Source organism: Malania oleifera, chromosome 5, assembly GCF_029873635.1.
Source record: "Malania oleifera isolate guangnan ecotype guangnan chromosome 5, ASM2987363v1, whole genome shotgun sequence".
In the NCBI taxonomy this organism is placed as follows: domain Eukaryota; kingdom Viridiplantae; phylum Streptophyta; class Magnoliopsida; order Santalales; family Ximeniaceae; genus Malania; species Malania oleifera.
In genome coordinates, this window is record NC_080421.1 from 65,536,705 (window position 1) to 65,659,195 (window position 122,491).

General features: G+C 37.2%; 1 protein-coding gene across 3 annotated transcripts; it reads left to right on the forward strand.

Annotated features, from left to right (window-relative positions):
- The first annotated feature begins 75,924 nt into the window (after positions 1-75,924).
- LOC131156185 (DEAD-box ATP-dependent RNA helicase 28-like) lies at positions 75,925-121,595 on the forward strand. Of its 3 annotated transcripts, XM_058109659.1 has the most exons (22): positions 75,958-76,180; positions 76,284-76,356; positions 77,434-77,726; positions 78,175-78,546; positions 78,665-78,847; positions 78,957-79,025; positions 79,185-79,291; positions 80,470-80,548; positions 82,549-82,722; positions 84,498-84,646; positions 85,961-86,056; positions 86,890-86,992; positions 87,170-87,232; positions 87,660-87,721; positions 87,958-88,054; positions 97,525-97,643; positions 97,726-97,768; positions 97,852-97,953; positions 119,408-119,506; positions 119,607-119,693; positions 120,379-120,650; positions 121,154-121,595. In XM_058109659.1, exons 4-22 carry the CDS (start codon positions 78,265-78,267, stop codon positions 121,167-121,169), a joined length of 2,202 nt encoding a protein of 733 aa, XP_057965642.1. In that variant the 5' UTR covers positions 75,958-76,180; positions 76,284-76,356; positions 77,434-77,726; positions 78,175-78,264; the 3' UTR covers positions 121,170-121,595. The 3 variants fall into 3 exon arrangements, with proteins under 3 accessions (XP_057965641.1, XP_057965642.1, XP_057965643.1); XM_058109658.1 differs by lacking the exon at positions 77,434-77,726 and having other exon boundaries at positions 75,925-76,180; XM_058109660.1 differs by lacking the exons at positions 77,434-77,726; positions 78,957-79,025 and having other exon boundaries at positions 75,959-76,180.
- The last annotated feature ends 896 nt before the right edge of the window (positions 121,596-122,491 follow it).

Here is a 122,491-nt window from a genome sequence, read left to right on the forward strand (position 1 = left end):
TACTATGGTTGTATGGACCGAACTAGTTGTCCAGTTTTAAGTCAGGTTGTAATATGGATGTTTGGGAATTCATACGTTTGAAAAGACTTAGAACTCTGGTAATGTATGTATGGAGATTGTTTCATTACTTCCGTTGCATGTTTATTATTTTGTGATGATATCAAGTACACATACGTCACTAAAGTAGCACCCTGGACCCACGAGGGGTTTTAGGGCGTTACAGATGGTATCAGAGCCTAGGTTTGCTAAGTTCTGTAGACTTTGTTAGTGATAATTACCATAGTATAGGTTGTTATAAGTTAGGGATAAGAGTTACTAAGTTAAGTTGGGTCTTAGTTTGGAAGCTTAGGGATGGTGATCTTCTGACGGTCATCTGTGTTTTTCCTAGAGTGACGATTTCAGGAAAATCATAGTAAATCCATCAATGGTTTTGTTTCTAGGTTGAGGGACTAGAGCTAGGAAATTTAGGTTGGGAACGATAGGTCAGAAAAGTATGTATGCAGGGTCGGCGTTATGATTAGGGGCCGATACATTGGTAGTTTTGTAGTAGTAATGTATAAGTGATTTCTTTTAACTGCAAACTTGTATACTTTAACTATTAGTCATTCCATATTTGTATCAACCATGATAAATGTGGAATTTCTAAGTCAGCTTCTATCCTATCTTTAGGATGGAACCTAAGGGAAAAGAGGTCCTATCTGGAGGGGACAATCATGTCGATGCCTCCAGTGAAGATGATGTTGAGGCCTCGGCTGTGCTACGCAGTATAGCATGCCATGCTAGGAAGGAAATTCAGAGGGATTCTCATGAGTAGGGTTAGCTAGCGAATGATAGAGGTTGTATGTTCCAATAGTTTTCTCAGACGAATCCGCCAGCATTAACGAGAGGACCGAACCCGATTGTGGTGGAAGACTGGATTCAAGAAATGGAGGAACTGTTAGGTGTGTTGGAGTGCACAGGGAGTAGAAGGTTAGGTTTGCTGCCTTCAAACTAGTGGGGGAGGCAAATAGGTGGTGGAGATTTGCTAGGCTAGTGGAGGAACAGCGTCCATGGTTTGTATTTATTACCTGGACCTGTTTTAGGGAGATATTCTTCAGCAGATATTTCCCTGTTGCCATTCGGGAGGTAAAGGCTTGGGAGTTCTTACGTTTGACCCAGGGGTCCATGACTATACAGCAGTATGCAGCCTGATTTGTGGACCTATCCTGATTCGCTCCACGTATGGCCCTGATGAGCCGAAGAAGGCTCAGATGTTTGAAAGAGGGTTAAGATAGGCAATACGCATGCAGGTGGTGGCTTTATTGGTCCAGAGCTTTACTGAGTTGGTGGACAGAGCCATGGCGGTGGAGGCCAGTATTTAGGAAGGGGAGAGTAAGGCGAAGTAGAAGAAGAGGCCCTTGTCTCATGGGTCTCAGTTTAGCTTTAGCTAGAACTCCTGGAAGCAGCCTAGTAGTTCATTGAGCCAACGACAAGTGTCAGGATCTTGAGCCTCGTAGGGCAATTCCTAGAGTGCCACCTGTCTCAAATGCCATAAGAAGCATTGGGGTGAGTGTAGGGCTGAAACGATTTTTTGCTACCGCTGCGGTGTAGTAGAGCACCAGGTGCGGGACTATCCTACAACACTAAATTATACCCCTCAACAATAGCAGTATGGGAGAGGGAATTAGGCACCCCGAGGTGGTCACCAAGGGAATACAGCCCAGGCACGAGGGTACTCTATGACGCCGGGTGATGCCGAGCATGTAGGAGACGTAGTTACAGGTATTATTTATATGTTTTCCAATAAAGCTACTGTACTATTCGATTTAGGTGTGACTCACTCATTTTTGTCTCGAGGGTTTGTTAAAATGTGCGGAGTAGAGACTCAGTTGTTAAGAGTCGAGCTATGTGTAGTCACATCGATAAGGTTGGTTATTGTATGCAGCAAGGTGGTTAGAAACTACCCAGTGGAAATCCAGGGGAGAAGGTCGCCTGCTAGTCTAATCATTTTCGATATGCATGGATTTGATGTTATTCTAGGGATGGATTGGCTAGCATCCAGCTAAGAAAGTATAGATGTTTACGGGAAGGAGGAGGTATTCAGGCCTCTAGGGGAGCAGGAGTTTAAATTCATAGGGTTGTGTGTGCACTTTGCATCACAAGTCTTTTCAATGATATAGGCAAGGAGATTACTTCTAGGGGGTTGTCAGAAGTACCTTGCGTATGTGAAAGAAGCACTAAAGGAAGGACAGAAGTTAGAGAATATCCCAGTGATACGGGAGTTCTTGGATGTGTTTTCGGAGGACTTACCGGGGTTACCTCCTAATCGTGAAGTGGAGTTCGCCATTGAATTGACTCCAGGGATGGCGCCAATCTCCAAGGCTCCATACCGAATGACTCCGAGTGAACTGAAAGAGTTAAAGAAGCAACTACAGGAACTTCTGGATAATGGTTTCATTAGACCGAGTGTATCACCCTGGGGAGTGTCGGTGTTGTTCATGAATAAGAAAGATTGGTCGATTAGGATGTGCATCAACTATAGAGAAATTAACTAGGTAACAGTAAAGAATAAATACTCGTTACCACATATTGACGACCTGTTTGACCAGTTGAAGGGTACTCAGGTTTTCTCTAAGATCAATCTATGATCTAGGTATCACCAGTTGAAGGTGAAGTTAGAGGATGTATTGAAGATAGCCTTTTGAACCTGGTATGGCCATTATGAATTTTTGGTTATGCCGTTTGGTTTGATGAATGCTCCTGCAACGTTCATGGATCTGATGAATAGGGTGTTCCATGCGTACTTAGATCAGTTCGTGGTAATGTTCATTGATGACATCCTGATTTATTCAAAGAGTCATGTAAAGCATGAAACTCATTTGAGGTTGGTACTTTAGGTACTCAGAGAGAAGCGATTGTTTTCTAAATTCAAGAAATACTAGTTCTAGCTAGAGCAGGTTGCATTTTTGGGACATGTAGTGTCCATGGAAGGAATATCAGTGGACCCAGGCAAAGTAGAGGCAGTAGTAAACTGGGCAAGACTGAAGAACATACATAAGATGAGAAGTTTCTTGGTATGGCAGGGTACTATTGTCGATTTATCGAGGGTTTTTCTAGGCTGTCGGGTCTTTTGACACAGCTTATGAAAAAGAACAGTAGGTTTGACTGGACTAGTGAGTGTGAACAGAGCTTCTAGGAGTTAAAACAACATCTAGTCACAGCCCTAGTGTTGACCATTCCATCAGGGGATGGTAGTTACGTGATCTATAGGGACGCATCCCAGAAAGGGATCAGGTGTGTTTTGATGCAACAAGGGAAAGTTATTGTGTATGCTTCTCACCAACTCAAGGAGTAAAAGAAGAATTACCCTACACATGACTTAGAGCTGGCAGTAGTTGTATTTGCACTGAAGATCTGGCGACACTACCTATACGGTGAAAAGTGCGAGATCTTTACTGATCATAAGAGTCTCAAATACTTCTTCACCCAAAAGTAGTTGAATATGAGGCAACACAGGTAGCTTGAATTGATTAAAGACTACAACTGTACTATTAGTTACCACCCTGGGAAAGCTAATGTGGTAGCTGATGTGTTAAGTTGGAAGTTGGTGCCTGCATTAGTCTCAGTGATTGAGATTCAGCATGGTATCAGGATGGACTTGGAAAGGTTAGGGGTAGAGATAGTAGAAGGAAATCACCAGGCATTCATTACTAACCTGGTAGTGCAAACAACCTTACAGAAGAGGATTAGTTCAGCTCAGATGAAAGATATAGAGCTAGCAGGGATTGTGAGTGGGATACAAGATGGGTTAAACACAGATTTCCATGTCTCAGATGACGGGGTGTTGAGATTTCACACCAGGATCTGCGAGTCGAATGATGACGAGATTAAATGAACCATCTTGGAAGAGGCACATCACTCTTTATATACGGTACATCCAGGAAGCACAAAGATGTACAGGGATCTGTGAAGTTCTTTCTGGTGGTCTAACATGAAAAGAGAGATCGCCCATTTCATAAGGCAGTGTCTGACGTGTCAGCGGGTGAAGGCCGAGCACCAAAGGCCAGCAAAACCACTACAGGCACTTGACATCCCAAAGTGGAAGTGGGAGCATATCTCAATGAACTTTGTGTTAGGATTGCCTTTGGCAGTGCCTGAGCACAACGCTATCTGGATTATAGTGGATCTACTGATGAAGACTGCACACTTTGTTCTAATCAGTGTATGTTATTCCATGGATAAGCTGGCAAAGCTTTATGTGCAAGAGATAGTACGACTTCATGGCATCCCAGTTTCTATAGTTTCAGATCAAGATCCACGATTTACCTCTCATTTCTGGAAGAGTTTGCAAGACGCCTTAGGAAATCAACTCACCTTTAGTGCTGCATTTCACCTGCAGACGGACGGGCAATCTGAGAGGACCATTCAGATTTTGGAGGATATGCTACACACATGTGTTTTGGATTTTGGTGGAAGTTGGATCAAATATCTGTCGTTAGTCGAGTTCTTGTATAATAATAGTTATCAGGCCAGTATTGAGATGGCACCATATGAGGCCTTGTATGGTCGTCAGTGTTGATCGTTGTTGTACTGGGATGAGGTAGGCGAACAGTAGCACAAAGTTAGTAGAAGAGTTATGTAGATACTTGCAGACGGATGCTAGAGTTCAAGATCGGGGATATGGTATTCTTGAGGATTACTCTAATGAAGGGAGTGCTTAGGTTCGTAAAGAAAGGTAATTTGATTCCTTGGTACATTAGGATGTTTGAGATCCTGGAAAGGATTGGTCCATTCATTTATCGAGTGGCGTTACCACTAGCATTATCTAGAGTTCACAACATCTTCCATGTATCAGTGCTAAGGAATCATGTATTAGATCCTTTGAATATGATCAGCTATGAACCCTTAGAGGTTGGGGATGTTTTGACGTACAAGGAGGTACCAGTTCAGATTCTAGATTGGAAGGTATAGAAACTACATATGAAAGAAATACCATTAGTGAAGGTATTGTCGCATAATCATGCAGTCGAGGAGGCTTCTTGGGAGCTAGAAAGAGAAATACACCAGAAGTACCCATAACTTTTCAATGATGATCAATGTTAGATAGACCGGTATGATTGAACAGGTATGTATTAGTTTTATATGCAAGTCAGGTGATATAAGTATGTTTAGTTTGTCAGTTGTTTATGAGTTTATGTATGGATGGTCTCTGGGAGAATTATGTAAGGCATTGTAAATTCTAGAGAGACTATGTGTAACCACAGTATTCCTCCACCATAAGTGAGGGTAAGTAATAAATTTGGGATGATACTGCTATGTGGGTGGCCGCCGGCTCTTCCTAGAGTCGAAGCCGTAATAGTTCAGATGATGTGATGGAAAATAGTTGGCAAATTTTGAGGATGAAATTTTTATAAGAAGGGGAGATTGTAGAGACCCAAACCTAGAAAAAAAACGAAAATTAAAGAAGAAATGAAAATTTTAAAAGTAGAACAACAGGCTTCATCAACGAGGTCCAAGTTCTCGTCGACAAGGCCCCTTAGGTGTTTCGTTGCCAAAATTCAGAGTCCCATCGATGAAGAGATCCAGAATGGCCAAAAAAATATCAGGATTAGGGTTCGTTAGTGAAGCCCTTCTTTCATCAATAAATGGCCTTCTGTAGCTCGTCAATGAAGGCGTCACTTTGTCGATGAATTTGACCGGGTCAAGAATCTATAAATAGGATTTTTGTTTGCGTCTTCATTAAGAAATATCTCTCTCTCTCTCTCTCTCTCTCTCTCTCTCTCTCTCTCTCTCTCTCTCTCTCTCTAGAACCACAAATCACACACTCTCTCTCTCTCTTCAATTTCTTCATTGTTTGTCGCCCGAATCAACAATCGAAAGTTACCATAAGGATCAAGGAGAGAATATCTACAATCCTAAAGGAGCATATTCTTGATTTTAGGAAAAAGCTAGGAATCATTTTTCTAGCGTTTCAGATTCTTTTTCAAAAAAGGTAAAGGGATTAAGTTAAGTCAGCTTTTAAATGAAATTGAACCGTTAGAAATGTTTATCAAGTAAGTATATTCAGGTTTTTCAGTTGAAGTTTCTAAAAAAAACCGTTCAAACGATTCGTTTTCAAACCTAGGATATATGTTATGGTATGTTCAGTAAAACGAACAGTGGAAAGTTCGGTTTTATGTCTTAAACTATATATGCTATGTTTTCTTGGTTGCCTACGGGCTATATTCACAGTACAAGAAATTGTGTGACAGGTGAATGATAGGTATATACTATTTAATAACTGAAAAGATGAATGGTTGTGAAATACTGGAACTGTCTATGAAAACGCAGGAAGATTTATATGATGGTCGTGAGGGTTGAGTTTTAAACATGTGATGGTCGCGAGGGCCGATTTTTATATGTATGATGACCGCAAGGGCCGAGTTTTGTTCTATGTCATGTTTTATATGAAATGAATATGAAATATGATTTTTATTACTTAAATTGCACGCTATGCTTTAGGATCCTTGAGGGCCATTATGTTATGAGCACGGTACCATTTCTATGAATTATATATGTGGTCATGTTCGCCCACACTGTACTGTGAGAGTGGTTCGGGTGGTTTCAACCGATTAGCCTCAATAGAGGGTGTACCTTACCGAGAAGCTCAGACTTTCAGGACATGATAGGGCAATCGGAGCACGCAAGAAATTGCGGATGCCTACGTGGATGGTGTTAGACGCAGATTTATGTTTGACTTTATCTAGGTTGATCACCCTAGGTTTAGTCCAGCCTTCGGGCAGCACAACCCTGACCACGAGGGGTTTATACATGGCGTTAGTCCTAGGAGGTATCTTTTATACATATCTGTATATTTATGTAAATGATGTTATGTGATTAATGAAATGTTTATGTTAGGAAAATAAAACAAGTACTTTCAACTATATAAGTACATATAATGTAAAGATGGGTATATAGAGAATGGATGTTTTCTATAAACACTAATGCATGCTACCCACACACTGATATTAACTTGATCACCCTTACTGAGAAGTGTCTCACCTCAATATACAGATTATCTTTTCAGGAAATAACAGGTATCGTGCTTAGCAGCGTCAAGGGGGTGGAAGTTAGAATAGTCTTTTTGGGAAAGATTTGTATGATCTTTGGTGTATGTAAGTTATGTTGTAAGTTAATGGATATGTACTATGGTTGTATGAACCGAACTAGTTGTCCAGTTTTGGGTCAAGTTGTAATATGGATGTTTGGGAACTCATATGTATAAAAGGACTTAGAACGCTGGTAATGTATGTATGGAGAGTATTTCATTACTTCTGTTGCGTATTTATTATTTTGAGATGATATCAGGTACACAGACGTCACTAAAGTAGCACCCCGGACCCACAAGGGGTTTCGAGGCTTTACAATCTTACTTTGTTACTTTTAAAAAATATTTTTTGGGGTTTTCAAAATAAGGTCTCTAAGTCCATATCAACCCCTAATGAGCTTCAAAGTATTTCAAAATGATATTTGTAATGAAGTACTCACATAAGACATCCTAAAGACATAAAAACTCTCTAAACTTGAAGTCTTCATATATATATCTTTGCTTTGAATCCTCTTAGACTTATGCTTCAATATTCTTTGAGCTTCCTCTTAAGCTTTCTTTTGATCACTTTGTTGATGGAGTATACTTTATAGTACTTGTGATCTTGAACTTTTCATTTCATTGATTGTTTTGAACTTTGTCATACAAGGTTTCCTGAAATAACATCACTTAAACAACAACTTGTTAAATAAACCTACATTTGTTATCATCAAAACAAGATTCGAAAGTCATGTTAGGCCAACAGTCTCCTTATTAAATCACCTCTCCACTATGTAATAATTCTAATTCTCGTTGTATTGAGATGAACCTATCCTCTAAAAGAGGTTTTGGGAAAATGTCAACCCATTGTTCATCTGTATTTACAAATTCAAGAATGATATATTCCTGTTGACTTTTTAAGTTTGATTCCTATTTTGATTATGAAAAATCACAACATCTCATTATGTGCTTAGTGTGTGCACATGTTCATCCTTTTGATAGCACAGACAATGATGTAATATGAAGCCTGGAAATGCATATAAAAGATCATATTCCATGGCGTATTCCAAGAGAGTAGAGCTTAAAGACTTTGGTGTTTAAGTTGTAATAGTAATTAGGATTTATTTGTGCATGCATGTTAATTGATTTAATTTGAAGCTCTACTAAGATCATAGATTGACCTTAGGAACCCCAAATTAAAGGAAAACCTTTTATAGTCAAAATTAAACATTTTCACAAAAGGTTTAATGTGCTTTTGAAATCAAAGACTTGACCAAAAACTCATTTTTTTTTCTAAGGCCAATCGACTAGAGTGTCCTCGAGGCCAAAAATTGAAGTTTTCATAGTAAGCCCAGTCAATTGACCTCCCATAGTTTTAATTGGGCCAGTCGATGGGTGAGAACATAAGGGCTAAAAATGTAATTTGAATATGCCCAGCAGACCAACCACAATTATGCCTTGATTGCCAAGTCGACCGAACTAAACAAATGGGCAACTTCATAAGTGAAAGTAGAATATGATTCCCAAGAGGAGGGTGAATTGGAATATTTAAAACTTTTAAGCTCTTTTTAAAGCTTTTACTTGTTTTAGTGTTATAAAAAGAATGTAGGTAAATTAATCAAACCAAAACACACCACAAATTCCAATCAACCATTATATTGAAATCAATCAATCAAAATAAACAAGAACTTGATGCTTTCAGCCTTTTGTAATAACCTTGTGATTATATGCAAACCCTTTTTTTTTTTTTTTTTTCTTGTAATGCGCTCTCTTAATTAAGAGTTCCGCAAATTAACCAACATACTCCCTTGAGGGTTTTCGCAAAAGGTTAATTAAAACATACTTTCTAGAATTAAGAGTCTTCTCTAAATTTTTACTTAAACCCTGCAATCAATCAATTTGCATCCAAAAAGTCCAAGTAAAATGCAAAAAGTAAAGAGTAAGAAAGAGAGAAGAACACCAAGATTTTACGAAGTTCAACTTATCCCCAACCTACGTCCTCGCCTTTGGCAAACCACCAAAGGATTTCACTAGCTTAGTTCCTTTGCCGGGTTGAACAACACCTTTTACAACCACTTCTTCAAGTAGGCTAAAGCTCGCCTCTCCAAACGATATTCCCTCGTTTGGTTAGCGATCCAACAAGCCTGGAATCGTCCAATAACTACAAAAGAAACAACAAGTATATGCGTACAAAGAGTGCTCTCACACAAAGCTGATTAGTACAATTCAAATCTATATACTTCAAAATTTAAATATCAAATTTGAAATACAATCCAAAGCTCAAGATTAGAATTCACCAAGTCCTCTTTTCTCCAAATAAGAAATCAGTATGTAGAACTCGGGAATTGATGATCAACACTTTTAGAATATCAGCACTTTCAAATTGCAAGATGTTGTGCAAGCAATGACTTTGAATGCAAAAGAGCTTAGAGGAAAATTTTCAATTCTTGGTATAATTCAATTTGTAAAATCATGTATTTATAGGTCAATAATGTTAGTTTCGTGCTACTCAAGATTACTTGGAGTGTTTCCCAAGTTTTAAGAAAATTTGGAGCATAAGAAACCAATTTAAAACATTTAAAATATTTAAAAAATTTGTCCATTAACAGTGTTAAGACTTTTGAAGTATCGGGCTCATACGGCTGAAGTTTCTTAAAGCTTTAAAAATTTTGAACTAGACACAAGGTCAGACATCCGAAGTTGGGGTTCAGACTTCTGAAGTTGCAGGTTTAGACATCTAAAGTAAGGGTTCAGTCTTCTGATGTGCTTATGCATGTTTCTGTGTTTCACCAATAAATCTTCAGACGACTAAACTTAATCTTCAGACTTCTGAAGTAATTCTTCAGACGACTAAGCTTAAACTTCAGTCTTTTGAAGTTAACTCTTCAGTCTTCTGGGTAGTGACTTCGGTCTTCTGAACTTTCCATTTTCTGGTTTTTTATTTTTGGTTTCCAAAATCTATTTTTCTCTCTTTCTTTGCTCTTTTATAAAACATTTTTTGAGGTTTTAAAATAGGTCTCTAAGTCCATGTATTTCCACTAAAGAGCTTCAAATGATATTTCAACAGATATTCAACTTTGAAGTACTTACATTGCTCATCCTAAAACCTTATAGTCTAAGCTTAAAATCTTCCATAACATGGTCACTTTGAAATCCCTTGGACTTTAGCTTGAGCTAATTTTAGATTCCTCATGCATTGATCAATCTAGTGTTGCTTTGAGCTTCTCTTGGATCACTTGTTGGTGAATGTGGCTTGATGGTCCATAATGATCCTTGTATTATTATCAAACCTAAAACATCATTACTCAACCATTCCAAGTCAGATTATCCTTTTTTTGTTATCACCAAAACTGATTGAAAAACTCGGTTAGGCCAACAATCTCCTCCTTTTTTATGATGACAAACAAGGAGCAAATTTGAGAGTTCCTTTGAAAAAGGCTCCCCCTTACAATAAGCATCCTTTTAACATTTGATAAGAGTAATGATAAAAATTTCAAGTAAACAAATAGCATATTATCCAACATGTATAATTCATTCACAAGACATGTATCACTTAAAGTATGATTTCTTATATTTGTATAACTTATTTACCTTTACTTGCTTCACTTTACAAGTTATGTGCCATATTGTGTCATATTTCATTTTAGCATATAGCATATTACACTTTGTGTCATATTTCACTTTAGCATATAGCAGATTACATTTTAGCTCATTTTGTATTATCTTTGCTAACAATTTTCTCCCCCTTTGTCATTATTCAAAAAGAAACAAGGGATAGGAAATAGAGACATTTTATAACAGCAAAGATGTCATTACACATAGATGGAATTACATTCAAAAAGTAGCAAAAACAAACAACTCATAAAACAACTTCATCTAGTCAAACAACTCAAACAGTGTCATACAACTCAAACAATTCCTAAATACAACACCAACTAGTTATCTACTCTATCTTCATTTTCTTCATCTTCCTGTTTGTCTCCTTCTTCTTCCTAGCCTGCTTCTTGACCTTCTTCTTCTTCTTGACCTTCTTTTTCTTCTTCTTTCTGACCTTCTTCTTCCTTAGATCCTTCTTAGTTGTCCTCAATTTCTTCTTTAGAACTATCAACTTCACTGCAAGGAGCTGAGCTGATGTCCATGGGATCACCACACCTAGAGGAATGTACCCGATGTTCCTCAATCCGGGTTATGTGCTGATCAAGTAAGGTGACTTTCTCCTTGATACTCTGAATCCCAGATCACACTTCAGATGAGAAAGTGGAGAAGTCTTTTTGAAAGGACAAAAACCACGATGGTGCTTCTTGTGAAGATCCTTGATCATGTGTAGGAGGAGGAGGAGCTACTGCTAAGGCTGCTGGAGCACGCTGAGGTCTACCAGCCTTAAAGTACCAACCCTCATTGCCTTTGTCGTACCCCATTTGTTTTAATGTGGTAATATTGAAAAGATCATATCGGGTTCTTTTAACGAAGAATTCGGAAGCATTTGAGAAATGAAGATGAGCAAAGAGAAGGGTGAGAACACCACCATAGGGGAGAACAACCCTAGTGGATTCTAGTTTGGCCCACATCCATTTTATAATAAATGCTAACCAAATCTAGTTTTTTTTCCTTTAAGAAGAAACCAAAGAACAAAACATTCTATGTATAAAAGATGATCGAACAAACCTTGTTTGGGGAGAATATTATAGGAAATAATCTTATGTAGAATTTGGGCTTTTAAATTGAGTTGCTCATACGACGAAGGATGCCCAAAGTAAACAGGTTTGCTTTCCATAATTAATGGTAGAAAGATCTCAGGAATAAAACCTTGTTCCAAAATCTAGGATTGAGTGAGAGTGGGACATTCAAATTCTCCTGGAGTGATTTTGAAGATAGGAGATAGTATTTCAGAATTTAAAAGAATTTTCTTCCCCTTAACTTCAAATGAAAAAATGCCATTTTCATAAATCAAGTTTGCGTAGAATATTTTGACAAGATGTGGAAAGGTGCCTTTAGGTTGCTGAACAATAAAATCATGCCATCTTGTATTTTTAAATAACGGGAGAATTTCAGGAAATTCATCAATGAAGAAGGAGATATGTAAGACCTTACCTAGAATAGGATCAACGGTGCCAAGAGAGCCACGATAATGGAGTTTGGCTTGTGGTGCAACAAGTCATTTGTCAATATTTTGGTCATCCCTTCCTGAAGAAGATCCACGATTTGCCATTTGTTTGGTGCGAGGCATGATTGGAGTAGGCGAAAAAAACTTGATTTGATAACCTTAAAATGTGTGAGAGTGATTTTTGAAGAGTGAATGGACTTTGGATTGAAGGATTTTTGGTTGAGAGTGGAGGGAGATAGAGAGAGGTGAGTTCAAAGGAGTGATGGAACAGACTTCAGATGTCTGAAATTAGGGTTTTGAAAGAGTTGTTATATTTAAACTCCACGACTTTAGAAGACTAAAGATTATCTTTAGTTATCTGAAGATTTCTAGATCCTGAATTTTAAAAGTTAGTAGTCTCCCAGACATTTGAAGTCCAGGTTCAGTCTTCTAAACCTGCAATCTATGGTGTTAAGTCGTTTAGGGATTTAGGAGCAGACGACTGAAGTTCAGAAAAAAATTCATAATTGCTTTCTAAAACACTTCCCAGCTATGTATTAATCCAAGTTCTCTCCTTATAGTTATAAATCTTTCTTCACTGAGAGGTTTTGTAAATATATCTGCCCATAGATCATTCGTATTGATAAATTCAAGTTTTATATCTTCTTTTTGAACATGATCTCTTAGAAAGTGGTGTCTTATATCAATGTGCTTAGTTCTTAAGTGTGAAATACAATTTTTAGAAATTTTTATTGCACTTGTGTGTGTCACACTTAATTGATATTGTTTGGTATTCAAAATTGACGTATTTTACTTGTTGTTTCATATATAGTGTTTGTGCACAACAACTCCCGACAGCTATGTATTCGGCTTCGGTTGTGGATAAAGCTACGGAATTTTGCTTCTTTGAAAACCAAGATACTAGTGAGCGTCCTAAAAAGTCACAAGTGCCAGTAGTACTTTTCTATTTATTTTACATCCAGCGTAATCCACATCCGAATAACTAATCATTTCAAAATTAGTGTCCTTGGGATACCACAATCCTAAATCAAGAGTACCTTCTAAGTACCTTAGTATTCTTTTAACAGTGACTTGATGAAATTCCTTAGGCACTGATTGAAATCTAGCACACATGCATACACTAAACATGATATCGGGTCTACTGGCTGTCAAGTACAATAGGCTTCCTATTATTCCTCGATAATGTTTTGTGTCCATTGATTTTCCCTTTTCATCTTTATCAAGGTTTGTTGAGGTGCCCATAGGAGTTCCTATGGGTTTACTTCCTTCCATGTCAAAATTTTTCAACATATCTTTAATGTTTTTTGTTTGATTTATAAAAGTTTCACTTTTGGCTTGTTTGATTTGTAACCCTAGGAAATAATTTAACTCTCCCATCATACTCATTTTGAACTCTTTTTGCATGCAATTTGCAAATTCTTTACATAATTCTTCATTTGTAGCTCCAAACACGAAGTCATCCACATATATTTGTACTATTAGCATGAGTTTGTTTTTATTGTTTATAAATAAGGTGCTGTCAACTTTTCCTCTTGAAAAATCATTATTAAGTAGAAATTTGCTTAGTCTTTCATACCAAGCTCTAGGAGCTTGTTTTAAACCATACAAGGCTTTGGTTAATTTAAATACATGATTGAGATGTTTTGTGTCTTCAAAACCAAGTGGTTGTTTTGCATAGACTTCTTCATTTATATACTCATTTAAGATAGCATTTTTTACATCCATTTGATATAGCTTAAAATCCTTATGGGTTGCATAGGCTAGAAGCATTCTAATTGCTTCCATTCTAGTTATAGGGTCAAAGGTTTCATCATAATCTATACCTTCTTCTTGATTATATCCTTGAGCTACTAGCCTAACTTTTTTTCTAACAACTATCCCATTTTCATCTTTCTTGTTTCTAAAGACCCATTTAGTTCCTATGATTGAATGATCTTTAGGTTTGAGCACTAATTGCCATACTTGACTTCTTTCAAATTGATTGAGCTCTTCTTGCATAGCCATAATCCATGAATCATCATTTAATGCTTCTTCTATATTTTTTGGTTCATCTTAAGATAGAAATGCATCAGGTTGCATATGTTCCTCAATGATGATCTGGTGGTTACTCCTTTTGATGGTTCTCCAATAATTTGATCTTTTGGATGATTTTTAACATATTTCCATTCTTTTGATAATTCTTGATTTTCTATGGGTTTTTCTTGTGAAGTTTCTTCATTGTTTTCTTTTATTTCTTCTTTAATTTCAATATTTTCTCCCTTTTGTGTGATATCTTCTTTTTCGTCATTCTTGATATCATTTGCAAAGGGATTTGATTCGTCAAAAGTTACATGCATTGATTCAACGATAGTAATTGTTCTTTTATTATAGATCATATAGGCTTTACTATTTGTAACATATCCTAATAAAATACCTTCATTTGATTTGGCATCAAATTTCCCAAAGTCATCTTTGTTATTTAGAACAAAATACTTACACCCAAATACATGGAAGTAAGCTATGTTAGGCCTTCTACCTTTCCATAGTTCATAAGGTGTCTTGTTTAGACTTGATCTAATAGATACCCTATTTATCACATAATAAGCTGTATTTACAGCTTCAGCCCAAAAATATTTAGGTGAATTGTTTTCATTTAACATCGTTCTCACCATTTCTTGAAGGGTTCTATTTTTCCTCTCAGCAATTCCATTTTATTGTGGAGTTCTAGGAGCTAAAAAATTATGATTTATATCATGATCACTACAAAATTTCAACATCTTTATTTTTGAATTCTCTACCTTGACCACTCCTAAAGTTGGTAACATTATAACCTTTCTCATTTTGAATTTTTTGCATAGAGTTATTAACATATTACAAGCTTCATCTTTATTGGCTAAAAACAATACCCATGTGCATCTAGAATAATCGTCAACAATCACAAAAGCATATTGTTTTCCACCTAAGCTTTGAGTTCTAGTAGGTCCAAACAAGTGTTAGTGCATGAGTTCTAAGGGCCTGCTAGTTGATATGTATTTCTTCTTTTTAAAGCTTGTCTTGACTTGTTTTCCTAATTGGCAAGCATCGCAAATTTGATCTTTTATAAATTTAGTATTTGGTAAGCCTTTTACTAGATTCTTCTTAGACAATTTAGATAGAAGATCCATGCTAGCATGTCCTAATCTTCTATGCCAAAACCAACTATTTTCATTTAGTGCAGCCAAGCAACTTACATCTTAAGATATTAAATTACCAAGATTTATGCAATACACATTGTTCATTCTATGAGTTGTGAATAAAATTTCACTATTCTTAGGATTTTGAATTATACATTTGTCTTTCTTAAAGATGATTTCAAAACCTTTGTCACTGAGTTGACTAATAACTAATACATTATGCTTCAAACCATCTACTAACAACACATCATCAATTGTAAGTGAGTGCTCCTTACCTACTTTGCCAATTCCGAAAATTTTACCTTTGACATTGTCAACAAAGGTTACGTATCCCCCATCTTTTTGTGTTAATGTAGTGAACTTAGTTCTATCTCCGGTCATATGTCTTGAGCACCCGCTGTCCAAGTACCACCTTTTCCTTGATGGTGTTGTCTTAAAGCATACCTACAATAAAGGATTTAAGGTGTTACTTTTGGAATCCAAATTTTCTTAACTTTCTTTAAATCATATCTAGTTCCATTGTTTACTTTCCATTCATTTTTAATTTTAACATATTTCTTTTTAAGTGGGCAATTAAACAAAATATGTCCTTTGTTCTTGCACATGTACCAAGTAGTATGTTCATGTACATTGGTTGAGGAAGTACTAGCATAATATTTGGCTTCTTTCACATAGTATCCCATGTACAACTTCTTCTTTCTTTTATTTGTTATTTTATTATAGCCAATTCCTTCTTTATTTCCATGCATCCTTTGTTGTCCAACCATTTTCTCAAAGTTTTTTTTTTCCTTTTGTGAAGTTGTAGATAATTTTATCTTTATCCTCAATTGTCTTTTTAAGATCACTTATTTCTAAATCCCTCTTATTTTGATCATCTACTTGTAATTTGACTATATCTTGAGTCATATCATTTATTTTCTCTTTTAGATTTCCAATGTGGGTTTCTTTCTTTTTTTCAATAGATTTAGAGGTTTCGAGTTGTTTCATTAGATTTTCATTTTTTTTCTTTTAGAGTTATATTTCTTTTAGAAACTTTGATAAATCTTTTATGTAAGGCAAACAACTCAACTTGAAGTTCTTTGTATGAAGGCATACTATCACAAGATTCATCACATGATTCACTACTGGATTCTTCTAATGAGGAGTAGTACGAATTTAGCTCTTCATTGTATGCCATGAAGCTCATGTTGGCTATCTTTTGCCCGCTTGTCTCGTTTTCCATTTCGCTTGAACTTGTGTCATCCCATGTTGCTTTCATAGCTATCTTCTTTTTCTTCTTTTCCTTGTTGAGTTGAGGGCAGTCCAGTTTGATATGACCTGGCTTTTGGCAATGATAACATGTAGGTGGATCATTTTTATTTTTATTTTCTTCCTACTTGTTTCCCCTTTTTCAGATTTTGTTTTACTAAACTTTCTAGGGAACTTTTTGTTTCTCCTATAGAACTTGCCAAGTCTTTTAGTAATAAATGTCAATTCATCTTGGTCTAGATCACTTGATTTACTATCATCATCACTTGAACTTTCATTAGCGGCTTTTAAAGCAATAGATTTCTTGTGCTTAGGTTAGGGATTCCTTTCCCTCAAGGCCATTTCATAAGTGAGCAGTGAACCTATAAGTTCATCTAGTGAAGTGGTTTTAAGGTTCCTACCTTTCGTTAATGCAGTGGCCTTTGGTTCCCATATGGGTGGAAAACCTTTATGTATTTTTCGAATCATTTCATAGGTGGTGTAGGTCTTTCCTAAGGCATTGAGAGAATTGATTATGTGAGTAGACCTTAAATACATACTAGTGAGGGTTTCATCTGGATTCATTTTGAAGGCTTCATATTCACTAGTTAACATATCAATCCTATTGTCTTTAACATCAACCGTTCTTTCATAAGTTACTTCTAGCTTATCCCAAATTTCTTTGACTGTTTTGCAAGCCATAACTCTATTAAATTCATTAATAACTAAAGCATAATACAAAGCATTGATAGTACTTAAATTTACTTGCAACATTTTGTGATCTAAGTCAGTCATATCCTTTTTCTCCTTAGGGACTTGTTTTCAATCTACTAGTTTAAGGCGAATTAGGTCACCATCCATTACAATCTCCCAAGCCTTCCAATCCATAGTTTGAAGATAAATCCTCATATGTTGTTTCCAAAAGGTATAGTTTCTTCCACAAAAGATTGGTGGACGGATTAACCCTCCCTGAAGGGATATATTCCTATGAGTGCCATTTGATCTTTATATAGCTTCTTGTTAAGATTTAATATAACTTGGCTCTGATACCAATTGAAAGTAGAATATGATTCCCAAAAGGGGGGTAAATTGTACAATTTAAAACTTTTAGGCTCTTTTTAAAGCTTTTACTTGTTTTAGTGTAACAACAAGAACGTATGTAAAACCTGTAAAGACCCCGACCCACCACATGGGCCCGGAGTGCTACTTTAGTGACATCAGTGTACCTGATACCTTATTCATCAAATATAAAACATACATACGTAGTGCAAATAAAATATAAAATCCTTGAATTACATTACCAAAGTTCTAACTATCTTTATACACGAATATATCCATTTTCACATAATTACATCCCATAAAACTAAACAAAAATAAAATCTCTATCTACACACTACCTCCATAAAATTTACACTACTAGCCCGACTCCTCTAGCCTGCTAGATCCGATCTCTAGAATTTCTAAAAAGACAGTTTGTAAAGTAGGGGTGAGGCACAACTCAATAAGGGAAAGCCTTAGTTAATGTCAGTGTGTGGCCAGTATGCATTTAGTGTACAGAAAATAATTAGTTCACCAAACAGATAAACACATTTATGAAAACATTCTTATTTCACACTCACATACACAATTAGCCGAGGATAGGGAAGATTACCCGCCCATACAAGTAGCTTCCCTCTGCTCTACTACCATTACTGCTACCAGGGTACTCACCTTTCTCAGTAAGCCCTCAAAGTTATCTTATTAATTAATAGTATTCACATAAATTAACAAATATGCATATATGACACTCCCTGCAACAAACACGCTATTTACATCCCTATGGCAAGGGTTATGCGGCCCGAAGGCTGGACTAAGCCTGGGTAATCAGCCCAAACAAAGTCAAAAACAACATCCTCTGCAAACACATCTACGGGCATCCACAGCAAAGCTGCAGGTCCGATGCCCTTACTTCAACCTCACGCAGGCGGTCGGCTGGACCCCCTACACTTCTATCCAGACAATGTGGGTGCACATGGTCTAACTAGCAATGGTACCGTGCTCACAATACACTGGTCCCCAGGGTTCCTAAAGTATATCATGCAATTTAGATAATAGAAAATACCATTTAAAACATTAATTCACATTTATTCCTTGTAATTCCAAAACCTGACCCCCAACCACAAAATATAATCCGGCATATAGCCATCAATTCAAACTCGACCCTCAACCGTCAAATAATAATCCTGACCCTTGGCCAATCAAACAATGCCCAGCCACTGGCCGTTAATTCAAACACTTGAATTTTATAAACAATTCTAGTACTTTCACAAGCATTTCCAGTATTCCCCAACCATTCCAGTATTTCTCAAACAATTCAGTATTTCAAAATCTCAAATCCAGATATACAATAATCCATACAAATTAAGGCATCTACCACACAATTTTCCACATTTTGACATATTCATATAAATAAACAAACTTTTCACCGTTCATTTTATTCAAAAATACCATACCATATATCCTAGGTTCGTAAAATCCACTTCGAACGGTTGGTTTTCAAAATAGCCTTTAAATTCCTAAATGAATAAATAAATAAATATATTTGTATAAACATAACAATTAAATTGATTCAAATTTCATAAAATTACTAACTTAACTTAATCCCTTTACCTGATTCCTAAAAAAGCCGGCTAACACCCCGTCCTATGCCCTAGGTGTTAAAAAACCCCTGAAACCTGAAATTCAAATTTCACCATATTATTCGTCATAATTCTTAGAGTAACTTTCCCTAAAATTTTCCTAAATTTTGAATACCCTAAATAATCTAATAAAAGCCTAAGTTATCAAACTTACCCCCGATTTAGGATTGGTACCCCGAAACTCAAATTCGAAAACCCACTCCGGCAAGATTGTAGAGAATCTCCCCACGAGTCTCCTGGAAATTTTCGTTCGTTAATAGGGCTTATAGTTTAATAGAAATTGAGGTAATTTTGAGATTTGGCCATACCCTAGGAGATATGCCTACGCCGCTCCTACGACAGATCTGCTCCAGTAGAAATGTCAGTGGCGGTGAGCAAAGGCCAACAATATTTTTGGATTTTCGATTGACCCAATTTTGGAGACGAGATAGAGGAGAGTGGGAGAGAGGAACAGAGAAAATAAAGAAGCGAGAGAACCTGAGAGAGAAATTGAGAGCTCTGCCTGCGCAGGAATCCAATTTCATATTGGATTTGAAGGTGAAACTAAAAGAAGCTTCCTAGAAGCTTATACCATTACATATAAATATATATATATATATATATATATATTTTATATCATTATAATATTATATTAATATTATATTATATTATTCAATTAATAATTATTAATTAATTAACTAATTAATTAATTTTTAAAAATAATTTTAATTTTAATTTATTTTTATTATTATTATTTTAATATTTTTTTTTTTAGGATTACTACATTCTTCCCTCCTTACAAAAATTTTTTCCTCGAAATTTGTTAACTATTACTAATTATCTCCTTAATTCACGATCCCTATCTATAGAAGAATTAGTAGCCACCCACATAGCGGCCCCATCCCACGTTTATTAACTACCCTCACTTATGGCGAAGTAATACCATGGTTACAATACTGCCTTTGAGACATTACAACAATCATAACAAATTTTCCCAAAGACTATCCATAATTAAAACTATACACAACTAACCACACAACCTACTCTAATCCCTCTACATACAACCATACCCTTACCCGTCTGGCACTAGCCCTCGCTAAACAGCTGTGGGCACTTCTGGTATATTTCCATTTCTAACTCCCAAGAAGCCTCTCCAACTGCATGATTTCGCCACAACACCTTCACTAATGGTATATCCTTAGTACGCAGTTCCCGTATTTTCCGATCCAAAATCTGAGCTAGTACCTCCTCGTATGCTAGAGTATCCTCGATCTCCAACGACACATAACTGATCACATGTGAGGGGTCTGGAACATACCTCCTCAACATGGACACGTGAAACACATCGTGTATCCTGGACAACACTAGGGGTAGTGCTATCTTGTACGCCGCTGAACCAATTCTCTCTAGAATCTCGAACGGCCCGATGTATCTAAGGCTCAGCTTGCCCTTCTTTCCATACCTCATCACCCCTTCATCGGAGCAATCCTCAGGAATATCATATCACCTACTTTGAAATCTAGATCTCGTCAGCGAGTATCCGCATAACTCTTCTGCCGACTATGGGCTGCCTTGATCCTTTCCCTGATAAGTTCGACCTTTACAAAGGCTTGCTGAACAAGTTCTGGTCCCAAAATCTACAGCTCGCCTACTTCATCCTAGTACAATGGAGATCTGAACTGACGACCATACAAAGCCTCATATGGTGCCATTCCAATGCTGTCCTAGTGACTGTTATTGTATGAAAACTCAACCAACGGCAAATATCGGATCCAACTACCCCCAAAATCTAACACATATGCCCGCAGCATATCCTCAAGAATCTAAATGGTTCGTTCGGACTGTCCATCCATCTGAGGGTGAAATACAATACTGAAAGTGAATTGAGAACCCAACACTCCCTGCAAACTCTTCCAGAAATGGGAAGTGAACCGCGGATCCCGATCTGAAACAATGGACATGGCCACGCCATGTATTCTGACTATCTCCTGAACATAGAGTTCTGCTAGCTTATCCATGGAATAACTGGTTCTAACAGGAATGAAATGGGCAGTCTTCGTCATTCTGTCAACCACTACCCATATGGCATTCTGTCTATGCAAAGCTGAAGGCAATCCCGATACAAAGTCCATCGAGATATGCTCCTACTTCCACGTAAGGATGTCCAGTGGTTGAAGTGGTCCCGCTGGCCTGTGATGTTTTGCCTTCACCTGCTGACATGTCAAGCATTGACCCACAAATTTAGCAATTTCCCTCTTCATGTTACTCCACCAGAACGTTTCTTGCAAGTCTCTATACATCTCCATGCTACCTGTGTGAACAGTATAGAGAGAGCGGTGAGCTTCCCCCAGAATTGTCCTCTTTATCTCTACATCATCTGGCACACACAATCGAGTGTGAAATCTGAGAACTCTATCCTCAGCAACATTAAAGTATGTGTGTTGCTCATCCTGAATCTTTTCTATAATATCCACCAACTCTGCATCTTTTAACTGAACTGTTCTGATTCTCTCCCATAAAGTCGATTAAACCACCAGACTTGAAATGAATGCCTGATGATTCCCTTCTACCAATTCTACACCCAACCTCTCCAGGTCCATCACGATATGGTGAGAAGCTATAATTGCTGAGGCTGACATACCACCAGATTTTTGGCTCAATGCATCGGCTAAGTTTCTTAGAGTAACTTTCCCTAAAATTTCCCAAAGTTTTGAATACCCTAAATAGCCTAATAAAAGCCTAAGTTATCAAACTTACCCCCGATTTAGGATTGGTACCCCGGAGCTCCAATTTGAAAACCCACTCTGACTAGATTGTAGAGAATTTCCCTACGAGTCTCCTGACAATTTTCGTTCGTTAATGGGGCTTATAGTTTAATAGAAATTGAGGTAAGTTTGAGATTTGGCCTTACACCGGGAGATATGCCTACACCACTCCCACGACAGATCCGCTCCAGTAGAAATGTCAGTGGCGGCGAGTAGAGCCCAACGATATTTTTGGATTTTTGATCGGCCAAATATCGGAGACGAGATGGAGGAGAGTGGGAGAGAGGAACAAAGAAGATGAAGAAGCGAGAGATCCTGAGAGAGAAATTGAGAGCTCTGCCTACGCAGGACAAGTAAAATGCAGAAGGTAAAGAGTAAGAAGGAGAGAATAACACCGAGATTTTACGAGGTTCATCTTATCCCCAGCCTACATTCTCGCCTTTGGCAAACCACCAAAGGATTCCACTAGCTTAGTTCCTTTGTCAGGCGGAACAACACCTTTTACAACGACTCCTTCAAGTAGGCTAGAGCCCGCCTCTCCAAATGATATTCCCTCATTTGGTCAATGATCCAACAGCTTGAAACCGTCCAATAACTAGAAGAGAAACAGCAACTAGATTTGTACAAAGAGTGCTCTCACATAGAGTTGATTAGTACAATTCAAATCTCTATACTTCAAATTTTAAATATCATATTTGAAATACAATTTGAAGCTCAAGATTAGAATTCACCAAGTCCCCTTTTCTCTAGATGAGAAATCAGTATGTAGAACTCAGGAAATGATGATCAACACTTTTAGAATATCAACACTTTCAGATTGCAAGAGGTTGAGCAAGTAATGACTTTGAATGCAAGAAAGCTTAGAGCAAATTTTTCAACTCTTGGTATAATTCAATCTATAAAACCATGTATTAATAGGCCAATAAAGTTAGTTTCGTGCTACTCAAGATTACTTGGAGTGTTTCCCAAGTTTTAAGAAAATTTGGAGCACAAGAAACCAATTTAAAACATTTAAAATATTTAAAAAATTTGTCTGTTAACAGTGTTCAGACTTCTAAAGTATTGGGCTCAGACAGCTGAAGTTCCTTAAAGTTTTGAAAATTTTGAACTGGACATAGGGTCAGATGTCAGAAGTTGGGGTTCAGGCTTCTGAAGTTGCGGGTTCAAACTTCTGAAGTCAGGGTTCAGTCTTCTTATGTGCATCTGCCTATTTCTGTGTTTCACCAATAAATCTTCATACAACTTAAATTAATCTTTAGACTTCTAAAGTAATTCTTCAGATGATTGAACTTAAACTTCAGTCTTCTAAAGTTGGCTCTTCAGTATTCTGGGCAGTGACTTTGGTCTTTTGAACTTTCCATTTTCTGGTTTTTTACTTTTGGTTTCCAAAATCTGTTTTACTCTCTTTCTTTGCTCTTTTATAAAACATTTTTTGAGGTTTTAAAATAAGTCTCTAAGTCCATGTATTTCCCCTAAAGAGCTTCAAATGATATTTCAACAGATATTCTACTTTGAAGTACTTACATTGCTCATCCTAAAACCTTATACTCTAAGCTTAAAATCTTCCATGACATGGTCACTTGAAATCCCTTGTACTTCAGCTTGAGCTGGTTTTAGATTCCTTATGCATTGATCAATCTGGTGTTGCTTTGAGCCTCTCTTGGATCACTTGTTGGTGAATGTGGCTTGATGGTCCATAATGATCCTTGTATTATTATCAAACATGAAACATCATTACTCAACCATTCCATGTTAGATTATCCTTTCTCGATCTCCTGCATCCAATTCTCAGCGGCTGTAGAATCGGCCCCTCCTGAAAATGTCGAAGGATTCATCTTCGTAAACTTCTCAATAGTGCATCCATGGCCAACCGATGGACCACCCTGCTCCCTAGAACTCCTAATAATCTCAGCCATAACCTGCTAAAGCACGCTACGTAATACCGTGTCAAAGTCAATCCCGCCTGCACCTGAGGGCCCTGCCCCATCACTGCCACTCGCATGCGCACTACCTCCTCCTGGATCCATCCTTGAAAACAACAAACGCAACTCAATAATCCTATCCTTATAATTTACCCGCTAAACTTGGCCTCCTATCTTAACACTCTTAACTTATTTCTAACCCCAGTCCTACTTTCTAGGAACATAACCCGACAATAGTTTACTATGATTTTCCTGGAATCGTCACCCTAGGAAAAACACAGAAACCACCATGGAAGTCCTTCCTGTAGACTATAGAACAACACCTCAAATTCTCTTTCCTATACTCTGGTATCATTTCTGCTGCACTCTAAAGTCTATAGAACCTATCAACCTAGGCTCTGATACCAACTGTAACGACTTGCTTAATTTTCATATATTTGTTTTCCTTTTATAATAAACCAATGTAATATATCCAGCAGATCATAATCCACCTGGACCCGTGGATACCAGGGATACAACAAAAATACAGTACGGAAGCCTAAGCAACAGGAAACATAAAATCATAAAACCATATACAATATCATTCATCACAATACCAAATTTACTATATCTATTGTAACATATGTAAACCACCCAAAAGAGTCCTAGGGTCACTTCCCACAAAAATCCATCTGACCCTATCACAAAATACATACCCTTTAGAGAGAGTAGATCAATCGTAACTATCACAGTGGAGCTTTATTCGCTCTCCTATCCAAGGCTCTTGAAATGTTTATGAAATTTAGGGGTGAGACACCTCTCAGTAAGTGAAATAAACTAATACTCATGTGTGGCAACATGAGTTTTCCATGTTATACATAAAAGCATATATAAGCATTTCAAGTAAATATGTCAGTGTCATTTTTAGGAAAAACATGTATAATCATAACATGGCAGAACATAATGGATTTTCATAGCATAATTCATCTCATAATATCATAATATGAAAGCAACCCTAGTAGGTTAACTAACTATTGTCATATATTACCCCCACATGATTGGGTTGTGTGGCCCGAAGGCGGGATATGACAATGGTTGGCCGACCACTGTCAAGTCAAAAGTACAGTCTGTAAGTCCGATGATTCTGCCAGACTTGCTCTGTACACTAGGGGCACTCACACTTCTTAAAACCACATCGACTATCCATCCTCACGCTACTCCGTACAACAACATTAACACAATATCGTGATGATCACGAACACATAGCTGCGGTACCGTGCAAATGCTAGCCTAAACCAACCAGGTTCTAATAACATATGGCATATAATGAAACTGTGATATATGAATATTTCATACCATTAATTACCAAATCAATATCATCATATCATTTTGCATATATACATATATTATGAAAATCATCAGCCATACGCTGGTATTTTATATTTTACCATAGCTCGGCCCGTACGCCAACAAATATATCTATAGCTCGGCTCATATTCCAGCAAACATATCCATAACTCAGCCCATATGCTAGTAAATCATATCCATAGCACGGCCCGTATGCCAACAAATCATATCCATAGCACGACTCGTACGCCGACAATACACGTAAAAATTCTCAGCCCGTACGCCGATTTTATTATAAAAATCCATATCAGTATCATATTCCCAAAAAACAGTATTTTATCACAAATTCTACTCAAGCCACACAAAATGGGTTTTTTATAAATTCAGAATAACTCATTAGTTTCAGCAGTATTTCCCAACATAATACATATTTATATACATACATTTTCTGAATGCTATAAAATTATACTTATATTTTCATTAAATATCTAGTTTAGTTTATCCCCTTACCTGATTCCTGAGAACCCCCTAAAATAAACAGTCCTACACCTGTAGGATTCCCCGTTCAACACCCTGAAAATGATATTTCCATAATTAAACTTCAGTATTTCTACGTGTACTACGCTTTCTACAACTATCAGGAAGTCAAATATTGAATAGAAAGTCTTACCCTGAATTTGGGATGGATTCCGAACTAACCCCACCAACGATCCACACCAGCAAATATGCAGATAACTTCCCCAGAAGTGTTATGGTGGCTTCGGATCGTCGATTCAGCGAAGAATGGACCTAGAAATTAAGAGAGAAGTGCAGGGAACCGAAGAGGAGAGAGAAAAGAGAATCTGCGTTGAATTTTCGGCCAAAAATGAGATTTTACCCATTTATACACTAGCCTTCATCGACGAGCCACGTCACCTCATCGATGAGGTCATGAAGACAACTTGTCAATGAACTCTCTCCTCGTCGACGAAATTTAGAATCACCCGAAACCCCCTCTCTCCTTGTCAACTTGTTGTGCGCCCTTTTTATTTTCCTTTTCCTCCCTATTTATTATTTAAATATTATAATTTCTCCGGGTCACTACACGTAGTGTCCAAAGAAGGAGTATCAGTGGATCTGAGCAAGATAAAGGCAATAGTGAACTGGGTGAGATCGAAGAACGTTCAAGAGGTCAGAAGTTTTTTGTGTCTTGCTGGATACTACCGACAATTCGTTGAAGGGTTCTCCAGTTTAGTTGGCCCTTTGATGTGACTCGCGAGGAAGAACGTGAGGTATGATTAGACTAATGAGTGCGAACTGAGTTTCCAGGAGCTGAAACGGTGACTGGTTATTGTTCCAGTTCTAACCATTCCATCTGGGAATGGTGGATTTGTTATCTACAGTGACGCCTCTAAAAAGGGTCTTGGTTGTGTTCTAATGCAGTAGGGCAGAGTAGTTGTAACGCCTCGACCCCCTACGTGGGCTCAGAATGCTACTAATCTATTCATTTACCTGATAATCCACATACTAATATCATGTAGCAGCAGAAAACATAAATATAATCTCCACAAATATAATACAAGAGTTTACTATTCTTATCCATAATCCAAATTAACTATTCACCACCTGTAATCGCATATATACATGTCTCCAAAACATAATTCCCAAATACTAGTATTCTCAACCGTCATATCTCAAAAAACTTAAAACATAGAACATAAAATATAAATTTGTACATCTCAAAATTAACATAAAAATATACCCTTTTCTCTTTCTATTTCCCAAAAATGCTATAAAACCTCGAGCTCTCTAAGCTCGATCTCAAAGAAATCCTAAAAAAGATAAATTCATATTCGGGTGAGACACATCTTAGTAAGGGAAGAAACAATATATTAAAACAGCGTGTGGCTAACATGAGTTTATATAATGACATAATATTTAACATTTGAAAATCGTTAACATAATTTCTGAAATCATTCTCTGAACCTAATCAATCACATGCAAAAGATTTAACCTACGAGATTATCCAAGGATAAGGGTGATTAACTGCCCATACAAGTAGCACCCCTCTGCTCTGATACATTTGGCAATCCAAAGGTCACTACTGAAGCATATCAGGGCACTCACCTTACTCAGTAAGCCCTTTAGTGTTAGATTGATCTCGTACTCACACAGTTCATAGAAAGGTTTACCAGCGAAGGGCCCAAAGATAGGGAAATCTACCTGCCCATACAAGTAGGTTCCTTCTGCCCTAGTGCGTTATGCAACCTACTACTACATGTGATACTACTAGTGCACTTGCCTTTCTCAGCAAGCTCTCAGGTGAAGAGTATGCTCCGCCCCAGTTGTAACATATTCTATTAGCACAAATACTTCTAATATCATAATATATTATTCTTTCTGTCATTATTCAACCATTCACATATGTTCATGTTCATAACTTAACATTTCATTTAATTTCACTTTAAGTGACTCTTTCCCATTTACATTGTTCACATTTCACATTTCATTCCATTGTCATTTTATTGCATTTTCATTCCATTTTCATTTCATTCATTCGTTCTACAGCTGTTCTTTAGCCATTACCAGTTAGTCCACATAGAATGCTAAAATCTGCTAACACAGCTCCTTTTAGCTGTCATCAATTTGTCCACATAGAAATGTGCTAGAATCTGCTAACACGGCTTTCAGCTGTCATACATTTACATGGTTGCATTAACATACACAAGCAGCATGGTTCATATCATATTTCATTCTTAATGCTTTACTTACTTAACCCGCATCTCATACATTTAACATATATTTGCACAGAACTTACATTTACTCATGCCACACAATTTAGCAATAAAATTCATACATTGCCTGTAAAATAAGTTAACCAACATTTAACGTTTATATAACGAAAATACCTTTCATTTCTTACATAATTATCCTAAAAATATTTTCATCAGTTCATTTTCGCATATACGTACCTAATAAACAGCCCTAAGCTTGGAAAAACATAATTTAAATGGTTGACATTTTAAACTCATACCGAAACATATATACGTATATATAACACAATTCCTTTTCCATTAAATTCATAAAAATTCTGGTTTAATATATATTTTTCCTCTTACTTGGTTTCTTAAACTACGCCAATAAGGACCTCGAAAAATACCTGCGGCGCTCACCCAAGCACTGAATCAAAAATCCTAACTTCATTAAATTAACTTTAAATAAAATATTATTTTAATATTTCCTAGGGCTATAAATTCCAAATAAATGGTTATACCCTCAAATACAACCAATTCACCTAATTCCCCAAATCTCACCATCGCTTTGGAGTGGGGCCTAGAAAACCCCAATTGGAAATTTACCCACGCCAAAATGACGACGATCACGACTAGGACCCCGTGGTGGTGCCTGATCATCTATTTAACGGTACATTTAAGGAGAAATAAAAGATTTAGAGGAAATATACCTTTCCCTAAGAGTGGTGCCTACACCGCTCCCACGATAAATTCGCTCCAGTAGAAATATCGATAGCGGAGTTAGAAACCCAACGGTACTTTTCGTTCCTGATTAGCCGCAAATTCGTCAAAAAATTGAGAGAAAGAGAGAGAGAGAGAGAGAGAGAGAGAGACGGAGACGGAGACAGAGGCGAGCGACGGACGCAGAAGAGAAACTGAGAGAGACGTAGAGAGATGGCTGAAGAAGATGGAATTGGATTTCAAATTGAAATTCAATCCCTCCTATTACATTTAATATATATTATTATATTATTAAATCTTATATATATATATATATATACTTTAACTTATATAAATACATTATAATAAACTTATATATATATATATATATCTTTATTCCAAATTTTTTTTACTATTCCTTTTTATTTAGTTATTTAATAATTCTTAATTAATAATTACTCTTAACTTCTTTTTTTCATACTATTTCTTTTTACTTGTTTATTTAATAAATTAATTTAATAATGTTTAACTAATTAATTGATTAATAATTTTAATTAATTAAATTTTTTATTTTTTTTTTCGAGTTATTATAGTCGTTGCTTACGCTTCTTGTCAATTCAAAGAGTACGAGAAGAACTACCCAACACATGATATGGAATTAGCAGCGGTAGTATTTGCATTGAAAATTTGGAGGCACTACCTGTATGGTGAAAGGTGCGAGATTTTTACTGATCACAAAAGTCTTAAGTACATTTTCACCCAGAAAGAGCTAAACATAAGACAGCGTAAGTGGCTTGAGTTGATAAAGGACTACGATTGTATCATTAGCTATCGCCCAAGAAAAGCAAATGTGGTAACTAATGCTTGTCACGACATCCCAAACCCAACCCAGAGGTGTGGGTTCGGCTTGCGAATAAGGGAAAATGGGTGTAATGTGTGTGATTTTGAAAAAGATATTTTCGTGAGAAAACAATGTGAGATGGAGTCACCACTAACCTTTTGAAGTGTGGTTAGAACACTTGATTGCTACCCCGTTAAGGGTAGAATCGGTCTACGCAACAAGAGTCGGGTTCAGGAGTACGGTTACGTGAGGGGAAGGTGTTAGTACCCCCTACACGCCCGTTCTTACGAACGGTACCAGATTAATCAAAAATTATTTCGAGATAAATGTAATAAGCCTTTAAAGATTACTCTCTTTCAAAGATCAAAAGAATGAAAATACTATATAGGTATTCCCTCATAACTAGGGCAAATCAATACTCCGAAGAGTCCATGCCCTTTGTTGCAATCTCGGAACACAAAATCGAAAATAGAGTACAAAATACTCTCCCGGGGTTTTGAAATCTATAGGTTTTTCGAAATAGGAAAATACTATTTCGGGAGGTTTTCAAAAAATTTTCAAGATGGAAATGATTTTTTGTGCCTAAAAAGATGTTTTTTGTGATTTTTCCTAAGTGTGAATATTTTTTTGATTTTTCAATATTTTTTACCGAACTTTTAAATCAATAGAAATCAAAATATATAAAAATGTTTTTGGGATTTTTGAAAATTTTGTGATTTTTGAAAATTTTGTGATTTTTAGGAATTTTCTGAATATCAATAATATGAAACAAATGAAATGTAGAAAACCGGTGTGAACCGGTTCGGGGGAGGATAGACCGGTCAGCAGTTGGCCGATCCGGGGAAAAACCAGTTTAAGGTCTTGGTCAAGACTAAAGTGGATATTTGGAATTTTTTAACATGTTTTTAAAGTAATTAAATAAAGAAATTAAAGCCAAATCCACAAAAATTAAAAATAAAAATGGGAAATAAAATGGATGACTGAATCGGTTTCATATCAGTTCAGAAGACCCAATTAGTTTGGGAAGGAACCAATCCAAGGAGGGTCGACCCGTTTTAGGCCCGATCAAGGCCAAGTCAATCCGTGACGCCTATGTGGCACATGTGTGAGTGTGTAAAAAAATGTGTGCATGAAATGTGAAACATGTGTGAAAAATGTGCATGGAGTATGAAAAACATGTGCATGTGGGTGCATGGGTTCGTGAATGCATGTGTATAAAGGCGTTGAGTGCATGCATGGGCTTTGTGGAGTAAGTGTGTGAGCTGTATTGTGTGCGTGAGGGTGGGTGTGTCTGTGTGCGTGCAGGTGTGTGTGTGTTAAGTGGTGCAAAACTAAAACCCCACAACTCAATATCTCTCTCTGGTATTTAATCAAACAGTTTGCATGCATCAGACAAATTCCCACATCATCAACACATTCTCTGAAAGCGTCAACCAAGTATTGTGAACTGTATTACTTGTCCTCAAACCAAACATGCTAAAAACTTGATGCAATAATGGTAATAAATATGAACAAGCACAAATACCCAAAATGCCAATCACCATGGAAATCCAAGAAACAAAATTAATCAAGTTTGGTTCGAGCATTTTATTAAACAGGTGGTAGGAATGCAAAATCTAAGCACATGTATGCAGAAACTGAAATTCTGAAATACCATCCATTAATCAGGCATATGACCGATACCCATTAAAGCTTACCTGGTTGGAGAATTGTTAAAGTAAAATTGGAGATGTGGGCAGGGTCTTGACACAAAGAGTGAGCAGTCATAAAACCAGTGTACGGGGGTTGAGAGTCTTGTCGTGATGTGATGCTGCAGTGATGGTGGTGTTGGTGTGGGTGTTAGAGTGTGTAGGTGAGTGTCAGTATGTGTGTCGGGCAGCAACATTGTGTGTGGCAGTGTGTGTATTTTTTGTATGTGTGTTCTTTAGTATGCAGCAGTGTGTGTATTTTTTGTATGTGCGGTTTTGTGGCAGTGAAACGGTGTGTGTTTTTAGGCGCGTATATTTTGGTGCATGAAACTATGCAGGTATAACAATGTGTGAATGGGAGTTTGAGTGCAGGCATTATTGTGTGTGCAACTTGAATGATACCAGTATGATCCTAAAGCTTGAGAGGGGTACCATTTGAACTTAGATTGAGCAGTTCCATGAGAGGGGCAACAGTAGGTATCGCAACTCCATTTGGAAGATTTAGTGATGCTCCTGAAGATGTTGGAACAGTTGACAGCAAAGAGCCGGCCCTTCTTCCACTATAGATTACTTCATCCAGAACTAGCACCCTTTCAAGTAGCACAGACCCGATATTCTGATGCTTCTCAATAATACAATTAAATTCAATGGATCTCTGCAGAGGCTCAATATTGAACGTTCGCGGCTACCTTGGAGTTGGCCATGAACAATGCTCACAACTTCTGGTATTGCTGTGGAGGACTAGGGAAGAGGAATAGCAGTAAGGAGATGGTACTCTGTTCGGGTGTTGCAAATCAGTCTGGCTGGCTGTCGGTGGAGAGATGGTAGCTGGCGAGGGGGAACTCGACCTGAATAGTAGACTCTAGAACAGAGTTTATGGAAAGAGTCTACAAGTGGTTCAAAAATGCAGATGGCTGGAGTCGGCAAACAAAAGGCCGAGAAATGGTGCATGTGACGTGAGAGATGCGATGGAAGGTGGCAGGAGAAATGCTGGTTTTCTCGGATGTTTTTTCGGTGTGAGGTGGTGCTCGCAGGGGGGTTTTTGTTTGAGCAGCGGCAGTGAGATCCGGGGATGACAAGATAGCTGGAGAGTTGCTGGTGGCCGTGGAGCAGCGTTAGCCGGATCTAGAGATGGTGGCAGTGGCAGCGATGGTTGTGATGTTGTCGGCGTGGTGGATCTGGAGGGTGGCCAACAAAGTGGAGGTGCGGCTGAGAGATAGAGATCGACCGAGAGACAGAGGGATGGGTTGCTTGTAGAGTGATGGAGAGGCAGAGGAGGGTGTGCGAGGCTCAGGTACGTGATATGGTGGAGTTAGCTGTCCGAATGAATGGAGGGTGGTCCAGGAGAGCTGCTAGAGATGGTCTCTGTGGGTGATGAAAGAAATCAGAAAGGAAGCCCTCCCCTCCTCCTTTTTTTTGCTCTGCGCAGGAGGTTTCCTTTATAGGCTGCAGATGGAGTTTTTGGAGCAGAAACAAGCATGCGGGGGCCAAAGATATCCCAACAAAAAATATTCCCCCTGCCACGAGTGTGATCTGTTTGAACCGTTTCTCCAACATGTCGTGCTCTTTTTTTCTTTATTTTATTTTTTTTCTTTACACCTTTTTTTATTCAATTTTATACTTAAAATGAGAAACCCAAATTAATAACGCTTGATTCTTAGAAATTGGAAGGACTCGGACTCGGTAATACGACTCAATAAAAAAAAAATTGAACGACTCGACTCCTAAAAATTTAAAAATTTTAGAAAAACTCAATTTAAAAATTGAAAAATGCTCAAATTGAAAGATTCGATGTTAAAACCAAAAGAGACTTATTTTTGGAAATAACAGGACTCGGTTTAAACAATGGGACTCAATTAAAGATATCAGGACTAAATCAAATGTGTCGGGACTTGACTTAAAGACATCGGAACTCGACTAAAAGCACTAGGACTCAAATAAAAATGTTGTGCCTCTATTAAAAACATTGGAACTTCAAATGAAAATGCTGGGACCCAATTAAAAACACTGGGACTCGATAGAAGGCACCAGAAAATATCAAGGCTCGGTAGGCAAATCGGGACTCAATTTAAAAACATCAAAACTCAACTTAACGTACCGGGACTCAATTTACAATAGAGAGAATCAATTTAAAAACACTAGACTCTTAAAGTAGGGTCCTCCAATTTTCGAGATTCGAAGTCAACTTTTATTACACCGGGTCTCCTCAAGGTAGCCTAGTTAAAATTGGGGTGTCGACAATGCTCTGTGTCGGAAGTCAATTAATGCGTCAATCTCAGTAGTGGGAGTTAAACATCAGATCTGTAAGGACCTAGAAAGGTTGGGCTTGGAGGTATTGGAAGGAAATCATCACGCTGTTCTTTCTAGCTTGGTGGTACAACAGACCTTACAAGAGAGGATCCGAGCAGCGCAGAAAGAGGATCCAGAGTTGGTTGAGGTTATGGAAGGAGTCTAGAGTGGGTTAAATCCGGATTTCAGTATCTCTGGTGATAAGATATTGAGATTTCATAGCAAGGCTTGTGTACCAAATGATGCCGAGATTAAACGGCTCATTCTGGAGGAAGCACACTATTCGCTCTACACCGTACATCCTAGCAGTACGAAGATGTACCGAAATCTGATGGAATCTTTCTGGTGGTCCAACATGAAAAGAGAGATCGCCTATTTCATAGAGCAATGTCTGACATGTCAGCAGGTCAAGGCAGAGCACCAAAGGCCAGTAGGACCACTTCAGCCACTTGACATCCCCAAGTGGAAGTGGGAGCACATCTCAATGGATTTTGTGATGGGATTACCTGTGGCGGTGCACGGGCAAAATGTTATATGGGTTGTAGTTGATCAACTGATGAAGACTGCACATTTCATTTTTATCAGAGTCATTTATTCTCTGAATAGGGTGGCAAAGCTATATGTGCAGGAGATTGTACAACTCCACGGTGTTCCTGTTTCTGTTGTTTCAGATTGAGATCCACGTTTTACATCTCATTTCTGGAAGAGTCTACAGGACGCCTTGGGATCACAACTGCCATTCAGTACGTCTTTCCACCCGCAGATGGATGGGCAGTCTGAGAGGACTATACAGACACTGGAGGATATGTTATGGGCTTGTGTGTTGGATTATGGTGACAGTTGGATACGGTATCTATCGCTTGTCGAGTTCGCATATAACAATAGTTACTAGGCCAGTATAGAGATGGCACTGTATGAGGCATTATATGGTCGTCGGTGTTGACCTTCATTGTACTGGGATCAGGTAGGTGACCGGAAAATATTGGGCCTGAAGCTAATTCAGCACGCCTTTGCAAAGGTCAAGTTAATCAGGGAGAGAATCAAGGCAGCTCAAAGTCGGTAGAAGAGTTATGCTAATACTCGTTGACAAGAGCTGGAATTTGAGGTAGGAGATATGGTGTTTCTAAGGATCATTCTAATAAAATGGGTGATGAGGTTCGAAAAGAAGGGGAAGCTAAGTCCTTAGTATATCGAGCCTTTCGAGATCCTGGAAAGGATAGGTTCGGTTGCTTATCAAGTGGCCTTACCTCCAACACTATCTAGAGTCTATAACGTATTCCATGTGTTAGTGTTGAGAAAGTACATTTTACATCTATTGCACGTGTTGAGTTACGAACCTCTAGAGATCAGTGATGCTTTATAGTATGAGGAGGTACCAGTATAGATATTAGATCAGAAAGTTTAGCAGTTACGAACTAAAGAGATACCGCTAGTGAAGGTATTATGGCATGACCATGCAGTGAAGGAAGTTTCATGGGAGTTAGAGTCCAAGATACGCCAAAAGTACCCTCACTTATTCAAAGATAGTTAGAGTTATATAGTTAAGCAGAAGGATATGTAAGTAAATATATGTGTGTTTAGTAAAGTATGTATGACTTTGGGGGAGTTTGCATGTATATTGTAATCTCCTGAAGTATTATGTTGTAATCACGGTATTCCTCCGCCATATGTAAGGGTACATAATAAACTTAGGATGGAGCTGCTATGTGGGTGGCTGCCGACTCTTCGGTAGGACTGAGTCGTAAGTATAGAATATGCGTAGTATTTATCAGGAAATTTCGAGGTCGAAACTTTTATAAGGATGGGAGATTGTAGAGACCTGAACCCGTAAATAAGGAAAATAAATAAGAAAAAGGTAAAAAGGGTGTTTCAGTAGGGTTCATCGACGAAGGCAGTATGTTTGTTGACGAAGTCCCTTCAGTTCTTTGTTGCTGAAATTCAGAGCGTCGTTGACAAAGAAATACCGAGTGAGCCAAAGAAAATATCTGGATGGGGTTCGTTGACGAAGCTAGAGCTTCGTCCATGAACTAAGTGACTAGCTTGTTGACGAAGGCGTCGCCTCGTCGACGAATTTAACTCGGTCAAAGGCTCTATAAATATCATTTTTGGTTGCTTAAGGGTTAAGAAAACCCAGAATTTCTCTCTCTCTCTCTCTCTCTCTCTAGAACCAGTGAGTTCTCTCTCTCTCTTTACGATCCTTCGTCGTTCGTTGTCTATTTCTACGATCAGAAGTTTCTGTGTGGAATAGGGGAGGAAACTCTACAGTCATAGCGGATCAAATCATCATTTTGAATATTTTTGGGATTGTCCCTAAAATTGAGGTAAGGATTTGATTTCTTTTTCGATTAGGTAGTTATATAGTAGTCAAGAATATAGTGAAGTAATGTTCAGCAGATTTTAGGTTTCGGGGATCCCGGGTCGTTGTTTTAAACCGATCCGTTCGTGTTTCGGAATTCGGAATTAGGTAAGGGGATTTTTTACATCAGTATTTTTAGAAAACTAAATCTCTAAAAAGTTGGCTTTTTTTTATATGCACATATTGATTGCTTATTTTCAAAGTTTCACCGGGTAAAAATGTCGGTTTTATGATTTTACAGTTTTGGTAAAAATAAGGGTTTTGGCTTATGATCTCCAAACTTTTCAAAACTTCCTTATTTGCATTAATATTAATGTAGGAGATTCTTGAATCCCTTATTTCTCATTTAAATGATGTTTATCGAGTTATATACTATATAGTGGACTTTTGATCAAACGAGTGTGACATATGTTATGAAATGGAATATGTGAATCTATTACAATACTTATATGAACTATGAGAATTGGAGTTTCATTTTGCTATATGAAAAATGTGGAAAATAGGTGTCTGTTATATACCGAGCTATGTACGTAAAAAGGGTTAAACCGAGAGGGTGTGTGCCAGTTTATACTACAGTGCGATAGTATGAGTTTGTGAAAATACTAGAACTATATAGGTAGTTTGTGAATGTGAAACAAGTTAATTCGTTTTAACGTAAATTGTATTTATGATATTTGAAATCGTAGCTTGTAACTATTATTTTATCAGAGCCTTAAAAAGCTCACCGTTATATGAGAGCCCTAAACAACTCACCGTTATAAGAGAGCCTTAAAAAGTTCAACGTTAAGCGCGGTTCCATTGCTATATATATATATTGGATACAGTGCAGCCACACATATGATTTTCAGTGTGGGTATCGAGATAGTTACCTGGATATTGGAGTGGCCACTGGTGGATTAATGGACCAGGTGGTACCATTCGGACTATAGTAAATCGCACAACCCATAAGCCAAGTGGTAATGTGTTGGTAGTAGTTATTATTGTATCTAAGCTGGACAGTGTTTTAAATGTGCATATTTATGATTTGAAAACTAAAATGGGCAAAGTCACAGGTTTGAGTACCGAGCGGAGAGATCGTACAGTGTGTGGACTTGTACCCTACTCTGACCCCTGGAACTCTCGCTTGTTATGATGTTAAACCATCTATCATAGGATTTATGTCTATATATCTCCTATATTACAGTATTGGGAATACTCTTTATATGTATCTGTTTTCAATTAAAATAAACGCATGTGTTCACACGCTGATGTAATATCTTCCACCATACTAAGAAGTGTCTCACCTCAACATACAACCCTTTTTTAAGGTCCTGCAGGACGTCGATCCTAGTCCATAAAGGGACTTGGAGGGTCGTGTTTAGCTTACGTAAGTGTTTTGTATATGCAATAGAATCGGTTCATAACGTCTTTTGGGGATTGTAAGAATAGATTATGTTTTAAGTAATGGATGTATGTATTTGAGGATACAATTAGAAACTCTAGTTTGTTCTATAGATTCCATATGAATGTTTATGTTTTCCGTTGTGCATGAAATTATAGATTAGTATGAATCACCCGTACGTCCCTATTCAGGGTGGGTTGTATATGCATGTTTATCAGAGATAGGTGTATTATACAAGTGTTGTAGCACTCTGGGGCCGAATAACGGGCTAGAGCATTACACGTACCGAGTTCGGAAAGCTGTTTTTGGAACATCCTCCGTTTTCGCCCTCAGCTGGTGATACCCAGATCGTAGATCGATTTAAGAGAAAATATGTGTGCCCTGTAGTTGGTCAACTAGATCATCAATCCTGGGTAAAGGGTATTTGTTCTTTATCATTACCTTGTTAAGTTCTCTGTAGTCAATGCACATCATCACCAACCTATCCTTCTTCTTCATAAATAGCATAGGTGCTCCCAAGGAGAAACACTCGGTCGAATGTACCCCTTATATAGAAACTCTTGAAGCTATTCTTTCAACTTCCTTAGTTCAGTTAGAGCCATACGATACGAAACTTTCGATATTGGTGATGTACCTAGAGCTAGCTCTATATGGAATTCCACTTCACGGTCCGGAGGTAATCCTGGCAAGTCCTCTGAAAACACGTCAGGGAACTCGTGCACTACAGGAATCATCTCCATTTTACTTTCCTCTGCCGGCATGCCTTTCACAAACGCCTGATACCCTTGGCATCCCTCCCGGAGCAATCTACCAGCCTGCAAAGCTAAAAGGATTCGTGGTGCAGAATGCACACACGACCCTATAAACTTGAATTCCTGCTCCTTTGGAGGTCTAAACATCACTTCTTTCCTATGGTAGTCGATATTGGCATAACTGGAAGACAACCAGTCCATCCTTAGGATGATATCGAAGTCATACATGTCAAATACTATAAAGCCAGCTGGTAATACCCATCCTTGGATCACTACTGGAAAATCACGGACTACTTTGCTACATACAATTGCTGACCCCGATGGTGTAGCCACTACCAATTCATAAACCAACTGTTGCATCTCTAATCCACACAGTTTAACAAATCCCTGTGAGATAACGGAATGAGTTGCTCCCGAGTCAAATAATATAACAGCTTTATTGGAAAGCATGTAAATATTACATGTTACCACATCTTCAACATTTTCTGCATCACCTGGAGTCAAGGAGTACACCCTAGCCTGGGCAGTACCCTCTGCTATCCATCTCATAGTGCCTGCGCACCACCTCTAAAAGGTTGTTGTGGAGCTCCACCATACCTCGGCAAATTACAATCCCTCGCCTGATGTCCTATCTTGCCACATCGTAAACAAGCCCCCATAGCCCTCCAACATTGCCCTGTGTGAGATTTCCCACATGTAGAACAAAAAGAAGTGGACGTGGTACTCTGAGAAGCACCACTACGGTTCTTCTTCTTCCAGTTGCCCTACTTTGCCCCTCCATAAGAACTGGAAGGCGCAGGTCTCTTCTTTGAGATTTGAACCCCAACATCCTCCTTCAGACTTTCTTTTAATACGGTGGCTTTATCGACCATAGTAACAAAGTCCTACATCTACCAGATAGTCGTCTGCCTGCAAATCTCCTTCCTCAGGCCCCTATGAAATTTCTAGGTCTTCATTGCCTCATCCGGAACCATTAATAGAGCAAAACGGGATAGCTCTTGAAAACTGGCAACATACTACTGAACTGTCAGCTGCCCCTGCTTCAAACTCATAAATTCTTCCATCTTGGCATTCCTAACTGTAGAAAATATCGTTCAAAGAATAACTCCTTGAACTTGGCCCACGTTACTACTACAAGGATGGATCGATGCTCCTCAAGCATCTTCACAGACTTCCACTATCTCTCCGCTTCGCCCAACAACTTAAACATTGTGAATGCCACTTTCTGCTTCTCAGTGTAGTTCAGGACGTCTAGAGTCTTCTCAATCTCCCCGATCCAATTCTCAGCTCGAATCAGGTCTACACTTCCTATGAAAATAGGAGGCTTCAGTCGGGTGAGCTGATCAATAGAACAATCCAACTCAGCCGATGGACAAACCTGCCCCCTATTCGTCCGAACCACCTCAGCCATTAGCTGCTAAGCGAAGTCCTGCAGAACATTCGTGGAATCACTGCCAGCCTCAGGGCCAGCTCCCTCACTGCTATTGCCTCCAACATTGGCAGTATTATCCCTAGATTCCATCCTGAAAAGCAATTGAGGAAACCAATTAGAAGCTTAACCAACTAACACTGCAATACTATAACTCACTTCCCATAATAAAATTCCTAGTACTGACGTGCCCTAATGACTCAAATTCTCATTCTGACTCGAGTTCTACCCTTCCACTTAGAAACAAAACCGCCAATAGATTGCCGTGATTTTTTTAACCTTTTGAATGATCCAAAAAAGGACAAAAGTCTGTCAATGAATTTCTATCTCTAGGTATACAAAGCTGCACTCGATAATCTTATTTACATCCTAAACTCTGGTATATTCTAAACTACAGAACCTAGTAACCTAAGCTCTGAATATATCCGTAACCAGGCAGTATGAATCGCATCACACTTCCGACTGGTTAAGGGCTCTAATACCACGCTGTAATGCTCCAGTCCTATATACGAACCCAAAGTGCTACTACATATACATTATACACGTATCTGATAAGCACACATAAACAACCCGCCCTAATTAGGGACAAACGAGTGTATCTCATACATATTTGTGTTCAAGCACAACAGAAAACATAAACATTCTTACGGGGTTTTAATAGACATATACCAGAGTTCTATCTGTATTTTCCAGTACATAAGATCCATACTTAAAACATAAACTGTATTACATCCCCTTTAGATTCAACCAAGCTAACAAACCAGTATTGATACAAAAACTTACGTCTACTAACAAGACTATACGCACCAAAGTCCCTCTAGAAGAACTAGGACCGACGTCCTGTAGGACTTGAAACAAAGGTTATAAGATTAGGGTGAGACACTTCTCAGTAAGGTGGAAGATATTACATTAGCACGTGACTACATGAGTTTAGTCCAATTTAAAAAAAATAATTTTATTTCATTTACGGTACAGTACTTTGCAAGATACGTAAACATAATACAATATCATTACAATCAAGAGTCCCCGAGGTTAGGCCCTACACTGTACGATTCCCTTCACATGGTACTCAACACTGTGACTTTGCCCATTTCAGTTTTTAAATCATGTATATGAAAATTTAGGACAATGACCAGCTTTAGACCTTTTAGAAATATGCCTAATTATCCCGTGGCACAAGTTGTGCACAGATAACTCTGACAGAGTTATGTTCGTGCAGGCACTGTCAAGCATCACAAATATAGTCTGGCTGCCCCACTTGGCCCATTATTCCACCAGTGGCTCCATACAGTCCTACAAGCCGACTATCTCGATACCCACACTGATTCACATGTGCGGTTGCACTGTGCCTCAGTTAGCTACAGAACCGCACCTCAAGCTATTTAAAGTTTTAGATAAACTAAAGTGTCTTTCAACTCCTTCGGAGTGTCTTTCAACTCCTTTAGTAACAAGCTGTGGTCCTAATCAATCATATATATAATTTACAATAAAACATAACAACCTATGCAGTTCCAATAATTTCACAATCATAATCAATGCAATCTTTCATGCATTCTTTCTTTTTGTCAGATAGTGGTGTTAACCGGCACAAACCCTCTCGGTTCAACCCTTTTTACATATAAAACTAGGTGATTAACCGGCATCTATTTTCCATATTTTCAGATAATTGAATGGATTCTAGTTCTCACAGTTCATTTACCAGTATACAGTTCAATATGTTCCAATTCATATCATATGTCACGCTCGTTTCGTCAAAATCTACTATAAACAGTATATAATTCGAAAAATACCATTTGGACTACAAACATGGGTATCAAGCAGCTCTTACTTTAGTTCTAAAACAATTAAAGTAGTTTTGGAAAGTTTGGAGTTCATATACCAAAACCTTTATTTTTGCCAAAAATCGTAAAATCGTAAGAAACAGCATTTATACCTGGTAAAATTTTGCAGATAAGCAGTCAAAATGTGCATAAAGGTATAAGCCATCTTTCTAGAAGTTTATTTTTCTAAAAATACTGATGTAAGCAAATCCCCTTACCTTAATCCCAAAAATCGACACATGAACGAATAGATCCAAAACAACGACCTGGGATCCCCGAAACCTAAAAATCAAAGAACATCACTTCACTATAATCTCAACTACTACATATATACTGAACCAAAAATGAAATCAGATCCTTACCTCGATTCTTAGGAAAAACCTGAAAATCCTTAGATCGAAAATCTGATCCGCTATAACTGTAGAGATTCTCCTCCTAATCCCCGTAGTGATGTCAGATTGTTGATTTCGACAACGGTCGGCACGGAATCCTAGAGAGAAAGAGAGGGTTGGTTTGTGTTCTAGAAAGAGAGAGAGAGAGAGAGAGAGAGAGAGAGAGAGAGAGAGAGAGAGAATGGAATAACTTAGCAACAAAGAAAAGGATATTCTATTTATAACTAGTTTGACCCCGGCAAGCCTTGTCGACGAGTCAGAGTTCTCGTTGACGAGCTGAAGAAGGTCGCTCGTGGCCAAGAAGGTGACCTCGTCGATGAGCCTAAGATTTCAGAATCTCTAAGAATCCCTCAGTATCTCCTCATCGACGAGCCTTTGCATCTCGTCATCGAGCAATAAAAGAGACTTCGTCGATGAGAAATGGAGCCTCGTCGACGAGCTCTGTTGTTTTATCCTTTTTAATTTCCCTTCTCTTTTCTTTATTTATTTTTTGAATTTGGGTCCCTACAAGTTGCCTCAATTTCAAAATAGATGGATCAATTTGTTCCTAGGTTAGTTGCCTCAATTTTAGAATAAATGACTCAACTAGAACCTGGGTCATCTGCCCTAGTTTCAAACATTGGCGAGGCAAGGATTGCTTGTACAAGAGTGAAAAGAAATGTGCAAAACCTATACAACAAGATAAGTATGAATGAATAATGCTATGTGGTGTATGAATATTACTATCTATGATGCTAGAATGCAGGGTGCATGCATGTTACTATATGTACGTATGCATAATGATGCATATTACGTGATGTGTATGCGTGTTGGGATGTATGCATGTTGCTCTTCCTGCCACGACCTTCTTCATCTTTTAGTTGTTCCCTTGGAGGACCATCTTTATAGGAAAATTGTTGGCTGTTGGCCTTACAAGGTTTAAAATTCTTATTTTGATGATAACAAAGCAAGGAAATTTAATATGCTTCAAAATTGTGATTTTCAGGTAAACGGATCTTGGAAACTCAAATTCATGAAATCTCAGCATACATCAAATGGTCACAAGGAATATTTTGAAACCTTACATCAATTCAAGTGATCTAGAATGAAAGCTCAAAGAAAGATGAAGACTTCAAGGAGTTCAAGAATTGAAAATTTGAAAGAGTCTATAGGACATATTATGTAAGTACTTCAAGTATACATCAATATGAAAATCTTTGAAGCTTATTAAATATAAGAGACCTGGAGATCTAATTTTTAATCTTGGAAAATATTTTTTAAGTAAACAAATCAAAATTTTAAGATTTGAGAAGCAAAGAGAGTTTTTGTAAACAAATCTTAAAACCAGCAATTTTTAACTAGACAGTAGCCTGACCGTATACTCTCAATAGGCTAACATATTTAAGGTTTTTAAGATAAATAGGCAGAAGGTCATCAGGCGACTGACTAGACCTTGATAGGCACCTGACATTGGTAAAACGAGAAGCCTAACAGTGCTTTACCAGGCGATTACCACCTTTCTGAGTTTCGATTTAAACTGAGTTTTAAGTTGACAAACTATTACCAAGCAGTAAAATTTATTTTTATTTTTTTTAACGGGAAAGTTTTTAAATTTGATTTCTTGAGGCTAAAAATTATATAAAACTTGGGCACTACTCCAAGTAAACTTAGGGACCAAGTAAATTACTTTTTAAAGTCTATAAATAGCCTCCAAAACCCTTGATTTTAATACCAAGAAACAATTTTAACTCTAAAACTCTCTAAATTGCTCTCATCTTTCAAAGGCTCTCTTGCTCACACATAGCTCACGAAATCTACTGAGAATTGTTGACTCTTAATTATTGATTTTGTGCTCTAAGTCTGAATCTTTCATTTATTGAAAGAATTAATCGGTGATAAATTTCCTTGAGCTTCAATTTCAATTTCATATTGATTTACTTTGAAGTATATAGTTTTGAAATTGTACTTATCAGCTCTATTGGAGAGGATCTTTTGTACGAAAATCTCTTGATTATTTTCTTGTAGATTGTTGACGATTCCAAGGTGCTTGGGTCGTTGGACCGAGTGAGGTGTGTCGCTTGGAGAGGTGATTACTCTAGCCTATTGAAGGAGTGCCCAAGTATGGGGTATCGCTTGGAGAGGTGATTACTCTAGCCTAGTGAAGAAGTGTTTGAGCGTGGGGTTTCGCTTGTAATGATTTTGTTCCACCCAGAAAAGAACAGGTATAGTGAATCCTTAGGTGGTTTTCCTAAGGAGAGGACGTAGGCTGGGGATAAGTCGAACCTCATAAAAACCTTGGTCTCCTTCTCTTTCCCTTACTCTCTTTATTTTTCAGCATACCCATAAACTACGTGGATGATTTAATTTCTTAATCATAAATACTACATAGTTTGGAAATTAAATAAACTGAAGTTTAATTTGTTTTTGGGATTGTAAAAACCGAAAGAGAGTACGTTGGTTGATCAATAATTTGTGGAAACCGTAAGGGAGTAGGTTGATTGGTTAACACCCAAAGATTCTTTAACTAAAAGTTTATTTAAAGTCTAAGCTTTTGGAAAGAGTGTTGATTGTGCAGCAAAATGAGAAATCAAATCCATTAACCAATAAGGCTTACATAAATTCACAGGGCTGCAAACAAGCAAAAATCTTGAAATCTTGTAAAAGCTATGAATTCCCAAGAAGTTGCATATTATATCTTAAGTTGGTATCTTTGGTTGTTTAATTTAAAGTTGTTGATTGAGTGTTTAAGTTTCGATTACTTGTGATAAGTTTTGTTTGAGGATTGAGTAATTAATTAAGTACTTACTGTATATTTGATAAATAAACAAAAGGTTGAGAATTCATGAAAGGAATTTAAAAGAAATTTTATTAATCCAATTCACCCCCCTCTTGGGACAACTTCTTAACTTTCATCGACGATTCCAATTGAGACTTGCGGAATGCCTCTTCGACTACCCATTCTTCTTCTTCTTTTTTTGGATTACACACCGAGTTTCCACGTGTCCATTTTACGGTCCACATGACTAATCCTGCGCCCCTTAAAGCCGACCCCATAACTCCAAAGGGAGGTAAATTTCAGGGATCCATGGGCGGAAATGAACCCGGGAGGGTTTGAACACCTGACCTCGTGAGAGGCACTCCCGCAGCCAGTACTACCACCTGAACCACACCCTGGGGGTGACTATCCATTCTTCTTTTGGAGCTTTTGAAGAGTGAAAAGGATTTTTTTTTTTTTGTTTTTTTTTTGTTTTTTGAAGTGATGAATGATCACGTATTTATGACATCAATTTGCTAAATCAAGAGATCATATGCACAAAATAGATATTTTATTATGTTCAAATACTATTTCAAAGGAAAAAATCTACACCAGTATCCAAAAGTCATATGACGTTGAAGTTAATTTATCAGGATTAATCCTTAAATAGATGACATTTCCCTTTTATAGACCACCTCAGTTTTATTAAACGAGACCTCTCTTCTTCTTTCCCTTTCGATTGTGAAACCAATGTCGCTCCCTTGTTTTAACTGCAGTCCACAGTTTAGTCAAGTTCTGGCCCATGTTTTGGTCTCCAGATGGGCTTTAGAACTTGGTACGAAACGTAGGCTTAAGGGTTTAGGTTTCAACAAGAACAAGGAAATTAAAGCTTAACAACCCTTTCCCCAAATGACATTTTTTGCCCCAGTTTGTGGTGAGGTGTTTGCAAAATATCGACCGAACTTGTCAATTTGAACAAGCTGCCTACGTACCCTTTCAAGATCAACTCATTGGGTAGTTCTGACTCAACATTAAGTTTGATAATTCTTTAGTGACAACAATGTATGTACCAATTTGGTTAGGTCTTCCATTTGGATCGTAATGTAGATTGGGGATAAAGGTCAAAGAAGAAAGAGATATGATAAGGCTCAAATTTTGTTGAAATGTAGTAACACAGATAATTATGGGAATTAAACAATAAAGAAAAGAGAGGGAAAAATAATTTTAAAGGGGGGCACAGCAGGGCCTCGTCGATGAATGTAGAGCATTTGTCGACGAACAGTCTTCTTGGGCTCGTCGACGTGGACGCATGTCTCGTCGATGAGAGTTTACTAAGGGGCTGTTTTCAAGGCCTAAAACTCGTCGACGAGGGTTAGGTGCTCACCGACAAACTCCCTTCTTGAACTCATCAACGAAGTGACGTGGCTCGTCGACGAGGCCACGTGGAAAAAGGTTTATAAATAGCAAAAAATGATGGTTTAGTGAGGAAAATTGTTTTTCTATTAGCTCTCTCTCCTACTCGGCCCTCCCTCCTTATCTTTACGTTTCTGGCTCCATTTCTCCCCATTTCGATGATCAAAAGCTACCACGTTGATCCTGGGGAGATTCTCTACAAGTCTGCGGGAGTAAATTGTTGGTTAGGCCAACTTGGGCACCATCCCAAAATTAGGGTAAGTAGATTATTTAAGTATTTTTAGTATTAGCAGCTTATTTGAGTCCAGATTGTGTATATATGAGAATCTGCTAGGGTTTTGTGGAATGAAACTATGGTATTATATTTTCAGGAATAGGGTGTTTTGGGACCCTACAGGTATGGTTTAAGGACCCCAGTAGATATTTTTCTTGGAGCCCAGGTAAGTTATAGTTTGGAAAATTACGAGTATGAAGGTTCGGAAAATTTAGTTGATTTACTGAAAATAGGATTATAAGCATTATTTTAGGATTTTGGGGATAGAACGTCGTGCATGTGAGAATAGAGTTTGAGACGAGCCTCCCAGCCAGTTAGGTAAGGGAAATATGATATGCTAGGAATGTTAGAGTATTTATTAATAAATTATATGATTTCCATATTAGTATTCAGTTCAGAAATTATTTGTATATCAGAAAATGCGGTAGCAGCATATAAGATATTTATTTATGTAGTTGTGTGGCATGAGTCAATATTAGAACAATATATGAAATATACAAATTTCGGATTATTATATTTATAGTATCTAAACAGAAATATATGTTATGAGACTTGAACAGATCAGCACATAAATAATACAGTTTTTAAATTGTTATGATTTATATTATTATGCAGAGATATGTTTTATTAGATTTTACAAGAGTATGAATACAGAGTTTATACAGATAGATATTTTACGACAAATATAGATTTCCATGATTTTCCAAAATTATAAAACCATAACACTATGTTATTACAATTTATACAACTCAGATGACACAACATTTTCATATTAGTTTTTGGTGTTATGGTTATTTTCCATAACACTATGGTATTACAGTTTACGAAGTACAGATATTACAGTATATTCAGGATTAGTTTCTAATGTTATGGTTATTTTGGAATCAAGATGAAACAGCAAGATAATTATGCATACATGTAACAATCTGATTTTTCATGCCATTTTTTTTCCCACTTAAACATATATAGCAAATCTCTTTGTATTATCTGCTAAAAAAATATATCTCAGGCCCCAAGGGAGAACTAAGGAAACTTTGTTCACATTACATTTCTAAGCAACGGTAAACATAAAACTGTAAACTATATTTATAATAGAAAAAATCTAAAAAGTCCTAAAATGTACATTACAAAACTCCCAGTGACATCCATCAAAACCCTGGGATCTACCCAAACAACCAACACACAAGAAACACTCACCCTTTGAAAAGGGCAGTGCAAGAACCTCTCTACCTGCGAGCCTGATCTGCTCGCCTAACTAAATCACCTGAAAAATTTTAAGTCACTAGGATGAGACAACGCTCAGTAAGAGGAAACATGTTATTACTAGTGTGTGGCAACTGAGTTACACATTTAATATACTAAGATAATATTGAAACTATAAAACCGTTAGTCTAGTATACCGTATAGTTTATATTTATTATAATTTAAAATACAACTGTATATTTGAATTTTCTAGTTACACATAATTCTAATATTATAATAAATCCGCTGTTGTACTGTAAATCTGTATATATATAGAAACAACTATGATAGTACCTTGGGAACTGAATATCATGATTTAACCCTAATAACAGGGTTGTGCAGCCCGTAAGCGAGACTTAACACTGGTTGGCCCACCAGGTAAATCAATATGAAACTTTACCAATCATCATTTTGGCCCATAACAATCTCTCCAGGCACAATAACTAGTCTCTACCTTGTCAAACCGGCCACCTCAACCCAGACCTCTAAGGAGACAACAATCTCTCCTGGCATGGTAGATGGAATCCACACACTATCTAAGATATATGGTTGCACTCTGATATGAAATAGCAACGGTACCATGCTCTACTATCTAAATCTGACTGAATAATTCATCAGGTTCTGATACTATTTAGTACTGATACTTATAATTATCTTACTATTTTTACCATGATTTTGAAATAACCATAACATTTTTAAAATGATCTACATAATCTGAATATCTGACTGAATAACTGAATAACTGAGTGTTATGGTTCTGAAGTCATGACATTCTGAAAAATACTATAAATCATATTTTCTAGAAACTGCGTATTGATATTTTCTGCTAATATACTATAAAACATGATATTTGTAAAACTGTATAAATACTATACTAAATTGTTATGAACTCATGCCACACAAATAAGTAATTAAAATCCCATGCTCTAAAATCTGCATCTCCACATATAATAATTTGGAAAAACTGAATAATATACTAATATATATGCATAATTTTCTAGTAAACTTTCTAAAATTCCTAGCATAGCATATTTCCCTTACCTATCTGACTGTGAGGCTGACCTCCACTCAACACTCACACCCTCAGTGTACCAATCCCAAAAACCTGCATTTACATATACAAATTCTCCAGTAAATCAATACACTTATATTTCTTGAAATTGCCTATTCATAACTTCTTGAATTGTAATTTACCTGGGCTCCGGAACGAATACTTGCCGGGGTCCTCAACTCATGATTATAGGGGCCCAAAACACCCTATTCCTAAAAATATGACATCCCAAATTTATTCCATAAAATACTAGTATATTCTCATAGGATACAAAATCTGACCCCAAATAATACTAGTAATACTGAAAATACTCACATAATCTACTTACCCTGGTTTTGGGATGGTTCCCAAACTTCTCAAATCAACATTTCGCTCTGGCTATGTTGTAGAGAATCTCCCCTGGATAACTGTGGTAGCTTCTAATCGTCAAACCGGGGAGAGACGGAGCCGAATTCTTAAAGAGAAGTCAGAGAAATCGTTTGAGAGAGAGAGAGAGAAGAATTATAAAATGAATTTCCTATCAAAAATCCGTTTTGGTACTATATATAAAATGTTGTCCACGTGGCCTCATCGACGAGCCACGTCACCTCGTCGACAAGTCCAAGTTATAGTCTCATCAACAAACTTCTACTCCTCATTGACGAGATTCAGGCCTTAAAAACGCCCTCTCGGTAACTTCTCGTCGATGAGATGAATGTCCCCATCGACGAACCCAAGAAGGATGCTCGTTGAAGAGTGTCCTATGTTCGTCGACAAGACCTTATAAATTCCCTTTAAAAATTTTCCTTGTTTCTCTGTTTTCTTTTATTAGTTAATACTATAATTATTCGAGTCTCTACATTCTCCTCTCCTTATAAAATTTCGTCCTAGAAATTTACTATCTATACCATTCGCCAATCTCTGAAGAAAATTGACTACTTATTTTATTAATTACCCTCACTTGTAGCGGAGGAATACCATGGTTACATTCAAGGCCCTGGGAGATTACAAAAATACTCATAAAAGAAAATTCTCCCAAAACCAAAACATTGCCTATCCTATAATCTAAAATACAACCATATATATATCACTCTACACTAAACAAACTTTGTCTTTATCTAAACAACACTTACTAATACTATAATTCATTAAATAAGTGTGGGTACTTCTATCTAATTTCTTCCTTAAGCTCCCACGAAGCTTCTTCTACAGCATGGTTTCTCCACAAAACTTTCACGAGCTAAATTTCCTTGGTGTGCAAGTCCTGTGTCTTACGATCTAGGATCTGTACTGGTGCTTCATCATAGGCTAGTGAATCTCTAAGCTCTATTTCTGCATAACTAATTATGTGGGACGGGTCTAGTATGTATTTCCTTAGCATGGCAACATGGAATACGTAATGTATTCTAGATAAAGCTGGTGGCAGAGCTAGCCTGCATGTAACTGACCCCACTCTCTCAAGTATATCAAAAGGGCCAATATACCTAGGGCTCAACTTTCCCTTCTTCCCAAACCTCATAACCCCTCTCATAGGAGCTACCTTCAAGAATACCTGATCCCCCACATCAAATTCTAACTCCTAGTGGCAAGTGTCTGCGTGGCTCTTTTGCCGACTCTGAGCTATACTGATTCTTTCTTTAATTCGTTGGATTTTATCATATGCCTGCTACACCATTTTCGGACCCAAAACTCACCTCTCACCTACTTTATCCTAGAAAAGAGGAGAACGACACCTCCTACCATAAAGCGCCTCGTAAGGTGCCATGCCGATGCTGGCCTGATAGTTGTTATTGTAAGCAAACTAAACCAACAACATAAATTGAGTCCAACTATCCCCAAAATGCAGTACATATGCACGATGTATATCCTCTAATATCTAGATCATCCTCTCAGTCTGACCATCCGTCCGAGGATGAAATGCAGTGTTGAATGCTAACTGTGTTCCCATAGCCTCCTAAAAGTTTTTCTAAAGTCGTGAAGTAAACCAAGGATCTCAGTCTGAGACTATGGATACCGGCACACCGTTGGCGCGAACTATTTCCTGAACATATATTTCTATCAGTATGTCCATGGAATAGCTGACTTTAATAGCAATGAAGTGAGCGGTCTTCGTCAGACGATCAACAATCACCCAAATATCATTCAACCCCTGTCATACTAGTGGTAGCCCAGTAACAAAATCCATAAAGACGCGATCCCTTTTCCACTCTAAAATGAAGAGTGGCTGCAACTGCCCTGCGGGTCTCTTGTGCGCAGCCTTTATCTGCTGACACGTCAAGCACTGCTTTACATATTCAGCGATATCCTTCTTCATGCCTCTCCACCAAAATGATTCCTACAAATCCTAATATATTTTAGTACTACTTGGATGTACAGTATATAGGGATCTGTGAGCCTCCTCCAATATAGTTCTCCTGATCTCGACATCTGCAAGAACACATAGTTTGGTACGGAACTGCAGGCCTCCATCATCTGATATGCTGAAATCCTCCTCCTATCCGTCTTGCACTTTCTCTATCAACTCCGCTAACTCTAGGTCAAAATTTTGGTCAGCTTTAATCTTTTCTTGCAACGTAGGCTGAAACACTAGGTTAGCAATGAATGACTGTTGATCATTCTCTATCAGCTCCACACCTAATCTCTCTAAATCCATTAAAATAGAGTGTTGAATCTCCACTGCTGATAATACTGCTCCCACTAACTTTCGGCTCAAAGCATCAGCCACCACGTTTGCTTTCTCGGGATGGTAGCCAATAGTACAGTCATAATCTTTAATAAATTCTAGCCATCTTCTTTGCCTCATATTTAGCTCTTTATGAGTGAAAAAATATTTTAAACTTTGTGGTCCATAAAGATTTCACATTTCCCTCCATACAGATAATGCCTCCAAATTTTGAGAGTGTACACCACTGCAGGAAGTTCCAAATCATGCACAGGATAGTTTTCCTCATATTCTTTAAATCACTTAGAAGCATATGCAACAACTCCACCGTGCTGCATCAATACGCACCCAAGTCCCTTCAGGGACGCATCACTGTATATCATGAACCCGTCCTCTCTTGATGGAATGGCTAACACTGGGGCGGTGACCAACCGCTGCTTCAATTCTTGAAAGCAATGTTCACAGTCATAAGTCCATTCAAACCTCACATTTTTCCTCGTGAGTCGCGTCAAAAGACTCGATAATCTAGAGAAACCGTTAACAAAGCGTCGGTAGTAGCCTACCAAACCCAGAAAACTTCTAACCTCTTGGATATTCCTTGGTCTCACCTAACTCACCACTGCCTCTATCTTACTCGGGTCAACTGATATGCTGTCCCAGGAGATCACCTGACCGAGAAACATAACCTGCCTTAACCAGAATTCACATTCTTAAATTTCGCGTACAACTTTCTTTCTCTCAATGTCTACAACATCAGTCTCAAATGATGCTCGTGCTCCTCAAAACTCCTCGAGTAGACCAGTATATCATCTATAAAAATTACAACGAACTGATCCAAAAACTAATGGAACACTCGATTCATTAAATCCATAAATACTGCTGGTGCGTTAGTCAACCCAAATGGCATTACCAGAAACTTGTAATGCCCATATCTAGTTCGAAATGTTGTCTTTGAAATGTCTCTACCCTAACTTTCACCTAATGGTAACTCGACCGAAGATCAATTTTAGAATAGACTCACCTGAAGCTGATCAAACAAATCGTCGATCCTAGGAAGAGGATATTTATTCTTGACTGTCAGTTTATTTATTTCTCTATAATCTATACAGATCCTCATGGTCCCATTTCTCTTCTTCACGAATAGAACTGGTGTTCCCTAGGGCGACACACTGAGCCTAATAAATCCTTTATCTAGCAATTCTTGCAATTGATCTTTTAATTTCTTTAACTTAGCTGGAGCCATGCCGACCCCGGTAGAAGATCCACGGTATGGTGGTAAACTAGGTAATTCTTCTAGAAAAATGTCTGAAAATTCTCTGACCATAGGAATATCTACTTGTTTTAGTTCTTCTTTTGGCAATTCTTTTATGTAGGCAACACATCCCTAGCAACCATCTTGAATCAGTTTCCTCACTTGAATAGATGACACAAGCTGTGGCGAAGCGTGCACACATGAACCAATAAATCTATATTCTTGCTCATGAGGAGGTCTAAAAATCACTTCTTTCAAATAACAATCAATACTTGCATAATTAGCTATCAACCAATTCATACCCAATATTACATCAAATCACTGCATGTCTAATATCACAAAAGCTGGAGCCATGCCGACCCCGGTAGAAGATCCACGGTATGGTGGTAAACTAGGTAATTCTTCTAGAAAAATGTCTGAAAATTCTCTGACCATAGGAATATCTACTTGTTTTAGTTCTTCTTTTGGCAATTCTTTTATGTAGGCAACACATCCCTAGCAACCATCTTGAATCAATTTCCTCACTTGAATAGATGACACAAGCTATGGCGAAGCGTGCACACATGAACCAATAAATCTATATTCTTGCTCATGAGGAGGTCTAAAAATCACTTCTTTCAAATAACAATCAATACTTGCATAATTAGCTATCAACCAATTCATACCCAATATTACATCAAATCACTGCATGTCTAATATCACAAAATCAGCTGGCAGTACTTTTCCTCGAATGGCCACTGGAACTCCCTAAGTACCTTCCTACACCTCACCACTGATCCAGTTGGCGTAGCTACAGCTAACTCAACATCTAACAATCGTGCCTCATACCCAATCAATTTAGCATACTCTAACGAAATAAAAGAATGAGTGGCACTGGTGTAAAAATAAACAACATTTGTATATGAAAAAGCGGTAAAAGTACCTATAACTACATCTCTAGCTACCTCGACATCACCCGACGTCAACGCATAGACTCTCGTTGGTACAATGTTCCTTTGTTGGCCTCCTCGGGGCACCTGATAACCACCTCGAAATGGTTTGGGAGCTGATGCATGGGTTGGCGATCCCTGACATGACCAAGACCTGTGTCTAGGTCTCCCACAACGATAGCAGATGCTCTCTCTCATCCTACATTCACCTGGATGCCTCCAGCCACATATAGGACAAATAGGAATAGTCTGTCCACCCTGAGGACCACTGCGCCCCATCATCTGTCCCTAACTTCCTCCATATCGATCTCCCCTCCATGGCCTCCAACTAGAACCCGCCTGAAAATCCTAAGGCGTGGGCCTCTTCCTCTGACTTTGAGCTGCGGCACCCCTCTACATGCCACTCTCGATAACAGCAGCTCTGTCCACCACCTCCGCAAATGTCTGAGCCCAAAAACTGAAGACCTGCTTAAACAAATTGTGCCTCAAACCTTCCTCAAATTTCCTTGCTTTCTTCTCCTCGTCTAGTGCCAAGTGTGGGGCAAATCGAGACAACTCAATAAATCGTGCTGCATAGTGTGATACTGTTATCTGCTCCTGATCTAAATGTAGGAATTCTGTTGCCTTCACACTCTGAATGATTGTAGGGAAATATCGCTCGAAGAATAGCTCCTTGAACCAACTCCACATCACTGGCACGGGATCAGGCCTCTGCTCCTCATTTAGCTTTGCCAATCTCCACCATCGCTTTGCCTTCCCTATCAATTTGAATGACGCAAATGACACATTCTGTTCATTTGTACATGATAGCACTTCCAATATCTCCTCAATATCCTAAATCCAATTTTCAGCCACAATCGGGTTAGTTCCACCAGCAAAAGATAGGGACTTTATCCGCGTAAACTGCTTAATCATGTAGCCACACTCCCCCGAGCTCCTGGCCATTTCAACCATCACCTGTTGAATGACACTACTCAGTACTGCATCAGAATCTCTACCCCCCATATCAGAAGGTCCTACTCCGTCATCCCCAGCATTTGTACCATTGCTCCCTGTGTCCATTTTGAAAAGACAAAGAACATAATATAAGGACTCTATCTCTTATACAGATCTAATTTTTTTCATCTAATTGAAATTTCATATTCACTATTAATTACCCTTTCTGATCCTAACTCAAAATCCAATCCTACAAGCTAGACACACGACTCGTCAATAATTTACTATGGCTTTCCTGAAATCGTCACCCCAAGAAAGACAAAGAAATCACCATGAAAATCTTGTACCCAGACCACAGAACAAAACCTCAAATCTTTTTCCTATATTCTGGTATTGTTTCTGCTGCACTCTAGGGTCTATAGAACCTAGCAACCTAGGCTTTGATACTAAATTGTAACAACCTGATTTTTCATGTCATTTTTTTCCCACTTAAACATATATAGCAAATCTCTCTGTATTCTCTGCTAAAAAAAATATCTCAGGCCCTAAGGGAGCACTGAGGAAACTTTGTTCACATTTCATTTTTAAGCAGCGGTAAACATAAAACTATAAACTATATTTACAATACTAGAAATCTAAAAAGTCCCAAAATATACATTACAAAAATCCTAGTGACATCCATCAAAACCTTGGGATCTACCCAAACAACCAACACACAAGAAACACTCACCCTTCAAAAAGGGCAGTGCAAGAACCTCTCTACTTGCGAGCCTAATCTGCTCGCCTAACTGGATTACCTGAAAAATGTTAAGTTACTGGGATGAGACAACGCTCAGTAAGAGGAAATATGCTATTACTAGTGTGTGACAACTAAGTTATACATTTAATATACTAATATAATACTGAAACTGTAAAATTGTTAATCTAATATACCGTACAGATTCCATTTATTATAATTTAAAATACAACTGTATAACTGAATTTTCTAGTTACATATAATTCTAGTATTAATAAATCACTGTTGTACTGTAAATCTGTATATATATAGAAACAACTATGATAATATCCTGGGAACTAAATGTCATTATTTAACCCCCCATAACAGGGTTGTGCGGCTCGTAGGAGAGACTTAACACTGGTTGGCCCACCAGGTAAGTCAATCTGAAACTTTACCAATCATCATTTTGGCCCACTGCAATCTTTTCGGGCACAATAACTAGTCTCTACCTCGTCAAACCGGCTACCTCAACCCAGACCTCTGGGGAGACTACAATCTCTCCTGGCACGGTAGACGGAATCCACACACTATCTGAGATATGTGGTTACACTCTGATATGAAATAATAATGGTACCATGCTCTGCTGTCTGAATATGACTGAATAATCCATCAGGGTCTGATACTATTACGTATTGATACCTATTGTCGCGACGTCCCGATGTGCGTGTGCCCCGGGCAGCGAAAATAAAAATGTATTTTAATTTTTAAGGAAAAATAGAGAATGTCGGAGTCGCCACTAACCTTTTAGTGTGGTTAGAACACATGATTACTACCCCGTTAGGGGTTGAATGGGTTTACGTTACCAGAGTAAGGGCCGAGAGTTTGGTTACGCGAGGGGAAGGTACGAGCACCCCCTACACGCCCGTTCTTACGAACGGTACCTAATTAATTTAGAATTATCCCTAAGTTAATCTAAAAAGTCTTTAAAATTACTCCTCTAGTAAATTTATTAATACACGTGCAAAGTAAATAAATAAATAAATAAATAAGTAAATAAATAATACAAAAATATATGTAAAATCTAAATATTTACATATTCCCTTAGAACTAAAGGTACGTGAAGCCCGAAGGCTCATACCCCAGCATTAAAATCATAGGGATAAAATCGAAAATAACGTACAAAATACACTCTCAAAATTTGGAAATCTTATAGGGTTTTTCTAAGAATGAAAATACTAGCTTGAGAGGTTTTGGATCCTATTTCGGATGGAAAGTTTAAAAAAAAAAATATGATTTTTATATCTAAATATATTTTTCCAACTTTTTCTATTTTATCTTATATTTTTCTATATATCCCAAATTTTGAACAATTAAATAACGAAAAGACAAATAATGAAAGTCAAGTCAAAAATATTTTTCAAATTTTTTCTAATTTCCTTTTTTTTATGGTTCTTTTCATAGTTTTATTGAAAAAAAATAATAAATAAATAAAATAGTATAAAAAAATAAATAAAGAAAATAATACCATACCCATAACATTTTATAATACTACTATAGTAATAACATTACCAATATGTATATATATATCATAGCACATAATTACTAATAATAAATGCTGCTAGAATAATAACATGTATATATCATAATATTAATAACAATACAAGCCCTATACAACTTTGATCCGATCATAAACAATAATATACAATAGTAAGGAAGTAATCAAACCCTAAAAAGAAATCAATTTGTAGCAATATGGAAACAATAAATACAGGTATGTGATAATATAGAAATAGTCGAACTATGGAAATCAATATGTGATAAAATGGAAACCCTAAAAATCCAAATAAGGAAACCCTAAAAATGAATATGATATTTAATACATACCCTAAATAAAACAAAAATATAAACTTGAACATTAAAATAAATTTTAATTGTAACACTTCTACAATAATAACAATGATCATTAAATAATATGCACAACCAAAATACAAACAAGAATATCAACTAACAAACGTTAAGAATCCTACAACAATATTATATAGATACTTTAATGTGTAAAATAAGAGTTTAAATATGAAAACTAAATATATATTACACTAAATAAAACATTATAAGAAGAAAACTCAAAATATTAAATATACTAGAGAGAGGAGCTGCTGCCGAAGAGTTCACGGCTACTGGGGCTATGCAGCAGAGGCCCGGCGGTGATGATTCGTCAGTGACGGAGCAGCTCACAGCAGCTAGGGTGGAGCCGAGGTTCTGCGAAGAGGGGAAGGCATCGGAGGTTGGCCTGAAGCAGCGGCGAGTGTCTGCTTCTGGTCTGTGTGGCTGGATGTTCTGGTGCCACTGCAGAAGATGGTCGGAGCTGGGCATGAGGAGACGTCGGACTGGTCGGTGTTGCAGGATGACTTGAACAGAGAAGAAGAAGAAGAAGAAGAAGAAGAAGAAGAAGAAGGGAAGTTAGGGAAGAAAGGAGGGGGGAAAGGAGATAAGAGAAGAGAAAAGAGAAAGGGGGAAAGGATGGGGTGTCGCCGGAGTAGCTGGAGTGGCCTGAAACTAGAGGTCACCTCGGTGGTTGCTGTGCTGGTGCTGCCGACGGAGATGGTGGCTGGCCGCTGCTGTAGTGCTTTGCTGCAAGTGTCTCGGCTGGGATTGGAGCTGTTGGGCTGGCTGTGGTGATGGTGGATGGCCGTGGGAGGCTGCGGCGGTGAGGGTGGATATTGGTGAGGAGGTTGGTTTTGCTGCTCCTGCGTGAGAAAGAACTAAAGAACAGATAGGTTTTTCTTGGTGCGCAAAGGTGTCTTTGCGCCCAACGCTGCTGTGTTGCGCCCGTTTTCCCCCCCCCCCCCCCCGGCTCTTGTGTGTGAATAAGGCCCTTTTATAAAAAATTTGAAAACCCTAGCTCCTCTTCTTTTCCTTTTTTGGTTTTTTTATTTATTTTATTTTATTTTATTTTTTTTATTTATACCTTTATGGTAATAAAATATATGGGAATAATGATAATACTAATATGGTAATAATAATAATAATATATTGAAAATAATGATAATACTAATAAAGATGGAAATAGCAAAAATAATTATAGTGAGGAAATAATAAGAATGATAAAAATAATGAAAATAGTAATAATAAAGTAACAATAATAAAATAATAATAATAACAATAACGATAATGAAAACACTAAAAATAATACTGACAATAATAATAATAATAATAATAATAATAACAATAATAATAATAATAATAATAATGGTCGTAATAATAAGAATAAAAATAGTAAAATAGTAATAATGATAATTATATTTACAGTTAAAGATAATAACAATAACAATAATAATAATAAATACTAAAAATAATAGTGATAATAAAATAAGGTAATAATAATGAAAATAAGAATAGACCTCTTGTTTTATCTGGTTAGGGCAAAAATAGGGTGTCTACAGCTGCCCCTCTTTGTAGGTTTGGTTGCTTCAATGTAACGGTAGGAATTCTCCTAAGTTTTTTGTAGTAACAAGCCTGCAAAGATAAAAGACATATATTTTGGACTGAGCCGAATGTAACAAAAGAGACGAAAATGATTCGTGAAAACCGATTTGCACAGGGTTTGAAAGCACATGAGGATGACTTGCGCCGAGTGTAGGAACCCGAGCTATAGTTCATGGAGGGTGACTCACACCGGGTGTAGGAACCCGAGCTATAGTTCACGGACGGTGACTCGCACCGGGTGTAGGAACCCGAGTTATAGTGCATGGAGGGTGACTCGCACCGAGTATGGGAGCCCGAGCTATAGTTCACGGAAGGTGACTCACACCAGGTGTAGGAACCCGAGCTATAGTTCACGGAAGGTGACTCGCACCGAGTGTAAAAACCCGAGCTATAGTTCATAAAGGGTCAATAAGGTGGGACCGTGAAGGGTCAATAAGGTGGGACCGCGATGGGTCAATAAGGTGGGACCACGAAGGGTCAATAAGGTAGGACCATGATGGGTCAATAAGGTGGGACCACGAAGGGTCAATAAGGTGGGACCGCGAAGGGTCAATAAGAGTGGGACCGCAATGGGTCAATAAAAGTGAGACCGCGAAGGGTCAATAAGGTGGGACCGCAAAAGGTCAATCAGGTGGGACCGTGAAGGATCAATAAGGTGGGACTAAGAAGGGTCAATAAGAGTGGGACCACGATGGGTCAATAATAGTGGGACCGCGAAGGGTCAATAAGAGTGGGACCGCAATGGGTCAATAAGGTGGGACGCGAAGGGTCAATAAGGTGGTACCGCAAAGGGTCAATAATGTGGGACCGCAGAAGGTTAATAAGAGTGGGACCGTGAAAGGTCAATAAGGTGGGACCGCGATGGGTCAATAAGGTGGAATCGCGAATGGTCAATAAAGTGGGACCATGAATGGTCAATAAGGTGGGACCACGATGGGTCAATAAGGTGGGACCACGAAGGGTCAATAAGGTGGGACCGTGATGGGTCAATAAGAATGGGACCGCGATGGGTCAATAAGAGTGAGACCATGAAGGGTCAATAAGGTGGGACCTCGAATGGTCGATAAGAATGGGACCATGAAGAGTCAATAAGGTGGGACCGCAAAGAGTCAATAAGAATGGGACCGCGATGGGTCAATAAGGTGGAACCACGATGGGTCAATAAGGTGGGACCACGAAGGGTCAATAAGAATGGGACCGTGAAGGGTCAATAAGATGAGACCGCAAAGGGTTAATAAGGTGGGACCGCAATGGGTCAATAAGAGTGGGATTGTGATGGGTCAATAAGATGTAACTGCGATGGGTTAATAAGGTGGGATCGCGAAAGGTCAATAAAAATGGGACCTCGATGGGTCAATAAGGTGGGACCGCGAAGGGTTAATAAGGTGGAATTGCGATGGGTTAATAAGATGGGACCGCGATGGGTTAATAAGGTGGGACCGCGATGGGTTAATAAGGTGGGGCCACAAAGGGTCAATAAGAGTGGGACCGCGAAGGGTCAATAAGAGTGGGACCGCAAAGGGTCAATAAGATGGGACCGCGATGGGTCAATAAGGTGGGACCGCGATGGATCAATAAGGTGGGACCATGAAAGGTCAATAAAAATGGGACCGCGATGAGTCAATAAGGTGGGACCGCGAAGGGTTAATAAAAGTGGAACCGCGAAGGGTCAATAAGGTGGGACCGCGAAGGGTCAATAAGAATGGGACCACGAAGGGTCAATAAGCTGGGACCGCGATGGGTCAATAAGGTGGGACCGTGATGGGTCAATAAAAATGGGACCACGAAGGGTCAATAAGGTGGGACCTCGAAGGGTCAATAAGAATGGGACCACGAAGGGTCAATAAGGTGTGACCGCGAAGAGTCAATAAGAATGGGACCGCGATGGGTCAATAAGGTGGGACCACAAAGAATGGGACCACAAAGGGTCAATAAGATGAGATCGCAAAGAGTCAATAAGGTGGGACCGCGATGGGTCAATAAGAGTGGGACTGCGATGGGTCAATAAGGTGGGACCGCAATGGGTCAATAAGAGTGGGACCGCGAAGGGTCAATAAGAGTGGGACCGTGAAAGGTCAATAAGGTGGGACCACGAAGGGTTAAAAACAGTGGGACCGCGATGGGTCAATAAGAGTGCGACCGCGATGGGTCAATAAGAGTGAGTAAGATGATCAAAACAACTTGGATGAAACTACTCGCATGAATGAGATAATCAAGAAAGCTATGAGGTGATCCAACATCTCAGTTTCATAGTGAACAACACCATTTTTGGATATGAGGGTCGATGCCTTAATTTCAAGGTATATGATTCAATTTGGACCAGGGAGATGGTTACTATGTGTGGGGGATGATGAATCAGGTACAAAATCTTGAGATCTTTTGGAAAGTGCCCTCAAGTATAAGGTTCAGAATTATTCCACCAGGGATTATCGATCGGGAACAAAATCCCGAGTTTCTTTGGCTGTCTTTAGATTATCCTCTTTGAGACTCAACAACCAATGCATCAATTGCTTCCTGGGGTCAACTGCCAAAATTTCAAAGTATGACAATCTGTGCATGGGGGCCAGCTGCCCCAGTTTCAAAATATGTCTAGACAAGAATGGCTCAGTCAAGGATGCAAAAGAATTATTCAGAAGTTTATTCAACCAGGCAAGTATGAATGAATGGTGCTCTATTGCTATATGTATGCATGTTGCTACCTAAGATGCCAGAATGTAGTGATATGTTGCTATGTGTGCATAATGATGCATGAATGCAAAGATGTGTGCATGTTGCATGATATGCCCTTTGTATTTTCTTTCTTATGCAATGCATGAAATGCATGGTAATGCATGAAATGCATGGTAATGCATGAATCTTTTCTCCTTCTAACGTGCTTGTAGTTGACAACCCAATCTCTGATCTTGGGTGTGCTTTCAAATTCCACGTTGCCGCTGATTCTAGCCATGTTTCAAATTTCAAAAGGCGCTCAAAATCTGCCCCAATATTTACATGTCACCGGTCATGACCCGGTTTTTGACTTTTATTCTGTCCTGAAAGCTCCTGAATTTGCTCCAATGGAACTGAAAAACTGCCCCAGTTTTGATCCTCATCCACTGATCTCGGCTATGTTTTCATCGTGCACTCTGATATGAAGGCATCAGAATTATTCCAGACAAAACTCAACCCCAAAATCTGCCCCAGTTACCATCGTTTGTTACTGATCTTGGATTCAACATGAAGGCGCCCAAATCAGCGTCATTGGAACTTAAAATAGAGTTTGCCTCACTTAGGTGCATTTGTAACTATTCCTGACCATTTTACCTGCCTTTCACAAAGATCCTCTTTTGGCAAATGTGTCGGTGATTAAGCCCTTTTAACCATCCGTCCTCCTTTGGGAGCTTTTGAAGAATGGAATTTTTTTTTTTTTTTTTTGAATGAATAGATGATGAATGATCATGCATTTAGGACATCAATTTGCTAAATCAAAAGACCATATGCACAAAATAGATGTTTTATTGTGTTCACCTGCTATTTCAATGGAAAAAATTCATACCAATATTCGAGAGCCCTATGATGATGGTGCTAACTTTTCGAACTGAATAGCTAATTTTCTTCTTTCACTGACTGCCCCAATTTATTAGGGGACTATTCTTCTACCTTGTTCTGCCGTGAAACCATTGGGAACCTCTTATTTAATGGTTGCCCCTAGTCCAGCCAAGTCCGACTCATGTTTTGATCTCAAGATGGTCTTTAAGACTCAGGACGAAACGTAGGCTTAGGAATACGGGTTTTCAAAATAAAGGGGAAACCAAGGCTCAAAAATCCCATCCCCTCATAATGTTTGCCCCAGTTTGGGGTTTCTGCAAGGTATTAACCGAACTTGTCATGTGAACAAGTTGCCTACGTACCTTTTCAGAATCAGGTCATTACGTAGTTCAGACCCAATATTGAGGCTGACAAATCATTCGAGACAACAATGTATACCAATCTGGTCAGGACTTTCATTTGGACTGTAATGTAGGCTAAGGGTATGGGTTAAAGAAAGAAAAGAGTTAAATAAGGCTCAAAGTGATCGATTTTATCAAGGATAATTTGGTCAAAGGTCACATATGTAGTATATCCCTTATTTCTTTCTTTCCTTTTTCTTCTTCTTTCTCTTCCCTTTTTTTTTTTTTTTTCTCTCTTTTTCATCTTTTACTTTAAGCGCAACTTTTTCTTTTCCTTTTATGAAGGAATCTTAACTTCATTTTCATTTGAATTTCATTTAGGACTGATCTTTTTTTTCCTTTTTTTGAAACTGCCCAAGTGTGGGGTGTGATCCTTTGACATTTAATTAAGAATTGAATTTTTCAGGCTCAAAAAGGGCTTGCAAGGGATTTCTTCTTTGACTTTCTTTTGGGTAGAAGAAAAATGGCCTGCCATCATTTTGGTAGTGACCGTTGCCTCAAATGACTTGCCAAACACTAGAAGACCCAAACCCAAGTTAAATTTCTGGTGAACTGACTTTTAAGAAAAATTGGTTTAACAATCAAGCTCAAATGGGTTAACAAATGGTAAATCAATATTTGGTTCTTTTTAGGGATACTTGTCGACCAAAGATGGCCATCTATCATTCGATTAAAACATGATTAACGGACCGACATGAGATTCATGGAACCAACAACTATTTTACTGAGGCTTTGAAAACTTCTTCGCAGTATTTGAATTCATAGAGTGACGAACATTATTTCATCTTCCTTTACTTCCGTTTGAATTTTCATAACTATCGTCTGCTAGTGGCTCATGAATACTAGCATTTTTATTTTCCTTATCTTAGGATGAAACACGAGTAGACAAAATTTTGGCAATTGAACTCTTGACACAAGTGATATACGAAAATGCATAATTTCATTTCATTAATAGAAAAGGAAATTTTTAAGACACAAGCATTAACAAATTGCAACAAAATAAAGAAGAAAACAAAAGCATCCTTGAAGGGGGCAGACGATCAAAAGTTTGCCACTTGAATTTCTCCATTTCCATGGTCAAAGAGTAAACCCATTCATTCAGACTATATGTAGAATATCTTTGATCCAAAACTTGTTGTACTCCTTTGACTGATTTGAACTTCAAAATATTCTTTTAACGTTGCACAACGGGCTCCTCCGTTTCAATCGCCAGTAGACCCAAATCTCTTAAGGTTTGTACTTTATGCTTAAAATGCCAACATTTTTCAATTGAATGACCTATTGCCCCAGAATGATACTCGCATTGAGCATTTGGATCATACCACCTTGGGAAAGGGGACTGTAGCAACAATCCTGGTACTGGTGCAACCATTTGAATTGACACCAATTGCGGGAACAATTCTGCATAAGTCATCGGAATAGGTTGAATTTCTTTTCTTTTTCTTTCCATCGGGGGTTCCCCTCTCATGTCCTGAACATTCAGCTGCCTTGTAACAGGCTTAGGCCTGAGGGAAATTGCTTGGGGTTGCGCACCTGGCTGCACTATCTGATGGACTGTGGGTTTGTAAGCAAAGTTCTTAGTTGTCCATCGAGTCTTACCCTCTTGGTAAGGATGCCCCTGAATCATCTATGCTTCCTCGTCTTTCTTCCTCTTACTCAGATTAGTTTCTGCGCCATTACTTTTGGTTCTTCCAACTTTGATGGTCATTTCAATTCTCTCTCCTGTAGAAACAATATCCATGAAGTCATGAGGGGTTGCCCCTAAGAGATATCCGAAGTAAGGATCTTTCAATGTATTCACGAATAAGGAGATAGCCTCCCTATCTTCCACCAGAGGGCTCACTTGGATGGACATGTCCCTCCATCTATATGCATATTCTCTGAATGTTTCATTAGGTTTCATTTGCATGTTTTGTAGGGTCATGCGATCAGGTGCCATTTCTATCACGTGGCGGTACTGAGCTATGAAGGAATTTGCCAAATCTTTCCAATTACGGATTCGAGCTCGATCCTGCTGAATGTATCATCTGATAGCCGCTCCAATTAAGCTATCTTGAAAGCAATGCATCATTAACCTCTCATCATCGGTGTGTGCAGCTATTTTCTGGCAATAAAGGCTCAAATGGGTCCAAGGACAATGGGTTCCATCGAATTTTTCAAAATCCGACATCTTGAATTTTGGCAGCAGAGTGACCTTTGGCACTAGGCAAAGGTCACTAGGGTCAACAGAGTCGAATGTATTATACCCTTCAATTGCTTTCAAGCGCTCCTCCAATACGTCACAACGACGCTCAAACTCAGATCTGTTTATCTCCATATCGGAAGTTACTAACGGGGAAGTTCCTGCCACTAGAAACCCTTGTGCTGGCACCGTAGGGATGAATGGAGGTATATTTGGCACTGGATCCCCTATGACGCCAGGTGGTGGAGTTGATGTTTGTCCATGATTTGGGGTGAACCCTGGAGGATGAGTAGGGTCCGTATCTGTCTCAGGATCATTCTGTACCACTTTTTCTTTGTTCATCAATAATTCCAGAATTTTGCTCATTTTCTCAGTCAATTCTTCTTGTCCTTGTTCTATGCCCAGGACCCTATTTTCTAGTTGTTCACTCATTTCTCTTGCCTTTTGCCTAGTATTATACGGATGCGTAGTGGTCTCAATATTGCTTTCGATTATTCAGGCAGCTTCTTTCATTGAGAGAGCTGTGGACCAAAACTTTCTTTTTAGAACCGAATGTATGATTATGTAATGCATGAATGTGTGAGTATTTAATGCATGACCATGGGATGCAATAGGTGTTTATGCATGGATCTAACTAGTGCACTTATACATACAAATAAAGATATGAACATGCATGTAGCCTATCCTACATGGCTATGCATGAAATGAAGTGCATGAATGTGATGTAACCTAAATGACTACTTTGCCAAAATTCTAGAAAAATTCCACTAATGAAAGATTTCATGACCATTGATGGGCGATAATTTCAGTTCAAATCTTCCCTCAACCGTTTCTTTCATTGTTGATGGTCCATGTACCTTAGATCCTACGAAGGATCAGGTTATGATCTAACTTTGGGGTTGACCCAAGCTAGTCAATCCATTGGATTTATTCAATGTAGGCTTGTGGACTTTAACATGCACTTGGACCTCGAGTATTTTAAAATATGGGCTTCAAGCTATTTTATGATGGGATTAGACCTTAGTTGAAAAGGAATTGGGCTTGGATTGCTTAGAAAATGTTGGCCTAGATTTGTAGGTAATAGGGCTGAGACCCGCGTTTGAGAATTGGGTTTGACCCTTTTTAAAAATCAGGCTTAGGCCATGTTTTTTCTTAGGAAAAGGTCGGGCCCAAGTTTTTTTTTTTTTTTTGAAAAAAGAAATTGGGCCCGAGTTATTTGAAAAGTGTTGGGCCAACCCGTATTTTAAAATGCTTAGACCAAATGCTTCAGTTTTTGAAAGGATGGGTCATGGTCTCATTATTGGGCTTTTTCAGAATACTGGCTAAGTAGTATGTATGTCTAAAATGGATGCAAAATGCATGATATAATACAAAGTATCTCACAACATATATTTAACATACTATACGTGGAGAAGGATGTGGCTCCTGGGCCGACTCAGGGTAGGTACGTATATACAGGATTCTTCATGGCTCTATCCTAGTTAAGGACAAACTATGGACAAGTATGTGTGGATAGGCTCTAATCTCTAATGACAAGAAGGGCCCCAGTTTGAAATTTCATCCTCCCCCATAGGGGTCCGGACAAAACTCGCACTGAGCGGGGTGGTTTGCGGGTCCCATCAAGCTTAAGCTACGAAGAGACAAATGCTATTACACCCCTATCTAATCTTAACAGGTAAAGCTCGGGTATAGAGCGTGAAAGTGTGTGAATTCAATTTTTAACCTAATCCCGCTACCCTCACATTTATTCACATACTATTAAAAATATGGAAATAAGATATCTACAATCAATATATTTATTCAAAAGGTATGGAAACACAATATCTGCAATTAATATGTTTATTCAAAAAAATTGGAAACAAATTATTTTTAGTTAATATGTTTAAAAAAATATGGAAACAAAATATTTACGATTAGTATACAAAATATCTATAATTAATATGCTTATTCAAAATATCTACAATTAATATGCTTATTTAAAATATTTGGAAACAAAATATCTACAATTAATATTCAAAAAAATTAGGAAACAAAATATTTTTAATTAGTTAAGGTTGTTCGTAAATTATGGAAATAAAATATTTACAATTAATCAAGGTTATTTACAAATTACAATATTCACAAAATAAAGAGTAATTAAAATATTTATTAAATTTGAACTTGGGATAATTTCTAATTAATTACTGGCTCGACTCTCTAATGTCCCCAGTGAAGTCGCCAAACTGTCGCGACGTCCCAATGCGCGTGTGCCCCGGGCGACGAAAATAAAAATGTATTTTAATTTTTAAGGAAAAATAAGGAATGTCGAAATCGCCACTAACCTTTTAGTGTGGTTAGAACACATGATTACTACCTCGTTAGGGGTAGAATGGGTTTACGTTACCAGAGTTGGGGTCGGGAGTTCGGTTACACGAGGGGAAGGTACGAGCACCCCCTACGTGCCCGTTCTTACGAACGGTACCTAATTAATTTAGAATTATCCCTAAGTTAATCTAAAAAGTCTTTAAAATTACTCCTCTAGTAAATTTATTAATACACGTGCAAAGTGAATAAATAAATAAATAAATAAGTAAATAAATAATATAAAATATATATGTAAAATCTAAATATTTACATATTCCCTTAAAACTAAAGGTACGTGAAGCCCGTAGGCTCATACCCCAGCATTAAAATCATAGAGATAAAATCGAAAATAATGTACAAAATACACTCCCAAAATTTGGAAATCCTATAGGGTTTTTCTAAGTATGAAAATACTAGCTTAGGAGGTTTTGGATCCTATTCGGGATGGAAAGTTACAAAAAAAAATGATTTTCATATCTCAAAATATTTTTCCAGCTTTTTCTATTTTATCTTTTATTTTTCTATATATCCCAAATTTTGAACAATTAAATAACGAAAAGACAAATAATGAAAGTCAAGTCAAAAATATTTTTCAAATTTTTTCTAATTTCCTCTTTTTTATGGTTCTTTTCATAGTTTTATTGAAAAAAATAATAATAAATAAATAAAATAGTATAAAAAAATAAATAAAGAAAATAATACCATACCCATAACATTTTATAATACTACTATAGTAATAACATTACCAATATGTATATATATATCATAGCACATAATTACTAATAATAAATGCTGTTAGAATAATAACATGTATACATCATAATATTAATAACAATACAAGCCCTATACAACTTTAATCCGATCATAAACAATAATATACAATAGTAAGGAAGTAATCAAACCCTAAAAAGAAATCAATTTGTAGCAATATAGAAACAATAAATACAGGTATGTGATAATATAGAAATAGTCGAACTATGGAAATCAATATGTAAATGGAAACCCTAAAAATCCAAATAAGGAAACCCTAAAAATAAATATGATATTTAATACATACCCTAAATAAAACAAAAATATAAACTTGAACATTAAAACAAATTTTAACTGTAACACTTCTACAATAATAATAATGATCATTAAATAATATGCACAACCAAAATACAAACAAGAATATCAACTAACAAACGTTAAGAATCCTACAACAATATTATATAGATACTTTAATGTGTAAAATAAGAGTTTAAATATGAAAACTAAATATATATTACACTAAATAAAACATTATAAGAAGAAAACTCAAAATATTAAATATACTAGAGAGAGGAGCTGCTGTCGGAGAGTTCACGGCTACTGGGGCTATGCAGCAGAGGCCCGGTGGTGATGATTCATCAGTGATGGAGTAGCTCACGGCAGCTAGGGTGGAGCCGAGGTTCTGCGAAGAGGGGAAGGCATCGGAGGTTGGCCTGAAGTAGCGGCGAGTGTCTGCTTCTGGTCTGTGTGGCTGGATGTTCTGGTGCCATTGCAGAAGATGGTCGAAGCTAGGCATGAGGAGACGTCGGACTGGTCGGTGTTGCAGGATGACCTAAACAGAGAAGAAGAAGAAGAAGAAGAAGGGAAGTTAGGGAAGAAAGGAGGGGGGAAAGGAGATAAGAGAAGAGAAAAGAGAAAGGGGGAAAAGATGGGGTGTCGCCGGAGTAGCTGGAGTGGCCTGAAACTGGAGGTCTCCTCGGTGGTTGCTGTGCTGGTGCTACCAATGGAGATGGTGGCTGGCCACTGCTGTAGTGCTTTGCTGCAAGTGTCTCGGCTGGGATTGGAGCTGCTGGGCTGGCTGTGGTGATGGTGGATGGCCATGGGAGGCTGCGGCGGTGGGGGTGGATATTGGTAAGGAGGTTGGTTTCGCTGCTCCTGTGTGAGAAAGAACTGAAGAACAGATAGGTTTTTCTTGGTGCGCAAAGGTGTCTTTGCGCCCAGCGCTACTGTGTTGCACCCGTACCCCCCCCCCCCCCGGTTCTTGTGTGTGAATAAGGCCCTTTTATAAAAAATTTGGAAACCCTAGCTCCTCTCCTTTTCCTTTTTTGGTTTTTTTATTTATTTTTTTTATTTTTATTTTTTTTATTTATACCTTTATGGTAATAAAATATATGGGAATAATGATAATACTAATATGGTAATAATAATAATATATTGAAAATAATGATAATACTAATAAAGATGGAAATAGCAAAAATAATTATAGTGAGGAAATAATAAGAATGATAAAAATAATGAAAATAGTAATAATAAAGTAACAATAATAAAATAATAATAATAACAATAACGATAATGAAAACACTAAAAATAATACTGACAATAATAATAATAATATTAATAATAATAATAATAATAATAATGGTCGTAATAATAAGAATAAAAATAGTAAAATAGTAATAATAAGAATAATAATGAAAATAATAATAGTAAAATAGTAATAATAATAATTGTATTTACAATTAAAGATAATAACAATAACAATAATAATAATAATAATAATAATAATAATAATAATAAATACTAAAAATAATAGTGATAATAAAATAATAATAAAATGAGGTAATAATAATGAAAATAAGAATAGACTTCTTGTTCTATCTAGCTAGGGCAAAAATAGGGTGTCTACACTTATAATTATCTTACTGTTTTTACTATGATTTTGAAATAACCATTGTTAGCCTTAGTGACTACACCATCATTGTTTTAATGTGTTTTGATGATATTAACCTATATGTTGTTCCTCGTGCTTTCCTATCTTTGCAAATCATGTTTAGTATAGGTACTTGTACATGAATTATTAGATCAAAGGCAAAGATCAAACCGAGTACACGTCAAGAAGGAAAGATTGGAAGGACGCTGACTCGGAAGCACCAAAGCACATCTCGGAGTTTTTATTGTGTATAAATTAATTGTAATAAGGGTTATGTGAGTGAGTGCATATTGTAACTCTTGTGGTGTGTGTCTTGCATGATTTCTGAGTAAGAGTTGAGTCATTGCATAAGCATACTAGGACACATGAGCATATAGGATCTCCACAAAACTAACAAACTCACAATTCATAGTTTTCAAAGTAAAAACAAAGAGTTTGTCAAAAATAATCCTATACTCAATTAAGTTTTCAAAATGGGACAAGTGTTAAGTAATATATGAGTTATAAACATTTTCATAACTTGGTCCCGACTTTACAAAATTAGCTCTATGTCCTAAAGTCCTAAAAGTCAAGCATGTTTTCAATAAAGGACATACTAAGCATATAAGATATCGAAACGAGTTTTCAAATATGTTTTCATAAAATAAGATATCTTATATTCATGGGGAAACTCACTTGGACAAGTTCTAATCTTCATTAGACTCAATATATTTCATATGCTTTTGTCCAAGAATGTTTTAAGTCATTAAAACTCTTTTTGACAAGGAAAAACAAAGCAATCGTCACTAGTGTAGTGCAGCCTTAAGTCCTGAACACTTTTTCGGTATTTTGGGCATAACTTTTGCTAAAAAAGTCCAAAAAGGATGATCTTGGTATCCTTGGAAAGCTAAGACAAAATACCACAACTTTCATGTTGATTACTTTTTCTGATTCAAGGACCTAATGAAAATAGGGGACTCGTTGACAAGTTGCAGTATGTGATTAGTCGACGAGTGCAGGGGCCTAGTCGACAAGTCCAATGGGCAGAATGATGCTAACGGGCAGAAAACTGTGCTAGTTTATCAAATAAAATGTCTTTTCTTCCCCCCCAATGGCTAGTTAACGGCTCCTAAGGCTATTGGGCTATAAATATAAGCTATTAGACTTGTATTAACATGGTTTTGAAGGCTTTTGATCATTCTTAGTGAAAAACATCTTTTTATACCAAAAGCTAAGCACCTAGCACTTTGTATTGTTGTTCTTCATTCACAAGTGCTCATTCTCTCTTACTCTTTAATTTTGTTTGATTCATTACTTGAGAGATAGAGTGAGGTTTGCTTTGTATTTAATATTTGCTCATTTGAGGAGCATCATATTGTATTTCCATCTCTTCTTGTAAAGGTTCTTTGTGAACCATTTGGTGAAGGTTCTTTGTGAACCGAAGAGGCTCTTTGTGAGCGTAGAGATTTGTTCCCGAGCGAAGGCTCTTTGTGAGCGTGGTAGGGGTTTGTTCCTTAGTTGTAAGGCTTCTCCCCCGATGAAGGAGTTCCTTAGTGGATTGTGGAATCCTTGGGTTGGTCTCAAGGCGTGGACGTAGGCTTGGTGCCAAACCAAGTAAAAATATCGGTGTTAATTTTCTCTACCCTTCTCTTCATTCTATTTGTCTTGTGCATGATTTACATTTACTTGTATTGTGATATAATTTCTTGTATCTTACCAAAAGTTTTTATTTTGTAGAGAAATACGTATTTTGCGAAAATAGTCTATTCACCTCGCCTCTAGACTATAAACTCTCGGGGCTGGGACAATTAACAACCATAACATTTTTAAAATGATATGCATAATTTGAATATCTAACTAAATAACTGAATAACTGAGTGTTATGGTTCTAAAGTCATGGCATTCTGAAAAATACTATAAATCATATTTTCTCGAAACTACGTATTGATATTTTCTGCTAATATACTATAAAACATGATATTTGTAAAACAATATAAATACTATGCTAAATTGTTATGAACTCATGTCACACAAATAAGTAATTAAAATCCCATGCTTTTAAATCTGCATCTCCACATATAATAATGATATTCTAGACAAACTGAATAATAAATTGATATATATATATATATATATATATATATACACATAATTATCTAGTAAACTTTCTAAAATTTCTAGCATAACATATTTCCCTTACCTATCTAACTGGGAGGCTAGCCTCCACTCAACTCTCGCACCCTTGGTGTACCAACCCCAAAAGCCTGCATTTACACATACAAATTTTCCAGTAAATCAATACACTCATATTTCGTGAAATTGCCTATTCATAACTTCTTGAACTGTAATTTACCTGGGCTGCTGAATGAATACTTGTTGGGGTCCTTAACCCAAGATTATAGGGGCCCAAAACACCCTATTCCTCAAAATATGATACCCCAAAATTAATCCACAAAACACTAGTATATTCTCATAGGATACAAATTATGGTCTCAAATAATACTGGTAATACTGAAAATACTCACATAATCTACTTACCCTGATTTTGGGATGGTTCCAAAACTTTTTAAATCAACATTCCGCTCCGGCTATGTTGTAGAGAATCTCTCCAGGATCACTGTGGTAGCTTCTGATTATCAAACCGAGGAGAGACGAAGTCGAAATCTTAGAGAGAAGTCAGAGAAACTGTTTTAGAGAGAGAGAGAGAGAGAGAGAGAGAGAATAATTATAAAATGAATTTCCCATAAAAAATCTATTTTAGTACTATATATAAAATGTTGTCCACGTGGCCTCGTCGATCAGCCACGTCACCTCGTCGACGAGTCCAAGTTGTAGTCTCGTCGACGAATGTCTACTCCTCATCGACAAGATTCAGGTCCTGAAAACACCCTCTCGGTGACTTCTTGTCGATGAGATGAATGTCCTCGTCGACAAACCCAAGAAGGATGCTCGTCGATGAGCGCCCTATGTTCATCGACGAGACCCTGTAAATTCGCTTTAAAAATTTCCCCTATTTGTCTCTTTTCTTTTATTAGTTAATACTATAACTATTCGGGTCTCTACAATATTAGTACTATATAGTATTAGACCCTGAAGAATCAATTTAGTAATATTCAGTTATCAGAGCACAGTACCATTGCTATTACAAGATCAGAGTGCAACCACACATCTTAGATAGTGTGTGGGAGGTTTCCGTCAACCGTGCCTCGAGGGATTGTAGAATCCCCAGAAGACTGGGTTGAGGTGGCAGATTTGATGAGGTAGTTACCAATTTGTGCCTAGGAGAGGTTGCAGTTTGGTCGGGCTGAGGATTGGTAGAGTTACAATTAACTTACCTAGTAGGCCAACTAGGATTAAGTCCCACGTATGGGCTGCACAACCCTGTTATGAGGGGTTAAATCATGAAGTATAGTTTTTCAGGGTAAACATCATAATTATGTATATGTATACAGATTTATAGAATATCAGCAGATATAGTATGATACTAAAAGTATGAAAAAGTAGAAAACTCATATATTATAGTTATACTTTAAACTATGTTAGATGCGAGTTATGTTATACATTGATTTATCAGTTTTTACAATTTCAGATATTGTCAGCATAGTATTTACGAAACTCGGTCACCACACACTAGTAATAGCATATTTTCTCTTATTGAGCGTTGTCTCATCCCAGTGATTTAATATTTTTCAGGTGATCTAGTTAGGCAAGCGAATCAGGCTCGTAGATAGAGGAGTTGAGTACACTGCCCTATTTGCTGGGTAAGTGTATACAGGAGACAACGTTTTTGAGTTGATGATTTTGGGGGATGTGTACTTATATGTGTGTATGGTTGGGAAGAGTACTAAATTCTGGTATTGTTTATATGGATGGATAGTTTTATGTTTTTATGCTACATAGGTGTGTAATATAAACAGGTTTCCTCAGTGCTCACTTGGGGTCTGAGATATTATAGTATATATTATTAGGAGTATCAAAGTCTATTATTTTGTGGTAAATATATAAAAAAAAAGTATGAAATTTCAGGTTGTTACAATATTAATAAAGGGTCATCATTTATCAAGGATCACTTTTGAAGCATGTCCCCTTTTTTTTTTGCTACACCTTTAATTTTTCTTTTAATGAAGGACTTTGAGCATTATTTTCATTGGGACTTTATTTGAGATTAATCTTTCTCAAACTACCATAATGTGGGGTGTGATCCTTTGATGACTAAATCAAGAATTGAATATTTCAAGCTCAAAAGGGCTAGCAAGGGGTAATTCCTTTCTCAATAGTAGAAAAATGACCTGCTGTCCTTTTGGTAGCTAATTGTTGCCTTATAAGATTGGTTAGATTCTTGAAATCTTGAACCAGGTTAAACTTTTGGAAAATGACTTCAGAAGAAAATGGTTTAAGATTTAGGCTCAAAGAGTTTAATGAATGATAAATCTATGTTTAGTTCTTTTATAGGAAAACTGGTCGGCTAAAGATGACCATCTGTCATTTGATCAAAACATGAGTAACAAACTGACATGAGATTCCTGGAACAGCATAACTATTTTGTTGAATTCCTTCAGGAGTTTATGTGGTTTCTAAGCAAGATACTTTTTCACAACATCTAAATTTAAAGGGTGAGGAAAATTGTTTCATCTTTCTCCACTTTCGCCCCTTGGATTAATGTCTCTGGCTCATGAATACTGACATTGTTATTTTCCCTATCACCACATGAAAGAAAAGCAAATAAATTTTTGACAACTGAACTCATGATGCAAGTGATATATGAGAATGCATAACTTCATTTTATTGATGAAAAGGAAAATTGTCCGAGACTATAGTGTTCGCGGATTACAAAAAATGAAAAAAGGAAAGTCAAAATAAAGAAAGCAAAATCATCACGTGAAGTGAATCAAATAATCCAAAGTTTGCCAATTGTGTATCTCTGCTTCTGCGGTCACAGGGTAAACCCATTCATTTAGACTGTTTATGGAATCTCCTGGATCCATAACTGACATACGCATCTGCTAAAACTCGGCTTCTAGATCTTCTTCCAACATACTAATGTTGCCCTCCCCGTGGTTGGGTAGAGGATTGCCCTAGATGCCCAGTTGTTTTTCATTGAATGCTAACCATCCAACATCCCTTAGTGTTTGTACTTTATTTTTAAACGCCCATCAACGCTCAATAGTGTGCCCGGGGGAATTGGCATGATATGCACATCGAGCTTCGAGGTCGTACCAATGCGGGAAAGGGGTTGTAACAGTAGTTCCGGGAATGGCTGAGATTATATGTCTTTCCAACAAATGAGAAAATAAATCTAAATATGACATCGAAATAGGGTATATCTTTCTAGTATTCCTCTGGACACCTCTATCTTGTGTCTGAACATTAATTTGGGCAGGTGTAGACCCGGAGGAAATAAATTGGGGCCTTGTGCTTGCATGTACTGTCTGGTTGATAGTAGGTTCAAAAACAAAATTTCTCCTAGGCCCCTGGTTATGGCCTCTCTAGTATTAACACTCTTGAATTATTTGTGCTTCTTCATCTTTCTTTTTATTGGTTCATTTCTTACTCGGACCTGAGTCCGAATCTAGGCCTTTGGCTTTGCGTGTCTTGATGGCTGTTTCAATCCTCTCTCCTATGGACACTATGTCCATGAAGTTTTGGGGGTAGCCCCCAAAAGATGTCCAAAGTTGGGGTCTTTCAGTGTGTTTACAAACAAGGAGATTCCCTCCCTGTCATCCATAGGAGGACTAACTTGGATAGTTGTATCCCTCCACCTAGTGGAATTGATTCGATGATAATATTTCTTACATTTAAAAAATTACTAACCATTCATATAGCACATAAATTACAATAATCCTTTAGATATAGTATTATTTGTTAATATTTTTTTTTTTGCAACTATTTAATAATATAATTATTTATTTAAAAATATAGGAAAATATTTGTAATAAATGATACAATTTAGGGGGTGAGTTTATTTTTACCTCATGATTTACTCGCCCTAGCCTACTTCGCGAACTTGATTTGCTTTGATGGCTTTATTGTGGCCAAACCCTCTCAAATAGGGCTGGAAAAACGGGTCATGACCAGTTGGGTCACTTGTGACCCGCCCGTTTAAAATGAGTTCGGGTGTAGGAAAGTCAACCCATTTAATAAACGGGTGGGCCATGGGTTGACCCGTTTATAAATAGGTTCAACTGGGTTCGGGTCGGGTCACTCGTTGAGTGCCCCGTTTATTGGATCCTTTATAAACCTGACAAAATGGATAAAAAAATTAATAATCCGAACCAAATTTGATCCGCTTTAACTAACTATAATTAAACTGTTTGTTAACTGGATTGATTATAATTTTCATTTTATATCCGCCCCCATAATAGGTCGGGTCGGATTTCTCTGACGGTATCCGCCAACCCACTTAAAAGCCCATTAATGATTAACGCATAAAGCCCAACAGCCCCCCAACCCTACCCACGTCCAATTCACTGCCAACTGCCCAGTGCCCATGCGCACGTGGCCACACGGCCCACACCCCCCGGCCCAGATTCTCAGCACAGGCAACAGACAGCCCACAGCACTCACGTGACCACGTCTCACTCATCTGAATCTTTTGATTCTTCTTTCATTCTCTGCGTTCTTACTTCCCAGTTCCCGTTCACTTTCGTTCAGGGTTTCAGACTTATATTTTTCGTTGCCGTTGTCGATTGCCGCCCATCGCTCGCTCGCGGAGCCTTGTGAGTCTGTGACAACCCTCGCCTAGCGGTGTTGCCGTACCTTCGCCAGTTCGCTGTTCGCCCATCGCTTTCTCGCTCGAGTCGCTCGTCGTCACAGTGTACACTCTTACTCTGTGTACACACTACACTGCACAGACAGCACTCTACAGTCTGAAATCTGAATCTTCTCTGCGTTCTCACTTCTCATTCACTTTCGTTTAGGGTTTCGCTTTCGTCGTTGTCGACTGCCGGCCATCACACGCTCGCCGCTTCGCGTCCCGAACCACGGAACCAGGTTCAACTCTCTCTTTTGGGGAAATTTGTCTTCTGAGTTCTGGCTTCTGAGTCGTTGTTGGTTTTTGATTTTTTGATTTTTCTTTTTCTGATTTTTAATTTTTAATTTTTGATTTCGTTTCTGTAATTTTTGACAATAATACCAATCAGCCCATAAGTTGTATTTGAGGTAGTTGATTTCGGGCTTTGTACTTAGATGGTATTCAATATAATTTCACACTAAAAATATAATTCTACAACTTATTTGAAAAAAAGCAAATATGTGGGGAGAACATTCAATTGTGGTTAAGAGTATGAGTTTCAAACTTATGATTTTAATTGTTGTGATTTTGAAAAAAAAAAGTTAGTGCAATTTGAGATATGTAATTTGAGCATTGCTTGGCTACTTTGTTGGTAGAGCAAGAGATAATGAGATAGTTTTTAAGAATTAAGGTTACCTTTCATTCAACCAATGTCTATTTTAAGGATATAAAATCATAATATAAGAAATTGATAGTTTAAAAAAATTAAAAGATGTTATCATAGGAATGTAAATAAGAATGCATCATAACATTGAATAGAGAATGATAATATCCTATTTTTAATATGAAAAATTGGGAATGTCTATTTTGAGAGATTCCCACAATTTGAAAATAGCTGTGTTTAAAGAAACTCGCATGCTTTAAGAACTTTTTTAATTTTTAGATTTTAGAGAGACTCGCATGAGTCACACAGTTTGAGTTTTTATTTTGAGTTGGATTGGGACTAATTTATTATGTTTTAATGTTTACAGTTTTACTTACATGAATCAGGAGTTGTTAATTAGTATAAACGATTGAATGATTGATATAGTTATTAGAAAAGTTAATACACAAACTAATCGCAAGTTGTTGTATACAAGTTAAATTATTATGATGCAAAATAAATTATTAATAAAATTATATTTGAGAATGGCGGATTATCTGCCAATCCGCCATGAATTATCCGACTCGAAACCGCCTAATTTGCCACTTAAACGAGTCAAATATGGATTATAATTTCTTCACCCGATAATCTGCCCTATCCGCCATGGATTATCCAACTCGATCCGCTTTGCCAGGTCCAATCCTTTATATACATCATAATCCAGTCAACACACGGGCCACGACTGTCCACCCACAAAAAAACCGTAATCGCTCTCCTCTCAGGCTCTCACTCTCTCAGTCCTCTCCTTTGCCGGCCTCCCTCGTCCCTTCTGCTGGTGCATCGGCTCTGCTGCCTGCTGCGAATGATCTGGTCCTCGAGCTCAATAGGCGTGAGCTCCCCCAGCTCCACAGATGACTCTCCTCCACAGGCGTGAGCCTCCCCAGCTCCAAAGATGTTGCAAAGCCGTGGTGGGATTTGGAGTTGCTGGTGAGCAGTTTTCAAGTTTATTTCATTTTGAAAATCCGAGATTTGGGACTTCCAAAGCCACTCTGCATTTTAAGTAAATTCAAATTCACTTTCCCAAGATTATTAAATTGAAACAGTGTATTTGAATTTGAGAGATGTTATGCATATTAATTATGTTTGAAAGCCCTCACCTATTACACATATCTTGCCTTGCCAATATTTATAAAGTCAAGAGTCATACCTTATTTAGAGTCCTTTCTACCAATAAACTCTAACCAGAATATATATATATTGAAAGAAGGATAAAAAATGTCATTTTATATGAATTTTTTTTAAAAAATTTTAAAATAAATAAATTATATTTTTTAAACGGGTGACTCATGACCCGCCCATTTATTAAATGGGCGGGTTAGGGTTGACATGTGTGTGACCCATTTAACATTGGCTCGTTTATGACCCGACCCATTAGCAACCCACCCGGACCCGGCCTGCTCGCTCGTTTTGCCACCCCTACTCTCAAGGAAGCAAAGGTCACATTCCGCCGGTTTGTGTTGCCTCCATGGCCCCAAGTTTCGTATTCGAAGCGCCCAGCGACGAACAACTCGAGCACGAGCTAGACGATGAAGAAGACCAAGAACGAAAGGTGGAAGGAAGCTCTCCCCTTCGCAAATCCCAATCGCCATGGGACTTAGCCTCCTACTCTGAATCGGCCGCGGATGAGCATGCTCGTTGTAACACCACTTCCATCGATTACAAGATTTCCAAAGCCTTTACCGAACGCTGTGCACACAACACTCATCCCTTTGATGATGACAACGACGACTTCGAACCAACTAAGCAAGTAACCTCTCTCTCTCTCTCTCACTCATAACTAATATAAATTATTCTTTTTCTTTTAATTGAGAGGTATCAGTAAGAGTCACTCTTTGTAATCAATTAAATTATTGTTGATTCTTTAGGAGGAGTATGAACCAGATGAAGATGATGATGACGCAAGTACTAAAGACGGCGACAGCAAGCCATTCTTTGCGTTGCCTGAGGGAGCTTCTTTCCAAGCAAATTCGTTCATGGAGCTTAATCTTTCTCGGCCATTGCTCCGAGCCTGCGAAGCTTTGGGATACTCTAAGCCTACCCCAATTCAGGTTTCCCTTTTATCTGCATTTTTTTTTTTCCAGTTCTTTCTAATCTTATGTGTGCATTCTGTGTCATGTTTGGTTCAAAATTTTAGGGAATTTTTAATTTCATATGCAGGCAGCGTGCATACCATTAGCATTAACCGGGCGTGATATTTGTGGGAGTGCTATTACTGGTTCCGGAAAAGTATGTTTTATTTGGTTGTAATTCTGTCCTTTTTTGGGTTTGCTTACTACTTGGATGGGACACCTGCATGTTTGACATTGTACGACATTTCTATGAAACTAAAGAATTGGTTGTGCTATGTGAGTGAAAATAATGCACATTTATTGTTAAATTGTACAGACAGCTGCCTTCACCTTACCTACCTTGGAGCGGTTATTGTTTCGGCCAAAACGAATGCCAGCAATTAGGGTACTTATTCTTACTCCAACCAGGGAGTTGGCTGTGCAGTAAGTGTTGTCATTCTTTTCATCTCTCCTTCTCTCCCTCTCTCCCTCTCTCCCTCTCACACCCATGCCAGAGTTAGATCACACATGTTCACTAGAAATGATGGGAAATTTTACCCCATGGTGCATTTGATTTGTGCTCAAAAAGCACTTGTGTTGTGTTTGTGTGTGTGGATTTGAGGGCCCAGATTTGCAAAAATCTCCATGCAACTCCATATTTAAGGCTGCATATCTATTCTCCCAAACACATCATTGTGTTTGAGGTCTGCCCAAATAAAAGTTTCACATGGCAACAACTTTTTCTTGTTCATAATCCTATTTATATTTTAATCCAAGCTTGTGTATTGAACTTATAGTTTTCCTAACCATAGTTCTTGTTTCTATTTTGTGCATGCCATTGTTAATTGCTGCAGCTGTCACCGGCACATTCACCTATCAGCACAATTCTCCCATCAAGACACAACATCATATGCCATAGGTTTAGGACATATTGTGATTCACCTACTTCCAGATGTTGAGGTGTCTGGCAGAGGAAGGGCAATAGCCCTTTCTGTAATAGTTAACAATAGCCTCTGTAATGTGTCAAATGTCAAAGTTTGAAAGAAATGGATGCCTAACTAATTTTGTAGCACATGAATTTTATTTAGTTTTACGGCAGGTTGGACCAAAATTGAATACTAATGCCCTGCTTTGTTCCCATGACTGTATTTGAACTCTACTAGTTGAGTTCTAATACAAATTTGACATTTATATGCATGCCCAAAACACGATTTCAAGTTCGTAAAGCACTGTTTCACTGTTTGAATATTATTGTACGTATATTCTAATTCCACTTGTTTTTAATTGCAAGATCTTTTTAAGTTTTTGGACTGCAAGTTAATTGACCGTGGCCAATTTCCCTTTATCAAATATGCCCTTAAATGATGGTGACCTGTATGAATGTAGTGACACCACTTTAAAACTAGTACATTTGAAGTTAGTTTCTGTGTTCTTTCCTTTGATGCCCATGAAATCTTCACCTTCAAATTGATTGGATGACTCCATTTTGTTGCCTTTTTTTTTTGGTGGGGGACATATCACTTGGAGAATGGGGAATAATTTGTTAACAGCTTTTGGTCAATTTCACAGATGTTATTTAATTTTTCTATACCATCCAATGATAATTTGCTCTTCAATTTCAGGGTTCATAGTATGATAGGAAAGGTTGCTCAATTTACGGATATAAGATGCTGTTTGGTAGTTGGTGGGCTTTCAACAAAGGTTTGCACATAAATTTCATCTCTTTTGTGATTCAATCCTTATGATCAATTTGAGTCACTAATCTTGTTCTCCTTCTGGGTTGCCAGTTCGAGTTAAATAGTTTACTTGTATAGTTGCTATCGTATCTCATAGACCAGTTATTTTAGGGAGAGTATTACATATTTGTTAATTTTGAGGAGTTAAAAAAAAGGCTCATATGCATTTTTTTTCCCTTTTCTGTTATTTTTAGGGTCACCATACTTGTTGAGACATTCATTTTTATTGCTATGTGCGGACACTATACTTGTTGAACATTCAATTGTATTCCTTCTACTAGCTTGTCACATGCATTGTACCGTTTGCAAGTGATTGCACGCGAATAATCCTGTGTACAATGAGTACTATATTTAGATAGTTTCTAATAATGTTTAGATGTTCCTTTAAGTAAACTGATAATACACTGCATAATTAAGTTTACAAATTAAAATACAAATACTTGTAGTTATGTATAGGAATTTATATTTTCTTTGCAACTTTGAAGTAGGATATGAATGTGGTGCACAATTATGACACTAACATAGATATGAAGACATGATAATGGAGACACACTGATTGAAAAATTGTATAATATTATATTTACGTATATAATGTATGACAAATCTTAAATTTTATCGTCATATGAAAATTTTGTAAGAAGTCTTGTGAATACATTTGCATATTTTTTTTTTTTCAAATTTAAAAAATTTAATACATAAAGTCTTTCATTGAAAATGCTGACTAGTTAATTGTATTTTTTTAAAACCAAAAGTTTTTGTTCTCTTTTGTAATTATGATAAATAAAGTCATTATATAACACATCATTTTTTTGTCCAAAATATATCTTGAAGAAGTGCTCAGAAAGTGTCTAGGGCTTTTGGAGAAGTGTCAAAGAAATAGCAGATGTTGATAATATATATTAAAAAATGTAGGCACATTTATGAAATGTTGAATGCATGTGGGAGGTGTGTCCAAACACTGTCAGTATTATGGATCAATCAGACAAACATACACCACTCATGCAGAATTGACAGCACTACTTTGCATTCAACAACTGAAAATAAATTACTTATAATGTATAATACGAAAATTATACTAAATTAAGTTTGTGGAATGATTGAAAATTTGTTTACCTAAACTTAGTTACCATATTTTGTTTAATTAATGTCATTAGTTACTTTTCTAATTTCAAATAAATTTGACGTATATTATCTAGAAGAAACTTCTATGCTCGATTTTATTCCTGATATTTTTATTTCAAAATTTAAGTTTATTGTTATTTAAATTCTATTACGCTTCACAATAGTTCTATAAGATGCTAAATTGTTTCTACACGCACACAAGATGCTATATGTATATTCTTCATTAACTTTTATAATATTCTATATTTCTTTCAATTATTGTTTTTCATTTTTTCCAACTAAAAAGGTTTTTTTTTTTTTTGTATAATAAATATTTTGATAGTTGTTAGGCTCTTGTTAGAGTTAAAAAAAATTGAGCCTTTTAAACTGGTATAGGAAGTAAATTGAATTCGTTCTTCAATTTATTGGGTTCAAAGCTGAATCCATCTGAAGTAACCTTATAAATACAATTTTATCTAATCTTGTTGAGTTTATTTCATTTTTGAAATAATTTTTTTCTTCTAAAATACAAGGGTATTTTTATTCACAAAATGATTTACCTTATTTGCACTTTTTTATATGGTAGTTTTGTGGACATGGTAAAAAGGTTTAAATATATTTAATTGTGATGTTTAAGTGATTTGAATTTCTTCGCATTTATACTTGCAATGTGCTTGTTAGAGGATCTTGCAGTTTTAATCCTTGATGAGGCAGTTTTAACCATTTGAAAAGTGCTGATAATCTCATATTTGTTTGAACTTCTTTACCAGCCCCTCCTTTTTTTGTTAAAATTGTCATCTCAATGTAGGGGGTGGGTCAGGACCTGATGTTTATGAGCCCATCTATGGGCAATAATTATTTCAGGAACAAGAGGCAGCCTTGAGGTCAATGCCTGATATTGTTGTGGCAACTCCAGGACGTATGATAGATCACCTACACAATTCTATGTCTATCGACTTAGAGGATCTTGCAGTTTTAATCCTTGATGAGGCAGATCGTCTTTTGGAGCTTGGATTTAGTTCTGAAATTCATGAGCTGGTATCTTTTTGATCTTTCTAATTTGTTTTGTCTATATAAACTGCAATACTGAAATTGATATCTATTGACTGCAGCAGGCATCTGTAATCATACACAGGACATTTTTTTTAACTGGTGTTATGCATAGTTGTCCAATTGAGATTTGAATCATGAATTGAAATCCCCATTTCATGAATCGAGAATCAAATGTAAGATTGAGTGCAAAATTTGAAAAATCAATTCCGAATGAATTGCATATATGCAAAACAAGTAAAATAGTAAAATACATGGAAATTTCAACAAATATGGATCATCCATGTTGATAATTGAAATAGCACTTGCCTTTGAAGTAAGTTTTGTAGGCCTAAGCCCTACCATGATCTATTTAACTCATACATATATTGATATAAAAGGAAAACTAGCCATAGAAGCAAGATATACTGTGATCTAACCATTTCACCTCTATCAAGTATCAAGTATAGCTAGTTTGTATGAAACTATAACACTTGTTATGTGACTCAAAACTAAAGCACTAAGTCTAAGAGTTCAAGATATGCTAAAAGGTAAGGTAAGGACACAATTTTTAAAAATTGAAATTCATGCTTATGGTGTAAATTACATGTTTAACAATAAAAAATTCATGTGCATGCTTTCTCTAAAAAACAATAAGGAGAGCAAACAAGAAAAACTTAATGACAAATTGAACTTTATGGTTTTTAAGGGAATGAATCATTGAAAAACAATAAAAAGTTTTGAACTTTATGGTGTTTAATAAGAAGTCATTTTTAAAGCATGGGAGAAGAGAAAGTAAATAAAAAAACATAGAAAAACACTAAAATATAAAAACTAATGAAAGTCATATCTTTAAATCCAGAGGAGTGGAGAAGGCAATGTGCCAATCAAAAGCTCACCCACCTAGTTGACTTTGGTTTTCTTCTCAAGACGGGTTTCCTTCTCTAACTCTGGTTTTCTTCTAATCGTATCTAATGGCAGAAATGAGAGATGCAGAATGAGAGGGCCAACAGACTTCTTTTTTCCCTCTTGGAGGACAAAACTCATGTAAATAGCAAATAGTAGGCCACCATGGAAAAAAAAAAAAGGTTTTAAAAATCTTGAAGTTGGGTTTTAGAGGAGTTGCATCTGAATCTTACAATTTGTATGATTCAGTTTGACTCACCAATTCACTAGGTGTACGATTCACCTCGATTCACTGCCATTTGCAGTTCTCCCATGTGATTCGAATTGATTTATGCCTTTCTTGATACAAATCGTACGATTTGAATCGAGAATTGTACGATTCTAACAACTATGGTGTTTTGTAATAACCATTTGATTCATTTGATTTATGAGACACTAAATTTGGTTTATTAAATTTGAAATTCCTGATGTGCCTCTTAAAGGAACAATTTTAAGAGCTCACTTGTTTTCCATCTGGGATTATTTGTTGCCCTTGTTAGTTTAAAATCCATTCATATAAAATCATTTGGATTCTTGAAGTTGAAAATTAATGGTCTTTATACTATTGTTGATGTGAATACATCTTGTGCTGCGTCAAGTTAGATAAGAAATTCATGAGTTCTCCAAAAGATGTGGAGAGGCGAAGTGGAGAAATAGAAGTCTTAAATGATTATTTACTTTTATGCTGGAATTTCAATGAGGGAACTTGTTTCTTCAATTTCATTTGAATTGAAATGCTCAGCATAAATTTTTTTGATTGACAAAGAGCTTTCATTAGAGGGCAGAATGTACAAGAAGAAGCTCAGCATAATTTTGCAGCAGTAACATTTTTTCTGCAGGTACGTCTGTGTCCTAAACGGAGACAGACCATGTTATTTTCAGCTACAATGACAGAAGAAGTTGACGAGCTCATCAAGATTTCTTTAACTAGACCTGTACGCCTCTCAGCTGATCCTTCAACAAAACGGCCAACAACATTGACTGAGGAGTAATGTCTTCTTTTCATCTCCATCCACTTAGCTTTGGCTGTAATTTTGTTACTGTACTATTTTTTCCATGTCAAGCTAGATTTTTAAAGATCTCCATCCACTTCGCTTTGGCTGTCAAAGTAGATGTTTTTTTAAGTTGTGTTTTTGGCTGGATTTATATATATATATATATATATATATATATATATATTTCAGATAAATGATTGAGTAGACCATTCTTTGTATTTACTACGCCTTTTGACTGCTGTCTGCAATCTCACTTTGAATTGTGGTGGTTTTCCTGAGGTGAATTCCTTTTGGCACAGAGTAATAAAAAGTAAATATAGGGTACAAGATAATTGGATGGAATTCTAATTTGGGCTTAAGAAGTTCTTTAGAGAGTCCTTGGAGATTCATGTTGTAGGTTTATCCTTCTTTTCTTCCTTCAACAAAGTTTCAGTTGGGTAGAGGTAATCGTATTAGGTCTTGAGAAGACGTTTGGGTGGGGGGTGCTTTATCCTGTTCTTTGCTGGAATGATCTTTCTTCTCGCCCCAACAATGTGATTTGGTTTCTTCTTTGCTCATTGTACTGGAGGTTTCCATATAGTTTGGTTTTTGTGTTTATTGAGGGATTATTTGTGTATCGTTCTTTTCTCAGGTTATTAGTTCTGATGCGCCTTTCCTTATCTATTGTGTGTATGGGGGGGCTAAAATTCCTTCTAAGATAAAGGCATTTGTTTAGCCAGTTGCACTTAAAAGAGTTAGCACCAGCAAAGTGCTGAGTAGGAGGCTTTCTAAGGCTTTGTCTCCTGATATGTGACTTATGTGTGGGAATAGCTGTGAGGATGTGACTCATTTGTTTCTAAACGGTTCATTTGCATGGAGCTTGTGGAATTCACTTTTGGGGTACTTGGTGAAGTGTGGGTTTGCCCAAAGTTGGTGGAGCTCTTGACTATTTCTTTTTATGGTTTTGGGAAATGTAAGGATGTTAAGAGGTTGTGAAAGTGTGCTCATTGTGCTGTGTCGTGGGAAATTTGGCTGGAAAGGTTGCTAGAGTTTTTTCTGAAAGTGATTACAGTGATTCTTTGAGACAGGGGGCAGTATTTGGTTTCTATTTGGTCTTATAATGCTGGCTATTTTAAGGGTTTCTGTTTTCAGGATGTTAACCTAGATTGGGTGGCTGTCTTAAGTTCATGTTGATTTTCTTTTCTGTGTTTTTGTTAGCGAGGACTTCTTGTTCTCCTTTATTGTGTTTTTTTCTCCTTGTTGTTTTCAATAAAGCATCTTTCTATCCAAAAAAAAACACTCACTTTCAATTGTATATTTTTGCGCAGGGTGGTTAGGATACGCCGAATACGTGAAGTAAATCAGGAGGCCGTGCTTCTTGCTTTGTGCTCTAAGACGTTCACATCTAAAGTGATCATTTTCAGGTTTTAATTATCACTTGATATTATTTTTCCTATTGCTTCGCATGAGTGTCAAAGCATCTGAAAGCCGGAGCTTATAGGCTTCATTCCTGAAGGATCAAGGGTTTGGGTGAGCTGTAGTTAGTTGCCTATAGTTAATGGTCCTCTCGGACTTGTTAATTTTTCTACTGCTGTGCTGTAAGAACTCAGTCTTTGTACAAAACTTACTTGATGCCCTCCCCAACCAGTAGAGTAGCAGTCTCTCCTCTCCCTAATGGCTGTGCAAGTGATTATGTTTATTAGTAATTTAAGAAATCTAAACAAAAATATAATGCTAGTTTCTTAAAAAATATAACTGTGGAATATAAGATATATTTAAGACATCCCTAAATAAATAAACAGAAATACAATGACAAAAAAATAAATTTTCTATCTGCACCAGTGAGTTGATGGTTATTAGCGGGTAATAAATCATGATATATCGAAATGGGGTGTTATAAGTGAAAGACTGTTCCAATTAAAAGTCAGTCTTCGTCTTTTCTTTCCCCTGACTTTCCTCATCTTTAGAGTATGCATGATTTATTTGGTGCCCCGGGAGGCGGTTGTCACCAACATGAAATCAATTATGCATTTTCGTCGCATCTTAAATTTCTTGTCTGCCTAAAGCCTCATCTCAAATAGATACCATTCTGATGCTGATCATAAAAGAAGGGAAGGGAAAACAGCTTCGTTGGGCCTTTTGATAACTACTTTTATTGGTGGTTGATTCTGATCAAATTACTGTGAATTATATAGTCTTTCTCGTCTTCTACTGAATTTGTCTTTGTAGTCTCAGCTGACTGGTTTTATATTTGCAGTGGAACAAAACAGGCTGCACATAGATTGAAGATTTTATTTGGTTTAGCTGGCTTTAAAGCTTCTGAGCTTCATGGAAATCTTACTCAAGTTCAGCGTCTTGATGTGAGTCTCTTGAATTTTATAAATTTCATTTTATTGAATATGGTTCTTCTCTAATCCCATTTGCCAAATTTTTTCCATAGGATCTGGTATTAAAATATTTGAGATTATTGGTGTTTGTTTTGCCCTCCGTTCCTATTTTGCATGGTTTGTAAATCTCTCCAATGGATGTCTGCACAGGCTTTGGAACTATTCAGGAAGCAGCAGGTGGATTTTTTGATTGCAACTGATGTTGCTGCTCGTGTGAGAAGAGATTCTTTAACTTATTCTTTTGATAATTTGCTTGTTGGCACACTCACATTTTGGCATTTATTTGCAAGTTTCAGGCCTCTACTCCCTCACTAAACCCCTGTAAAAACTTGAACTATGGTTCTTGTCTCTTTTTTGAAAAATAAATGAAATGTTGTTGTCAAATTTTTTTTTCCCACAAACTATCTGCTAGTTTTTCAAAATAATTTTTATAAGCGTTAGGCTATTAATATTTTGGTGTATCAAAATGTTTTCTTTCTTGCTGCATTATTTTTTTCTTTCCTAATTTTGTTTTCTCCCCCAAAATTTGGAATGGGGTGCTTATCATGCTCATGGGTTCTTTGTGTGCAAGCGTGTGCGGAATGTGTGATAATAAGATGTGTATTTTATTTAATGAAACTTAATTGGTTTCCTTTTCTAGGGACTTGACATAATTGGGGTCCAAACTGTTATAAATTATGCATGCCCTCGTGATATTACTAGGTAGGTGTTGGTTATTTTTCATTACTGTTATTATTTTGCTGGATAATGTTTTAATAGTTACACTATGGGTATTTAATATGTGTATGCTTTTGTTGATGTGCATATGCCTAATTTATTCCTTTTTGTTCAGTGATGTTCCACTTTAAAATAACATTTATATCATGAAAGTAGAGTTTCACAGATGCAAATGTTCACACCCTGATTATTAACTTTTTTTGGGACTTACTGTTGTGCAGCTATGTTCATCGAGTAGGTCGCACAGCAAGAGCTGGTAGAGAAGGATATGCTGTTACATTTGTCACTGATAATGATCGATCTCTCTTAAAAGCTATTGTGAGCATTACGTTATTTCTTATATCTATTCTTATTCATTTGTTTCTCTATTTTGATGCTGTTTATCCCTTGCTTACCTTTTTTACGCATATTTTATTGGGTCAACAATTTCGATAATTACTTGATTGAGCTTTGTTTCATACACTGAAGTGTTTGAAGTGTGAATACATGAACCTTTCTTTTAGATAACAAAATAATTTTATCAAGAGAGAACACAAACTAAAGAGGATGAGTCTTTCATGGCTAAGACTAAAAATAGAAGAGAAAGAAAATTAAAGCAAATTAGGACAACTTGTTGAAAAATGCTTCTTAAGGCACTTCCTGTCATAGTTTATAAAGCATTGTAGATTATCCAGTTGACAATTAAAGATGTACTCCTTTAAAATATGCTAAGTATTCCTTCAACACTTAAGTTTTATAGAGAGGAAAATAACATTCTTATTTGAGTAGCTTTTGACATCTTTTGGGTGGATGACATCTATTATTAGAGTTACTTTTTAGGCCTACTGGCTATTTTTGGAATTATGTTTGTGACATCTTTTGTAATTAGTTACTGGGTGTCCAGGGTTGTGTATGTGGGAGATGGCTACTTTAAGAGGAAGAAGGTCTTTCCTTTACATGGGCTTGTAGTTCTACCTTCCTCAAACTACTAAGCATTTTTAGTCAAAGTGTTATAAAATTAGGGCTGTTTATATCTTCCTCTCTTTCCTTCCCATCTGTCTTCATTTCCTTTCTTGGCAATGCACATTGGGTTTCCCAATTTTTTCTTGCTTTTGTCACATTGTCTTTTTTTTTTTTTTTTTAAACTTTTTGATGCAGGGCAGCCTTAAGGTTTTGGAGCCATGGGAGAGATCAAAAGAAATTGAGGAGAGGAAGGGGAAGGGAGGAGAGAGGAGATACAAGGGGAAACCTATGTTCAATTCCAATTCAAATTGAAAAATAACTGCCTACAACATGGCTTTCACACACTATTTATAGGAAAGCCTCTACGCATGAAATTACACGTATATCCCTAATACAACATGAATTCCAACAAACCCCTGCATTGCACAAACCTTACAAACAACCCCCAAATGCACAGATTCCTGTACTAATTAGTATTAAACACTCATAATAAACTATTGACTAAACCCAACAATCTTTGATCCAAGTCTTCTAAAGTATTCTCCAGCAAGGGTCTTTCCAAGGTCGTGCTTCTTGTCCTACATCAACTCTACCCCAGTTAGAACAAATTCGGCCTCTAATTTTGAAATGTTGGAGGATTAGAAGCAGGAAGCAAACATGGATTCTTTGAAAGCCAGTGTTTGAGTGAAACAAGGAACTACTTCCATTGGCAGCATTATAGACTTGAATTGAGTGTTAGCATCAATGAACATATCATGAATGACAAACTCTAGAATTGGTTTGTTTGAAAGATTTGGATATCTTCAAACACATTCATTTCCTTCCTTGGTGTGTCTTCAAGTTGAGTAATTGTGCCTGACTCCTTGTCTTGGTTGAGTGGTAGAGCGGGCTTCAAAATGATCTTCTTACTACTGTAGCGGATGACATGTGTTTTCTCAGTCCTTGAGTCGCACCTAAAACATCCAATCAAGGAGAACCAAGGGATACTAGGCCAGTCTTCATAGGTATAATACCACACCAAACATTATCAAAATAAGCACATATTTGTATAGGAACCAAACATCTTTTATAAAACATGTGAGGTAGTGTTATCAGTCCAAGACATCTCATAAAGTTCTGGGTGTGGTTCTGGATAAAGTTGCATATGATATGAGTGGCTCCATTTTTAGAAACCATATTCATAGGACATCGTCCGTCAATGATGATTTTGCGAACTTTTTCTCCACACTTGAGAAAGGTGTAGAAAAGCTTGAAATTGTGCCCAGGGTATGATAAATGGCATTTCTTTGTCCAACAATTTGTCACCATATTCAAACTCTTCTTTGAATGTCCAAAGATCTGCCTTACCTTCGATGGGGGGCATCTAAGACTGAAATGATGGGCTCTTGCCTTGAAAGAAAATGGGCTTTCAGAATAGTGAATTGTTGGATTTGAACATATACCACTGCAACTATGTATCACCAGAAGTCCTTAACACTATTTGGCCACAATTCTCATTAACTATCTTCAAGTCACCTTTAATCCCGAGTGTCGTACTGAAATGAAACAAATTTTCTCTTAGAAAATTCACAAAATGCAGCAACAAAACCTGATTTTCAGTGCTGGCAGTGACAATTTCTTGCTTCTTGTGACAATATCTTGTGCTTGCACAATATCAAGCCTGGAACCAAGATATCATTGCTGCAAGTCAAAATCAGGAGAAACCAAATTCTTGTGGCTGGAATCAATTTCTTGTGATTCTGAAAGCTGGATAAGACTCGGACAGAGTCCCACTCACAGGTCCCTGGCATGTGGGATGCGTGGATCGTCGGCAGACTCCCGATGATGACACTTGGATTGAGGGGAGATCAGGGGGTTATAAGTTCAATTGTGTTGGTGGTGTGATGAAAAAAGCACGGGAGGTTAGGGTTTTCAAAGAGCAGACTGCTGGAGATGTTTGGGCGGCGCGTGGGGGTTCCTCCAGTGGTCGTACGGTGATGAAAACTTGAGGCAATGGGTTTCAGGGGGGTTCTGTTTTCAATGGGATGGGTGGTGTTGCAAGGAGTCTGGAAGGTGATGTTTGGAAAATGGGGACATGACTGGAATTTTTAATTTCTTCAGAACTGGTTTTCCGGTGTCCGTTTTTTTGAGTACTGAAAGCCTTCAGAGCAGGGAACCAGGAATTCAAGTAAGAGTAAGAATGAAAGAAGAGAGAGAGAGAGAGAGTAGAAGAGCAAGAAAAAGTAAGAATAAGAGAGAAGGGAAGAGATCTGCAGGGGAAGAAATAAGAAATGAGAAAAAAGAATTGAGAGAGAAACTGAGAAGGAAGAAAAGAAGAAGAATTAAGGAGGGAGAAAGCTGCTGCAAGTAGAAAAGGCAGGAATTGGAGAACAGAACATTAGGAGAATAAGAAGAACTGAGGGAAAGACAAAGAATTAGAAACAGAGCAGAGAAGAAGAGAAGGAGATGAAGAGAGGGGAAGAAGGAGAGAAGAGGCGAAGAGTGAGGGAGAATGGGTGGATTGAAATGGAAGAATGGAGATCGTGGTTGGGCTTTGATGCCAAATGATGCAGGGGCAGCATCAAGGTTCTGCAGCCATAGGAGAGATTAGAAGAGATTGAGGAGAGGAAGGAAGAGGAAGGGGGGCAAGAGGAGATACAATGGCGAACTCAAGTTCAATTCCAATTCAAATTCAACAATAACTGTCTACAACATGGCTTTTGCACACTATTTATAAGAAAGCCTCTATGAACATGTCCCTAAAATAATATGGATTACAAACAAAACCCTACACTACACAAATATTACAAGCAACCCCCAAATACACGTAAACCTATACTAATTAATACTAAGCACACATAATAAACTACTAACTGAACGAGACAATTCTTGATCCATTTCTTCATAAGTATTCTCCATCAAAGATCTTCCCAAGCTCTTGCTTCTTGTCCTACATTACTTTTTAAAATGAATTTTGTGGAAAAAGGAGGGCCCTGGGATTTTGTGTTTGTGTTTCTTGGTTGGGGTGGGTGGGTGAAGGGTGTTTAATTGAACCAAATTTATTATTGTGTGACATTTTTTGCTCCCTGAGCATTGTTATGGAAATGGGCCAAGGTGATAGAAAAGTGGCTTACAAGCCTTATTGTAAGAGTCGTTTGATTCGTAATATTTTTTTAGTAGTTTTTGACACAACATTTTAAGCACCCATCCTTGGTTTTGTTGACATGTGTTGTCAATTAACAATTCCTGGTACGGTCTCGGATGGACTGAATGCTAAGGGATTGTTTAAAACCACTTATGTGAAGTGCTTTTTAGAAATAAAAGTTCTGAATTTAATAAGTTTTGATAATAAGTACTGAACTGGAAAAACGTTAAAAGTTATAAGTGGTGTTTGGTTGTGTTTAAAATAAGTGGTACTTATTTTGGGTACTTACTTTTGTTATGGGGTACTATATGATTATTTTAAAACATATTTTAAATTACAAATACTAATATTTAATTAACTATTTCGTTAATAACTATTTTAATTATTTATAATTAAAATCCTTTATTTTATATTAACTAAAATAGTATAATATTATTTGTTAATTAACAATAACCTTGCTATTAATGTATATTTATAACATATGATTTTCACATTAAGTTATGTTAAAAATAGTATTAATAACTAAATTAAAATTTTTAGTATATTTAATGTTAATTTAAATATATAAATGATTGTTTTTATTCACTCCAAAATTTAATTATATTTTATTAATAATTAATAGGTTATAATGCATAATAAAATAATATATGATTAATTTTTAAATAATATTTATGTTAATTGTTATTTTTAATTAATATTTAAATACTTTTTAAATAAAAAATATAATATTTATTATTAACAATAATATTTTTATTAATTCATATTTACAACATATGATTATCATATTAATTTTATGTTAAAATAATATTATTAATTTTTAAGTTTAATTTAAACTAATAGATGGTTCTTCTTCTTTATTTCAGAATTGAATAATGTTTTATTAATAATTAATATATTATACATAATAAAATAGCATATAAATATCTTCTAATGTATTTTTTAAATTATAAAATAGCCACTGAATTTTCTTATATTTACAAAATTGACCCCGCCTATGAACAGTGCCACTTATAAGTGGTCAAAAAGTTATCTTAGATTGCTTCTCAAAATTCACTTAAATAGTTCTAAAAAAAGTGATTTTGAAAAAGCACTAACAAGTGTTTGCTATAATACAAGCCAAACCTCACTTCTTTTTTTTTGGTTTTGGGTAGAAGTGCTTATTTTAAGTAATAAGTGTTATAAGCACTTTTTTAAAGTGCTCCCAGACGGAGGCTAAAGCTTTTGGCATGAATGATGAGGTCCTCTGAAGAGTTGTTGTAACCCTTGAGTTCTTTATAATTTTCTTTTCACATAGTTCCATGAGGGTCCCATAGGTTCAATTCTGGATGTACTGCTCGGAATTCAAAGTAAGCTGTGGTATTGGACTAGGTCTTTTGTGAGAGATTTGGATCTCTTGTGGACATCACCATCATCATTACCATTTTATTCTCTCCCATTCACACTTATTACTCAGCTTCATTTAAGATAACCAGGTTTCTTGGATCTAAATCAATGCTTGTGCCAAATTCTAAGATATCACAAATACCCTGATGAGTGAAATATTTGATGGTTTTGCCATGAATTTTCCACATCATCTCTTTTGAATCCAACTTTACATGGCTAGAATGTGGCTATATTGCTATAAGGTGTTGAATAGTGTCATGGGTGCAACTGTAAGCATGCAAGTGGGCCTTCACTTGCTGAATGACTAGTTTGGGCTAGTCATTTGTGTTGTAGAATGTGTCTACTAACTTTGTCATTTCATTCAGTTACCTGAATTGAATTTCCAAGCCAAATCCATAATTACTCCAAATTGGGGTTCTTTGATGTCTTTTGTGCTTTCCCATTATTTTTACCCTATCAATTGACTGTATCTGGTCAGGGAGGTCATAAAAACGGATGCAACACTTCAAATCTCATTACGATTGAGCTCCCTTTGATGTCTAGATACACTTTTTTTCTTCCGTATTTACTTGAGCAAAGGTGCCAAATTTTTTCATGGACACTGTTTAACATGGCATATCCCCAAATTGTAATTGTGCTGACACATTTTGTTATTTGTATGTTCAGTTTTGGAAGCATGTCTCATATTTGGGTTTGCATCATGTCATGTGTGCATGTGAAATAACCTTAGTGATCATGGCAAAAATGGTAAGGGCAACTGCATAATAAGTGTTTTATTAGAGCAACATGATATCCCGCACTTTTGTAAGGCGAGGCATTTTAACCCTTGAGAGGAGAGGTGTAAGCCTTGAGGCATTGGAGCATAATCCTTCTAAGAATTTTAGTTTTACATAAAGATATGTAAATAAATTAAATATATTTAGAAATAAAGAAAAAATTAAGAGAATCACAAATATAATGTAAAAAAAAATTCAAATATAATTTGTAAACTACTTGTTGGCCATTCAAAATTTGCTAATTTGAGTTCATTACGTAAATCATGGCAAGAGATAGCTATAACATTACAAAGTTCAAATTATTTTCAAAATCTAAGATACAAATCTTAATTATCTTGGAAATGTTGAGGTTTAGGGTTTTTAGAAATCAACTCATGGTATGGCATTCCTTTATATGAACATGGAGTTCAACTTTTCTAGCGAAATCTAACTTGATAATCACACATCCAAAATGCATAAGCCTCAACTAAAAAGCGCACAAAAGGCATGCCATTCGGGCAAATGCGTAAGCCTCAGTGTGTAATGGGTTATCCTTTTTGGGACTTGGTCCTTTAGATTGATCCTCAAGGCGTTTTAAAACTGGACTGTTGCTGGACCAACATCTAGAACAGTAGTTGTAATTCAACTGTGAATAAAACTAGTGCATGGGAGGTCTTCTACGTGCTTACATTGCTTGGGGAATCAAAAAAACTAATTTGATAAACCTAAATAAAGTAAAATATTAGTTTCGTAAAAAGAAAATATTCTAGAAGAAAAAGAGAAGATAGGTTATTCTACCAACTGAAGCAGAGAAATTTCCTGGGACTTGGTGTCTGTCCCAATGTGGACTTTGTTCTCCTCCAGTGGTTGTACCTTTTTCTTCTCCAGCTCTGGCGAGTTTAAATGAAGTGAAGATACATATTTTGGTCTGCATCTCTGGAAAAAACGAGAAGCTACATGATCAAAAGTTAAGTAGAATAATTTGGTTCCATCAGGTAGGGTGTCATCATTCTTATTGAGCTATTAGAAAAGCACAGAATTTAGATAGATTGGATAATGAGGCTTTTCATATCTCAGAATTTTCTGGAAATTGTACGTCTTTCTTGGCGACGAACGATGAATAACTTTAATGATGCCTGCATTTAATTATCTCATTCTGGTTGTAGACTGGATGAGGGCTCTGGGGTTCTGCTCCCTAGGGTGTAGGAGGTTTCATGCATATGAAGTTGCTTGCTAATAAATGGAGTTGTCTTTTTGTAACTGCAAAGACTTTGGGAGAAGGGATGGAACCAATCTATTTGCTTCGCAGAAGTAGTAGAGGCCTCTGGATAGTGGCAGCTAGTGCTGATCTTAAAGGAGATTCCTGGTTCAGGGATGAGACCCGGTAGAAGAAAAGAGGACTAGTTCTGCCTTGCAGGTACTACAAATGTATGGATGATCAAAGATGGGGGTAGAACCAGTGTAGGTCAGTGAATCTTGTTGGGGTCTTATGCTGATGTTTTTTGCAATTTTCTTGCAAAGAATTTTGACAGTTGCGGATTCGACAGTTTCCAGTGAAGTTAGGCTCTGTAACCATAGGGATTCATTTGGAGACCAAAAATGAAGGGTTTTGGTTGCTTTGCTACATGCTAGTAAGGAGGGAGTATCTCTTACTGATTATGGGAAAATCTGACTTGGATTTAAATTTCAAACACGCTGGTGATAATCAAGTTGGGTATTACCCTAGCAGGCGTAAGGTTATTGGGCCTAAGAACATGCAGCATAGACACCACATAGGGCTGTTGAGAAGGTCAACCTAGCTTGGCCTGATTTAAAGGATAAGAACCCAATATGAGTAAATCCAATTGGCCATCATGAGGCAGGTTTGGTTCTGATTTGATACATGCAGCTGAAGGGTCTGTTCATGTTTCTGGGGGTTAACCAAATTGCAGAGGGGGGATGTTCGGCTGTTTATGCTCGAGTAAGGGTTGACTCTTGTCTCATGAATGGTTGGTCGACAGACTCAACCCAACTGAATTTAGCAGCAGCTGATTCTGTTCAGGAATGGAGTGCAGGTATGTGAGAACTCGGGCGGAACAAAGACATTGTGCATGGTTTTGGGTTAGGTAAACATGTTCTTAAGGGTGGTCACATGGATTTGCAATGCAATCATTGGTTGTAAAATCTGGCTTGGAGGAGGTTGGAAAGTTGAGTTAATTTAGGTTTATTTGTGTATTTTAAGTACTTTATGGTTATTTTGTATTTACGTGTTTAGTTAGGGTTATCTGGTAAATACGTGTTAGTTGTAGTGGGTATAAGTGCTGGACATGTAAATTATGTATACTTAATATTTTGAAATAAGATTGCTGCAGTTTCCCTCTCTGTCTCCTGCAGGATTCTTGCTTCTCTTCTTCCTTCTTCTCCCTCTCTCATCTCTCTTCTGTTCTCCTCTAATTCTGTTTTTCGCTTCTTCCTATTCTGTTCTGTCCTAGTGTCCTACTGCCTTGTCTTTCGTCTTCTTTTATGGTTATTTTGTATTTACGTGTTTAGTTGGGGTTATCTAGTAAATATGTGTTAGTTGTAGTGGATATAAGTGCTGGACATGTAAATTATGTATAATTAATATTTTGAAATAAGATTGCTGCAGTTTCTCTCTCTGTCTCTGTTTCTGTCTCCTGCAGAATACTTGCTTCGCTTCTTCCTTCTTCTCCCTCTCTCATCTCTCTTCTGTTCTGCCTCTAATTCTGTTTTTTTCTTCTTCCTGTTCTGTTCTGTCCTACTACCCTCTCTGTCTCTGTCCCCTGCAGGAGTCTTGCTTCTCTTCTTCCTTCTTCTCCCTCTCTCATCTCTCTTCTGTTCTGCCTCTAATTCTATTTTTCTCTTCTTCCTGTTCTGTTCTGTCCTACTGCTTCTTCTTTCGTCTTCTTCGTTTATGGTTATTTTGTATTTACGTGTTTAGTTGGGGTTATCTGGTAAATATGTGTTAGTTGTAGTGGGTATAAGTGCTGGACATGTAAATTACGTATAGTTAATATTTTGAAATAAGATTGCTGCAGTTTCCCTCTCTGTTTGTCTCCTGCAGGATTCTTGCTTCTCTTCTTCCTTCTTCTCGCTCTTTCATCTCTCTTCTGTTCTGTCTCTAATTCTGTTTTTCTCTTCTTCCTGTTCTGTTCTGTCCTACTGCCTCTTCTTTCGTCGTCTTCTTCTTAATTCTCCCAATTCTCTAATACTTGTCCTACATCATGTATATTGATTTGAGTATTTTCTGTAGTACAAAGAGCTTTCCACCCAAAGTAGCTTTTATGAGCTGTAGCATTATATGCCCTTGAACTATAACTTTTAATTGGAGGTGGCTTCTTCTTCTTCTATCTTTGAATTCTAATACTTTTCCTACATCATGTATATTGGCTTCTTCTTCTTCACTTGGAAAATGTGATTCCTTTCCAAGAAAATTTACATAAACTACTGTAACATTGGCCATCCTTATTGTCATTATGTAGTATATAAATAATTAAATAATATCACTTTCCAAAAGCTATTTTGATGGAGCTGAATTTGTAATTTATTTATTTATTTTTTTGGGATTTGTGATTTCATCTTAACAGGCAAAGAGAGCTGGTTCGAAGCTGAAGAACCGAATTGTTGCTGAGCAATCAATAACTAAATGGCTTCAGCATATTGAGAAAATGGAAGATCAAGTGGCAGCGATTCTTCAAGAAGAGAGGTTTCAATTATATCATATTTTGAGTTTTTCCCACTAATTTATTTGCCTTTACACTGCAATTAGGGATATTTAATTTGTGCAGGGAAGAGAGAGCTCTCAGAAAAGCTGAAATGGAAGCAACAAAGGTTTTCAACAGAATTGTTGCTATTAGAAATGTTTGATTTGTGATATGGAAATCAGTTTCTGATTTGGTTCTTGTGATGTGCAGGCAGAAAATATGATTGTACATAAGGATGAAATTTATTCACGTCCTAAAAGAACTTGGTTTGCTACAGAAAAGGAGAAAAGACTTGTAGCTAAGGCAGCAAAGGTGTGGTTGTCAATTCAATTCTTTTTTTTTTTGGGGGCATAAGAAAAGAGAGATAATGCAATATAGAGGGCAAAAACTCCACCCAAAATTAACAGAAAATAAAAAATAAAAATGCAAATAATAAAATACTGACCTGTAACAACTCAGTAAATCAAAGTTCAGTAATCAGTCTGGATGAGTCAAAGGACACCACCCTATCTCAAAGTAAATGAAGAGGAAGAATAGTATTCTTCAAGATTCGTGAATTCCTCTCTAGCCAAATGCACCACACAATATCAGGTAATGAGTCACAGTGCAGTACAAATCCGAGGCTACAAAATTCCACTTTGCCTTAGTTTTCCAACATGTGAAGCGGTGACGTGACTACACCAAGTTTCGTTGCCTTCCAGCCCCATCCAAGTACATGGATATACTCATGGATCCAATTGAGTGTTCAAGTATCATGGAATGATAGGCCTTGTCCCAGCTAAGATTGTCACCAAGGAACCAGGACTGTACGGATTCTGAACTCACATTCCTCAAACACAGACCATCCCCACAATACAATCCTTGTGTAAGTGCACTTGCCACCAACCAACTGCAAGTTGGAGATAGTGAAGTCACACATGCCACTGTTAGCACCGGAGGAGTCCATAGGTGTGCTCGATACACATGGATGAGCACCAACTTGACCAAAAAGTTTAAAGCCTATTGGGTCTTGGGTCCAACCATGTACATAAGCACTCATCATCCACTCACTTTTTCCAATGTGGGACAAACTTATAAGTGGAATTCTCAACAATCTCCCCCTCACTTGTGAGTTCCAACTGCTTCCCCTTGAACGGAAGCTCCACCACTCGTGAGTTCCAACTGCTCTCCCTTGAATGGAAGCCATCTTCTCCCTCATGGGACTAATTCTCCAACAGTTTGCTTAAGTGGTACGTGTCTCAGATTGTATTCCAAGTGGGCCTTCAAACCAATCCTACCTTCCACGTTTTGACCGTATTTGGAACCATTTTGGCAGCGTCCAATGGTGTGCTTGATACACATGGGTGAGCACCAACATGACCCAAAAGCTTAAGCCTATTGGGTCTTGGGCTACACCATGTATATTAACACCTATCATCCACTCACTTTTTCCAATGTTGGACAAACTCTCAAGTGGAATTCTTAACAATCTCTCCCTCCTCGGATTGTATTCCAAATGGCGCCTCCAAACCAATCTTACCTCCGACATCTTGACCGTATTTGGATCCATCTTGGCAGCTTAGATAATCCTTCTTAGCCTCGGTAACACACTCCCACACCCAGAGTTATGAACTGTCGGCTCTGATACCAATTGTTGTGCTGGGCACCCCACTTGTGCCAAAGACCAATACTACAACTAATGATATTGAATATATAAAAACTAAAATAATGTAGAAACTAATAATAAAAGACAATAACAAGAAAGAGACAAGAATTTAACGAGGTTCATTACAGAATTATCTACATCCGCGGACACCGATGATGTGGAACTCCAGAGAATGTTGGTGACTGAAAAATTTGTTGAATTTATCGCCAAGGTGGAGATTTGTTGATTTTTATCCCACATTGGTAGAAAAGTTGTTTTGAACTGTTTTTGTTTATCCCACATTGGTGGGAATTGTTTTTTGGACTTGAGGTTAAAGTTATATAAAGAGCTCTCCACTTCATTTGTAAATCACACCAAAATCTGAAAGTGTTACAAATAGTATTTGTACTCTAGGGTATTTCTTATTATTATTGGTAATTTGAAATTTTCCCAAGTTGTAATTTTTCTGGAAGTAGTGGATTGATCGTCGGCGCCCGAGGACGTAGGTAATTCTGTACCGAACCTCGTTAAATTCTTGTCTTGTTCTTTTTACTGTCTTTTATTATTAGTTTCAGCATTACTTTAGTTTTTATATATTCAATATCATTAGTTGTAGTATTAGTGTTTGGCACAAGTGGGGTGCCCGGCACAACAACCACAACTTGAGACAGACATATGGAGGTTCAAATTCCCTCAATAGTCGAATTGGTATAAGACAACACCGCTCAAGTGTAAACTCAAGGGCCAACATGACCTTTTGAGTCAAGAGTGATGTTTGACCTCTTTCTCTAATGGATTGTCCATGGGTCTCTAATCTTGCATGGAAGTGAGGATGTCAAGAGCCTGCCGCTAAGCATTCCTTTGAGTGATCACTTAATGCCCAAAAAGGGCACTAGGGTTGGTAGGATGCTCACCCATGGTCCCATTAAAATAATAGTCTTTTTGTCACATACTTGCTTATGCAAGAGTAACCATATGTACGTCTGAGAATCATACATCACTTGCGCAAGAATGCCACCATGAAAATTGTCTAGACCTACTACAACACCATAGTGACACTCAAGGTACGTCCAATGACATCTTCATAATTGAATCCATGTTTATTGTAGTTCCTTCCAAGACACATCTGACGTCATTATTGAGCACTACCAAGGCTCTCTTCTGACCCACTTGCAAGTTTCATGGACGCAAGAATGTAGGACTGTGACATGAAGAAAAATACTGCAAAATAGTACAGTTATTCCGCTGTCTGTAATCCTAGACCTTGAGAGGAACAACTCTTCCATATTGCAATTGTTTGGCCGTCTGTAACCCTAGAACCTGTAGAGAAACAACTCGTCCAGAGTCTTTAGATGCACCCAACACTCCTTTCTAATGCTAAAAAGGAGTTCCCACCTCTAACTATAAGGACAATGTAGAAAAAAAAGTTGGTCTCACAATTTTGCTTTCATAAAATGCACATTAGGTGCAAAGCTTTATTGCGGGAGCAACACTGGTATTAATCCAACTCAAAGTCATGCACCAAACAAAGCCTTAATTTTAAAAGGAGCCTTGGTGTACATTTATCCAAAGAAAAGGATTATCTGTCAAGATCCGAACAAGATGAGAAATAAATGTATTTATAAGAAAAATAGCTAAACACCAAAGTTTCTTGTTAGAGAAATCAAAACCCAACATGAATTCAAAAAAAGAGCTTAAAGAATTATACTCATTCACCTCCCTATCGTTATGATTATGAAAGAATTGGACATTCAAAGAGATAGTTGAGTCATCTGATTGTACATATTGATCATAGAAGCATCATGGATTGTAGAAAGATGATAATCACACTATAAATATGGAAAAACATTTCTAAGAGGTGTATCCCCCATCTACAAATCCTCCCTAAATTGGATTTTAGAACCAAGTTTCTAAGGACTAGGATGAGAAACATTTCCCCCCACCTTAGCATCCCAATCATTTCTATGTTTGATCATCCTATGTCAAAGGAAATCAGTTTCTAAAGGAAAAATGCTATAACTGCTTCCCCCTAGAGTGATCTTCTCGGACAGTAACTTCATATCCCAAATCCTCCTATAAGTTTCCTTACAATCTCCCAACCAAGCAATCTTTTATACCCTCTTCGACCCCTAATTAAAGAGCTTCTTTATTCTGCTTCTCTGTGCTCTCAGTTACTCTAAAGGGGATCCTAACCGGAGACAGAAAAAAATAGGAATGCTACACAAACAAACTGAGACTATAATAATGCGACCACCTAGATAAAAATAGCTATGCTTCTACCCGTCTAACCTCTTTTAGCACCCCCCAACAAAAAAAACAGGATCCCCAAAGGAAGTAGCATGGCGATTACCTCCACAAAGGGAGATCTAAATAAGTCAGCCCACTCCTGAACTTGACAACATGCTAAAGAAGCACAACAAGAGATGTCTTATGCACTTAATTTCAATTCTGCTGTAAGCTTGAGTATGATGCTTTAAATTAACATATAAGCTGTTGGATGATTTTTTTCCCCACTATACTAGTGTCATGATCCTTTGAGAATTAAGTACTTGTTTATAGTGCTTTTTGAATATGTCCTTGACTTGCTGTATAAGTTTTTGAGATGGCTTGTTTTACATATTGTCTGCAGGTGCATATGCAATCTAGTAGCTATTTTTTTCTTGACTTCTATCTGGTAGGATTACCCAAGTCCAAGAAGTATTATTGAAACTTAGACAACCTTTATTAATAGATCCGTTAAATTTAAATAGTACTTCTAAGGAGATGGGAACTTCATTTTGGTGGATGATTTAGGATGGTTTGATCGGAGCGTGATTAGTAATTGTTTATAATAGTTGAGTGATGGAGAGGGATTTGAGCAGCAAAGGAAAAGAGGAACTCATTCCTCTCGCAATTTTTCGGTGTGTTTGGAAAGAGAGGAACAAGAGAGATTTTTAAAATTTAATTTCATCGCTTCAGTTTGGCATAGAGCAGTGGTTTATTGCAGTTAGCAGTTGGCACAATGGACTCGTAGAAAATTATTTCAGTGAAAATTTTGATTTTTGAGACACTCTTCAGAGTGGCTGATTTCCTGTTTTTGGGATGGCATCCCCTTAATGTCCTCCTTATGTATACTATCCTTACTGATCAAAAAAAGAAAAAAGTTGACCTGCTATTGAGGATTCTAGTGGAGAATAGATAAAGAGAGAAAGGAAAAGAGGGATAATCACCCTTTGGGCAGAGCACTGTGCTCACATGGTTTCCCACAAATTCAACTCCACTTAAATTCCATTACATCTGAATATTTAACTTGGGACTATTAAGAACCTTAGGCACTAGTTTCCAATTCAAAAAGCTGAATATTTTTGAAATATATTCCTAATGAGTCAACAATTCTAAATCACATATGGAAAAAAACCAGTAATTTTTTTTTTAAATTTAAAATTACAATTGTTTCCATATATATATATATTCCTAAATTTCCTAAATTTGGGTCAACTTGCTCTATTATTCATTCACACTTGGAAACAAATTCAACTTCAAATTTTCAAGTCTGCAAGGATGAGACGCCTTAGCCGTAGAATTAGTGGTGATACCAACTTAATCTCCTCAATGATGCATAAGAAAGATCTAAAATCGGGTTCTGTGCAGGGTGCCAAATTTAAACATTGATGACTAGGAACTTGATTTAGGGAGTTTCTTGAGGGGCCACAAACAGATTTGAGATGAGATCACAAGATTTTGCAAGCATCTGAGTATAGAAGAGTGCCTGCTTAGATTGGTGTTAGGGTATTGATTAGAATCCTATTGAGACACTTTCAAGCAGAGGTTTGAGAGGTCTTTTGAAATTGAAGAAATAAAAACAATTAAGCTTGTGGTCCTGATGGCTTCATGGTAGCCTTCTTTCCGGACAATTGGGAGTTTCTGCAGGATGGCGTTTTGAGGTTTTTCTAAAAATGAATTTCATCATAATATGATGGTGGGTACTAGTCCGAGTTCTACATTTTTAGCCCTCTTTCCTGAAAAGGAGAGGTCATCTGAATTGTTTTGGGGTGGGGGCGAGAGAGATTCATGCTTATCAGTTTGGTCGCTAGCCTACATAAGATTCCTCCAAAAGTCTGTATCTAAAAGATTGAGAGCGATTTTGGGCTGTACAATGACCATGACCTGGTCTACCTTCATTAAAGACAGACGAGTCCTTGAGGCTGTGTTGGTTGTTGTTGAGGTGGTTGAGGGTGTCATTTCTTGATTACTAATGGTCAGCTTAGAGAATGGTTTAAGGATTATAGGGGTTTAGGCAAGGGGATCCATCACCCCTGTTTTTGTTTATTGTAGTAGTGGATGTCTTGAATAGGATGCTTTTGTACGGCCAGAGTTTCATTTTGAAGGGGGTGATATGAGGTTTATCGTTTGAAGGTGTCCCATCTCCTATTTTGTTGTTGAGGGCAATGCTGCAAAATTCCAAAGGTGATCACATTGTTGAAAATGTTCAAAACTATTTTGGGATCAAAGATCAACTTGTCCAAGAGTGGCGTGTCCAGCATTAATATGGAGGGTAGGGAGTTAGGGAGGTTTCAGGTTTTAGTGGGTTTCGTCTCATTAGAATAGGCACTTTCTTATATAGATGTCTCTTCTTGGAGCTAATTCTGTGATCTTTTGGGACCCTTTGACTAAGAGGGCAGCTAGGAGTCTGGAGAGGTGGAAGAGGGTGTACTATCTCTTGGAGGTCGTATTACTCTTGTTAGCGCTTCACACTGTAACATGCTTATTTATTCCTTCTCTTTTTAGAGCTTGCAATGGTGTCACTAGGATTCTTGAGAGGTTAATGTGTGATTTTCTTTGGTCTGGTTTTAGGGAGAATAAAAGAGATCACCTGGTTAGTTGGAAGACTGTTAGGAGACCCAAACTGGAAGGGTGCCTGGGCCTTGGAAATCTGGTTTCTAAAAGAACATCTCTAATTGGAAAATGATTGTGGAGGTTCTCCATGTTAATTCCCTGTAGTACAGGGTGAGAAACTATATACAGTAAAGGAAACGACATTGTTTCATAGGGAAGGCCTTGGAAGTTTGTTTCCTAGGTTGCTTGTTTGTTCTTTCCTCTCATCCGTTGCAGAGTGGGTAATCACAATAAGTTTGGATGTGAGAGGATGTTTGAGTTGGTGAGGGTTCGTTGGAGCTGAGGATGCCCTGTCTTTTTAAATATTTCCGCTCTTCATAGTGCACCTATCAGCTTTTTCTTTTCTTTGGAGGAAGTCTCTTTATTGTGGTTTCCATTTTTTAAGGAATCTCAACAAAAGAGAGGTTGATGCCTCACCACTATGCTTAATGTTCTGGAGCTTTATGTTCCTTCCAATAGGGGAGGTGAGAGAGTTTTGGAGGGGATTCTTCAGTTTTTTATTTTCCACCAAATCCTTTTTTTCTTTCACCCCCTTAAAACTTCTTCCTCCAATTTTCCTCCTAATCATTTTCCTTGAAGCCACATCACTTTTTTTTTTTTGGATTGTGGGTTTAATTAGTATGACCTTTCAAAAGGCCCTAAAAAGCCCTGTCTGATATGTGCTTCATGTGTTATGAGTTATACACACCTCTTCCTTCATTGCTGGTGGATAACTATATTTGGTGCACTTTCTTCTTGTGTTTTGGTGAGGTTCTGTAGGTCCTGGAGGATTTCCTGCAAGTAAGTTGCTTCCTAATCTCTTTCCAGAAAGGGTAGAGCTTTGTGGATATGCATGTTATTTTCTACCTTTTGGACCCTTTGGACCAAGAGGAATTCAATGATCTTGAAGGACGACACAACTTCTCCTACTTTGTTTTGGAATAGTGCTGTGTTTCTCACCTCGTTTTGGGTTCATTTTTTGAGTTTTTATGGGGTATGTCGCTGCTGGACCTGCAAAGGGATTGGTGGGCAGCTCTTTTAGATTGTTTTTATCTTTTCTTTTGTTCCTCTGGAGGACATCTAGTTCTCCTCTCTTTGTGCTTTCATTTTGTTCTCCTTTCTTTGTACTCTGTTATTATGTTAATATATTTTCCTAAACATCAATGAGTAACTTGATGCTGGAATGTCTTGAAATTCAATAACATCATTAGTCATGGGCTCATCACAGCATGAAAAGTTTCTATCTCATCTCATCCTTTTCTTTTCACACTTTCTTTGACATTCATCAATCTCCTCTATATCTTCTTTGCTCTTTAACAATGCTGAAGAATGCATCTTGGAACTCAGTCTCTTGCCCTGGGTTTAGGAAGAAAGATAAATTGGTTTGGGGCATGGGATGTAGTTGAGGAACTGATCTTGGTGGTGGCGGAGTTGAGAATAAAGACAACTAAAATTTGTTGGTTGGTGGGCTGAACCAAATTGCGCGTGATTAGTATCACCTGGAGCACTGAGTGGTGTTGTTAAGGGGATGGGAATGAGATTGCTGTTTGGCATATGCTCTAGAATGTTGGATGGTAGGTATACTTATATAAATATATTGATGAACAATATGTAATAGTACTTGTAGATTTTGGAGAGGATGTTGAGGTCTTTCTAAATTTAGAAGACATTTTCTTTTTTGTATATATTGAAATGACTGAGAGTTGAAAGATAATGCGATAAATTCTCCTCTGTAACTAACAAAAAATATGTTATGTGGAAAGTATTCAATTAGAACTTTTGATTGTTAGATTTAGCATTCCAAAACAAAAAATGAACCACGTTTCAGAACTACATACCAATTCATGGTTCGTTAGGGTGTTAGTGTTTTCTGATAATAAAGGATGGGATCAAATAATGAAGCTAACATGGCTAAAACCTGGGATAACTGTGATAAAAAGTAGGAAATATGAATTAAATCCTTGAGGAGGGAATTCGCGAAAGGCCAACTTAAGTTGGATCAATATAAGGGCAATAATTTTTTTGGATTGGTATGGGCTAGGATAAAGTAAATTGTGATTATTGCATTGGTTTCATTTTATCCAAAACAGGTTGGGCTAACACCTGTAGATCTGGAGTTCTAATATTTTAAGATTGGTTTTTCTGAATGCTCATGTGATTAGATCATTTTAAAAGGGCTTGGATCTGTGAACATAATGTCGTCACATGAAGGGGATTAAAAATCATATACAAATTTGTTCAATTCTCCATAAAAGTATCATTCAATTACAACTATGACTATTTAAATAGTGCTACTTGCTTGAGAATAAAGATTCCTACTTCTACCGGGAAACAAATACCAATCAAAAGACAATTTCCTAAAATATAAATAAAAGACAAATTCCAATACAAATGAGAATTAATTAAAATAACATAATTGAAATTTTCTTTTACCAATGTGGGCATGCGCCTTTCTCCAAATTGGGCAACACCAATAGGGTGTGATGTAGGACTGTGCTGCATCATTCCCCCCACTTCAAAAATTGTTTGACTGAAAATAAGAAGAGGATTCAGAAGCCAAGGATGGACTCCCTTGCAGAAAATAACTGTAGGCATCCTTTTGACTGCGACTCAAATCATATCATGTAGAACGTGCAGTAACACTAGATGAATTCTTCCTGCCACTTTTTTATTATTATTATTATCATTATTATTATATTTTTTTTGGGGGGGATAAGGAAAAAAAATTATATTAACAACGAACCAAAGAGTACAAAAAAGAGAAAATGAGATGTCCCCCCTAGAACAAAGTGAAACAGCAGGAAAAAATTACGAAAGTGCTGCCTGCCAATCCTTAACAAGATTGGGATGCTGCAAATGCCTAAAAACCTGGAGTAATGGGCCTAAGAAAGAGTCACGGAACACTGCTCTGTCCTGCAACAGACCTGGGAGATTGTGCGATCATGGAAGGTTCTCACATTCCTTTCGATCCTTAAGGCCCACTAAACAGAAAAAAACACTGCTCCATGCCACAACGCTTCTCCTTTCCTGCTCTTGCCAAAACCACAATATCACACAAGCAAAAAGTTGCCCTCGCCTGAGGTGGCATCCATTCTTCACCAAAACAAGAACAGAGGGCACTGCAGAGATGGGTAGCAACCCTGCGATGTAAGAAAAATGTGAGTACTCATTTCATTGGATTTGCAGCACATCACGCACATGTCAGGATTGAGATTTTTGTAGGGCCTTCTAATCAGAAAAAGTTGTGCGTGTTAATCCTCAATATCACAGTTAAGATAAAAGTACGAATCTTGGAGGGAACTCTAGATTTCCTGCCATAATTAGTCATGTGGTTATGAAGTTATCAAGGTTCTTCAAGATAAATATCTTATGCATCCAAGTCACAAACATAACAATGAATTTAGAAGCTCATCTTGCCAAATTGTTAATCAATCAACACACTACAAGTAATAGCAGATGCAAACTCAGACTAGATACTACATAAGCAGATGTGATGGGAATGTTTCAGAGGTGAATAATAGTGTGGACCTGCTCTTGTTTCCAATTCTTCTCTACAATATCAGTGTGATGGAACAGTGCATCCTTCAGGAAATAGTTTAGGACCTTTCACTTATACATATTGAAGTGCAGTACTCTTCATCTTTAGCGCATCCTTTTCATCTATACTCCAAGAGTGAAGAATGGTTTATGAAGGTAACATAACACCTAAAGTTTTATTTTCTGCCTTTTTTTTCCTAGCAAAAAATTGACTTAGACAAGTAATGGAAGGTAATTATGTAAAAAAAATAAAAGATATAAAAAAGAAATTCTGTTTTTAGGGTTTTAAACCAGTTTGGTATGCGAGGATATGATAGATCTAGAGTCATGTGAATTGATGGATTCAGATCAATTCTTTAGATCCACCTATAGATTCAGCAAGATTTTCAGTTCTTAGATTTACTGGTAAGATTCAAATTGATTTGGTGTGGAATTGATATGAATTATATGAATCAAATCACGAATCCTAACATGCTAACAACTATGCTGCTGGGCTGGTTAGGATCTGGTAAATCTGGGCTGTTACACCTGGGTCAGATTTTGAATGTGTTAAATAATAACCCAGCCCATATGGGTTTTCAGTCCACTAGGAACATTGCATGGAGTGTGATATGGCTTATTTGCATGAGGGGGGATTGCATGAAGTAATGCAGTAATGGAGCCTGACAAGTAGTGTTGAAGCGTGATGGTGAGAGCAGAGTTTCAGATCTGCCATACACAGCAATTGCGTCATAGAGCTCTTGACAATGAGTTCTTCAATTTCCACTGAAATATGGGGTGTATGCATGTTTTTTAAAATTGTAATCTGGATTTTAGGATCGTATGGTCCTGCATTACCAAAAGGATCCTGATCCTAAATAGAATGACAAATTGGTAGGGTTGGAGTAGGATTGATAGGATGTAGTAGGATTGTGGTACAATTATAAGATCCTACATCACATTATATTTTTAAGTTCATAGTAAATACTTCTGTTATAAGCCTTGGCGTTTGTTCTGTATAACTTGTATAATGAATATGTATGCGCTTATGATTAATAAATGCTGACCTCAAGATAAACCAGGAGCGTAAGACAATTTTTATCAAAATATTAAATATGATTTTTATCAACAATCAGCGGATCAATTACACCCACACGTATCCTTACTTAGGAAGTGATTGGTTTATCTAATATTGAAAAAATTATGGACTCTGGATGTAGGATGGGAATCAAATTATTGGATTTATCACTTAGACTCAATTTGGAGAGCAATTTCAAAGAATAAGGTGGAGGGATTGTTGTGTGTCCTAAACCCCAAATGTGTTCAGTTAATTAATAGGTATTATTTTATGTGCGATTTACTTGTAGGCTAATGTGTATTTGGTGGTTGGTTTGTAAGATCTGTCTTTTAGGCTTTTATTTTTTGTTTCTTGCATCTTTAGGGATTTTTATAGTATCTTGTAATTTTGGCTTTCTTATATAGAAGAGTGAAGGGCATGCAAGAGCTAGTGTTTGGTGAATTTGAATTGAGGTTAACATGAGTTTCTTCTCCCCACACCCGCCTCCAAGCAAAATTGTCTCTCCCTCTCTTATTTGTTCTTCTCCTCCACTATTTATATTTCTCTTGAATTTCTCTCTTGGCAGTAATTCCTGACTGCTATTCTGCATCATTTGGTACCTGACCTCAACCATGATATCCACTCCTCCATTTTTGATCCCCCATTTTCTCTACTCCTTTTTTTTTTTTCCTTCTCAGTTTTATCTTTATTTTCAACTATTTCTGCAAAATTCTTGTACCAACTTTTCCTCCTCTCGATCTTCTTCCTCTCCACCTCTTTCTTCTTCCCTGCCTATTTTCCTTCTGGGCTGTACCCTTACTGTTGCTCTGCATCATCCCTCTTGCTTTTTTTTTTGTCTGTCTTGCATCTCCACATCATCCTGGAATATTCAATTATCAGTTCCATATATATTTAAAAAACATTTACAGCTGCTGCCCTGTTTTAGAGCACCATATTCCAAGAACCATTTTGTTACTTTACAACTTCCATCGGAAACAGGCATTTGTCATCTGCAAGGCATGTGGTCTCATGTACTGGTGAAAGAGTCTCCCCTCGTCACTCCCCTTGTTACCCTTATATCCTGTACTTCTATAATCACACCACCACCATCACTGCAATCACCTCCCTCTGGTCCACTCTAACTGAAATTTTGTTTCTGGAGATGTGTTGTGATGCACTGCTACAAGTTTCTCCTGCTGCTGCTTCTCTTGATCGTTGTGCTGAAGATTTTTGAGCCCACAACCATGGTGCTTGCTGCGCTTTGAATTGCCAGAGCACCAAACTTGTCACTTGGAGTCACTGAAAACTGCTGCACGCTGGCTGCCTCAACTTGAGGACAACCGGTTTCTAGACAACCCCCCTCAGGGCTCGATCCCTACTTTTCTGCTTCATCGTGGCCCCTTCTTTTATATATGATCCAATCCGTTTAAAGAATCCTAAATTTAGAAAATAAATAAAAGTCCAGCCACCATGTCTTTAATTTTTCTCACCTGGTCCATTTTCATATCTTACAATAGAGACCCATTCCAAAAGGGGGAAAAAAACCTAACTATTCTTTAAGATAACCCAGATACGTTACTCTTAATACCAACTAAGCCCCAGTCCTTATCTGTATTTGCAAGCTCAATCCAGAAAAAAATGGAGCACATACATTTGACAGCTGGGCCTGTCTTTTGTCATGCCCAGATCAACCTCATTAAACCCAACCACATCAGCTGACAAGTAAGCAACCATGTCCTGCCATGGCATCAGCCCCATCATCTAGCTAGTAAGCATGTCAGCATATTGCTTCAGACTTGAAACAACCCTTGAATTGACTTGCCATACTTGGATAAAGCTTTTTTTTCTTTTAGCCCCTTTTTAGATACAACTGCTTCCTAGGTTGGGCTTATCCTTTGTTCATTAATCTTGTCAGTTTTGTTTTGGCCGGAATACTAGTTTTGTTGAAGGAAATGACCTTTGATCTTTTAACTCAAGACCATCTTATTGGCCGAAAAGATTTCTTTGGGGGATATTGGCACCACGCTATAAGTCATTATGCCTTGTGGACATCTAACTGTTGATTTTTGGCTTAAACCCTTTGGCTTCTTGGATTGTTTTAGCTGCTAAGTGTCACGGACCCCCAAAATGGGACTCAAGTAAGGGTCGTGCGGCACTCGTTGAGAGTTCTCCCCCGGCGACTCAGCCTAATCTCACACGTTCAAGCCTACAAGCACGAGCACCAGGTGAGTCTTAATACTCAAGAGAAACAAGGAACAGTATGATATCACACGAGCAATATATTCACATACACGGAATAAGCCTACAACAATCAAGTATATCACAATCCAAGGCAACAAAACATCATAATGAAAAGGACTACTTGTATTATTCAAATCCAAGAGAATAACCATATAAACGTTAACACTAATAATCATATATTCATTCTAAATCCCTGGAGAATACAATTATAATAGTATCTCTCTCCCCCTTTTTCCCATTACATTGTCACTTCCTAACATCCTCCCCCACTCATTTTATTGACGTCCTCATCGATGTGTTGTAGAAGACCTCCTCACTCTGCTGATGTTGAAGCTGATGTCGTGTCTTCAAATTTCTGAAATCTTCAGTTTTTTATATGGCATGCTGAAGGTTTTCTGCCTTTTCCCAACTGTTTTCTTCTTCTCCCAGCCTCATCCACTGAACCAGATATTGTTGTTGTTGACGACCTTCTGCATTGATGACTCTGTTTGCAATGATCTCCTAAACATCTTTGTTTACAAGCTGTCTTTTGGAAATTGTTGATCTCCTTATCTTTTGTCGGTGCGGATCTGCTTTATCCGTGTGGAATGACTTTAGGTTGCTTACATGAAACACAGGATGGATTGGTCGTCTGTGCTTCTTCATCCACTCTGGTTGTTCAAGCCGATAAGACACATGCCCCACCTTCTCGATCACTTTGATTGGACCTTCGTAACGGCGTAAAAGCCTTTTATCCTTGCTGCGAAGAAATCAAAATGTCTCTGGCGGCACTTTTACAAGAACCAGATCTCCAGTTTCAAATTGTTGTGGTCGTCTCCCTTTGTTAGCCCATTTCTTCATGCGCTTCGATGTTTTTTCTAATTGAGCTTGAGTGACTTCGATGTTTTACAACCAATTCTTTGTGAATTGGTATGCGGGAGAGTCGGTTTTTGACCTATCACAGTCTCAAAATGGCTTTTATTAGTCGCAAAAGATTTCATAGAGTTAAAACAAAATTGTGCCGTATCTAGTAAAGGAACCCAATTCCTCTTATTTGAGTTAACAAAATGTCGCAAGTATTCTTCCAACATCCCATTAAAACGTTCAGTTTGACCATCTGTCTGCGGGTGATAGCTAGTGGAAAGATTAAGGTTTGAACCCATCAAGCGAAAGAGTTCACCCCAAAATCTCCCAGTGAATCTAACATCCGTATCACTGATTAGGCTTTCTGGAACACCCCAATATTTCACCACATGCTTGAAGAATAGCTGAGCTGTCTTCTCTGCTGAACATGGCTTCGAGACTGGTACGAAAGTTGCATACTTTGAGAACCGATCAATCACCACCAAAATCGTGTCATACTCCTCTACTTTTGGCAATGAGGAAATGAAGTCCAAAGAGACACTCTCCCATGGCCTTGCAGGAACTAGCAATGGCTCCAACAAACCTGAGGTTTTCTTTCTTTCTACCTTGTCTTGTTGACAGATCAAGTATGTTTTGGTATAATTCATCACATCGTCTTGCATATTCGGCCAATAGTACCCCTGTGTAATCAATGCATGAGTTCTTCGCCATCCCGGATGACCAGCCCAAAATGTATCATGACACTCTTTTAGTAGGGTTTTCCTCAAGTTTCCAGCTTTGGGCACGTAGACTCTCCTGCCTTTAGTCATTATTAGCCCATTTTCTACCCAGTATTCTCGTGTCTTCCCTTCTTCTATCAATTTGCTCAATGTCTGCGCTTGCTGGTCTGTACTTAAATGTTCCCTGATAAGATCTTTCAAAGGTAACACCACCCTACTAGTTGATAAATGACTTATGAGTTTCAATGCTGCCAATTCGGTTTTTCTGCTTAAAGCATCAGCCACTTCATTTGTCTTCCCTGCTTTGTATTCAAAATCAAAATTAAATTCAGTTAGCTTCTCCTGCCAACGGGTTTGTTTTGAAGTTAGTCCTGGTTGTGACAAGACGTAACTGCCACATTATCAGTTTTTACCACAAATTTGGATCCCAAGAGATGGTGCCTCCACACCCGGAGACAGTGTATCACAGTGAGAAGTTCCTTTTCCTACGCTGTATAGTTCCGTTCAGCACCCGTTAATTTCCTACTTTCAAAAGCAACTGGATGCCCTTCCTGCAAAAGAACTCCCCCTAATGCAAAGTCTGAGGCGTCTGCTTGTACTTCAAATGACTTTGTCACATTAGGAAGGATTAGCACAAGATCTCCTACAATCTTTTCCTTTAATTCAATAAATGCCGATTGGCACTCTTTTGATCACCCCCATGGTACCCCTTTCCTCAATAAATTTGTTAACGATACATTTTTCTAGAGTACCAATCTATAAACTTTCGATAGTAGTTGGCTAGCCTCAAGAAGGTCACAATTCTCTAATGGATGTAGGCATGGTATTAAATAACGGCTGTTACGTAACAGAAAAATAGGTCTTCGATACCGTTTCAGGCTGCATTAGCGGCGAGCCAAAAATTCACATGGGTAACGGCCGTTACGGAAACGTAATGGCCCGTAACGGTCGTTACACTAACGTTACAGAACGTAGCGTTCGTTACGCAGTTTCGAGCCTTTGAACCCTTACATATGTCGTCCGCAAGTTGAGTTTAGTTCCCTTTTCACTTGAATCACTCTTCGATTCTTCGTCTCCTTCATACGTACAATTTCGATCTACTGATCTGAAGTTTCGAAATCCCTAAAACCCCCAAAATTTGCTTCGTACAGCTTCGTCTCCCTCAATCCGTCATTCATCTCCTTCGTCCAAGAACCCAAAAATCAGCAAGCCTTCAATTCCTCCATTCGAAGCCTTTGATTCCTCCAAAATTTGGAGGCTTGCAGGTTGCAGCTGCAGTAGGCGAGGAGCTCTCTCGCAGTCGCAGGGTCGCAGCTTCCGTGGGAGTGGGAGTCAGGAGTGGGTAAGTGGTAACTAGGAAGTGGGTGGTGGCCAGTGGGTATGTAGTATGTTTGTTGTTTTATTATTTCAATTTATGCTTGATTGCTTTATATAAATTGTAAATTTCAGTTTGTTTTAAATTTCAGTTTATTTAATTAATATAAATTATAAATTTCAGTTCATTTAATTAGTATATAAATTGTAAATTTCAGTTTTAAATTTAGTTTGTTTTATAATTTCAATTTATAGTTTATATAAATTATAAATTTCAGTTTATTTAATTACTAATTAGTATATAAGTTGTAAATTTTGTTTTATAATTTTAGTTTATAAATATAATTAGTATATAAATTTAGTTTATTTATTATTTAATTAGAATACAAATTAACAATTGCAAATTATTAATGATTGTATAAGTAGAATTTTTTAATTAAAATAAAAAAAAAATAGTATAAAGTTTTTAAAATATAAAATTTATAGAGTTACTTAGACTCTTAGAGAGTTAGAACCTAGAACTTAGAACTTAGAAACTTAGAGTACAGATTTAGTAAAAAATTATTAACTAATATTCTACATAGTTATTTTTTTAATACCTTGAGGTCGTTGACAATTAATAATTTAATATTAGATCTACAATTTATAATAAATTCTAATTTGTACACAATTAGTCAAGTCTCAACTCTTAAGTGACTCAAGTTCAAGTCTATTACCATTTAAATAATTAAATTGTAAGATTTATAATTTCATATTTATTTTGTTAAATTGTAAATTTTAAAGTAATGTAAATTATTAAAAAATATGATTTTTTTTTGTAAACAGCGCACTAAAATTAATATAAAAATTATAATGCCTATTAAAAAACATTTGTAGATTGAATGAAGACCTTTAAAATTCATTAAAAATCATGGATTAATGGATTTCATGCTTATTTTTCGATTTTGGCATGGTTGTGCATGCGTGAAAAAAATTCACGACCGTTACGCCCGCTTCCCATTACATAACACTCGCGTCTCCCGCGTCCCGCGACACCTGCAACCGTTACGCAACGTTACCTACAACCGCGATTTCAAACCATGGATGTAGGTGCTCGCCAGTCATTGATGGTTTGTACTTTTTCTGAATCCATCCGTATCTGGCCCTTTTAAATGATATGCCCCAAGAATTTAATAAGCTTTTGAGCGCAACACACTTCTCCCCTTTTGCATATAACTGATTTTCTCGGAGTTTTTGAAAAACTTGCTGAAGGCGATCTTTATGTTTTGCTAAGGATGCACTGAAAACCATCATGTCATCAAGGTAAACGACTACAAATTGATCAAGGTAGTCTCGAAAAACCTGATTCATTAAAGAACAAAAAGTAGCAGGTGCATTTGTTAACCCAAAAGGCATGACAAGGAATTCAAATGCTCCATACCGGATGACACAAGTGGTCTTAGGTTCATCTCCCTCTACAATGCGCACTTGATGATATCCTGATCTCAAGTCTAGTTTAGTGAAATATTTAGTTGTACTTAACTGGTCAAAAATATTGGCAATCAACGGAATGAGATACTTGTTGCGAACCGTCACCTTATTAAGAGCTTAATAGTCTATACACAAACATAAACTTCCATCTTGTTTCTTCTAGAATAACACTGGGGCCACAAAAAGGTGTTTTTGATGGGTGGATGAATCTTGCTACAATTAGATCATTTAGTTGTCTTCTAAGTTCAGCTAACTCAGACGGCGCCATTCGATAAGGGGCATGTGCTGGCGGTTTTACCCCCGACAAAAGCTTAATTTCGTTGTCAATCTGTCGTCGAGGTGGTAAAACTCTAGGTAGCTTTTCTGGGATTATCTCCTTGAACTCTTCTAAAACTTCCTTAATTTCAACTGGATATTTGCCTATTTCTTCATTTTCTGAAACTACCGGTAGAACCACGAAAGAAGGTTCTCTCCTTTTTGCTCCCTTCTTGAATTGGAGGGCCGAAAGCAACCTCCTCTCATCGAAAGTGTTGTAGGCTGCGGGAACCGCACAAGGTGTATCTCCCATTATCACAAGACAATCCACAACTAGGATCGGCATTGAGCGTGTCACTTTAAGAAAATCCTTCTCCAATACCACATCAAAGTCATCGAGGGGTGCCACGGTGAAGTTAATTGTTCTAGACCATGACCTCATTTGGCAGACTACTTTAGGTGCCACTCCCACTGTGGTTAACGCTTGAGAATTCACTGCTTTCAACTTCCCCACATCCTTGTCTACTTGTAATTCTAACCATTGGGCTTCTGAATCAGCAACGAAATTATGGGTGACTCCTGTATCAATCATGACCTTGATTTTCTTTCCATTTAAAAGTAGATTAATGTACATTAAGCCCTTCTCTTGAGACTTGTTGGTAGCTACTTGGAGCTCTAATGCCCCCAAAAATCTCAATGCTCCCACCATATTCCGTTTTTCTTCTGGGGTTGCTGTCGGGGTTTCGGTTTCTCCTCGAAGGGCCTTTAAAGCATTCAAAGCCTTTCGTTCATAGCACTCTGCCACTCGATGTGGTCCCACGCAAAGGAAACATGAGATCGACAACCGATGCTCCCCACCACCTATTCGTACGCCCCTCCACTCCTTAGTCATGGGCGCTCTTTTATCTTTCCAAGAACTATTTATCTCCTTGTCCCTTCCCCCATTTGTGGGCTAATACACTTTATTGGGTCTGGAATCATTATTGGCGGACATGGGAAAATTTCGCTTCCCAAAATTGTCTGAAAAATCATCCAACCGTTCAGCAGTGGCGAGGGTGGAAGAGAGATCACTAGCACCTTGCCGGTGTGGTTCATTCTTCGGTCATGTCTTCAAACCCCGGAGAAAATGAAATAGCCTATCTGATTCGGTCATGTTTATGATGTTAAACATCAAGGCCTGATATTCTCGTACATAACTCCTTATTGAGCCGGTTTGTTGCAATTCCATTACTTCTTTGCACCGTGCTATGTACTATACATTTTCTGGGTAGAATTGGGTCTTCAACGCCTGTTTCAACCCCTCCCAAGTGTTAATGACACACTTATTGTGCTGAATATCATTCCATTTAGTTCTCCACCACAATTTAGCATCCCCAACAAGGTATACGGTTGCCATATTGACTCGGTCCGCTTTTAGATCAACTTGTGAGCACATGAAGTAGTGCTCCATATCAAAGAAGAAATTATCCAGTTCCTTTGCATCTTGCGTACCCCCAAAACTTTTAGGTTCCGGTACCTTTAATCGAAAACCCTCACTTGGTTCCGCAATCGGCCTTTGGGCTATCTGCGCCACTGCATTCACTTTCACCGTCATCTCTTGTAAATCCCTCTGAACCTAGTCCACAGCACTCTGGACATTGCCCATCTCCTTTAAATCTTCCTTCAAAACAGTGATAGACTCCTTAACATCTTCTGCAAGGAAATCAAAATTATCCATTAGCTCCTGTAAGGAGGCCTCAAACTCTATTGGTTCTCCCCGTTGGGATGAAAGAGATGGCAATATGCCCTCAATATGTTCCAACCTACTCTCAAAGGCTTCCAACTGCTTGATACTCTTCTGGAAGGCCTCAAACTCTATTGGCCTTTTCTCCATTATCAATGTTGCCACCAACCCTTGGAGTTCACAACACGTTGTCTCCAAGGTTACAAGTTTTGTCTCCATCACCTCAATGCGCTCTACTTTTCCAAACTTGTTTCTCATGTTACCATTCATGGTGCTCGTACACACTGTGCTCTGATATCAACTGTCATGGACGCCCAAAATGGGACTCAAGTAAGGGTCGTGCGGCACTCGTTGAGAGCTCTCCCTCGACGAGTTAGCCAAATCTCATACGTTCAAGCCTACAAACACGAGCACCAGGTGAGTCTTAATACTCAAGAGAAACAAGGAACAATATGATATCACATGAGCAATATATTCACATACACGGAATAAGGCTACAACAATTAGATATATCACAATCCAAGACAACAAAACACCATAATGAAAAGGACTACTTGTATTATTCAAATTCAAGAGAATAACCATACAAACGTTAACATTAATAATCATATATTCATTCTAAATCCCTAGAGAATATAATTATAGTAGTATCTCTCTCCCCCTTTTCCCCATTACATTGTCACTCCCTAACACTAAGCATTTAACATGTTTTAAAAGGTGAAGATAAGGTGAAGGTGTAAGGTGGGGCATTTTAACCCTTAAGAAGCAAGTGTAAGCCTTAAGGTGTTGGGGCATAAGCTTTTTGAGATTTTTTTAAAGATAAAAAAATATAAATAGATTACATATGATTTAAAAAAATAAAGAAAAAAAATTAAAACAATAAAAAATATAATGTAAAATATATATATATATATATATATATATATAATTTACAAACAAATTATAAGCCATTCAAAAATTGATAGCTTGAATTCAGTACATAAATAATGATAGAAGATAAGCTATAACATTACAAAGTTCAAATTATTTCTTAGATCAAAGGTACACCAGTTAGTTATTTTGGAAAGTTTTGAGGTTCCAAGAGTTTTTAGAAATCAACTAATATTGTGACATTCCTTTTATTTTAACATGGAGTTAAAATTTTCTAGCCATATCTACCTTGAGAAATGAAGGGGAGCTCAGGCACAACGTTAAGGTTGTCGCCGTGTGACTTGGACGTCATGGGTTCGAGGCATGGAAACAGCCTCTTTCAAAAATGCAAGGTATGGCTGCGTACAATCCATTGTGGTCCGCCCCTTCCCCGGACCCCACATATATGGGAGCTTTGTGCACCAGACTGCCCTTTTTATCCACCTTGAGAAATCACACACCCAAAGTGTGGGAGCCTCAACTAAAAAGGCACGAAGGGCATGCCTTTTGCGCAAATGCATAAGCTTCAACATGTAATGCTTTAGCCTTTTTGGGATTTGGTATAGATTGAGCCTCAAGGTGTTTAGCCATTCCTTGTCTTGAGGCAAGCCTTGATTGAGCATTTCAAAACATTGACCCTATGTTTTGTTTGCAGAATGTCTATTCCTAGGAATAGATTAGTTATAATAGGCTAATTGCAAATAGTTATACAAAAAAATTATGTTGATCCTATAAAGCAAACAACAATCTCAAACTTTTTATGAGTACATAATAAGGAATAGAAAAGGAATAATTATTCCCAATTTTTACTGTGGAAATGTATATTCCTTTCTTATTACGTGTTGAATAAAATAATAATGAACTTATGAGGAATAACTATTACCTATATTCCCAAAATTACTATATTTCATTTTATTCCAAGGAATAGCTATTCTATGAACTAAATGAGCTGGGAGTATTAGTAACATATCTAGCAGTAAATTAGAAAACATTAGAGAAGCTTATCGTGTTCTAAGATGCTATAAATTCTGTACGTCATGGTTTGTTATGAGAAACAGCAAAAGCTTTAGTTTCATTCAATGGGAATTGGCTGCGGGGTAACATGTGTTCTGTAATGCTTTCTAATTTTTAAATTCCATTCAAATTTTTTATATATGATGTATCTTGTTTGACCATCCATCTGGTGTCATGATATTAGTTTGATTCTTCTCTGACTTAACATCTACAATTCCTTTTGACAGGCATCTGTGGAAAAGGATAAAAGTTCTGGGACAGAGGTTATCAGTGCCCAACAAGCTGAAGACCTCAAAATGAAAGAAAAGCGAAAGCGAGAGCGTGAGGTGTTTATGATCCTATGTGTTGGCTATATTATCTTTATGCATGAGAACTCTTGGCTGAAGCATAACATGATGTACTTTGTTGCTACTTTCTGCCATATAGAAAAACTTGCCCCGTAAGAAGCGGCGTAAATTGGAAGCTGCTAGGGAGAGGTTGGAGGATGAAAGTCAAAATGATCAGCTTGAAGAAGTATGTATTTGCTTTTTTGTTTTTGGTGTTTTCATTTCATTTAACATTAAATGGATTTTTTTATGTGCACTGTTATGTGTATACCAATGCTTACATAAAAACATTCTTGTATGGGTACATATATTCATATAGGGAACTGATTTTGAATCAAAAGCATGATCATTATATTGCTATTAATTAGTAACATGCCATTGTTTTGGCAGCTGAACATAATTATTTGAACAAAACTGAGAATTCTGTGAAGATTGTACAATTTTGATTATTATAATTTTTGTGAATACTCTCTTGTCATGCCTTCCGTTTGCTCGAGTAGTCACTCTCAACTGTTATTTTTGTTTTAAGGATTATTAGTTCACCCCTTTGCTATTCATGCATGGCACTATATTTTCAGTTTGAACTTATTTTGGATGTGCAACTGAACAAAATTATCGCTGAAATGCACTTTGCTTTTTCCCATGAATTTTTGCTTCTTGAACTTTGTAACAGTTACAGCTTGGCTAATGAGAATCAAATATGTTTGTCCTAGGACTCCCAACTTCTGTGTGTGCACATACGCGTCAGTTATACATGTAGATTCAAATTTATTCTTTAACTTACAATTGAGGATAAATCTCATTATTTTCTGGATGCCAAGCTATTGTATTATGCATGGATACAGAGTGCTGAATATGTTTGACTGCTGCAGGGTAGTAGAAAAAATAAGAAAGAAAAAAAGGGGATATCACTTGTTGATCTGGGTTATCGACAAGCAAAAGCAGTTAAGGCTGGAAAGAAGGCCCAGGATGCTGGAAGGATGGTGCGAAAAGTTGGCAAGAAATGTAAACATACTTCTCAAAGAGTTCAATCAAGGGCAGAAGAGATGGAGGAGCTGTTCCAGAGTGACATGAGTGAGAGAAAGCAAAAACGGAGCATTGCTGGGAGGAAAAAGTCAAAGAATTCATTTAAGAGCAAATCACGGTATGAGTCAAAACTTATAATATTTTTTTTTCTGTTCTGAGCCCTGACTTGAGCTGTATATATGGGTTGTTGCCTTGAGCGGTGCTGGTCATTTGAAATTTATTGACTTTTCCAAATTGGCTTCTGATTTCCTTCACAATTTTCCTTCGCTTATGGCTGGCTTCCCCTGCTTTTTAAATACAAGTATTGCTATCCACCAACCGAAAAAGAAAGACAGAAAACCTAAATTCTTCAGCTGCTATTACTGGTAAAACTAAGGAATTCCGTTGGTTTAGAATGATCTCGGTGAATGTATCAAAGATTCAAGTGCCTTGCTTTTATGTTTTTTTATGGAAGAAAAAGGATTTCAGAGCAGGAAATTAAAAATTATTGCCTGCTTATGTTTGGCTTTGGATTTGAAGTTTCATGACATATTTTGCTCATTTCTTTATTAGTATTGATTTTTGATGCCCATAAAATATTATGTTCCACTTTTTTTTTTAATCTTATATCTTTTATTGCAGGTACAAACGTAGGTAGCATTGTTGAGTTGGCAGTCTGTAATTCTTATTATATATTCTTTAAGCAGAAGGGAAGCTCCTGCAACTTCATTTTACTGCAGTAAAGATACGATTCTGAAGGTAGTGTGGGTATCCATGCGTCAGAAATGTTAGGAGAGCCAATTTATTGAGTGTTCCTCAATGTCCAGGGATGATGACTGTCAAATATAATTGGTTTTTTTTTGTTCGTATTTGAAGTAGTTTAATTTAACTATCACCCATGCTTAATTAAAAAACAAGGACCGGGCATCAAAGAATCAAAGTGAGTCAATTTTATTTTAGCAAGTTCTGAAGCAGCCTTTCTTTCATTCAGTGTAGAGGTAAAATTTCTAGGTGGAAAAATGTAATAGTTGTGCTAACGTCTTGCCTTTTTTGACAGTAATTTAATAAATTGTATTAAGTTCAATGTTGCTTTAGTTTGAGATGAGTTCAAAATGACTGTTTGCGAATAATTAAAATTATGGCATTGAATTCCAAGTTTGCCAACAGAATTTCTGTGGTGATCCCACGAGGTAAACCGTGCTCTTGAAGATTGTCAAGAGGATGCATGTTTTTTGGTTCATCTAAAAAGGTTTTATCTGTCAGAAACTAGTGACTGGATCTATTAGAATGCATGTGGGTTGTGGATCGGTATGGAGTGTTGGAAATGCTTGGGTTTGGATATTCTTTGTCCAAGAAATTTCTACAATTGTTTTGAAAGCCTTATTTAATTAGGCACAAGACCCTCATGTTTATTCTCATATTTTTAGACACTATAACTCTTATGTTTAGAGAGATCTTTGATTTAATTTTGGATTTGTATTGAATTTGGATAAGATGTTATATAAAAATGTATTAAAATATGTTCAAATTTATCTAAATTCAAGTTGAAGTTTTGAAACTTATGCTCTTAAACATGTGTGATTATATTTTCAATACCTTTAGTTGAAAGTATGAGTATTGGGGTAGTCCTCTTCTCTACCAAACCCACTCGGGCACCCCTTCCAAATAGCTAATGAGCAATATAAGCTTATCATCTATAAACTGATATTTGGAGAAAACAAATAACATGGAAAATGATAAATGTACTAGGATAAATGCATAATCTGTTGTGTAGTGTCATTGACATTTTTTTTTTTTTTTTTAAATTGGTTTTATCAGTTTGTTTCTCGAGCTAAATTGAAACCAAAATTGAGAATCAAACTAAAAAATTGAACCAAAATGTTGAATGGTTTAGTTTTGGTTTGGTGTTCAGTTTTTAGGTAATCTTTATACATCCCTATAGATACAGGCTACTTTTGCGTGCTGCTATTACACTCGTCA

Excerpts from the sequence above, each read along its gene's own strand:
- LOC131156185 (XM_058109658.1), top strand. The coding sequence starts at position 78,265 with ATGGCCCCAAGTTTCGTATTCGAAGCGCCCAGCGACGAACAACTCGAG. Across the intron at positions 97,644-97,725 it reads GCGATTCTTCAAGAAGAGAG|GGAAGAGAGAGCTCTCAGAA; the intron begins GTTTCAATTATA and ends TAATTTGTGCAG. Across the intron at positions 97,769-97,851 it reads CTGAAATGGAAGCAACAAAG|GCAGAAAATATGATTGTACA; the intron begins GTTTTCAACAGA and ends TGTGATGTGCAG.